The sequence below is a fragment of the Mus caroli genome, unplaced genomic scaffold (genome assembly GCF_978045245.1).
Source record: "Mus caroli unplaced genomic scaffold, Mus_caroli_1 scaffold_14, whole genome shotgun sequence".
Lineage (NCBI taxonomy): Eukaryota > Metazoa > Chordata > Mammalia > Rodentia > Muridae > Mus > Mus caroli.
Genome location: NW_028227269.1, coordinates 22,292,223 through 22,436,401, shown reverse-complemented (window position 1 = coordinate 22,436,401; position 144,179 = coordinate 22,292,223). Strand labels below are relative to the sequence as shown.

The 144,179-nt window shown below is 45.4% G+C and overlaps 2 protein-coding genes across 4 annotated transcripts in view; both read right to left on the bottom strand.

The window, feature by feature from the left end:
• The window catches only part of Grhl1 (grainyhead like transcription factor 1), a 44,000-nt gene extending 70 nt beyond the window's left edge, over positions 1-43,930 (bottom strand). Inside the window, exons 1-16 of the mRNA XM_085830257.1 lie at positions 43,793-43,930; positions 40,172-40,358; positions 38,165-38,235; positions 34,520-34,910; positions 33,323-33,399; positions 31,831-31,987; positions 31,343-31,454; positions 30,109-30,203; positions 13,112-13,270; positions 8,161-8,212; positions 7,688-7,827; positions 6,513-6,550; positions 5,357-5,448; positions 5,030-5,115; positions 2,814-2,878; positions 1-1,496 (exon numbers count right to left, since the gene is read on the bottom strand). The exon at positions 1-1,496 is cut by the window's left edge and continues 70 nt beyond it. Coding sequence (XP_085686383.1) covers positions 1,382-1,496; positions 2,814-2,878; positions 5,030-5,115; positions 5,357-5,448; positions 6,513-6,550; positions 7,688-7,827; positions 8,161-8,212; positions 13,112-13,270; positions 30,109-30,203; positions 31,343-31,454; positions 31,831-31,987; positions 33,323-33,399; positions 34,520-34,910; positions 38,165-38,235; positions 40,172-40,358; positions 43,793-43,812 — 1,857 coding nt within the window. The 5' untranslated portion in view covers positions 43,813-43,930 and the 3' untranslated portion in view covers positions 1-1,381. The remainder of the gene's footprint in view (positions 1,497-2,813; positions 2,879-5,029; positions 5,116-5,356; positions 5,449-6,512; positions 6,551-7,687; positions 7,828-8,160; positions 8,213-13,111; positions 13,271-30,108; positions 30,204-31,342; positions 31,455-31,830; positions 31,988-33,322; positions 33,400-34,519; positions 34,911-38,164; positions 38,236-40,171; positions 40,359-43,792) is intronic.
• Positions 43,931-57,030: 13,100 nt separating this feature from the next.
• Taf1b (TATA-box binding protein associated factor, RNA polymerase I subunit B) lies at positions 57,031-121,440 on the bottom strand. Of its 3 annotated transcripts, XM_085830254.1 has the most exons (15): positions 121,380-121,440; positions 119,505-119,603; positions 115,036-115,123; positions 110,848-110,945; positions 110,480-110,575; positions 105,124-105,274; positions 103,651-103,801; positions 97,003-97,102; positions 73,706-73,853; positions 68,834-69,011; positions 67,971-68,017; positions 66,101-66,191; positions 59,571-59,641; positions 58,850-59,072; positions 57,031-57,432 (listed from the first exon to the last, which is right to left on the bottom strand). In XM_085830254.1, the coding sequence occupies exons 1-15, from the start codon at positions 121,395-121,397 to the stop codon at positions 57,231-57,233; spliced, it is 1,761 nt and encodes a 586-aa protein (XP_085686380.1). In that variant the 5' UTR covers positions 121,398-121,440; the 3' UTR covers positions 57,031-57,230. The 3 variants fall into 3 exon arrangements, with proteins under 3 accessions (XP_085686380.1, XP_085686382.1, XP_085686381.1); XM_085830256.1 differs by lacking the exons at positions 110,848-110,945; positions 121,380-121,440 and adding an exon at positions 118,202-118,442; XM_085830255.1 differs by lacking the exons at positions 110,848-110,945; positions 121,380-121,440.
• Between the last annotated feature and the right edge of the window lie 22,739 nt (positions 121,441-144,179).

Genomic DNA, 144,179 nt, shown 5'->3' with positions numbered 1-144,179 from the left:
TTCATAAAACAAAATAGAAAATATTGTTATATGACCCGTATCCCGTATCTTAGAAAACCAGCTATTTTGTTCACATACTTCATTAGAATACTTTTTAACCTACGTATACCGCTAACAATCCTACTCATACAAATGACCTATTCTAGTTCCCTGAACCTAAAGAAACCCGCAATTGTATTTCTGTTACAGGATTCATTATAAAATTACATTGTAAAGTTTTGTTTTGTTTTTAAATATTTAACTGTGCACAAAACATTCCCCTGCCACAGTTATGTAAATTCATGAATGCCTTCCAGTTCAAACACACAGCAGCTGATGCTTGGAAGCTCTGAAACATGGCCTTGTAGAATCGGCCCATTTTGGTTTGCATCGCTGGCTCATGACAACAGCTGGGTCTCTGCATGGGCACAGCTGGCCGACACCTGCACACACACCTCATATAGTAGCTGCAGTCCAGTCTTCCATTAGCTCCACTCAGGGTGCAGAAACCCACACGGTGACAACATTCGCAAGAGCAGATGGCTCTGCCACACGAGATGGCTTTTTGCTATGCTAGGGAACACTTGCTTGTGTTTGGGAAAACAGCGTTCTACCTGCTTGGTCCACATTATCAATAATAACTTAACCTCTTCTCTAAGAGGGGTTTCAAGGTAGAGCTTCCTGCTCGCCTTCACTATCTGTACACAGACACCGCATTTATATATTATATATTTATATCAGACATATATGTACACATTTACAGGCAGACCTTCAAAAAGATATTGCACTTATATACAACGCAGCTTTAACAGAGCTAACTTCACACTGTCACTCACGCAAGTTCTTCATCAGAAAGGCAGTCCACATGTCCAAGGAAGTTGCAAGGGAAGGTTCCAGTAATGCACCCTATTTAGTAAACACTGGAGGAGAGGTGGAGGGAGAAGGCTTAGCCCTTTATTGCTGAGGGCTGGGCCCACTCCTCAAGGCAGTCAGAGTTAGACTGAGGTCAGGCGAGAACACAAAAGCCTTAAAGACAAGTTACTGCCTTCCCCTCTCTCGCCAGCCAGTAGCCTGCCACTCTCATGGACACAGGCAGACTTTGACAGGTAGTGGAGCAGGTAACCCTAAGGGTCCCATGGTCTCTTAGATCTGGTACAAAGTTCTTATGCTTCGCTTTCTAAGCACATCAGAAATTCAAACAACAACAACAACAAAACAACACATGGATTTCTATCCCAAAGAAAACATCAACACAGCACGGTATACACAGCGCCATTTCCTACGTGAAAGGTTCCTTCCCTGATATTTAAGGTTCTGCAGGGTAGGTGCCTGGGCTTCTCAGCTGGAACACTTTCACTGAATTCCCACGCCTGGGAGCCGAGCGCTCCCCGCCCCTGCCCCTTTAAATCTCTGTCAGGGTGAGCTTGTACGAGCCACCGGCTTCCTCTATCTGCAGCTGGAAGGTATCCTCATTGGAGTAGTGCTTCACAATGTTGTCGTCCATGTTCACAAGGATCCTGGAGAAAGAGATGGTGTGAGTCCCCGTCATCCTCCCTGGCCGTGGAGCTAGGCTTGGATTTGCTCATCAGCTGACTACTGTCCGGCCGTGACTTGTGGGGACACCCTCCCATGCTGCAGCTGCCTCATCCAAAAGACCGAGAGCCCCCATGGTGCCTGTGGCCAGGACCAGGGAGAACTGGCTAGGGAGGGGACTGAGTAAGGGACCCCAGTGGTGGAAGCAGGTGACAGGAAACGCTGCCCGCTTGATCACTCCTAGCCTAGAGTGTTCACTCACTAAGTGAAACCTGATATGGAAATATAAACCTGCAGAGTATCTGTAGTTCTACACTGCCGAGATTCAGTGGACCTCCTCCTCTCCATGGTAAGCTTTCTGACAAGCTACTCTCGAAGTTTAAACAAAGTAGTTAAAGCTTAACCCTTCCCATCAGACTCATCTAGAACATTCCAACAGATCTAAAAATAGCCTTTTTTTTCTGGGGCCAGAACGATGGCTCAGCAGGTGAAGGTGCTTGTAGCCTAACATGGTGACTGACCTGTGTTCTATCCTTGCTACCTACACAGTAAAAGGAGAGAACTGGCTCCCAAAAGTTGTCCTCTGACCTCCACAAGTGCCCTGTAGCATGGACACACACACACACACACACAAATAAACAAACAAACTAAGATTTAATCTCTAGACAAGAAGCAATTTTCTATATATGTATTCTGAAAACACAGCCCAGGGTAGGGCGCTCAAGAAGAAAGGAAAGGCTGTGGATCAGACAAAAGTGATTTGAGTCACAGCTCCACATCAGCAAACCACGTGATCACAGATGAGCCCTCAGACACCTCACTTCTAAACACTCAAACCCATCTCAAAAACTACGTGAGGGGCACGGACTGTGCTAGCCTAGCACCTGGCTGGTGAGGGGATGAAGGGGCCTGACATCCTTAGTCGGGTTCGTCCCAGTCCCTGGAATGTGGGGCCAGGCGTGGGAAGGGCAAACAGAGATTTGTCTTTTCTTTGAAAAAACAAACCAAGCATAATCTCTAGAGGAAGATCAATATTGAGTAAATGATTCAGTAAAGGCAAGAATGGGAGGCATGGTGTTCCACACCCACACCCTCTACACTGGGGAGGCTGAAATAGAAGGGCTGCCATGGGTTCAGGGTTAGCCTGGGCTACAGCAGGACCCTAAGTGGCTCTTCTGCTTTCTCCCTGTCTTACTGCTTGCCCCTCCCTGGAGGCTTCTGGATGAATGACACTGAGAGCACGTCCCAGCCGTGCTGCAGACGACTGCCTTCAGGGTGCACGGGACACTGGCAGTACTCACCCTTTTTTGCACTTCTTAAATATTTTCCCAATCTTGTCATGGGGGACATCATACTTGTCTGAAATCTAAAAGAACAGAGAATAGAAAGAATGCTGTTGCCGTGGTTATACTCATCTTTCATTTCACCTTGTTTTCTTTTTAAGTCTTCTTTACTTATGTGTATGCGCTAACTAATTTTACATTTTTAAAATTTTGTTTATTTGCTTGTTTGTTTGTTTGTTTGTTTCGAGACAGGGTTTCTCTGTATAGTCCTGGCTGTCCTGGAACTCACTCTGTAGTCCAGGCTGGCCTTGAAATCAGAAATCTGCCTGCCTCTGCCTCCCAACCTCCCAAATGCTGGGATTAAAGGCGTGTGCCACCACCACCCGGCTTTACATTTATGTGTATGTGTTTTGTCCATATGTGTATTGGGGAACCACATGATGCCTGGTACCTGTGGGAGCCAGAGGACGGCACTGGATCCCCTGGGCCCGGAAATTACAGCGGTGTGCCATCATATGGGTGCTGGGAACAGAACTCAGGTCCTCTGGAAGAATGGCCAGTGTTCTTAAGCACTGAGCCATCTCTCCAGTCCTCATGCTCTGTGTGTGTGTTGAGAAGGTCAAGACCCAGATCATATCCTAGGGGAAGGGAACTTCTATTTCCTCCCTAATTAATTCAGATGTCAACAAGTCACCTGACTGGAAGAAACATCCATAGCTAGGACCCCATGAGAAGAGGGTATGGCAAGGCTTGGCTTTGTGACTCAGGGGCCTGTGTTCACAGAGTGGATCTGGTTTCCTGTGCAAATTCCTTGTTCTTCTGCGGAATCTGTTCCACCCAGGAGCCAGTAAAGCTTCAGCTTTGCCACTCAAGCCAGTGTGCACCAGGCCTACTCTGTGCAGTTTGTGGTGCTGGTCTGAGAAACGTATTCATCCTTGAGAGTCATGGAGATGGCACACAGATATGAACCCAAAGTTTGTGTCATCTTTAAGGAATGCAGAAGCCAACTTGGTGGGCATGCCTGTAATCTTAGCACTCAGGAGGCTAATGCTGGAAGACCACTGAGTTGAGGCCGCTCTATCCAGGAAGGGTCCCCCTTGAGGGATGCTGGGACCCACTGTCACCTCAATTGATTTATGCTCCTTCACTGCACTTTCTGTATCTGAAATCTTATCGATGAGTTTCCTGCTTATTCTATTTCCTGCTGTTTTCCCAGCTGGGCAATCTACTCCATGGTACTGTGCCATTACTTGGTGGCTCCAGTGCCCACAGTGGCACCTGGACAAAGCTGAGTGTGGTTGTCTGAAATCCCAGCAACAGGGAGTCTGAGGCCAGAATGGACTATATAGAAAGTTCTATATTAGCCTGGACTACATACACAGTGAGGCCTTGGCTTTTATTGGTTTGTTCTTAAAAGGTTTGTCAAGAGGCTTCAGCACACCACAGTTGTCAAAGGGAGCAGAGGGACACTTCTAGCTCAATTTCAACTGTGCATCACTTTGACATTAAAATGATTTATAAAGGGTTTATGGTTGGAAAATGTCAGGGCACATCACTGATGCTAGGATTCTGGCCAAGACAAGTCAGAATGGAAGCCCAAAGGCACCTCCTTCCCGTGAATCTCCTACTGACACCCCAACAGGGACATGGGCTCGGCTGAGTGCAGCCTCTGCCAGCTCCTGGGATTGGAGGTCACACCTGTCCATCTGCTCAGCTCTGCATGGTTGGCAGAGACACGGAGGGAGCAGAGGCAGGCTGGGAGCTGGAGTTTGTTTTGAGACAGCCTTGTCTCTAATTCTGTTTCTGCCCTGGCTTCCCAAGTTTTAGAAATTATAGATGGTGCTGCCACGGCCAACTGTTTATGGATGACATTTCTAAGGTTTTACTATTGTCAACTTCTAAGTGGTTTGCTACTTGAATTTTCTTTTTAATCAAGAAGATCAAAGTTAAACTCTCCCATCCCACCCCCAGGGCTGTCACAAATTCACTGAATGTGGCAGAGTGTTATATGACAGAGTGATTCACCTATCAACCCCAGGCCAGTCACAAGGGACAAGACAGACCTGCAGTCAATCGAGGATGCCCAAGGCAGGTCAGATGCAGGCAGTGCTACAAGCATATGCAGAGCACGGCTGGGCCAAGAGGCCAAGGCACCAGCGGGACAGAGAACTAGGGCTGTGTAAGAACTGCTCCAGCGGGATGCCGTGAGGCTCTGCGGAGGACCTCCTACTTACTGCCTCCATCAGGCCCTTCAAAGACGGTGTCTTGAGCATCAGGGCGTCGAAGACTTCTTCTGACTCCTTTCGGACATAGAGCAGCACTACGGTGATTTGGGGGATGGAGAGGACAGTTAGTTCACATGAGCATGAAAACAGACCCCAGGTACTGGTACCATAAGGGACAGCAATATAGAGCACCACAATGTGAGCCCTAGGATCTAACTGCAGCTTCCCCTGCACACCGCCTCCCCGAGTCCTTGGGGTGGTGAAGCCAGATCAGCCATGTCCATGAGCTCACGGCTGGCTTAGCATTCCCACGTTCATCTCCGGCAGCCAACGCACCTCTCTTGGGTTCTTCTGTCCGAGTCAGCTTAGCAGGAGGAGGAACTCCAAAGTCATCTTCGGTTCCGAATGGCCCTCTTTTCAAGACAGAGCTGTGGGTGAGGCAAAGCAGAGTTAGGTCAGGCGTTTCGATTCCGATTAACTGCACAAGCGGGAGTTCTTCAGAGCACCACTGTACTCTAGACTCAGACTCCGTTCATTCCAGAAAGGTAGGCAGGCTACTTACAGAGAAGAGCACTAAGACCTCAGAGAGACATCTAGGGTCCTGTCCTGGATGCTACACACTACCTCTCCTATGGGGAACCAGAGACAAGGACCAGGGGCTGCTCCAAGGAACAACAGCTCAAAGTAATAGGGGCTCCATCAGTGACTTCCTGTGACTGGGCACAACTTGAAATGAGAAATGGAGTCCTGTCTGATATAAACACTGAGAAAACTGGAAGTCTGGAGGTAAGTGAGACAGACATTCACAGGGTACAGTGCAGTCTCCACAGCACCCCCCCCCCCAAAAAAAAAGGGAAGAAATCTAAGCAGAGAGGCTCAGTCACGTGGTCACCGTGGCACAGGAATGGGATGAACTGAGCTGGGTGCCAAGGGGAGGTGATGTCTGAGGACAGTGGTGCTGATGCACACAACTGCAGTACATGGCAAGGCCTCAACGAAGATGCCCTGAAGGTTAAGTTAAACCACGTTGTTTCAGACTGGGGTGGTTAAAGAGACACCGCCATGGGAGGCTCTGAACTGGATCTGGTCTTGCTTAATGGTGTTACTGTGCAGCCGGTGAGACCTGAACAGAGTCTGCAAACGAGTAGACTGATCTCCTCCACACTGCGGGATACAGGCCAGGTCCTTGTTTATAGGAACTCAGCAACGGTGGGCTCTGGGTTGGCTCTTTATTCTTCTATTGGAAAGAGGGTCTCTCTATAACATGCTGGCCTGGAACTCACTGTGCAGCCCTGGATGGCCTCAAACGCACATCCTTCCGCCTCCGTTTCAAAAGTGCTAGGATGGCAGGTATTCCTACACTTGGCTGAGAAACGTATGCTTAAACAGCTAGGAGGAAAGCAGGTTCTTATTGCATCTCTATGGTTCTGTATGTTTGAGATTACTTCAAAACCAAATGAATTTATCAGGGTGAGACAAAGAGGGACCTTACCCTTCACCTTCCAGTTCTTCAGAGGGGAGGGAAAGGACCTAGAAACAAACACACACAGAGGTTGTTATCCAAACACATTTGAATATCTCAGAACTTATGTAAATTAGTCCTAAAACAGATCACTTTAAATGTGACCAGCCTAACAACAAAGACACAATCTCCTTCTGAAAGACACAATCCAGTAGCCGTATCTTTCAATGCCCAGATTTTTACAGCTTTCTTCCACTTTGCTGGCCCCAGGCTGGTCTCTGTGAATGTGGACCAAACCTGAGGGAGGCTGGCTGATCTCAGCATCTAGCGAGATGATGCCCCACTCATTCATGCACCCACTGTGTGTGGCTATTTCTGCAACAGCATGTGAAAGAGCCCACAGGACACAGAGACCGACAAGTCTCCAGCATCCACTGGTCCCGGCCCCTTCCCCTTCACAGACTCCAGCTTGCCTCATTTCTATGAGGCTGCTCGCTAGAATCACAGGTTGGCAACACCTCTGAAAACTCTAGTTCTTACACTTCTGCCCAGTGAGCGCATGGCAGGGTCTCCTTTGTGATATCCACCTGATCTTAGTATAAAAAGAAAAGCCATTCTCTTAAAACTCCTGTACCACAGAGCAGGGTGCAGCTAGTTTTTAAATTTAGCATGAGTTAACGGGGTGGTGGGGGTGGAGGGGTGGCAAATGCCTTTAATCCTAGCACTTGGAAGGCAAAGCAGGCAGATCTCTGAATTCAAGTCCAACCTGGTCTAAGACAGCCAGGGTTACATAGAGAAACCCTGTCTTGAAAAATTAAAACAACAGCAATAAGAATGATAATAGTAAAATTTAGTCCAAGTTGCTAAGCCATGGCTGTAGGGCACATGTTGATGACATCTATCGATGGGGACTACAAGAAGAGGGCCTTGGGACACAGGTGTCACCCAAGCTGAACTTACAGACTACAGATTCAAACCCCAATTGTGATGCTATTCTTAACACTTTTCCATGAGCTACAACATGAACGAATACAAGGGGAACCCAGGTGACAGATGCGGCATTGCGCATCACGCCGCCATGACTGACGGTCCCAGGGAGCTCAGTAACTGGTTAAGTGCTACTGTGGTCTGACGTTATGAAAAAATGGCACAGAGCTGCTTTTGTGCCAAGCCCAGCAGCCTCTCCCGGGAGGCTGGCTACCTACATGACTGCCCCGCTGCAGGTTGGTAAAATGCACGTCAGGAATGAAGAGGACAGGCTGAGTGTCGAGATCCAGGAAGGGCTTGAACACTGTGATGTCTGTCCGTTTGTGCGAGGGAAGCAGCTGCACTTTAACGTCAGACACTGGGGAGAAAAAAACAGAAGCCAGCAAGAGATTATAGTTATGGGTTAGTCAGGTGTGGTGGTACATGTCTTTAATTCCAACATGTAGGTGTCAGAAGCTGGTCTGTCTCTATGACTTGGAGGCCAGCCTGGTCTATAAAGTGAGGTAGAACCAGCATCCAAAAAGCCTGAGCAGGGGATAGCCCACCCCACGGGCCTGCAGTTCTCATCTGCACAGCAGCAGAAACTCAGGGCTCTCGCCATGTCAGCACCACCCCTGGTCTAGCCTGCACTCTTCAGGGCACAGTAGGCCACCATTAGGCATTCCCTGGGAACTGGGGTCAGCACACTTGCCTTTTCTCTTGCTCTGTTTTCGTTCTTCATCCCGAATTTTCCTTTCAGCTCCCTGCAGACAAAGGAGACAAGAGTCTAGTCAGATCTCTGGGAACTACTCTGCTCTCTTCTCTATGGCAGTGAGTACCAGCATGGGCTTGCCACATCCGTCTCCTCTTAGAAGTCCATCTCTCTCATTGAAGTACATCATTAGCTTGTACGGAAATGTCATATGGGAAACTCCTTTTGACAATTAACATGTCCAATTACATTTTAAAAATGTCTTAAAATCATTTCTAACTACATGAAATCAATACCATCAAACATCTATTTTAAACACAAATAAACTGAAATTCCTCTTCATAACAGATGAGGCCAGGTTAAAGGGAAAGTTTAGAGAACATGGTAGCACATCCCGATGCCCACCAAGGTACGGGTGCTTTCCCCCTACCTCACAGCAAAGAACCAGGAAAGAAAAAATGAAAGTTGGCAATGTGAATATTCCATGTAGCAAATGTTATCACAGAGAGGGTGGATCTATGCAAAGTCATGGTGCCTGTGACAGTAACAATCAGGTGTCATTCACAAATGCAAAGATGACACGAGACGTCGTGGTGCTCTGTGTCCTATAAAAGGACTTATTTGTGCCATGTGTATCAACTGGTGAGTAGCAGTGGCATGCAACTGAACCACGACCTGAAGTGGGATAGCATTGAACACATTAAGTGTAGCACCGATCCATGCGGCTTTGCTGAGTGATGAAGTCTCTGCATGATGAGGATGCCTTCGCAGTGGCCCAGCCGGGTTGGAACTGTTGGCTTAGGTTTCTGTTAAATACACTCTTGATAGGAAGGAGGAAGTGGAGGGCCTCTCACTGATCTTTGGCATCACTACATGAGAAGGATCAGGTTTGAAAGCAGAACACAGACCTCCTGCCTGCCCTAGAAGGTGCTAAAGCACAGCATGGTGGACGAAGCCTGCTTATAATTGCTGTATATGGGGCTGGAGAGATGGCTCAGCAGGTAAAGTGCTTGCAGGATAAGGGTAAGGAGTAGAGTTCAAATCCCCCAACCCCACGTAACTGTGGGTGAGCACTGCAGCCCTGCCTACAACCCCAGTGACCTGAGGTCAGAGACAGTGCATCCCTGGAGTAAGAGTGGCTCACTAGAACTGCCAAATTGGTGATCTGGGTTCATAAGAGCCTCTGCCTCAAAATATATGGTGGAAAATGAACAAAGGAGATATCTGACATCAAACTCTGGCCTCCCCACATGTCTGCACACATACAGCCTCTCACATGAGCACCCACACACAAATAAACAACAACCTAACTGTAACTTCAGTTAGAAGAGAAACCACACCTCCACCCCAAAGGCAGCTACACCAAATGTACTATCAGCCGTATCCAGAAAGAATAACAAGGAACTCAGCTCCTGCCAAGATAGAGACTCACGCTCTACTCTGGAATGATGGAACCTTGCTAGATTCAGGAAGCAAGCATTCCGATGGCTGCCGCAGAACAGGAGGGAGCAGGGCAGGCCCTTTCCGTGCAGGCCCTGGTGCCTCCAGGGTCCCAGCTGAAGAGGAGGAAGGACAACAAAGTACTAAGGAGAGACAACCCTGAGAGCTGAGCAGCTTCCAGGTTCTCGGGTGCAGAGGTGAATACACCCTAGCAAGAGAAACACCGCCCAAAGTGCAGGATAAACATACCGTCTGTTCTCACCAACTGGACTGGAAAAACTTTCCTCTCAGGAAAACCCTGCTCACGGGTGCAGAATAATTAGCCTAACACAGTATGGCTGCAGAAAAGCCTATCAGATCAGAAGGTGACATCTGAACGAAGCAAACCGTTTCCAAGAAACTTAATGGCATCTCAGGGCTAATCTGAAGAAGAGTTCCAGGAATAAAAAAAAAAAAAAAATTACCTACCTCCCAGCAAGGCAAAAGACAAACGGTTCAGTACCCAGCAAGACAGTCAAGTAGTCTCCAAACAGGGAGGGAATCAAACCACCGAGGGGACCCAGGCCCAGACATTGAGCCAGTGATGTGACTTTAGCCCATACGTTCAAGGGCTATGGAGAAACGACCCCTGGGCTCAGAGTGGGGCTCAGTGGGGCAGCCACTGCCGAGTGTGCATAAGGCTCTGTGTTTGCGTCCCAGGACCACAACAGGAACCACGCAAATCAACAGACGACAGCAGCATCACTACCAACAGCAAAACAAACCCTTAGCTTGCTAAGTAGAGACGTGACCTAAAAAGGGTCCAGTCTCAACTTTTAGGGATGGAAACTGCCATGTCAGAGATGCAAGCACCAATGGACGGAGCTCAGCTCACCAGTGGACGGCCACAGGTCAGCAAACCCAGGACAATGGAAGAAACTACCTGAAATGAGGTAAGAAAAATCAAACCATAACAGTAACAATAGGCCATGGGTGAAACTCAAAGCATCACAGGTACAACTGGAGAACCCGAGGGGAAGGAGCAGGCGTGTCTGAAGAAACAACAGGCAGACCTGTTCCAAACCCAATGACAGCCATAAACACATAAACGCTCAGAGAACTCAAGAACGTGGAGCCTCATCAGATTCAACTCTTAGCACCAGTGGAAGAGAAAAACCTTGGAAAGAGTTATAGACGGGGAGATCATACGCATAGAAGAGACCTGGGTGGCTGCAGCCTCGCCAAGAGTACCAGCTCCAAGTCCGTGCAGCATCCATGAACGGACAGCCGGACCTTACACCAGCACAGGAGCCTAAGGTGAGACACTTCGCATGCAGAAAAGCTGAAGGATTCAGTCCTAGTTCACAGATACTGCACGATGTTAAAGAAAGTGCTGGAACAGCACGGGGACATCTGACCATAAGCTCTTCGGACCTCTCTCTCACCATCGCCTACTGGGAATGTGCTCAGTCACAGCAGGGCTTGTCCCCAAACATTAGCCTAAAGGCCCCACAGCCTGTCAGGGCTAAGAGGACTGTGACCCTGAGGGAGACTGACTTCGGTGGGGAGTGAATGGGATGGCAGCAGAGGCCTTAATTAAGCTCAGGGGAACAGACAGGAGGCCCAGGAGTTCAAGGTCAGTCTTGCCTGTATAATGGGCATGAACAACATGTGGCAAGGAATGGGCCAGGAGACATACAAGCTTCTGGAAAAGCAGCCACCCAAGCTCCAACGTTAGAAATCCAAATGCTGCCCTCATTTTCTCTAAGAATGTGCTGAGTGGCTACACTCCTGAAAGAGGAAACGCTGTCATTTATCAAATGGCATTAGCAGTTAAGCAGCTCACGACAAAGAGACAACAAAGTGCAACTTCCTTTGGAAAGAAGTATACTGTGGGTTCACCAAAGGAGACTCCAAAGTGCCTTACCTCAGGTTTCTGACTACAGGTTGAGACCAGCCTCACAAAGTGAGTCGTGAGAGCCAGGAGAAGGTGCCCGAAAGGCAGAGCGTGGCAAGCCGGCCAACCAGAGTCAGGGATGCAGGTGGGCAGCAAAGAGCCCAGGGCTTATGAAAAGTAAGCCTTCAGGGTACTCAGAAAATGAGGGCCCGGATTCTCAAGGGTGCACAGGGACATTATTAGTCAGGAAAGATGTAACGGAAACATCACATGTGGGGAAAATGTTTGAATAAAGCTGCAATTTCTCTAGTGTTATAAAAAGAGCACAGACGTTCTGATAGCTCCTACTACGGTGTTTCTGCTTTGGCTTTGAGACAGGTCTCTGTGTATAGCCCAGGCAGGCCTCCACCTCCTGATTCTCTTGGCCTTTCAGGGGCTGGTGCCACATGCCTGGATCGTCAGGGTTTCTTGGGCTCCAGAGGAATGTGGTCAGATGGGAAGAGACTGGCCTAGGTCAGAGGTACCGGTGCCCACAAGTTGTGACTCACAGTTTCCAAGTGTGGGCCACGGGAAGCACCTGGGTTCTAGTAGTCCCCACACCTGATCCTGGGGCTGGAGAAGGGGCAGGTTACATGGCAGGGGGGAGGGAAGGCTGGAGGTGATCACAAGGGACCAGGAGGTGGAACAATCAGAGGCGGTCTAAAGATGCAGAGAAGACAGTCCTGAAAGGAATGCTGCACACAACTTCAATGTTGGCCCAGTAACTCTGAGCTTTAAACCACTGAATTTGTAAAAATTTGGGCTGGGCTCAGTGGTTAAGAGCACTGACTGCTCTTCCAAAGGTCCTGAGTTCAAGTCTCAGCAAACACATGGTGGCTCTCAACCATCCGTAATGAGATCTGACACCCTCTTTTGGTGTGTCTGAAGCAGCTACAGTGTACTTATTAATAATAATAAATAAATCTTTGGGCCGGAGCAAATGGGGTTGACTGGAGAGAACAGGGCCGACCAGGATGAGCAGAGGTCCTAAATTCAATTCCTGGCAACCACACGAAGGCTCACAACCATCTGTACAGCTACAGTGTACTCATATACATAAATATAAGTAAATAAATCTTTTTAAAAAACTCATTAAAAAAATTGTGAAAATCTGTAACAGGTGGAGACTCTGGCCTGCAGATGTATTCAATCTGACAGGCTGTTGAGAAAGCTCTCTGACCTGGAAGGTTCCAGGCGCCCTCCAGTGGTCAGATACAACAGCCCTACCAGAGTCTCCAGGACTTGACAGGAAACCTTGGCTCTGCACCTGGCGAGTGAGTTTCCCAGGAAGAAGGAGCTGCAACATAGAGATTTGGGGGATGGCCTGCCAAAGAGCCTTCAGGGCAGCGAGTCAGGTGATCAACACAGTAGGTCTTGATCTGGGCCCAGGACTGGGGCCACATCCTTTACCGGACACAACCACCAAGAAGAGCATAGAACCTACTCAGTCGTTTTTAGTTCAGTGTTTCCCGTTCCTTCTACAGTGCTGCTCTTCCCACAGGGGTAAGACAGTAAGCACCCACGAGAGGTTAGCTGCTCTATGTGCAAGGATGAGCCCACCTCACGTGCTCTTCCCTGAGCCCGCTGCTCTCTCACCTTGTCGCAGAAGACCTTTATCTGGCAGTAGGCCCGGTGAACCGGCTTGTTGCTGCGGTTGTTATAGCTGTATGTGTCGATTTGAATGTTGAGCGGCAAGCCCTTCACACCCTTCTGAGAAGAGAAATCTGTGCTCAAGCAGTTCACAGAGATGAAGACCTGTGAAGAAGAGAAGGCTCCGTGAGGGGCAACTCCAGCAGCTGGCCAGGCCTGGCCTTGCAAATGCTGACATGACAGACACTTGAGACTCTCCTGAAAGCCGCCATTTAGAGGCAGCGAAGGACTCTTCTAGAGAGCAGTGAGTATAGGCATGCAGAGGAAGAAGGAGCATGCAAGCTCTGTTTACTCCCAGGGTGGCTCTTGGGTATCAGCCAGGACAGTGGACAATGTGGCTGTCATGGCTGGTGTCATTTTCCTGGGACACTGTAAAATGTCTCCTGGCTGCTGGGGACAACTCTGGAACTACCTGTACCTTTGGTGTCACCTTTTATGATAGTTTGTAGCAGCCTGTGTACTTTTAAAACAAAAGCTGGGGTCTCCTAGTCTATAGCTTGACTATAAAATTCCAGCAGAGTTCCCTTGCAGTACAGCCCACTTATACTAAAATGCCTTCATTTCTTTCTCTTGGAGGTGGCTGGTTATAGAATCACATTGGGCCAAGTCCTCAGAGAATAATTTAATTCCAGTGATGTCTAAGACATTCTTTTCTGGGTAGCCTTTCATAATTTAACTATAATCTGGATTCACCACATGTTTGGGTAGCCCCTGCACTTGGCAAAGTTTTTCACAGGCTCTAATTATTATGCTGGCCTACTGAACAGTCACAAAAACACCACCACATTCCTCACTGAAGGAGGCGCCACAGAGATGTGGTTGAAACATATAGAAGCCATGAAGACAATGTGCTGGGTTGGGAAGCCTTTATAGAAGGAGAAGACAGTAACTGAGTAGGCCATCAGTGGCCACACTTCCACCAGGCAGTCACAGGGCACCCCAGAGAGCAGCGGACAGGTACTGAGGCACCTGTTTGTTTCCTTTCACCAACATCTGAAGCACCACTGACCCACACAGATAATTTTTATAGACTATGTCACTAAGCCCAGCGGGGTCGGTGGCCCTTGAGCCACAGACCAGATTCTCTTTTTTGAAGAGGAGGCTGGAGGGTGGCTCACCTAGCCCCACCCCCTGTCCTGTCTCCCGTATGTTCAGTCGCCCCATGTTCACTGTCTAGTGGGTTTCCTCTAAGGGTTAAGCAAATGGAGACACCCAGTCGGTGTGGTACAGCAAACTGTTACTCAGTGCAGACGGTGCAGCTTTGTGTGGTTGGTGAACATGCTCCCCTCCCCACTTTCATGGTTCTGTGCTTGAAGATGTCTAGCATGCTCAGTGCTTTTGATTTCCCAGGCCACTGTGGGCTTGGAATTTATGTATGGACACCATACAGTAAATAGTATGTGAGTCAGGTTTTTGTTTTTTAAATGGGGAGTTTCAGAGATCCAAGACCCTTGTATCCAATGACCAGGACTCCTTCCAATGACCAGGCCCCACCAGTCAAGGGCATCAGCCCTGGGTTGTAGATGAGTATGTGGTGGGGCCTGTGTGCTCTACAGGGGATCGAATGGAAGAGAAGCAGGACACAGAGCGAATTAGCCCCACTGTAACAAAGAGCCAGTTCTAGGCTATATGGCTATAGGACATACTCCGTCTAAGTGGAGAAAGACCGGACATCCTAAATAGACAGGGAAATGTCCAATTACAGATCTGAAGATCACCCCTATCTTATTTTCTCACCAACTCTCCCCAGATCTTTCTCACCATCCCTAGGCACTGTTGGTCCCCTCTCTGCTGATCTGACCCTGCCAGCTTCCTTACTGATCTGCTCAGGTCCTCCCCAGGTCTGCAAGGGTCCCGTCGGATCCTGTCCTCCATGTAAAGCTTGTCTCTTCAGACAGGCTCAGGCAGATGCCAACACTCATGCTCCGGAATGGGACCGGGCTGGGCTTGGTTGGTACGCACTACCGAGCTATCCCTATGTCTTCCAGAAGAGGGCGCTATCCTTCCACATTTGAAGCCAGACCTGCTAGGGCTGCCCCAGGCAGAAGGAGGAGCTCATTCCGGGCTTTCCTACCACGGTGGAGCAATCACAACCACCCTATCCCACACACAGACTGTATCCTCTGACTGGAGATCTGGATGGAGGGTGCCCAGGTGTGCCCCTTCCTCTAGACTGTTCACACCCAGGCACTGTGCTATCTTGCTTCTAAATACTTTTCTAATCATTTCCAGTAAATAAACAAAATTACTTGACTTAAAAAAAAAAAAAAAAAAAAAAAGAAAAAAAGAGGGGCTGGAGAGATGGCTCAGTGGTTAAGAACACTCACTGCTCTTCCAGAGGTCCTGAGTTCAATTCCCAGCAACCACATGGTGGCTCACAACGGGATCTGATGACCTCTTCTGGTGTGTCTGAAGACAGCTACAGTGTACTCATATACATAACATAAATAATAATTTTTTTTAACAAGTGTGTGTGTGTGTCCACCTCAGGTGTTATCCTTTGAAATACCATTGAGTACCTTTGAGACAGGTCTTCCATTGGCCTGAAGCTCAGCAATTAGGCTAGATGGGATGGCCAGGGAAGGCCAGGCACCTCTCGTTTCTGCTTCCCCAGCACTGGGATGACAAAGGCACACAACCACACCCAGCTTGGTACAGGAGGCCAAACTCAGGTACTCGTTCTTGCAAGGCAAGCATTTACTGACTGAGTCACTTTCCCGGCCCCTGCTTTCATTTTTTTAAAAAAAGACTTAAGTCTAGATGCGCAAGCAGGAAGTGGCTCACAGGATTTCTGAACTGCTTTGCAGAAAGATCTGTGCTTTGACTTGATGCCTTCTTGTACATATTTAAAAGAATGTTTTATATTAATCTGTAAATATGCACATGAGAGACAGCAGACAGTCTATAACAGGGGCCATTGAGATGGTTCATCAGGTGAAGAGAGGGCCTCACTAGGCTTGATGACCTGGGTCACACAGTGAAAGGTGAGAACTCTGACCTCCACAAACATGCTGTGACATATGCACACACACACACACACATGTAAAGAGAGACATAGAACTCTGAAAGGGGAAAAATAAAACTAATAAGAAAAAAAGTTTTAAAAGAACTTTGTAAACAGTAGAAGTCATTTACTAAACCACTGAACATTTTACCTTCCAGTCAGATGGAAAATCTAAGCCTTTGTCATTCTGGGCCATGTGGCACAATTCCCAACTCAAAAATGGCTGCCTGGGAAAGTACACTCTAGCTCACCAATTCCAGGAAGTCTCTGACCCAAAGAGCCATTCCCCTGGCAAGAGGATTTCACAGTAATCCAACCCAAATCTGCCCTCCCCTTGATCCCCCGCTTCAAGTCGGGCTCAAAGCAGGAGCAGATGCCAGGATCAGCCTGAGTGCAGAGCCTGAGGGGAGTGCTGCCTCACACCCTCGCTCCCAGGCCGCATTCAGAAGCATCTGCTTCCTCATTAGGAAAGGGCTTCCCAACTTAGGAGGCCTCACAAGTTATCAGGAAGGCTGACTCATTCTAACTGGGCCTCCTCCATCAGATGGACACAGACACACCAGTGAGTGGGGCCAAGGGAACAGATGCACACGGTGTGAAGGACAGCGAAGACCTCCAAGAAAGCTGCATGGCTCTTACGACAGCTCATGCAGTAGCATCGTGGAAGAATACACTGGACCGTCATGGGCATCCTGGGCTAAGCCAAGTGGTACCCATGCTAGTTTAGGCATTCACCAAAGGCTAGCAAGAAGGGCAGCTTCTCCCCTACCCTCTCCTTTCTTCTGGGCAGGGTAAGGTGCTCGACAGAGGCAGATTTGATCCGAAAATCAAAGCAACCAAGAGTTCCACCAGCTCTGCCCAGTAACTAGCACTGTAACCTGGGACCCTGCTGTCATATGACCAGCCAAGGCAGAAGAGCTCCTGCCTCCTGTGATAGTCTCTGTCCACAGTGGATGAGGAGGGTGAGCCCCAAACCTTACTGCCATTACTGCTGATAAAATGATTTGAGTAATTCAGTACCAGCCTAGCAGCACTCAGGAAAACCTGAATTTGGTTCACAACTAAAACCTGGGTGTGACATCGTGGACTGTAAGCCCAGTGCTGAGGACGCAGAGCCAAGGGGATACTTGGAGTTTGCCTATCCTTACCAACCGAGATGAGAGTTGGTGAGCTCCAGATTCAGGGAGAGACTGTCTCAAGATTTATGGTGGAAAGTGACAGAGGGCGAAGCCCAGTATTAACCTCTGGCTTCCACACACATGAGCACACATGTACACATAAACACACACACACACACACAAAGAAATACATAAACATACATACATTTACCAGTCTACTTCCTATAAATACTGTTACTTTAAAAGATGTAACGTCATTCAACTTGGCCTGGGAACTTGGTAGACAGAGCACTCTCGCCTCCTTCCTCCTCCCCACAGACACTTTAGGGAACCACTGTCCACAAAAGCCCTGGGAGCTTCTCTCTCCAACACTGCTTTACACCACAGCCATGTAGGACCGCTCATGTCCCCAAACCCACAGGGACAGGCCATGTGGCTGGGGATTTGGGACACCTCAGCTTGGGTGGTTCCGACACCAAAACCACCTTCAGGTGTTCCAATTGGTGCTCACATGACCAACCAGGATGATACTTCCCTGTAAAGGGACTGGTCTCCTACACGCCAGCATGCGTCAGTGCACCAAAGGTCTCCTTTAGCTTCAAAGCTTGAAGATTATAAAACCTGTCTTAACACGTGATTTCTTCCTTGAAGAGTTCAGTTCCTCTTACATGCATTTTTAATTGAAAAAGTATTTTGCACAGGCAATGACCTATGAAGTAGGAATATTCACTATCCACAGATCCTGCTATTCCATGAGGTCATATCTGTCCTCAGGTACTCAAAGTTGTTAAGAAATTTTCTCAGGATTAACAGCTCTGTGTGAACCCCATGTGCTCTAGTTGTGACTCTGTGCTGTATGGTACGTGACCTTTTGAGATCACACCTCTGTCACCTCTGGGAAACGTAAGTGGTTTGTTTTTGTTTTGGTCTGTTGTTTGTTTAGATAGGGGCTTTCTGTATAGCCTTGGCTGTCCCGGAACTCACTGTGTAGATCAGGTTGGTCTCCATCTCAGAGATGCATCTGCCTCCCAAGTGCTGGCATTAGAAGTGTGCACCACCACTGCCCAGCCAAAATATGTTGGTTTTGGGTTTTTGTTTTTTCACTTATTTGGGGATTCAACCCCAGAGCCTTCTGCACAAGAGTCAAGGGTTCTACCATTGAGCTACAGTCCCAGCCCTTGCATATGTTTTTAATAAAAGAGAAGACATAGAGTGTGTGCTTTCATAGGTCAACATTTCCACTTTCAATAAGCTGTCCAGTCTGGGCTTGAGAGGTATCGCAGAGTCTTGGAGCCACGGCAACTCTCTGTCAGTCTAGCTATACTCAAAGGGCTGAGGGAGAACTGAAGGAAAAGATCAACCCTAGCTGTCTCTACGCTTAAGGAAGTGGCAAGACAGCCATACACATAAAGGAATTTAGAAAGCGATCGAGTCCACATGCTGAGTGAGTAAGAATGGACCAAAGCAACCAAATCTGTATAAAATAAGCATTCCAAGAGTTCTTCTGAGGCAGACAAATTCCCTCTGTTGCTATGATCACCAAAGTCTCTCACAGAAGCCATCAGAGGGATAGAGAGTGAGATGGACAGTTACACACCCAGTGTCTCCTCCACAAAACAAGTGTGGATGCACCTGAGCGCGCGCAAGCACACACACACACACACACACACACACTCATGCACGCACGTACCACTTCCAGTTCTGCTCCTGCTAAATCTTCAAACAGACTGACTAACACGTTCCCTTCAGCAGAGTGCTGGGGTGGGGGAAGTCTCTGCTACGGAAGGAACCTTCGATGCTAACTTTTCTGTTTCTACACTTCCTTGCTACTTCTCTTGAGGAAAAAGTATGATGTTATTCAACTAAACAAAACATTAATCACAAAAGATTGCAACTAAAGTTCCCACCCAAAATAGTTATAAGGGAAAAAAGGAACCTAACCACAAAAATCAGCTACCGAACAGGCCAAAGATGTTCTGCAAGATTCTTTTTAACCATCCAGGCCATTCTTTTCTAGGACAGTTCCTCATTCCTGGCTGAGAATTCATGCACTCAGAATATTTCAGAAAGATTTCAATTGGTTGTAAATGCAGCTTGAAAGCAAGGGATGTGTGTTAGCTGAGGGTTTCGTGTGTATCCTCTTTTATATCCTGAACTGCTGTGTAAGGATTCTCCCAGAAGCATCTTGTGAGCCTCATGACACTCTTCACAGGGCTGGCTGCTCCTCCCATGTCTATCCTCAAAGGAAGGGGAGCAGAAGAGACACAAGGAGGCAGAACACTCAGTCAGAAAGGACTGCCAGGAATAAAGTAGAAGAGATGAAGAATTAAGTTTGTAAGTGTCTGATCAGTCCAGGTCAGAAGGACTGTGAGAGCAAACCCAGTGTCCAGACCTGGGACGTGTCAGAAGACACCATGTGTGTTATGTGGAAGGGGAGGACACAGGCCGCCAGTGATGTGGGGCCAGAGGCAGCGCAGTGACTCTCCCAGGTCGCTTGAACCTCATCCTGGGAAGAGCTTGTCTCTCTGCCAGGTCTGATGGCATACATCTCTTACATGGGCTCTGAGGATGGAACACAGGCCCTCACACTTGCAGAGCAAATGCTATAGCCACTGTGCTGGTCAGTTTTTGTCAATTTGATACCAACCTAAACAACGTGGGAAGGGTGAACCTCACCTGAGGAATGGCCTCCAGCAAGGCTTGTGAGCAAGTTGGAGGCCATTTTCTTTTCTTTTTTTTTTTATTAGGTATTTTCCTCAATTACATTTCCAATGCTATCTAAAAAGTCCCCAATACACTCCCCCCCCCCAGTCCCTCACCCACCCACCCCCACCCCTTGGCCCTGGCATTCCCCTGTACTGGGGCATATAAAGTTGGCAAGTCCAATGGGCCTCTCTTTCCAGTGATGGCCGACTAGGCCATCTTTTGATACAAATGCAGCTAGAGTCAAGAGCTCTGGGGTACTGGTTAGTTCATAATAATGATCCACCTATGGGGTTGCAGTTCCCTTTAGCTCCTTGGGTACTTTCTCTAGCTCCTCCATTGGAGGCCATTTTCTTAATGACTAGCTGATGCAGGAGGGCCCAGCCCACAGTGGGTGGCATCATCCCTAGGCAGGTAGCTGAACAAACCAGAGGAATAAGCCAATATCCACTGTTCCTCCATGGGCTCTGCTTCGGTTCCTACCATGGTTCCTCTCGATGGTAGACTGTAACCTATAGATGAAACAAACCCTTTCTTCCCCACTTTGCTTTTGGTCATAATGTTTCTCAACAGCAACAGAACTTGAACTAGGTCACCAAGTATACCATCTTTTCAGCTCTGGACTTTTCTTAATAATTGTGCTGGCTGGTTTTATGTCAACCTGGTATCAGCCAGAGTTACCTGAAAGAAGGGAACCTCAACTGAGAAAATGCCTCCACATAAGGCTGAAAGGCATTTTTTAAATTAGTGATTGATGGGGGAGGGCCCGGCTCATTATGGGTGGGGAATCTTCCTAGGCTTGTGGTCCTGGATCCTATAAGAAAGTAGGTGGAGCAAGCCACTGGATACAAGACAGTAAGCAGCACCCTTCCATGGCCTCTGCATCAGCTTCTGCCTCCAGGTTCCCACCCTGCTTGAGTTCCTGTCCTGACTTCCTTCAGTGATGGACTACAGTGTGGAAGTGTAAGCCAGATAAACCCTTTCCTCCTCAGCTTGCTTTTGGCCATGGTGTTTCAGCCCCACGATAGAAACCCCAAGACTAATTTAGGACAGGTTACCCCATATACTCCACCACAGTGCAATTACAGACAGGCTAAAGAATACAGCTCTCCCCATCTCCAATGTGATCTTGAAGTTGCAGAAGACAAGTCCACCATTGTTTCTCCACCCCTATGCCTGTTGGGCCCCCATGTTAGCGCCCTCTTCAGACTAGGCTCAGTTGCCTCCTTCCCGCCTAAACTCACAACAGGTACTCAGAAAGGTAAAGTCCAATTCAAATACGCTTTGCTGGAATATTCAGCAGCCAATGAATCACTGGCTGAAAATGCATCTTCCTTGGAACTCCTAAGAACATGGTGCTTGGCCTTGCTGATGCCAGACCCAAGAACACGGTTTTGGCTTTGCTGATGATCCAAAGTCTGGAGAATGCCATTGCTTCAAGTCAGGCTGCCTGATCCGGTAGTTCTGTCCCCTCCCAGAGCTGCACAGCTGAGTGACTGGCCAACTGACCATACAGTTAGGGAAGTGAGCTTTTTGCGATAGGGCCTCTCAAGCCAGTTCTTCTGCCCTAGTAGCAAAGCATTGGCAATGTGTGTAGAATTCCCTGGAAGGACATTAGAAATGAGTCATACCCGTCTAGGAAAGTTCAGGGATAAACCAATGGCGCTCTGCCCTTATACTCTGGACTGACTTAGGGGAAAGGCTTGGTTTCAGAGCTGAGAGCCCCTGGCTTACTTGTTACCTATGCATTAAGATGCACTTAAAAAGCTCTGACTGCCTGATACACATCACAAGAAAGACTCCAATGGAGGGGAAAGGACAGAGATAAGTAAGGGGTACAACTGGGGAAGATGTTTAGGTAAGGTTACCATGGTAACTGAAACAGCCTGACATTCTCCATATGCACTGATCCTCAATGTCTCCCTTCCCATGGATGCCACACACTACCCATGGTGCCTGGCTCTCATAATCTCACTAGAGACTTAGAGATGGCAAAGCCCTAGTAGGGCCCAGCTCCCAGGACTCCAGAGCTAGCCCATTCCTAGCCCCTCATGGAGAGGCACCTGTGTAAACCTGGAGACATGGGAGGGTAAGGGGAAACAGACACCTACACAGAAGACGGAGCCGAAGGTCACCTTGATCATGAGGCATGAATTAAAGGTCTCCCCGTTTCAAACCAAGCAGATCGTCTGTGCCAAATTCCTACTTGTTGCAAACAAGTTGCAGGACTTAGCTGATGGCCACATGGCTCCAGGAGACACAGAGACAGGCATCTTGAATACAATCCCAGTGGCCTCTGGGACTCTCCTTTGTTTTTATTTTTATGTATCAAAATTCAACTTAGTCAAATACAGACAGTATCTATAAGCTGCTTTCTAGAATGTAATCTGTCTTCTAAAAGGAAAGTAAAAACTGTAGGATAAATTCAAGTTTAATCACCCAAATCAGTACAAAGGTCTTTCTAAGTAGCTCTTCATGGGGAGAAATTGTCCAACAGCTGAAATGAAAACATTGGTAATATTTCCCCCTCATTTCCAATAGCACTAACTAGACAGAGTAAAATCACCAGTTTTTTTTCTAGTATATGTCAAACAGGCTAAGTACCTGAATTGAAGCTGATAGTGTAAGATTTTAAACTGTAAATCAAGATCCAGTTCTTGGCCGAATGTCTAATTAGTAGGGGTCATTTATTGAGCTTTATACAGCCCTCCCCCAACCCCCACCAGAACAAACAAACAAACCCGTCCTGCCCCCCACCCCCACCCCCACCCCCAGCTCTGTGCACCTCTTCTCCCTGGCACCCCACTTCACGTGCAGTTAATGAGTGTATGGAGCTGAGGCAGTATCGAGACTGAGTCACCCACTCGGCAGCATCCAGTTCCATTTCTGATGCTCCAGATAATCTAGGTGCGTCACACTTGCTCCCTGCTCTGGTGGGAGGTGACTATGCTGTCCTAAAGACACTACAACTACAAGAACACTGTCACCAGGAACTGCCAACTGCTCCAAGGGCTTGAAGGGCGCAGCTGAGCATTTTGGTAACTTCTCAGACTATCAAATGACCATCAAAAGAAAAGAGCCGACCCCGGCAGGAAGGGGTGGGGCGGGCAGGGACGTGGGAGGAGAAAAAGTACTGACTCGCAGGCTTCCCACGGCCAGGAGGGGCGTTCCCTGAAGGGGAAACAAGCTCGAGAGTCAGCACGCTGTTGCCACAGCCGCTTCCCACACCGCCCACACAGCGTCTCGGTTTCTGTACCATGCAGAGAGCCAGGGGAAAAGTCACTGAGATAAAAGGGAGGCTCGGAGGAGAAAACCCTTGGAGGGACCTACCTGCTCCCCTTCCCTCTGTTGTGTTCCACAGCCCAGACTTGGTGAACCTAAGGACACTTGGCAGATGCCGTGATTTGGCACTTGCTGTCCCAAAGAAGCAGAATGTGTGCTCAGAAATATGCAGAATTGGATGGGGGCGTGACTCAAGACAAACACAGACCACATTCCATCCCACGGTACAGAACAGGACAGGTGAGAGAGCACATGGGTCACAAAGGAGACTCAGCAGCAAGTTGACTGCCAACCAAAAGTTCTAGAAGCACGAGGAGGGCTAACAGAGGGGTCAAGTCCTCATTTGCTTAACAAAAGGCTGGGGAAGACCTGTGGCTTCCATTTATAAGAACCCCTGACTCTAAGGGTTCACACGGCCTCCAAATATCTACTCCACATCAGGCCAGAGCCACAGCTGTTCTGTTCTGGTTTAAAAGTAGCAAAGATACGAAAAAAACCCTAAAAAACAAAACAAAACATAGGCATGGCAAAGCCAACAGAAAGACAGAGCAAGCCACAGATGGGATTTTCAGGAAGGAACATGAGAAGGAGGGTTAGGGTGACAAGCTGTCAAATGAGAAGTCTCCACAGAGGAGCTCATTGTTTCCTGGGAGTGGCAGAATGGAGGAAGGGTAAAAATTTGCTCCACTCCCCACCCCCCCAAAGAAAACACCTAACTCAAGCAACAACACCAATGGTGGCTAAACAGGCATGGGTGCCTGAAACTCCTTCCACAGGATACAGGTTTCACTACCAAAGCGAGGCTTTCTTCAGCTGCCAAGTGTCTCCCTGGCAGTCAGAGACACCTTCAGCTGGCCCTCACCCTGAGGCACATGCTGAATAAATGCTCGCTATTGTTACCTGTGGGTTCTAAAGACCTGCCACGATTTGGTGTGTTTCAGTTTACTGCTTAAGACTCTGCAGAGTGTACACACCTTGGAACATTGGTGCAACAAAGCCGCAAAGACCTAGTGTTTAAAGATGCCTCACAGAGGAGTCACCCTTGCGCTAGTAACCAGAGCAGCAGCCGCCTCAAGGGAACGAGCTTAGTGTTTCTAACCCCACTCTGTTCTCAGACACCTCATTCCATAGAAGCATGTAGCTCTTTGTTGGACATACTTTTAAATTTTTTACTTTAGTGTTTTGTTATATGTATATACGTTTATATGTATGTATTTATTTATTTTTGTTTTTTTCAAGACAGGGTTTCTCTGTGTTACTCTGGCTGTCCTGGAACTCATCCTATAGACTAGGTTGGCCTTGAACGCACAGATTTGCCTGCCTCTGCCTCTAGAATGCTGGTACTAAAGGTATGACCACACCTGGCTGCTGTGTTTTATTTGTATTTATTTACTGTGTGAGGCTGTTGGCATGTGCCAGGGAGGCCAGGGAAGGATGAATTGTGTCCTGCTCTGTCAATACCCTGTCTTATTCCTTTGAGATAGGGAGCTCTCCCAAATCTGGAGCTAGCCCAGCAATGGGCAAGCCCAGCAGTCCTCCTGCCTGTTGCTCAGACCTAGTGTTACAGGTGTGCACAGCCACACAAGGCTTTTACTGTGGTACCTGGGGTGTGAACTCAGATCCTCAGGCCCTTTACGCCCCCAGCCATTTCCTCCCCCCAAAATATGTGCCTTTAAACTGCATATGTGAAAACCCTTGTCCATGAACATCAAGCAGATGGCTACCCTGAGTGCTGCTGGGAGCAGAAGGCTAGGCGTGTATAGATAACCCAGTACAATCTAGTTAGCTACAGACTCGGCCGAGACTCAAAGTCGCCTCTGCGATGTAATATTAGGAATATTTATTATTTAGTGTATGTATGTGGGGTTGGGGGGAGGTCAGAGGAGAGAGTGTGGGGGCCTGTTCTCTCCCTCCACCTCGTGGATCCAGGTAACTGATCCAGACTGTCAGGCTCTGCAACAAGCAATGTGCCTGCTGAGCCACCATGTTGGCCCATGGCCTTTCAGTTTTCACAGCAACAGTGTTTCCTGACCAGGCCTAGGCAGCCCAGTTGGTTCACTTGTAATTGCAATTAGATGATGAGCGAGGGACTTAAGTTTTAAAGTCTTAAGTTTTAAGTCCCTTGCCCATCATCTAATTGCAATTACAAGCACAACATTTGACTCATTTCTCTCTTCCGTCCCGCCCTCCCATTCACGCTGGAAATAAGTTGTGAAACAAACCAAACCTGTCCCAGCTTAATACAAACAAACATGGCACCGCCTGATTTAATGGCACCCCATGGATGCTTCACTAGAAAGGAATCCCTTTAAATGCAAGCAATGTGTTCAGTCCAAAGACATTAAAAAACAAACAAAGAAACAAACAACCACGCTTACAATGAATCCCAAACACTATGCTTAGACAAAAAAAAAAAAAAAAAAAAAAAGAAAGAAAGAAAGAAAGAAAAGAAAACCAAATGGCCATTAAACTCATAAGCCCTGCATCCCACAAGCACACACAAAACATCCCAAGTTCAAGTTTCCAGAGTGGCTGCACCCCTTTTATAGCCTCCAGCCTTGATGGCCCCGCCCCAGGAACTCCACTTGCTCTTGCTGAGCCAAGGAGACAAAAGGAAAGATGCCACTCCACCTAAACACAAGAACCCTCATGGTGAAGTTTCTGGGACCTCAAAGTAGGCGTCAACGTTCTAATCCTTTTTCTTTTGTAACGTGAGCCTTTCCATGACGGAAACCTGTGTTCCATAACAACCGTCCAGATCCCTTCCCAGAGCGGCTGGACTATCATAGCATACAGCCTGACCCTACAGCTCTTACATGGACAGGATGCCGTGCCTCTGTCTGTCCTTGCCCCTGCCCTAGCTCCTCAGCCTAAGGCCCTGCATGGAAGGCAAGAAGTGGGAGGAAGTGAACTAGAAAGAGATGAAAAGTGTGTTGCCACTGGTGTGTCACACACCTAGAAGGATCACAGCATGGAAAGATGCAATTCCATTGGTCAGCGAGCAGCCTGGTCACATACCGAGACTACACAGCCTCCTGCTAGAGGTCTGATGGCAAAGCACCAGGGGCTTTGTAGCCTTAAGCCACGGGAGACAGAACACACAAAGCACACCAGGCTCTCTGCAAGCATTTCCCTGGTATGGCCCATTCCTGGTGCCTGGCCCATGCTTGACTGACTTCTTCCTGTACCATTCTGGTGGTCATCAGAGCCACTCCCCAGCTGCTGCTAGATAACCTCCCTTGGTGCTGTCCAGAATCACTAAACTCCGGGGCAATAGCTCTTTGGTTTATAATTTCCACTCCTCTGCAGCAGATTATCATCTAATATAAACCCTTTGTTTAGCAGCTAAAGTGTTTTTCTAGAGTAATTTCTCTGCAATGCTGTCCTACCAGCAACAAGAACTTCAAACAATCCCCGGCCCAGAGCGTTTGCTATCCAGCTCAGGGTTGAGCACTGGTCTCGCAGGTGCCTGGTTTCACCAAGCTGCACACAGGCTCCGGAGCAGGTTACGCACCTGTATGGTGTATGGTGTTCGGTTCTGGGTGGAGCGTGAGCAGGGCACGGCACACCAGCACAGCACTGCCTGGGACAGTCACCCAAACAGTTTGGTTCTCCCTCGAACTTCCCTTCCCACTATTTATTTTTAGATCTCTAGGCTTCTCCTGCTTCCTAATCAAATCTCAATGCTGCTGTAAATATAAACCTGTAATTAAGGCTTATGAGCCAAAACAGATAAGAGTAGATTCTAAGCCAGGAGCTCCAGCAGAACCACAATTCTTCCCTCCAGTTAGGACTACTGCAGAAGAGAGACCCTGATTGAAAACTCCAGCCTCCACATTCCATGTGTAAAGTAAGGTACACATTCTCCCTCGACAGGGTGATGCTATACTTAAGATCTTAGGCTACTTCACAAAAGTCCATTTAACACGTGACCTATATGAGCTGCAGTCTTAGTGATATAACCTGGAACCGCAGAACTGGAGTTAGAAGTCTACAGCTAGCCATGTTAGTAGCCTCAGTCACTAGCTGGATGAAGTCTGGCTCCTGCAGGGTGGAAGGAACCTGTCTGCACAAGGGGACTGTCCATGCAGGCGAGCATGCCATGTACCTACCTTGTTCTACACTTGAACCTTACCGCCTGTCCTCTCTTCTCTGGGTGAGAGCCCCCTCGTATCTTACCCTATAAATCCTACGTTAGCGTCTTGCCTATCTTTTCAGGTCCAAATGCAAGTGCTGCCTCTTCCTGTTGAACTTATACCCAGCAGCCCAGCTTGGTTACATGGTGTTGAGGAAGAAATTGAGGAAGACTTGCTATGTAAACCAGTCTGGCTTTCCAACTCAAAAGGTTTACCTGTCTCAGCGACCTGAATGCTGGGATAAAAGGAAGGTATGCACTACCACACCCGGACATTCCTAGTTTTCAAAGTAACTTCTCTTTCTACTGCTCCTTTAAACATGAGCAGCTCTCCCCTCGGTGCTTCCCACCGTGGCTCCAGCAGTCCCTGCTTGCACCCGTGACCTGCATGTGCAGAGGCGCCAGTGTGAGTTGAGTCCAGGCTGGAGCAGTGTTTTCCCAAGCACTGCATGAGCCATGAGCCAAGACATTCGTGATTTGCCTTTGTTTGTTCTCAAAACAGTGACATCAAAGTGAGAGGCAGAAGCCTATATATAGGAGCGTATATATGTATAGGACCCAAGAGGGTACTGGGTGAGAATTCTGGATTTATTCATACTGGTATGCCACAGAGTATAAGCGTTACCATTAGAAATCAGAGCAAAAGAGTTCCACACATTGTCCAGCAACATGGACGTCTGTGGGAGAGAATCAGAAATTAACATATTGCTGGGTTAGGGTATAGCTTGCCTAGCATGAAACCCTGGGTTTAATCCTTAGCACTACTAAGAAAACAATGAATTAATTAAAAACCAAGTGAGAACAAGAAAGGGAGCCACTTAGGACGGTAGATACTTGCATAAAATAAGTAAGCAAACAAAACACCAACTGTACAGGATTCCGCACGAACTCCTACTCACTCTAGTTACCTTGAGGCATTAATTACTTTAAGCTTGAAAACAGAGGAAGGGACTTGGCTGGGGAAAGCTAAGAATCTGCTTGCTGGATCCCAACCCAGGCTTAGAACCCAGGTCTGGTGTCAGCTTCAAAAGGGAGTAGCTTCATTAAGAAATGGCACACCACCATGTCCAGGGAGTAGGAGAGGGCTGAGTGTGGGTTCTGAATTGTGTGCAGGAGGGTGCCACTCTGCCTGCCTCCCTGTTTTAAGTAGACTGAAGACTCTCCTCAGGGAGTATCTGTCTCTGGTGTCAGCCTGCAGCACACAGCCCTGTCACTCCTACCCTCGAGAGTGACACATCATGCAAACAAAGCACCCTGCCCATATGCAGGTCCTTCCAGCCAAGAGCTCCCAGGCTCCGACAAGTGCTTATTAATCCTGGCCACACCCAACAGACAGCAGAACTGGCCCCATCCACCTTTTGCTTTCTCAGTGGTAGTAAAGGTGCAAAACCAAAATCAAAACCAAAACAAAAAACAACAACAGAAAACCTACAACCAACCAAACCAAAAGCACAAAAACCAAAACTGAGCTAGGGCCTTCCATAGACCTCACACAAGTCAGAACAGGGTGCTTAGCGCTTTACCAGTAGCTAACTGCTTCACTCCCCGCTTTCCCAGTGAGAAGCAGGAAGCACTTCTCAGGGGCCTGAGACCAGAAGCACCCAGAGAGCATGGCCATCTCCTCTAACAGGGCTTCTTAGAAGCCATGTGCTAAGTCCTATTGCAGTTTTAAATTTCCACACGACTGAGACAAACATTCAGGAAGTGGCAGCAGCCCCTCTAAAACTTAACCTGGTACCCAGCTCTGGATGGAGCAGCTAGCTGACAATTGCATGGAGTGGTGTGGGCTGGCAGGAGAACTGTCACAGCACTGGCGCTTCCTATAGACTGTCTCCTGTAGTGGAAGCGTGTGGCTGTGCCTAAGATACAACCATCATGGACAGGAGACAGAACAAACTTCGCCTGACTCTCAAGAACCTCTCAGTATTTGATCTCTCTCTCTCTCTCTCCCCCTCCCCCTCCCTTCTCCCCACTTCCTTTTTTTGAGATAGGTTCCCACTATGTAGTTCTGGCTGGCCTGGAACTCTCCATGTAGAGGAGGCTGACTTGGGACTCATAGTGATCCCCCTGCCTCTGCCCCATGAGAACTAGGATTAAAGGTGTGGGCCACCGCTGATTGGTAAAACTCTAAAAATTTTAATGAAGAGAATGGAGAGATCACTGTGGGAAGGGAGATGCAACTTAAGAGTACCCTTGCTTGTCCCTACAGGGGTCGGAAAGTCCCAGAGAGTCATGCCAGCGACCCTCTGAATCTGACACTGCACAAGGGAAAAGAATCTTCCACTGCTGTTTGGTAACTGCTTGCAACGTGGATTTAGCCTCTGTGCAGGAACCTGCCTGGTTGGAGGGATGCTGTGGCACTAATCCTTCCGTCATCCGTGCAGGAGGGAGGGGAAGGTGCAGATGCTACTGTGCAGATGAGGAAGTAAAGGCAGATGAATGAGGGCCTGGGTGGGACTGGGGGGTCAGACAGGAGGCACTGGCAGGTGACAGCTCAGCCTGGAGGGTTCACATGTGTGTTGAGGGATGACAAGAAAAATGCAGCTTTGGAGGAGGGTGGGACCTGAGAGGAGAGTTGCATAACATCTAGGAGGGAAAGAAAGGTAGAACTGCGAAGCAGATCGGCTGGGAAATCTTGAAGATCCTCCCAGTTTTTAGACAGCTGGAAGGGGCGAGACGCACCCTGGACGTTATGACATACCTTTGCCTCATCATTGATGTCCCACGTGAAGGAAATGGCGTTATAAGCTATCTCCTCAATGTTGCTGATGGTGTTGAAGCTTTCTTTGTAGTCAGCTATGTGAAGCAACCAACAAGAAAAAGAAAGTCATGACGGTTAGTTTCAGGGTGAGCTCGCAGCAGGCCTACAAATACTCAGTTCTCTAAATCATCCTATGGATGACTTGAGTGAGGATTTTGCTGGAATGAAGGAAGTTGAAAAATAGAGGAGGAGAAAAAAAAATCACAAAAATCTTAAGTTGAGGCAAGCTTAGATAGAGTTAATTCCATATCGCTGGGTCAACATTAGGAAGTTTTAGTCTAAAAAGTTTAATCAATGGTCCCAACATCCCAAAACGCATCTATGGAACCAAGACAAGAACTCAGTTCTAAGCTGGGCGGGGAGGCACAACTTTATAATCCAGAAATTGGGAGGTCGAAGCAGTTAGAATTTGCTGTGAATTAAATGATAGCGTGGCTATGGAGTAAGTTTGAGCCCAGCCTGCTCTAGACAGAAAGATTTTGTCACAACAAATTCAGCTCTTCTTATTCTTACAAAAAAGAGAGCCCGAGAGTTTAAAAAGCTAAGCAGAAACCCTCGGATGGACGGCCACCTGGGATGAAGGTGATGGTGTTGGGTAAGACTGGAAACCGACCAGAAGGGAACAAGGTGTTGTAGAGTTGTACCCTGGGCATCCATCACTGGGTTATCGCAGATGAACAGGATGAGCAAGCTAGCTCAGGGTATAGCTGAGAAGGGATTTCTTTTGGTCCATTTGGAAATCTCTTTGTCATTATCTCTACATAAAAGCCAGGTAAGGAGCTAAAGAAGACATTATGCCTCTCAAAATGTGCAGACTGGGTGGGGGATGGAACTCTGTGTGCTTGCCTGCCATGTGGGCAGTCCTGGGTTCCACCCCTAGAACAGCAGAGAAGGCTGAAACGTAGGCTGAAAGTGGGACACTCTTATGCTAGCTGGCTAATGTTCCTGGCTACAGAGTCACATGGCAAACCTCTGCCTGGGCACGGGCCCGTGGAGGAAGTGAGGACAGAGCCCTGATTCCAAGAGCCACAGGACACTGCCTGGAACACATCTGTGGCTGGCATCAAAACTCAAATGCTTTCGGCAGGAAGTTCATTATTGCCAAAAGTAATTGGATTTGGCAAGCTGGGCCCTGGCGCCTGTGAGGATGGAGGTGGGCTTCTGGGCCACTCACCGATGTCAATGCACCTCTGTTTGGCTGTGTGCTGACGGGAGTGCCAGTACTTCCAGTGTCTTAGCTGGTCTTCTCTGCTTTTGTCTTCAGCAAAAACCACCATGATCACACTCTGGGAATGAGAAGGAGGTACAGCATAAGGACCCAAGGGGGCGAGCAGCTTCAGGGAAAAGCCCTTGTTGTTAGATCACAGAGTAAAGGCCTAAAGCAAGGCTGTGGGGGACTCGGGATTGCACAGTGGGGAAGGACCCTTGCTGCTCTCCCAAAAGACCCAGGGAACCCAGTGGCCTCCAAGGACATCAGTACTCATGCACAAACACTCAGAGACACAGGAAGAAAAGTAAGAATAATCCTTAAAAACAAAGCACGCAGCACAGCCTGGCACTTTCCGGCCTTTATTCAGTTACAAGCACCTGGATGGGAGCAGGGCTCGGGAGTCACGTGACAAGGCTGTCTGGAGGTGGGTCAGAGTCAGGGGTGGAACTTACTCGAACTTTGCTGATAGGGTGGTGAATCCCTTCATTGCTGCTCCCTTCCTTTAAGGTGACAGGATAGAACTGGCCTTTATTCAGGTATGTCATAGTGCTGTCCCCTTGCTTCTGCCGCAGTGACTTGGAGGCTTCCAGGGTATACTCAAAGTTGTTCCTAGAGGACCAAGAAGCAACAGGTCTGGCCTAGTCTTTTGGAAACTTCCTGGACACTTTAGGGCAGTCCTAAAGTGCTATGGTGGGGGGGGGGGAGAGGGGGTGTCCTGAGACAGGAGACCACCAGCAAACAACCACCTGCCTGCGCCACATCAGAAGTAGCACTTGCCCTGTCTCCTGCCCCGGTCCCCCCACCCCCCACCCTATCACTTGATAAGCAGGGGCCTAAACCCAAGGGCCTAGTGACCGGCCCTAAACCTCAGTGGGCTACAAAATACTGACTACATGTTCTATGATATAATGTTATCAATTAGACATCTGGTCACTTGGGCTACAAATGATATCAGGAACTGGGCAGGCGGTGGAAGGGACCTCATGGGGCTTGCTGCCAATCTGAAATCTGTGGAGCCAAGGCTGCAAACAGGGACTGAGAGTCCTGCATTCAGCCGTTTAGCTGCCAACACACTCTTGTGTCGGCCTGCATGCAATCTGTCTCTACGCAGGCCCTCCCCAACTGCCTATGTTCCCTGTTACTTTACACAGCCACTCAGAGCCTTCCTACCCTGGACACTGGCCAATTATACCCACTTGCTTATGCCTTATCTATGGACCCCTTTACGTTACGACAGCAAAGCTGGGTAGTCAAAAACCTATGGAGAGGCCACAGAGTATAAAATAATTACTATCTGACATGTCACTGAGAAAGCCTGCCAGCTTTATCACAAACCCTAATGCTTGTGAGTCTGTGAACCGTGTACTTTGGGACATGCTTATAAAGGAAGTCTAAACACATCAAATGAAAAAATGGAATCCTGGACTTTAAAAAAAACTTGAGTTGTTTTTATATTTCTCATGAACCTAGAAAGTGCTCCTATTTCCAGAGTATGGTGCAATTTTACTAAGCTAAAACCAAGTTGCCAAGTTAGGGGAAAAAATTACATTTGTTTATTTTAACATTAACAAGGACAATAAAGTTCTCTGTCCACTACATTTACTCCTGTCAGCTATCTGCACATTTTTGGGAGCAGAAGGGTCCACAGTGACCTACCTTAGTCTCTACCCCTCCCTTCAGATTCCGTCCCTCAACGCCACAGAAGGGAACCAAGGAAGGAAGAAGTACCAACCAACACCAGAGCTGAGGAGACCGAAAACCAGAGGCCCGAGCTCAATCACCACATCCAATGTCCCCTGCCCAAGACAAGGCTACAGCTGGCGGAGTCACAGGAGGGCGAAAGCGCACCAAAGCCACTTCAGATTTGTAAAGACCGATACACCAAAGAGAGAAATGACCAGAGATGCCGAAAATCCAAAAGTCAAACAAAAAGACAACTATTACCCAGAAACACTGTCAAAGACATAGTCCTCTGAGTTCATGCCCGGCATCCGAAGGCTGAGTTCCGAGGGGAAGAAAACCTGAAATATCAACCAAGTGAGCCTGGAGCATTTAATTATCGCCATGGTTACTAATGTCCGGGGGCTCATTTCAAAATAAAAATCCTAAATCTATTTTAAAAAATTAAATTAAAAAAAAAAGTAATTATCAGCCAGGCAGTGGCGGCACATGCCTTTAATCCCAGCACTCAGGAGGCAGAGGCAGGAAGATCTCTGTGAGTTTGACACCAGCCTGGTCCATAGAGCGAGTTCTAGAACAGCCAGGGCCTATGTAGACAAAACTGTGTCTTAAAAACCAAACCAAACCAAACCATAAATAAATAAATAAATAAATGAAAAAAATAGATAAAATAAAAAGTAAATGTCTAATTTTACATACTATTTATCTGTATCTATACCACCACCACCCCCCCCCACACACACACACACTCCTGAGATACACTCTTTCTTTCCTTATCTTTCCCATATCACATGTTGGGAGTCTAGAATCTGCAGCCAAAATACAAGGGCCATGAGTCAAGTCTGCACCAGGGCTGGACAAGCCTGCTACCCTTTCCTGGGGAGCATCGGTTTCTATACCTAAAGGACTCTGAAATGGCATTAAGTACGGCTTCCAAAACCCTATGGGCGTGACCAGACCCTTAGAGCTCTGCAGAACTCATCTGTAAAGTCTACAGGATAGATGTACCAAGGACCACCTCTCGATCCGATTCTGGATCACGCCACTAATCGGGCAGCACCCATCGGGCACATGACAGAGCTGCCACGCTAGCTAGCCCCAGGAGCTTGCCTGGGTCTAAGATGAAAGCTGAAGAAAAACTATGAGGATACACTGGAGTCAGTGGAAGATTACACACGGGCTCCGTTTCTCTCTCTCTCCCCTGCAAATCTCTTAGCAGAAACCATAATTGTTAACTCAGCTGTTGGTAAGATTACCCATGTGCCCTTGATGATAATTTTTGGATTTGTAGGTTTAGCTTACAAATTATACCTACAGGCCTTTCTCTTAAAAAAAAAAATCTTTTATTCCTGGTCCACTCATTCTGGGCTAAGTTTCAAGCTTACATAACCAGGAAAAGGTGGAACTCAATACTTAGACAAACATGCCGCTGTCTTAGGAAGATGTTTTTGTCTTTTGTACCTCCTGAACGCCCTCCTTGAAGGTCTCAGAGAAGGTGGAGTCTGGAGTCCTCCGCTGAGCATTGGGGGGCTGAGTGCCAGAGCTGAACTGATCAGTGCTGAGGCTCCGGTCAAAAACCACCACGCGTTCGGTGGGCTCAGAGTGGTACACGGCTGGTGGGATTCCCACAGCAAAGCCGTGCGGCTGGATTTCTGTCTTGATGGAGTGGGTAGGCATGGTCGCTATGGAGACAGTGACTGTTGTATCAGGAGCTGTCAGATGGCCTCTCTTATCAATGCCCAGCTGGTTGCTATGGGGGAGGACGATGTTGAAGGGCACGTTTTTCAGCACTTGCACCCTGTTTTCTCCAGCAGAAATGAGGGGTTGCTCCGTCACATTTGGTATGCTGTTTCTTCAGGAAAGAAGAAAGGACACTGTAGTTTCAACCTTGATGATATGGTTGAGCAGGTCTTGGGGCTCAAACCCAGGGCTTTATACATACTCAGCACATGCTCTAGGATAGATAAACCCACACCCTGATGATCTGGGCTCCCTACAATAGCAGTACACTTGACAGAAGTCAACTAAATAGAAAATGGAGTAGGGCTCATTCCTGGTCAAGACGTCAGTCAAGCAAACCCAAAAGCAAAAGCTTTTCATGTTCTGAAATGAGGGGACCCAGAGCTCTCCTCCAGGACACGCTCCTCCCAGCTCCTGACACAGATCCTCGTATTTTATTATAAACCTGAAGTTTTAAGTGCAACTCATCAGTTGGATTAGAACCACAGATCCTGGAGCAAGATCATCTGAGTTCAAATTTTGCATCAGCTTGAGCAAGCTATTTTGTCTCTCAGGACTCCATTCTAATCTATGAAAAGGAAAAACAATTGGTCCCAGTTTGCATCTCTGTTGCTCTGATAAAACATGACAACCAAAAGTAGCGTGGAGGAGGAAAGGCCCACAGGTCACAGTCCATCATCAAGGGAAGCCATGTCAGGAACTCAAGGAACCCATGGGGGAACACTGCTTACTGGCCTGCTTCCACTCACCCAGCTACCTTTCTTATATAGCCCAGGTCTGCCTGCCTAAGGATGGCACCACCCACAGTGGGCTGATCCCTCCTACATCAATCAACTACCAGCTAAATGCCTGCCCTAAAACATGCCAGTAGGCCACTCTGCTGGAGGCAATTCCTCAGCTGAGTTTCTCTCTGCCTAGGTAGGTTTGTCTAGGTTTGTGTCAAGGTGACAAAAATTAACCAGTGCAGTAGGTGTCTGTCCTCTCAGATGGGTGCTGAGGATGGAATTTGGGGAACAACACCCGCTACACAGGTAAACATCACTTTCTAATAGTGATACTGTCGCTCCCAAGGAAAACTCATTATCATACTTTATCAAGAGATGGTTTATATAAAACTAATTGTGGCTTAATATTTGGGTAATATGCATGATTAGTTTTAAAAATATTCATTATTATTTTGCATGTGTCTGTGTATACCTTTGTGTACACATGTGTGTACTTGCATATGTGTGTGTGTGTGTGATGCACAAGTGTGATGTATGTGGCAGCCCACTGAGGTCAGAAGGCAAGTCTGTGGAGAGTGCTATCCTTTTCCCTTTAGCTGGGTCTCACAGAAAGAACCCAGGCCAGCATGGCCTTTACCTGCTGTGCTGTCTCCCCAGCCCCAAATGTGGAGGCTTTTTAAACATTTGTTTGCTTTGTCTCTTTTCCCTGATACTGGGATGGAATCCAGAGCCTTATCCATGCTTAGCAAGTGTTCTACCACCAAACTTGTGTGGTCCACGACTGTGTTTCTAAAGTCCCCTGACATATTACAAACAGAAGGAACATAAAGGAACAAAACAATGGTGGTTTTACACATCTCAAGATCAGCAAAACTTATTCAAGCCCTGAACTGTAAATCCACGCCTTATGATTGACCTAATGAAAATGTCAGGAAGCCGAGTCAGGAGGACTCAAAGCCCCAGGACAACCAGGACAACTTGGGACAAAGAATCAAAGGTTTCACTGAGGCTTTGTCATTGTAAAAGACTAGACATGGCTGCAAAAATAAGTACATTTTGAATCTGTTTCAGGACACTCCAGCAAAAGGACATAAAATAAAATATGAAATAATTTGACTGTTAAGAAAGAGAGAAAAAGCCGGGCGTGGTGGCGCACGCCTTTAATCCCAGCACTTGGGAGGCAGAGGCAGGCGGATTTCTGAGTTCAAGGCCAGCCTGGTCTACAGAGTGAGTTCCAGGACAGCCAGGGCTACACAGAGAAACCCTGTCTTGAAAACCAACAAGAAAAGAAAAAAGAAAAAAAAAAAAAAGAGAGAAAAATTTCAACGGTACAGCTGTTGAGCCTGGCAATGCATATATGCTGGTGTCTACCATTTCTCCTATTTTTGTGCTTGAAAAGAGTCATAATAAAAAGTAAAGAAATAGATAAAATCTATAAGCCACTGGCCAAAAATAATTATTAAGATTTAAATAACAATATGGAAAATATTTATGAAACAAATTAAGTGGAATAGATGCATACTTCCAAAAACTATCTGCAATTGACCACAACCACAGTAAAGAGATGATTGTCCGGAGTGTGGAATATGAATTGTTACTCACTCCTTACGTCAGTTTCTGTCATTCTCCCCAACCCCAAGACGGAGTCTAGCTACATAGCTCAGGCTGGCCTTGAACTCCCGCTTCAGACTCCCTCGGATTACAGGTATAGGCTACCATGCCTGGCTGTTTTATTCTTCATTACTAATAGGACATGAGTCAATTTGGGGCTGACAAGATGGTTCAGTGGGTAAAGGTGCTTGCCCCCAAGACTGACGATTTGTGTTCCATGCCTGGAAGCCACTTAGTGGCAAGGGGGACCTTCCTGTAAGCGATTTTCTGACTATTGCATGTGCACCTTGGTATGCACAAACAGGTTTATGCACACAAATAAAATGAGTGTAAAATGTGTCTTTTAAAAACATTTCACAGACATACGGTTGAGTCTTAATTAATGTATGAAAGTTGTAACCTAAATATTTAAAAGATGCCTTCAAGAGGAGTTCGGACATCAGTTCACTGAGTTTTTAACTAAGACGACTATTCCAGAGCCCCTGGCACTTCACTTTTTTTTTTTTGCAGATCTGAGATTGAACCTAGCACCCTGCTTCACATGGGCAACTGCTCCATCATCAAGCTGCACGCCAAGCCTTGCTTTGTCTCCAACAGGCTCCCCCAAGAGTCCAGGCTAGAACTCCTGAGCCTCCTGCTTCTACCTCCCAGGTGCTGCAGTTAAGGCATGTGCCACCACACCCAGGTGGTTTTGTTTTGTTTTGTTTTATTTTGTTTTGTTTTGAAGATACATCCCCGGTCTCATCTCCTGCTAGAGGGTCTCAATGCCCATGAGCACACACTCCAGGCTTTTATTAAAACCTCCCTCCGGAGCAGTAGAGGTTGGTGCTCATGTTTTCTGGGAAGGGGAACACAGCCTAAATAAACATAACTTCTCAGAGGCAAATCAGCAACAGAATCTGACCCTGAGGTGACAGAGGTCCCTCTACCGTCTCATCTACCAGGCGCTTCCCGGGTCTGCTTGGCAGAGCCCTGCCTCTTCATTTCTCATCACCTGTCTGCCTGCTGTGCTGCTGTACGAAGCACTTACCTTTTGCTGTGCTCTGGTTCTGGGTGCTCTCCCTCAGGCTTGACGGCTGATGACCGGCGCTCTCTGGGGACCTAAAGCGTTAACATCAATGAGAGGGATTCAGTCCTTATTCAGGGGAGAAGCCTTCTTCACCTGAAGAAACCTTTCATTTCTCAGGAGGCTCTTTGCTTCACTCACCTCCTGACTATCTGCCGAGCCCTGGGCAACATCTGCCCTCAAGGAGTCAACAGTCCGATCACCACAGCAACCGGTGAAGAGCAACTGCCAAATAGACTTGTGGGATCACAAACTTACTTTATAGTGGGAGTAAAGATTTCTTTCTTCTTTAAAATTTAAGGTATGTATTTTGGTTTTTTCATGTATGAATGTTTGGCCTGTACCTATGTCTGTATACCACATGTGTGAATGGTGCCCAGGGTCGGAAGAATGCATCGGATACCCTGGAACTGCAGTTAGAGATGGCTGTGAGTCACCATGTGGGTGCTGGGAACTGGACCAGGGCCCTCTGAACGAACAGCCAATGCTCCTAACTGCTGGGCCATCTCTCTGGCTCCATTCCACTCCTTGTCTGACTCCCCTTTTCTTTGCCCCAGAGCTGAAAAGCTGGACAAATAACACTGGTACACCATGACATTAACCCGGCTGAGACATGGTCCAAACAGGCACACACGTATCGCTGAGATGTGTACAGTGTTTTGCCATGCAAGAATTCTTTCATATTTCATCATTAACAACAAAATAAAGATGGCTCATTGGTTAAGAGTGCACAATGACCTTGCACAGGAGTTTGGGACCTGACACTCACAGTAGGCAGCTTACAACTACCTGTAACTCTAGCTCCAGGGAATCCAACTTCTTCCAGCCTCTAAGGTCACCTGCACTCATGTACAGAAACGCGCCCATACATCCTCATATGCATACACATAACTGAAATTACATAGACCTTTGTTAAAAAAGATAACACTAAGTACTGTTTGATTGACTAGCAATCTGTGTTTAAAGAATTGCTAGTTATCAAGAAATAACAACTGATGCCTAGGACCAACCAGTTCAAATGGCCAACCCTGGCTGTCTGCTGCTGGACAACACCAAAGAGAAGGTGAATGCAGGCCACACCCCAGCACTGGTCTGTGGCTGAAACCCTAACTGAATGCAACCGAGCTGCTGGGCCTGAGAGTCAAAAGTGACACTCAGGCTGGCCTTACATCCTATGCCCAGTATGATACAGGTCACCAGTGAGTGGCAACTGAATTACTAGAATTCCATTAAGAACCATCAGGCAGAACGGTATAAAAACCCCACACATGGTACACTTGAGAGTTAAGGCTAATTCAGCTGTCTAGCAACAGGCAAGAAAATGTATTCTGCGGGCTGGAGAGATGGCTCAGCGGTTAAGAGCACTGACTGCTCTTCCAGAGGTTCTGAGTTCAATTCCCAGCAACCACATGGTGACTCACAACCATCTGTAACGGGATCTGATGCCCTCTTCAGGTGTGTGTCTGAAGACAGCGACAGTGTACTCATATAAATAAAATAAATCTTAAAAAAAGAAAATGTATTCTGATCTTAGAACCGGGTCCCAGAATTGTAAAAGTGTGTGTTTCCCCCAGCGGCTCCCAAGGTTTTGTAAAAGCAGCTACAGAAAAGGCAGTCACCCTGATCACTCAGAAGGGGAGAACACAGGTCAGTCAGCAACAACCCCTTCCCATGACACCTGGAACCAAGTCTGTTCAAATACTCAAACTGGGGGGGACAGACTACTACCTCCTTTTATTAGCAGCGTCTCCTTCAGTGAGGAACAGAGCAGCTGTTTAAAAACCACCCTTTGATTCTATGATCGTAGATGCTCGGCTTTGAACCACCAAAAGCCGGGGACTCGTTAAACTATTTATAGTCACTAGAGAAGCAAGCATCCTGACATTCCACCAGCAAATGACTGTTTTATAGGCTGCTGAATCAGGTGCGTCTGAGCATGGCGTTCGCAGCTGTAAAGAGCTCGCAGCCTACCTTGTAGTAGTCATAGAGCAGGCCCAGCGCAGCTGCGCTGTCTTCATCTCCGTTGATGCTCATCATCGCTTTAGTTGCCGCCGTGAGAGGGTTTTCCAGGAAGGACTTCCAGGCTTCGTCCTCACTGGTATAGGAGCGCCGCTGTGGGTAGAGGGCTTCATTCTGAAGTACCAGCACGGGCCTTTTGCTTCAGAGGAAGAAATTTAAAAAGTTAAATCCATACTTCCTACAGCCAGACAGCTTAGAAGCTGTATAAAGACACAACTCATAAAACCAAAAAAAAAAAAAAAAAAAAAAAAAAAATTACAAAAAACAAAGCCCAAAACCAAGCTGAATAAACAGTTCTTTGACATTCCTCTAAAATAGGACACAAGGCCCCGTGCCAGAGCAACTGCTTAGCATGGGCAAAGCACTGGGCGCCATCCCCTGTATCAGAGTCAATTAAATACCAACAGCTTCTGAAGGTCTGTGTGAAGGAAACGCAATGAAGTTAGTGAAATGGCGTCCACACTCCTCTTAAAGATAATTTTGGAATAAATACAAAACAGTCAGAAAATTCAGATTTGGTTTACAAAACACTTTTTCTAAAGGCGTATTTTAAATCACCCTGTGGCATGTTAGCTACATCAGTAGCCTTAGTAAGTGAGGCGAAGACACGCCCAGAAGGCAAGGCAGAAGGAAGGTCCCCCCCACCCCCCGGGTCAGAAACACTGAGATAATACTACCTGTCAAAATCCAAAACTAGTCCCAAGAAGACACGGGGCTATTTACAACAGCACATACGGGATACATCAGGCATGGATACAGTTCAATCACACTCAAGCAGGCTGCGACATGTGACTTCCCCCTTCCCCAGCCGGGGCCATGTCTTTAAACTGCTCCTTCCGAGAAGCAGGGGCAGGAGGAAGGGACGGAAAGCAGAAGGGAGATTTCGCTTAATCCTTCAGGGTATATGAGAGAGTTAGAAGACTTCTGTTACCAGCAGAAGGAGTCTGGAATGTAGCCAATGGGGCCTATAAATCAGTAAAACCGCATAATCTTCTGGCATGGGAGTGAACTGCTCATCTTAGAGATAAACACTCAGCCTACAACAGGCGAAGGCACAGGATGAAAATCGGCCTTTAACAAAACAGTGGACAGTGAGGATTTTAAAATCTTTACATGGGCCCGGGGAAGATGGCTCAGGGGTAAAGGCACTTGCTCATGAGTCTGATGGCCTGAGGGTCCATCCCGGGGACCTACATAGTGGAAGAAGAGAACAGATCCCTTCAAGTTGTTCTCTGACTTTTAAACACACACACACACACACACACACACACACACACACACACAGAGACAGAGAGAGAAAGAGAGAGAGAGAGAGAGAGCGAGAGCGAGCAAATTAATCACTTAAAAGTCTTCATTGGCTGGTAAGATAGCTCAGCTGATAAAGGTATCTGAGTTAAATTTCTAAAACCCACATGGTTGATAGAAAGGCATTGCTACAAGTTGTCCTCTGTGTGTGTGTGTGTGTGTGTGTGTGTGTGTGTGTGTGTGTGTGAGAGAGAGAGAGAGAGAGAGAGAGAGAGAGAAGGAGTGAGAGGGAGGAAGAATATGTTGGGAGGGTGAAGGGAGTGCCAACACCAACTCATAAAATAAAATAAATAAAATGTAAAAAACCTTTACTAGGCTTTAGGATTAGAGGGCCTGGCCTAGTTGTTGTGCATGTGACTTCTCTGCGCTGAGTGAGGGGGCTTCCTGGGCTTAATCTCCAGTGCTCCCTTCCCGCCCAAAATAAATACAATCTTTATTAGTTTTTCACAGCATTTCGCATTAACAGTGCAGTTTGTGGGAAAAATCCAGAAAACGAATGGTGATTTTAGTGGCGCTTTACAGGGGGTTTAATTTAAATAATTCAAGCAAAGTCTACTGATTCCAGAACCTGGAAATGTCAACAGTCTCAACAACTGTCCAGCCGGTACTGTTTAATAAGTCAATAGAAAGAAAAAATGGAACATTGACTTCAGCAAGACGAGGCAGTACTTTTGTGTGTGTGAGGGAACAAGAACGGAGGTGTCTGGAACTTATCTGAATTATGGCTGTCCCGGCCCAGGTCTCGTTGCAACACACGAATGAAATATGTAAATGGCCTGGAGGTGACCTACCTTTTCTAAAAGTGAGTGGAGAAAGTCTGACTATCTTCTCAAGTAATCAACAAAGGTTAGGGCTTGGCAGTCACCCAAATCCTTCAAAAACATATATAGGTTTAGAAGAAGAAAAAAGGACATCTTTGAAAAGGGGAGGAAAAAAGACGAGTCTGAGGGCTTACATCTGGAAGCAGCTTATTATTTTGAAATATAAAAAGAATCCAGAAGGCTTATCTTTACAAATCTCAAGTTTTATCTGAAGAAAGCAATACACAACCTAGCATTCCCCGCAAGCCTTTGGGTCCTGAGGCCGACCGAGATGGCAGTTCCAGTTCCGTGGTGAGAGTCCCTGGTGTACTGCTGAACTATTATTAATAGTCTAATAGCCACTTCCAGAAGACTGACAGCAGTTGGCTCGCTCAACAGTCGTAATGCTAGTTTTTCAAGCTTCCCTTCTCCCATCCCATCCAACACTGGTACAAGCATCAGAAAATAAATATTTTCCAAGTGGCTTTATGTCTGCAATTACCCTGAAGGCATTTTATATTTCCAAAGTATGCCTAAGGCCAAGAGGCTGGCGCTGGGACTTTTGCCTAGTCAGTAAGTAGAGAAATAAACACACGAACAATTGCAGCCCACTTCTTAAAGACGAGCAAGTTGTTGCTCCGGCCCTGAAGGTTCATGGGTGTTTTCAAATGAGCCTCAGACCTTCAAGAGTTATAGGTCAGGATTCTAAAAGGAAAGCCGAGCACTACCTGAACTTCATTTTCTACAAGACAAGATTAATCTCTTACGGATTCCACACTCAGCTAACCTTCATCAGAAAACAAGCATGAGAAAAATCCACCCTTAACAAGTTAACTATGAAACCAATTCTTCACTCCAGATTTACTGAGCCGAGATAAGACATACTCAATCTTTCAGAACATCTTCATATTTATAGAAAAGTTGCGAGTAAAATCGAGAACTGCCCCCACACAAGTCCTGCCAACGTCTGATCACATCTTACATCATCACTGAACATTTCTCGCTGCTTTCTTATGTCACAAACTCTAAAAAGCAATCCCGATTCGACAGTGGTCTCTAACTTTATCACCCTGTGTGCAGTTTCTTCCTCTTGATATTCCCAAACGGCAAAAATAGTCTTCTGTAATTACCATCGGTGATGCAAGGGCCCAAGTACACCCACAGCAGATTTCTCACACAGCAGCCGCAGTGAAGAAAACGCGCGGGCAGCGGACACTTCAACCTTCCCCTAGATCTCTCGCTCCGGCAGCTCGGCAGGTGACAGGAGGCTGCCCAGGGTCCACCCGTCCCCACCGGTCCATGAGCGCGGGGCCCGGGAGCCCGGGAGCCCTCAGACGACAGGCCGAGTGTCCCCCCCAAGCCTCGCCCCACCCGGCCTGTCCTCGCAGCTCCCGGAACCCGCGCTGTCGCCGCGGCAGGTGCGGTGGCCCCCGGGCCCTGGCCGGACTCGCGCCCGCGCCTCACTCACTTGTCGTACTCCTGTGTCATCGCGCTCGCTCGCCGCTGCCGGGCCGCAGAACTGGACTTTCGGGTTGGGACAGTACACCCGATCCGGGGGGAGGAGGCGGCGGCGGGCGGCGCGCGGCGGCAGGCGGTGGGTCCGGAGCGGCGGCCCCGACGGGTTGGGTTCGCTTTTCTCGCTCTGAGCCGGCTCGGCGCGGGCTGCGCGCACTGGGCGCTGGGCTCGGCCTCCCATTGGCTGGCGGCGCTCCGGCCCAAGGCGGGGCTTCTGGAACTGGGAGGAGGGGAGCTGCTCCTGATTGGTGAGATGGAGCTCTGGGGAGGAGCCTGAGGGCGGACCGGAGGGCGGGGGCCACGCGGTGCTCGGCGGTGCTCAGCGGCGCTGGGGAGCTTGCGCGCGGCTGGCCCCGGTGGCGCCGGCCGGTAGTGCCGCCGGCGCCGAGAGGCTTCGGCGCACACCCGCGTGGGCGCGTTTCACCTTCCAGTTCTCTCTCGCGGTCAGTTCTCCGGCCCCAAGGCCTCTGCCTGGGAAATACCTAGGGAATTTCTTTGCAGCTGTGCAGGTTTGGAGGTTTCCTTCTGGTTCATCTCTCAGTGCCCACTATGTGACAGTCGCCAATCTGCACAGCCCCTTAATAACCTACGTTTCCCCGGCCAGCGGTCCCTGTTTATTGGGCACCTATCAAGTGTCAAGAGCATCACTCTAAGACACCTTCCCAAGCTCCAGAGGTCCCCACCAGCCTCCTGAGGGCATCTGAACTTGCTTGCTCGTCATCTGCCCAGCGCTATATTTGGACTTTAGCATCCTCAACCCCCTACCTACTACCTGTGTGGTCTTTCTGTTTGGCCAGCTCCAGATTGGCTTCCACTTTTTCTCCCATATCCTAACCCCTTTTTAAATCATTTTCCTATGGGTCGGTTTCTTTAACCTCAGCCTCAGGCCTACTACAGTAGAGACAGGGACCTAGACACAGAGGACAAGGCAGAGACAGAGCAGGCAAATTTTCCTGCTTCCTAGAGCGTCCTACTTTGAGAGTCATGGTGACTCCTTTGGTGTGCCGAGAGATGGCAATCTCTGCAGGTGGATAGGGAAAGTAGAGTGGAGCTCTCTGGGCTTAAAGATGAAGATGGTGAGGGGGTGGGCATCCAACCTACTTCATAAGGGTGAAGGCATAGCTATAGACCGGGATAGAGGGGACACGAGCGTGTCCACTAAAGAGCTAGGAAAGCAGTGTGGCCAGAGAGTAACTGGGCACTGGTGCAAACTGTAGAGCCCCGCAGGTTTCTGTAAGGCCTTAAGTGAAGAAGAAGCTTTGAAGGACTTGCGGTAGGGCATAGACAAACTTCACTCGTGTTTTTAAATAATCTGGTCACGGAATGGTAGGGAATCAGTAGGAGGCAATTTCAAAAGAGACAAGCAAAAGATAAATAGTAGCCAGAAGCATGACCTGGGGTGATGGAACACTGAGAAGGGTTTGAATTCTAGATGCCTTTGTGTTCAAACTAACAGGATTCTCTGAGACCCAAAGGGCAGGTTAAAGAGTACCTCTGATAGATGGTGTGCGGACAATCCCAGGACTCAGGAGTTGAGGCAGGAGGCTCTCCAGTTTCAGGCCAGGCCCAAAGTGAAACTTTGACAACAGCAACCAAAGTCATTCTTGTTCAGGACGACCAGAGGGTTTCAGCTGAGCAGCTGGATAGAGTGACTGCTGCTTCTGAGATGGTGAGGGACAGCAGACATAGCAGTTTATACGTGGGCAAGGGTCCTGTTTAGGATGTGCTAAGTTTAAAATTCATTTTCCTTCTGAGTACATGAGTCACGCAGATGGATACTAGACTGGAGTTCCAGTGGGAGATCTGGACCAGAAATCGACCTCTGGGCAAGATCATCCTGAGGGAAGAATTCAAAGCCTTGAAATGGCTGAAGCCCTAAGGCAGGGAGGAGCCCCTGGGTCCTGGAGCCTCCAACATCAAAGGCTCAAAGGGAGAAGAGCCAGGAGAGCAGAGAGGGCAGTCAGGTGAGCTGGGAGGCCACTGAGAGATGATGGACCAGGGAGACAGGTGTGTTCTTGCTAAGGGCTGACCATGCCTTTGTCCTGTGCTAGCTGCCTCTCACCTCCCAGCCCTGTGTTCTCAGTTCTCTGAGGTGCTAGCGCTCTGGTCAGTAACCACAGACATGATGCTCAGAGCTGTTTCCAGCCTCTGTGCTTAGCCCTGGGGCAACTCTGGGGCCTGGGGCCTGGGCCTATTCCCTTCCCAAGTCAGCTGATACCCGGAGGTTGGCAGACACCTCTTTGCTCAGACACCACAGACTTGGGAGTACTTCCACGCCCCTATCTGGCCTTCCCGAGCCTTGGCCCAGTGAGCCATCCACAATGCTGATAGCATAGTTCCAGCACGTTTACCATGCCCTGTTTTCCATGTCTGAGATCTTATGTGAGCTTTCCCAGAGAAGGCATTGTTTTGTCAGTGCTGGGTCCCCAGCACTGGTGTGTATATGAAAAATTTCCTGGAGACAGTTATCAAATGGCACAGTTTTCTGTAGGCCCCCAAGGCCCTGGATTCATCCCATTGGCCTATCTGTAGGGCTAAGTTAAATGGCCCTCTAGTATAGAGGACATCCAGGAGCAAGTGTCTGACATATGATAGGTGACAAATATACAGGACCAATGAAGACAGGCTAAGCCATAAAATCAGAAACAGAACAGGAAGGTCCACTGGTATTAGATCATAGCTATAGGCCTTAGGTATGGTGGTAGACAGATGTAGTTCCAGCACTTGGGGGTGGAAGCAGCTGCTCTTGTCTAGATGGAGAGTCTCAGGCCAACCTGGACTACAGGAAACCCTGTAACAAAACAAACACTGAGCCGGGCGTGGTGGCGCACGCCTTTAATCCCAGCACTCGGGAGGCAGAGGCAGGCGGATTTCTGAGTTCGAGGCCAGCTTGGTCTACAAAGTGAGCGCCAGGACAGCCAGAGCTATAAAGAGAAACCCTGTCTCGAAAAACCAAAAAAAAAAAAAAAAAAAAACAAACACTGAAAAAAAAAATAGGTCTTGTAAGTAAACTTCAAGATAGGTTTATTTTGTTTATTTCTAATGTACTCTGAAATTCAAGTCCACATCTGTGAGCTGTTAGCATTATGCCTTTATTTTTATTCTAAATTATTTACAAGTAGGTATTGGGGGGTACATGTGGGAGCATGAGCTGCAGCATGTGTGTATCGATGGAAGGACAACTTGTGGGAGTCAGTTCTCTCCTCCCATCATAGGGGCTCCAGGGATCGAACTCAGGTCCTCAGGTTTGGTGACAAGCTCCCATATCCACTGTGCCATCCTGAAGGCCCTTATTTATACATTAACACTATTTCTAATCATAGAAAGTAATACATACAGTTCAAGATAAATAAACTAAGAAACAAGTACGGAAGGGAAGAAAGACATTTAAGCAATACAGAAGAACTAGGGTTCAAACAGGCTGTTCCACCCACCATCCCCAATGCCCTGAGAGAATGGTAACTATTGTGTGTATATTTCCAGATTTCTCTATGTGATTGCAAGCATATAGGCTTTTTGCTAAGACAACTTATCACTTCTTACGGTTTCCAATTTTCATGTTGTTGCGGTGAAATCTGTATTTCTTTGATTTGGTGTGTGTCAGAGGCTAGTGGTGAGTAGTGAGTTTTCTCTGAGCTTTTCACAATCACAAACATTCACAATAAACATCCTCCCGAGTACATTTTTGCATGCTAGGCCTAGTATGGTCATAGGATGGATTCCTAGAATTGGAGTTGTAATTTTAAAATTAACGTTCTTACTCTTTTGTCTGCACGTGTGTGCGTGTGTGTGTGTGTGTGTGTGTGTGTGTGTGTGCGTGTGCGTGTGCGTGTGTGCGCACGCCCGCGTGCTAAGGTACACGCATGGCGGTCAGCTGACATAATGAAGTTAGTTCTCTCCTTCTGCCTTTATTTGGGTTCCAGGGATGAAACTCAGGTTTGCAGGCCTGTGGGGCAAGCTCCTCCCGCCGTTGATCTCGCTCACAGCAGCCCGCAGGTGGAATGTTTTAGATCTTTACAGACTTTACTGTTTCTTAGTTACGAGTAGAGCTTATCTTTTAGGAGGGCCTTCTTAAACTTAAGAATGGGATAGCGCTGTTGGTTTCTGCTTTGTTTTTCTGAGATAGAATCTGATGGTTGTATGGCCCTGACTGGTCTCAGTTTTTCCCCCCTCAGGCTTCTGAGTAGCTGAGTCCAGGCATGTAGCAGTACACCCAGCTGCCTCCTAGTTATTTATTTTGTGGGGATGTGCTTGTTGCCTTTTGCTCTTTTTGGTTTTTTTTTTTTTTTTTGGAACTCACTTTGTAGATCAGGCTGACCTCGAACTCACAGAGATCTGCCTGCCTCTGCCTCCCCAGTGCTGAGATCAAAGGCGTGCACCATCACTACCCTAATGTGGCTTGATTTTTTTTAGGCAGGGTCTCATTGTATACCCCTCAAACTCATGTTTCTCCTGGCATAGGCTCCTCGGGAGCTGGGCTTATGGAAATGTCACACCACACCCAGTCAATGGCACTGTTTTGAAAAGAAGATTGTGTCCTAAGCATGGGTGTCAGAGTAGGGGACTCCACTGGACCTCTCCCAACTCAGTGCAGATTGTGTGGTAACAACAAAGTCTGAAAACACTGTGTCACGGTTGGCTGCACATTGAGAGGGTCTTGGCACACATGTTCCTCCTGTTGGACAGGTCATGTGTCCCATCCCTGTGTCCCAGGGCTATAAGAGTGGCTGCTGCGACCAGAAGCACCCTGGCTATTGCAGTTCCTTTCCCATCTGCCCCCAACACGCTTCCTAATTGATACCCCAGTTGAAAGCTTCCAACACACTATATTCTTATTACTGTGTCTTCTGGGCATGTGTTGAGATTTAGCATCTTTTCCTGGCTTTAAAGGCCAACTTGCTATGCCTCTAGAATTACTCCCAGGGGTTCTGTTCCCTTATTAGAGATCACAGCTCAGGCTGCTCTGCACTCTCCTAAGTTCAGTTCCACATGACTATGAGAGACCAGGATTCAAACCCTAGGTCAGCATCTCCTTCTCTTCTTGAGCAGGCTGCACCCCTCATGGTCCTCAGTCTCCATTTGGAACGTGAGGGAAGCAGTTTTGAGTGTTGTGGGTTAACTGGAATGATGGATTTCGAGAATTCCCCACAGTGGAGGCTGCGTGTGAGAGAGTGTGACATCAGTGCAGAAGGGAGGCTATTTGGGGGAAGGAAGTGATCCAGAGAGGGGACAGTAGAGGGGAGCCGGCATTGAAGGAAAGCCGAATGACACAATGTATGAAAAGGTTACAATGAAGCCCATTACAGCACACTTGCTTTAAACATCAATAAAGATACAGTTAATCTTAAAAATCTCACATTGCCTGACACATGGGCATTTAAAGATGGTTTCTATTTCCTCTAAAGATCCTGAGCCGGCTGGAGTGTAGCACAATAGTAAAGCTTGCCCAGAAAGTGCCAGGGCTGGCATTCAGTCTCCCGAGTACTCTCTCTGCACTCCAACAACACAAACATTGTAAGAGCAGGAACCTATGGACTTAGTCCTTGGGAATGCCACCCTTTGCCTCTGAAGGCCATTTGTGGGGCTCACTGCCTTCGGTGATTTTAGGCCAGATGGAAAGGCAGGTAAGGAACGGACAGCTCAAGCAGCCCAATAAGAATGGCAGAGCCTCTGTGCCAGATCTCTACCTGCCCCACCCAGCTCACTGTCTCAGACCTCTGCCAGCCGGAGATGAAGGACTTTCCACTCCGGGGAGCAGGGTGTGGGAGGCAACGGAGTTTGACTTCCCCACCTTCTCTAGCTTGAGATGTAGGAAGCTGCTTAACCTTTGAGTCCCCTGTGAGCAACCAGGCCACAATCACTATTATTATTAAAGACTTTTGCTAGTTTCAAAAGAAAAATATCACAAATTGCACATTTTGGGGTATGCCTGTAGTCCTACCACGTCAAAGGCTTGGGGCAGGAGGTTTAGCAGGTCAGTGCTAGTCTGAGCAGTACAGTAAGACCCTCACAAAGAAAACGAAAGAAAAGTTAGATGTCCCGTACAGTTTCAGGCACTTAATGAATACTAAACTTACAACCTTCTGGAATTTTCCTTATAGCACAAGCTATTTAGAGGACAAAAACTTTATCTCATTTTTTAAAAAACTGTTAAGCATATTAACATCAGTGGTCATTGTTATTCAGGATGGTAATGACATTGGTCCTCCTTGGGGAGTATCAAGTGTCCCCAGTCAGACACACCCAAGAGCCTCAGATCCTTAAAGCTGTTGGAGGTAGTTTGAGGCCATCTCTCATAGATGGAGAATTCGATGTAGAGAGATAATTAGTTTCAGAGTCTCAAAGCCAGAAAGTGCGAGGTGTGCACTTCAGCATCTTGTTCCCAACAACACATGTTCTAAGGTTTTGATGTTTCTGCCTGAGATTCCAAGATTAACCCATGTCCCCCATCGTAGAGCTGTCTGGACATGTTCAACATGGAAGAGCTGCAGCTGGTACTTTCTGGTGACAGTATCTGGCTCTGTGGTTGTCCAAGCAGTCTCAAACCTTGAGACCTCTCACTCAAGGCTTGTATTCAGTTTTGTCATCTGTCTGCTCTACTTTCAAATGTGACAGTTGTTGTGAGCATGCTTGCTGGAGGCTTGTCCCTTCCCCCAACTCGCCTGCCACTGCCAGGTCTACTAATCTTGGGTGAGTCTTGTCAGGTACCTGGGACTTCATCCAGACTCCAGTCACCCAAGCAGTCAGCTGTGCTCCTGTTTGTGAATGGAGCAGTGGCTCCATGGGATAGGGTGTCACCCACTTACTGGCAACTACAAGAAGGAGGATACCTCACATTCTTTTGTTGTGGCTTCGCTGTCAATTGATCATCCCAGCAAGGGCTCAGCAGTTGCAACATAACTTCCAGAAAGCCCTAGGCTCAGAAGCACAGGCCTTAACCTCCAGAAAGCCCTCTGACCTGTGACTAACAGTGAATGCGGAACCAGATGCGGTGGCACTTAAAGAAAGCTCCCAGATGGGGTCTGAGAGGCCAAACCATGCTTGCTGGTTCACACAGCCACATTTACTTCTTGAAGTAGTAGCCCTAGTAATAACTAGTGGTCAGAGATACAAAATACCTATCCGTGTCATGTTTGATTGATGTCCCTGGGAGGCCTGCCCTTTTCTAAGGGGAACAGAGGAGGCGTAGATGGGGAGGGAGGAGGTAGGAGGGAGAGGGACTGGGTGGAGAGGAGGAGAGGAGGGGAAACTGCAGCAATATGAGAGAATAGATTAATGAAAACAAAACCTACATAGTTATTTAAAATCGTTGGAGCAGCACATACATCTTTGTACAAGGGGCAGGGGGACAACCTTGCTTTCTAGGTGGAGAACAAGCAAGGGCCAAGTGAATCAGATGGCTCAAATGGCTTAACGTTCATGCATCAGTGACTCAGTTCTCACAGTGATTGCGCTGCACTGACCATTTCCCTTGCTTGAAAATCACAAGTATTTGCTTTCAATTTTATATGTCCTCTCTGGATCATGACTCCTAGCCCAGTGTCTGGGATACTGAGTGACATCTGTTGATGCTAATTGGAATAGAGAACTACAGACTGGAGAGGGAGGGAGATGTAGGACATTTGGCAATAGACATCAGCGAGGAGAAGCCTGTTTGAGGAACTTTGTGAAGGCTGTCTGGGAGCAGACAGTACTTGCAAGGTCTGACTGAAGTGTGAGCACATGTTGCTCTACTGCTTGGGATCAGGGAGCTCGCCTGGCAATGCTCAGCTTAGATATGCTTTAATCCTCTTTAACAGTATTCAGTCATTTTATCAGTACTGATGTTTTACAGGTATGTCTGTACACCACTTGTATGCCTGGTACCCACAGGGGCTAGAAGAGGCTGTCTGGTCCTCTAGAGCTGGAGTTACATATAGTTGTGAGCAGCCATGTGGGTGTTAGGAATCGAACCCAGGTCCTCTGGAAGAGCAGTCACACTCTTAATCAGTAGAGTCCATTTTGACTTAAATGTGTGGTGTGTCCTTGGTGTCTACCTTTGAAGCTACCTGCACTCTTAGGAGTTCTAAGTTTCTCAGCCTAGAGTCTCCTGGGCCCTCAGAGCCAGCCGTGGGGATAACATGCTGAGCTGGCCTATCTGGTTTATGGCACTGGACTTATGTGTGCACAGCTGACCTTACCCTCACTCTCCAGTTGCTCTGTCTAGAGCGCCATATACTGCACAAATGTCATTTATTCATTGACCACGTGTGTGTTCTGAGAACAAGGAGCTCTCCCTGGGGAGCTGAGGTGGGGAAGGCTGGCTGGAGATGACATCTAGGCAGGGTTTTCAGGGAGGAAAAGTATTTTTCTGGGAGAGGACAATCCTGACAGGAACTCTAGCCCCGGCAAGAGCCTAGGGCGATGAGATGTCACGGCTTGCCTGAGCTGAGCAAGCGTGTGAGGCAGGAGAGGAAAGCGGTACAGGAGCCATGGTCCAGTGACAAGCCACTGGGCCTCTAGACAGCAAGGAGCCATCAGAAGATCTGGAGCCCCAGAGTGCTAGTAAATCTATTTTTGGAAAATTGCTGGCTGAGGTATGATGTGCCTGAAGAGACAGGAGATTTTGCAATCCCCCTTGAAGAGTGGTAGAGTGTCTATCTGTGCTGGGCAGTGACACTGTGGGGCTGGGTTAGGACAGGATGGAGACTGGACACAGGCAGGGAAAGCTAGAGTTTGAGCTACAAGTAGGAGGCAGGGGGCACCTCTGAGGGAGACCAGGTTTGGGGTGAAGGTGGGTGAGGTCCTGAGTATTTCTGTAGACAGAGGCCAGTGTTCTCATCCACACCACCCCCAGATGAGAAAGGCAGCTCTGTGAGTAAATGCAGCCCAAGGATTCTGGAGCCAGGCTGCCTGTGATCAGATCTTGGTTCTTTGGCTTCCTGTTTGATCCTAAGCAATCAATGAACTCAGTGTCTCAATAGCCCCACTCATAAAATACAGGGAGCCACGTCACCATAGTTAAGAGGCTGAGCATAAAATTATGTGGTGCCATGACAGAATAGGTAGAAGGCCGAGCAGTCTCACGAGCCGGGCCTTGGAATGCTAAGTGGGAGACAGCTATTTGATGGCCATGAAAGCAATACCAGTTTCCCCATCTAATCTTAAAGAGCTGAGTGATTCCAAACCAATACTTGGAAGGACACAGATGAGTCTGTTCATTAAACAAGCCAAGTGCCCTGCAGTGACTGAGGGGGTAAGGAGCAGTTAGCCCCCTTTCATCATTACATAGTTGGAGCATCTACCAGCTACAGGGCTCTCTAAGGGGAAATGACTTTGTCCAGGAGGACACAGGCAAGCAGACAATGCTAAATGTGCCAAGCAGGATGTACTGTAGGTACTGAGTAAATCAAAGACAGGAGTGTTCAGGTGCCAAGGAAAGGCCCAGGAGCAAAGTCAGGGATGAGGGGACAGTGTGAGGCCCCAGGGGAGGTGGCCACCTACAGGTCCTGAGAAGGCAGAGACATACAGAGCATTGCAGGGGACACACTCTATCCCGCCTGCTGGGTGAGCAGCAGGACTGGGGCTCTGGGGAGAGTTCTTCTCTGCTTCCCCTTCCACGGATTCAGGGCTGCACTGTGGGAAGCATATCAGCTAGAGGATAGGGGCCATTAGAACCAAGCCACATTGGGCATGGAGGGAGAGGACTGCTCCAACAGACAGAGGCCTTTCCAGAAAGAATTTTCTTCTGATGTGAACTTCTCTTTCTTTTCTTTTTTCTTTCTCTTCCTTTTCTTTCTTTCTTTCTTTCTTTCTTTCTTTCTTTCTTTCTTTCTTTCTTTCTTTCTTTCTTTCTTTCTTTCTTTCTTTTCTATCCTATTTTGTTCCCAGAAATACTGAAGGCCACAGGGTCAAGCAGTTTACTAACAGGCAGGAGTTCTTATTTACTTATTTACTTATTTATTTATTTATTTATTTATTTATTTAAGATTTACTTTATGTATATAAATACACTGTCACTGCCTTAACCCACACCAGAAGAGGGCATCAGATCCCATTACAGATGGTTGTGAGCTGTCATGTGGTTGCTGGGGATTGAACTCAGGACCTTTAGAAGGTCAGTTAGTACTCTTAACTGTTAAGCCATCTCTCCAGCCCACTGGTGTGAATTTCTAAGAAGAGAAAACTACAAACATCTTCCACTCTCCTCCTGCTTCTAGCATTGGGGTTAGTTTTCTTCCTAGGATTTCGGAATCTCTCTTCCCTGCCCCCGCCCCAACCCCCTCTCTGGTGTCCCACCACCCAGCCATATCCCCAGCCCAATCCCGGGAGCTTCTACATTAAGAGACTATCTTTTCCACTTTCTATGATGGTTAGTTGCATAATGTAGTTAATGTGAGCAACTGTGTGGTGGTAACATGAGTGACTGTTTGGTTTTTAAAGTCCCTGGGGAGTACTCCCAAGCCACCCAGTTCCCTGCAAAGAACCTAAGGCATGCACTGATTGAACCAGAAGGAAATGCCCTAGAAGAGCAAATGGCCAGTGAGCCAAACACAGGCTGTTCATTTCCTGAGTCTTCTTGGCCACTGGTGTTAGCAGGCCAACCTGGCACTCCACAAGGGCAGCAAACAATCAAACACACAGAGTAAGAACTCCGTGAGTGTGTTTTGTGAGAGACTGAACTGTGTGAGTTTACTCAGCTTTCAAGAATTCAGAGGCATTTTAAGTTAAACAAACAAGCAAACAACCCCAAAACTAAACAGCCTCATCAGCTACTTGGAATTAACATCTCTACTATTAACTACGACAACATTCAAGTACCTCATGTAACTTTTACAGCAGCCATGCTTAGGAACTCTACTCAGAGTCTTCTGGGAGTTCTGGGTGCAGAGCCCCTTCCTAGTGTCTTTCTGTGTCTACACATTTGAATACGTGTATGGGGCTGCAGTGTAGGGCTAAGAACTATAGACATTCTACAGGGGAACTCACCATCTGTTGGCTGCCAGGAGGCAGGGGCTGGGTCCTGGCCTCTCCTCCTCCATTTCAGCTTTTGGACTGGTTCCTCTACTATGTGTCAATGGCAAGCAGGCTCGTTGATTGCCCTCAAAAGCTGCCCTTCGAGGGGATGAGGCTCCTCACCCACCTGAGCCAGCATTGCAGTCCCAGAGAATGCATGCCCACTGTTCCTGTGCATGAAAGCCAGCGCTGTAGGAAGGCATTCTTTTTTTTTAAGGGCAATACCAAGCCTCCAACTACAGAGGAACACATGTATTTCAGAGTGGGGAGGTTACTAGGAGTAGACAGCGAGTGGCATGCCGGGTTCTGCAGAGGAAGTGTCTGAGTTGTCCCAGTGCACATGGTTGTGTTTGGGAACTAAAATGGTCAGAATCCATTGGTGAGATTAAAACGCAGGAGAGTCAGGGTCTTTGCTGCATGGTAGCTTGTTTGCATCATTGGCCTTGAAATCTTTACATCACTGAGGCTGAGTGAATTGGTTCCTTAGGTGTTGGGACAACACATGCTGCTCTGCATCCCAAGCCCCTGTGCCCAAGGGTCAGTGCACTTGATTGTGAGGTGAGGAGGCCCAGTGCTTCCCGTCTGGGCCACGTGGCCATTTTGGGTCTCACTCCTATTGACTAGGTCAGAGCTGAGGACTATCACAGCCCCATCGATGGAAGCTGAACTCACTTTTCTGAGTGATGGAAACATGACGAGATCTTAAGAAATCTAAGACCAAACAAAAGAAAAGTCCAGAATGTCCCTCATGAACAGGGAACAAAGACTCACTAACAAACTGTTAGCGTATTAGCTATGCCTCTAATGTCTAGCTTGCTTAGGAAGCCCAGGAGGATTGCGTTGTGGCTCCCCTGGGCTACATATCAAAATGTTGTCTTAAACAAATCTAAAAACACATTTTCCAAAAATTAGACAATGTATAAAACAGATGCTTGATTAGGGCCGAGTGAGGGCCCTAGGAATGACAGGTTGATTCAGCATTTGAAATTCAATCAGTGTAAACTTCTACATTAACTAACTATAATGAGACCATGGGATTCCCCTCAGAGATGCCAAAAAGCATTTGTTTACTTTTTTATTACTGATTGCCAAATGCAAACCTGAAACTCAGCAAATGCAAAACAAATTTACTCAGGCATTTGTTGATATTTTCTCCAAAGCTTCTTGTGACAAACACAGGATGAAACCCCAGTTCTTACCATGGGTTGGATGACATAACCTCCTCTTCTGTCCTGTCGGTTGTACTCTCTTCTCTCCTGTTACTCCAGAATGACCTTTCCTGCAAACCCAACCCGTTCCCTTCATGCTCCTTGGTATCTGTTCAGACATTACCTCCCTGGAAGGCCCTCTTCTGTCATGCTTTGTAGAGTATGTCTTCTTATCACGGTTACCACCCCCCTCCCGTTTCCTGCTTGATTTAATTCCCCATAAGACATACTGACTTTCTATCAGCTCCCAACTAGATCACATGACCCTTAAAGGAGGCAGGTTGCTTGGTGCTGTACCTCTGATGCCTAGATCTCAACTAGAACATGACAGCTCTCAGTGTGCATTGAGAAAATGGACTCTGATCAGGAATGGCGACTTCTCAATATCCTCCCCAGGTGCTACACTTCTCTAAAACCCCCACCAGTCCCCTATGAGGGACAGCATTTCATGTTCTTTTGGCTTGGCCTCTGGAATTTCCTTAGTCTTTGCCTATTGCTCTGCAAGCACCTTTGCTATGTTAAATAAACTGTTCCTTTGCGCATAGCACGCTCAGTGTGTCACCCAGGTTGCTGTGTGCATGGGAATGCTGCTCACCTTCTCTCCTGCCTTCTAGTTTGAGATAGAAGGTTTTTCCCAACCCCAGGGTCATCGAGGCATCCATACTGTTTCCTCAGAAGACTTACACATGTGTGTAAGTGGATGATTATGTTGTTTAGACCTTTGGTCAATCTGGGGTTAAGTTTATAAAGAGTAAGGAATAATCTAAGGAAGTAAATTCAAAGCCGATCACTGGTGCATGCTTATACTCCCAGATTCAAGATGGAGAGGCATTGAGGCCAGCCTGGGCTACAATAGTGAGTTCCAGGCTAGCCTGAGCTGCATTCCCAGTTCTAGCCTGAACTAGACAGCTAGTTTCTATCTTGGAAAGAGAAAGTGTAAAAAAAAAAAGTTTAACTTTAAAATACAATGAATGCAAGTTCCCAGGTGTCATTTACTTATGTATTACTTATTTTAATTTTCTGAAAAAATTATTTATGAAAATAATTCAAAGCATTTCTTACAATGCATATAAAGACACATGTCAAAGTGTATGCCTGTTCAACAGTAGACTTCACACAGTTTCCTGGAAGCAGCACAGGACACCCTCGTCCTGAGAGCGCCTGTCAAAGCAAGCCCCTCTCTGGTTCTCAGTGTTTTCTTCCTTTCTTGGATCCTGAGCTCTTTTTTGATTCGTTGTATTTTTTTTCAAAAAGTTTCTTTTCAAGTAAGCTCACTTCTTCATGGAGAGCAGAGGTCTTTATTCTCAGTAAGAAGGAGAAGATGTTTAGTATAAACTGGTAACTCAAAGAAAAATTTGATTCTTCGTAAGTTGTCACATGTTTACAATAGCTAGAATGGAAAGAGAAAAAGGCACATTATCTTTAAATGGTAACTCAGAAGCTCTGGCAGCCCTCACTGCACCCCGGATCCCCTCACCAGTAGATGCAGCAGCTTTAAACAGAATTATGAGTTAGAGGGAACGTGGGGACTCTGCTGAATCTCCGTATTGTACAAAGAGAAAATTGTTCACATTGTCCACGATCACTGAGCAGAGGGTCCACTGTATCAGTCTCGATTTCTGAAATGCTTGAACCAGCCCATGCCGAGTCTGAAGTCAGGAAACACCAAACACTTGGAGCACTGTGATCCATGTTAGATGTGTGGTCCTGCATTTATTATTTTAGATTTATTTCATAACTATTTTGCCTTCATTTATGTATGTGTATCACATGCATACCTGATGCCCATGGAAGTCAGAAGAGAACATTGGATCCCCTGGAGCTGGAGTTATAGGTGGTTATGAGCTACCAAGTGGGTGCTATGGACAGAATCTGGGTCCTCTGCAAAAGCAACAGGTGCCCTTAACCATTGAGCCATCTCTCCAACCCTGGTGGTTTTGTTTGTTGTTTTTTTAGGAATGAAAAATCCCACAGTCACCACTTACACTAAACAAGCATAATTCCTAATTACACTTAAACGTATGTCCTTACGCCCACAGGTAAGTGTGCTCCTCCTCCTCCTCCTCCTCCTCATCATCATCATCATCATCATCAAGGAAATTTCTCTTTGCAACAGATGGAGACTATTACAGAAAGTCACAACCAATCAAACTGCAGAGGTGTGGAGCCCAGTCCTAGTGGATACATCCACAAGGCACTCTGACGCCTGAGGCTCAGGGCACATAGCAGAGGAGGAGGACAGGGATTGCAGGAAGCAGAGGACCAGGATTTTGCTGTGACACTGTATCTCCTAATGTCAGAAGTGACACACATAATGCCTCACACACATGGCTGCCTAAACCAGAACTGAACAAGGACAATGACAACAGAGATGGCCTAAGTGGATGGGGAACCCATGAGGCCTCAGGCCTACACAAAGAACCACAGGCAACTGAGGAATGCTGAGAATGGGGGAGAGTAGACTTCCCCAAGTAAAAGCCTGAGCACTGGTTACTCAACAGCAAATGGTCAGCTCTGAAAACACACATACAAATAATATTATACAGATTGAGCAGGGTGTATTTATTTAAGTATTATGACAAATGTATGTATACACATGCATGTATGTAACAATTAATGGAAAAAGAAACAAGATAGTGCATTTGAAAGAGACCAAGAGGTATATGGAAGGGTTTGGAGGGAAGAAAGGGAGATAGGAAATGGTGTAATTATATTATAACCTCAAAAAGGAAGAGAAAGGACCTCTTCAGCCTGAGTTGGAGATTTCATCACACCTCAGGCTTTTGGAGTTTTAAAAACATGCATACCTTTTGCAGAACTTCTGGGTACTGAGCCAATATAGGGAGTTCTTGGTTATCATGGACTGGCCTTTCATTTTCAGGAGTCCCTGGAGGCTGTGTCCATGGAAACAAGGGCTATCAGTGCCTTCTTCAGTCCAGTTGAACTGAAAACTTGAAGGGGCCTGCTTTTCAACCACTGGTGATGAACCAACCAGGGCACTAAATTGTTTTTGAAGATTCTCCACCATTTCTGGAGATGGAGGGAAGAGACAAATGTTACTGCACAAGCAAAGCCGGCAGTCACGGGAATGGATTGCTTTAGGGGTGACACTCCGGGGCCTCCTCCCTCCCTCAGCCTCCTGAGTGCACACACACACAGCTGGTTTCCTAACTGCAGGAACATACGTCAGAGCATTAGGTGAGGCTGCAGCTGCAGGAGGGGCTCAGGCAGTTACTTAACAATGATTTAAACAGAGTACAGGACGATCTCAGCTTCCTGACAGAGCTCTCACAGTCACGGAAACAGGACCTTGGTCTTGCCGGGAAATTGAGCTCTCTATGAAGGAGCAGGCAAGTTTCCAGGACTTCTATGTGACTTCTCCTTTGGCAGGAGATATACTCGAGAGCATTCCCAGGGAGTGGAAAGTATGTGCATGTATGTGCAAAGGCCCCTTGCTTTTCCTGTGGACATGGTTGGTACTCCCAACAGTGTTGCTACCTGACACAGAAATGAAACCATCAGACTCACCTCTTTTCTTATATGCAACGGACTTATCGATGTGTGAACGGTAGAGTGGCCTTTTGGTTTTCCAAGCATACCTGTACAAGGCAGAACAGAAGTGAAGCAGAATGAGAAGCAGGTGCTCAGAGCTCGGAGACAGAGGCAGGACCTGAAACTCAGCAGCTCTGGGTGCTTGTCTACACTCTCTCAGTACTTCTGCTCCAGAAGGAAACACCCAGAGAGAGCAGAGCATTGGTGTGTTCCTCCTAGGAGTCAAGGACCCTTTAGGAGCCATTATCCAGAACACAGCAGAGAAGGCTGCCATCACCGTGTGGCACTCCTTTGCTCTTTACTCTCATTGCTGTTTCTCTTTGCCCCAAACGCTCATAAGTACCTGTCTCTCTGGTACCCAATGCCTGGAAACCACCCTCTTCCTGCTGAAAATAGAAGGAAAGATCCAGATTCTAGCAAGACAGACCTAAGAATCTGATCTTTTGAGAGAAGGCCAGTTAGGCATGTTCACTGCAGAGGGGGTGCTGGGATGATCTGGTCCACAGGGTACCCCCCTCCCACTCCCAGCCAAAGGTTAAGTGCTATCTGGCTTCCTGCGATTGATTGGTGACCATTTCTGGTCCAGGCAGCCATTAGTACTGCCCAGCAGAGGATGCCACTGTGGGACAACATAACTCGATATTTTCAAAGCTCATTTCCATTCTCCTGCACTTCCTTAAATAGGAGCCTTCCAGAAACCACAGTAAAAAAAAAAAAAATCCACCTTCTTGATTCAGGCTACTAAAAAATTAATAATAAAGACACCATGGTGCAGAAGAAGACACTGAGTCAGAGGATCTGCTCAACTTCTGCATGTGTCCAGCAGCCCGAGTGACTATGAAGGTCCTAGAACTGTCTCTGTCTCCTTTATGCTCTCTAGGGCACACAGTAGGCATTCGACTTAAGGGTTTTTTTTTGTTTGTTTATCTTTGTAGAATTACATAATTTTAATGCCTCTATGCCTCTCATAAGATGTGGGGTCAAGGTTTTCCCATTCATTCTACATTCCTCAATACCCACTATGGCTATATATTCTTTTTTCTTTTCATTAGTTTACTTATTTATTCATTCACTTCGCACCCTGATCACAGCCCTCCTCCGAGGCCCCCCCCTCACTTGGTCCCTCCCCCATCTTCTCTCTACTTCATCTCTGAGAAGAGGGACCCCCCACTCCCCTGGTATAAACAATCTTGGCACCTCAAGTACATCCTCTCCCACTGAGGCCAGTCCAGTTAGGGGAAACAGATCCACGGGCAGGCAATAGAGTCAGGGTAAGCCCACTTCAGTTGTTGGGGGACCCACATGACTACCAAGGTGAACATCTGCTACATATGTGCCGAGGGCCTAGGTCTGGCCCTTGTATGCTCTTTGGCTGGTGGCTAAGTCTCTGGGGCCCCTAAGGATCCAGGTTAGTTGACTCTGTTGGTCTTCTTGTAGAGTCCCTGTCCTCTCTAGGTTCCTTGTTAATAATAGATAGGACGGCACACAGTAGGCATTCAACTTAAGTATTCATTAATAATGGACTAGATGAATACATGAACCAACAAACACATTTAGCATCTTTGCCCTCTTTCCTGCTCTTACAGGGCTGTTATGAGGACTAATTTACATTGTATTTGTGAGGCTTGCAATAGTGGTGACACATGCCTTTTATCCCAGTACTCAGAATGCAGAGACAAGTGCCAGGCCAGCCAGAGCTACGTGGTGAGACTATATCTTTTTTTTTTCCCCCGAGACAGGGTTTTTCTGTGTAGCCCTGGCTGTCCTCAAACTCAGAAATCCGCCTGCCTCTGCCTCCCAAGTGCTGGGATTAAAGGTGTGTGCCACCATTTTAAAAAAAAAAAATACAGTTGTGCTGCTCTGTGCTGCAGAGAGTGGTGGTACAGCCCTGTGTCCTCAGTACTCAAGAGTAGGAGTTCAACATCAGCCTGAGCTACACAGTGAACTGAGGCCAGCAAGGCCTACATGAGATTCTGTCTTAACAAGAGAAACAACCACCACATAATATTAGACAAACTGTGCAGTCACTGAGATATGGCACATCTAGTGTCAGGTAAAGGGCCTGGCTCTCAGGTAGTAACATGATTTAGTAACAAATGATCACTTCAACCAATTTAAGAACAGAGATTTTTCCTCAAACATTAAAAAATTCAAATTAGTACACTTGTGATTATATAGGAGATGTTAATATTTTTTACTTTGAATTTCACAGTGATTTAAAATGTTAAGAACAGAAAATTCTCTCTTTGAAGGCTAGATGCCCCAGTGTAGGGGAATGCTAGGCAGGGGGAGTGGGAGTAGGTGGGTGGGTGAGGGAACACCCTCATAGAAGCAGGAGGAGGGGATAGGGGGTTCTCAGAGGGGAAACCAGGAAAGGGGATAACACTTGAAATGTAAATAAAGAAAATAAAAAAAGAAAAAGAAACTGACTTTCTGAGTAAGATGTGATTTCAAACAACAATAAAATTAAGATAAAATAAAATTAAGATCTTACAAAAAAAAAGAACAGAAAATTCTTTAGGCATCAGAAGTAGACATATAGTCAATATTATATAAGACTGTTTTCCTGTAATTATGTGTAAACTAAATTTAGGTAAATTATACCACACTTAAAACATCGAGGTTGTCATTTAGATCTGTGGTGAATTTTTTAAATTATATCTTAATTATTATTTTTTATTTAAAATAACTTTTAAAAATTATCATTTATTTTCTTATAAGTGTCCTGTCTAGACAAGTCCTCAGGGATGCCCACTGTTAAGCTTTCCTTGGGAATGACAGGTCTGGACGGGTGTTTCTTGTGCACTGATAATGGAGATATAAACCAGTGGCCAGCACGATCGAGGAGGCAGTACTACCATCCTCAGGTCACACTCCAAGATGCTTTGGGGATTGAGGTTTGCAGTGCTCCAACTGTGTGGACAGCCTCCTGAACTGCAGGCTTCTGCACATGTTTGTCTTCCTTTGCCTGCTTTTCACAGTACACAAAGGTTCTCAAACAGATACACCACAAAGGCCTTGAGACTCTAGCTAGACCCTATCTAGAGGCTCCCCTCTTTTTGACATGGTTTGTTTCACTGATTGAAAAGAGAATCAAGGTATAATTTACATATAATGAAACCTCTTTCTGGACACGTCCAATTAGCATTCACACACAGCTGTGTAATCAGCACTGTGACTAATACACAGAACAGTCCCATCATTCCAAAAGCCAGGCCCTTTGTAGTCAGTCTCCTCCACACCCTTGATCTTGGGCAAGCACGGTCTTTATCCTCTAAGCTTGGCCACTGGAGAATGTTATATAAATAGACACATACACGATGCAAGGAGTCACACTGCTGGCTGTATCAGAGGGCTTTGCTTTATGCTGCTCAGTGGGCTGCATGGCGTGGATATGCCAGCTATTTATCTCATCACTAGCAAAAGTCACTACAAACATTCCTATATGGATTTCTATAGGAGCAAACATTTTTATTTCACATTTTTTTTATTAGACATTTCCTTTATTTATTTCAAATGTTATCCCCTTTCTTAGTTTCCCCTCTGAAAACCCCTTCCCCCTGGTCCCCAACCCACCCACTCCCACTTCCCAGCCCTGGCACTCCCCTATAACCTTCACAGGACCAAGGGCCTCTCCTCCCATTGATGACCGACTAGGCCATCCTCTGCTACATATATAGCTAGAGCCACAAGTTCCACTATGTGTTTTCTTTGATTGGTGGTATAGTTCCAAGGAGCTCTGGGGGTCCTGGTTAGTTTATATTTATGTTCCTCCTTGAACTTTTCAAAGTAGCTGTACCATTTCATACTCCTACACTTAGCAGGAGCGACTGCGGTCTGAAAGCAGAGCCCTTCTAATTACGGTAGGTGTCTCTTGTGTATCCTGCACATCTTTAGCTTTTTTCATTTGAAAACTTGACTTGCTTTCCTATTTTTATTAATTCTTTATATTTTATACATAAAAATTTTTCATCAGATATCTCCATCTGATATTCATCAGATATTCAGTAGATCTGCAATCTCTCTCTCTCTCTCTCTTTCTCTCTCTGTTTCATTTTCTCTTAGGTACCATTGGAGAAATCCTTACTTCTAAAGTCCAATTTACCAATTTTTCTTTTATGGGTCATGCTTTAAATTTAATATCAAAGAAATTTTTAGCTAACTCAAAAGATCAGCAGGCCTTTTCTTTTATCTTTCATCTTTCCTCCCTCTCTTAGTATGTGGTGTGTGGTGTGAGGTGTGTGTGTGTGTAGGCCAAAAGTCAATCTTAGGGGCCATTTCACCTTGCTTTTGAGGCAGGGTCTCTCATGGGGACCCAGAGCTTGCTGATTAGGTTAGACTGGGCAGCCAGCAAGCCCTAGGGATCCTCCTGTCTCTGTCTCCCCATTGCTGGGATTCCAGATGTCTATCACCATATCTGGCTTTTACATGGGTGCTAGGGATTAGAACTCATGTCCTAATGCTTGCTAGCTGTGCTATCTCCCACAGCCCAGCAATGAGGTTTTCTACATGTGCTTTTAAATTTTTATCCAGGTTCTTCCCAACCCCTGTGATAAACTGTCAGCCATCGAGGCAGCCTACTAAGCTGTTTTTTATACTATTGTTTTACTAGTATTTTTCAAAATCTCATGTAATGTAGTATGTTTAACTGCAGAAAATGTGTTAATGATCATCTGACAGCCCAAAAGATGATGCCTAGAGTAACAGGCTTGGGTTCTATCCCAAGTAAAATAAATAAATAAACTAAGATAGATAGATAGATAAGATAGATAGATAGATAGATAGATAGATTAAAAAACCTTTATGTGAAATGGGTTGGCATAGATGACACCAAGAAGCAGGTGTTCAGCATGCCTAGGAATGCTGTGCCCACACATCAGGTGTCAGTGAGTGACATCAGTTCTATGGCAGCCACCACTGCCTGTGTGTATTAACACTGTGTAGAGGATGGCTTTGGTACAGGATCCTATAGACAACCTCTTCCCTAGGTCTAATGTCTCCCTGGAAAATGGATTTTTATAAATAGACTAATTCCCTTTTGCTGCTAAATACTCCCCTAAAGTAGCTAATGTCAGTACTTTTAGATATGCAACCGACTCTCACGCTGCAGCAATGAAGTGTCTGGGAGTGGTCTGAAACGTAAGGTGGTGACCTGCTGGGGCAAGTCAAGGAGTCTGCACAGCATGGCCCTGCAACACCCAGCCCTCAGGATCAGCAAAGTCACCCAGCTGACACCACAGAAAGAGGCTGACTCCCCAAGTGCCCAGGACAAGCCTTACTCATCTATCTATAGAACAGGAGGACCCAACAAAGAAGAGGAATCATGCCGGCCCTGGGAATCAGCGAGCTGTCAGAGCATACTCCACACCCTGTCCTCTACTGTCATGACCTGAGCCCACCTACCTGTCAGAATGCATTCTCCCCACTGCTCCATGCTCAGAGCCTGCCTAGCAAAAACCTGTCACTCCTCCTTTTGCAAGGAACTTTTTCTTCATGGTGCTTTATCCGCCTTTGAGCACATTTCTCTGAAGTCTAAGGGAAAAATAAATGCTTTACCTAGAAACTTGAAAATGGTTTCTTAATAGTCTATGAGGGCCAGCCATCTCTGATTTGCTCAGCAGGGGATTAAAGTGACTTACCATTTCAAATAATGTTAGAAACTTCCTTTTCTCAAACGATATAAAATGACTTGATTATATCAGTATTAGTGTAAATTTATATAAACAGATGTTGGTTTTCCTTCTGTCTGTAGGACTCAGAGTTCTAATAGAAATGAATCTGTGCTGGAGATCAGTGGAGAGGTGTTCCCTATTAAATAGATAATGCTTAGAAATTTATCAATGAACTGAATTTAAGCTGGGGTAAGCAGGTGATATCACAGAGTGGGTCTGTGAGGACAGAGACCTCATACTTCTGTCCCTAAAGCAACACTCTTCCTGCTGCCCAGTATGGCCCTAGCCCTGAGCTGTGCTCCAGGAACAAGTGCTGAGGGTAATGGGGATAAACGCCCACTGTCTGTCCTCCTCTGGTTTTCTCAGAGGTCACTGGTTTTGGAAAACCTTCCAATCACACATGCCACAGGAGAACACTTATAATCTCTGTAATACTGGGACACACACATGGCAAAGGACCGGGTTTGAGAAAAAGCATGGGGGAGAATAGTGCACACAATAGTGCACACACAGGCAAGGCTCACAGAGATTGCACAAACCCAATGCCAAGTACAGTATGGTACTCTAGGCTAGATCCTAGAGCAGAGAGCGGTCAGAAAAAGAAAAACGGGGAAATCTAAAAGCAAATGTGTTTAATTAGGAGTGATGTAAGACAGTAAGGAGCAGGGTTGGAGGAGGATGTGTGAGGTCCTGAGCTGGAATCCCAGCCCCAGGGAAAAAACTAACTAGAATGTACAGGACCAATATTTCTAGAAAAAGGTCACATGCTGCCAAGCACACATGGACGGATGTGGAGCTGAGGACACAGCAGGGCACAGTGGACAGAGGACATACCTGGCCCTCGCTTCTTCCCATTTTCGTCTTTTCTCATCAAAAGTTTTCTTCATAACTTGGTACCATTTTCTGAAATCAAACTGGGGCGTGTCTGAAAGAAATGAAATCCATGCTCAGTAGTGGAATCCATCACATCAAAACAACAGCCACCATTCACGTCTGAGTTTATTCCTAAACAGAACATTTCTGTGATGGGTCTTGAGAAGAGGAGAAGAACCGCCGTCTCTTTCTGCTGTAAGGTGCGACAATGTTGTGGCCCCATAAGACTGTCTTGAAACTGTCTTTTTACACATTTCTCCTCAGCTTTGATGGCTTTACTGCCTCCTGAAGAAGAGATCACACACTTTGCTAGCTGCTGTCCTTCCCCATCCCACACCCAGCATGCACAGCCCAGTCCTGGTAGTACTCCAGCACACTTAGGCATTGTGTTGATAAGCAAGTGATTGATAAGCGTGTGGAGTGGTGCTATGGTGCATGAATCCCATTCTCCTCAGGACCTATTTCTGTTCTTCCTACTCTTAATTCTGCCCATGAAAACAAAAGAGGACTGAGTGGAGAGCTGAAGTGTGTTTGAGACATAGGCTAGAGAGACAACAGACCAAGGCATGGCAGTATATACAGGATTACTGTCCATTATCCTCTCATAAGAATGGCCTCTTTAGTGTCTAATTACAAATCTTTTCCAATGGCCCACATAACCAAATGGCACAGCCCTGTAGGCGACACAGGCAGAGAACTGTGAAGGCAGAGGACAGCTAATAGTTAAATCAACTCTGGGTTCTATGACCTCATTCTCTTGACATCACCTCTAGCATTCAAGGAACATCAGAAGCATCGAGTTCAATCCTAAGTAGTGTTCCTGTAAGCATAGGACAGTAAGAAGTGCTCAACTTCACAGATGTTAGGGAAAATATGTTATGAAAAACATAAATGAAATGAACATTAAACTCAAACTCCTAAAACTAATGAACAAAAATCCTTCTACAAACAGAACTACATCTGGAGGTAAAAACTCACATAGACACAAAACTGCACTGAGTTATTCTTGGGCCAGCAACACTTTTCCGTATCAGATAAAAAACAAATATGAACTGAAACTGTAGCGACCAGATTCTAAGCCAGCTACTTGAGAGGCTGAAGCAGGAGGACCTTAAGTCAAGTACAAAGTGACACACACCAACCTGGACAATTTACTGTTTTTGTCTTTAAAAAAAAAAAAAAAAAAGCAAAAAGAAGCTGAGGATATAGCTCAGTGGAAGAGAGCTGGTGAAGCCATGCATGAAGCCCTGTATTCAATACATAGTAACTGTCTGTTTACAAAGTGTTTGCCAGATAACCATCTCAGAGTTTACAAACACAGGCAGTCCAGCAAGGACACATATGCTTAGGCCATTATGTATAATCCCACGGGCTGAATATCCAGTAGAGTCTAGACAGCAGCAACGATGGCAGGCTTTGGAAGGGGGAGCTGGTGTGTAGTGAGTGGGTGTGGAGAACAGGAGAATAAAGAGGCACTTGCTAAGTCTGAAGGGCTGTGGGATACGAAACACGAGCACTTCATGTAGAGGGGCCAGCACAGGCAGCCACAGAAACCACACTGCTGTGGAAGTTCCTGCTCTAGTCTGGATCGTGAGCAGCGATTGTGGAACAACAGCAAGAGAGCATATGGGTCTTGACCACAGATGTCACCCAAGTCTCTTGGCAGCCACAGACACTACGTGTAGATCTACAGACAGAAGAGTAAACGTGCACAGACTGTGCACGTACAGACACATGTATACATGACTGCTCATCTTCCCCCCTATATCAACTACCTTTTAATCCATCACTTACAACCACTTTGAATCTGACTAATAAAAAATCCAAATACCTTCTCTGTGTTCTTCGTTGTACGCTTCAGCAAGATCTGAGTAAGACCTGGAGGGACAACACACAGGCAACTTTATTAGATGTCATGTGTCCGGGCAGTGGTGGCACACGCCTTTAATCCCAGTACTCGGGAGGCAGAGGCAGGCGGATTTCTGAGTTCGAGGCCAGCTTGGTCTACAGAGTGAGTTCCAGGACAGCGAGGGGAACACAGAGAAACCCTGTCTCAAAAAACAAAAAAACAAACAAAACAAAACAAAAAATAAAGATGTCATGTGTCTGGATAGTTAATGTTTAATTAAATAAAAATTTTTTTTTGAGGCAGGGTCTCACTGTGTAGTCTCATTTGGCCTGGAACTGTCTGGAGAATACTCTAGCCTGCACTCACAGAGATCTTCCTGCCTCAAGTACTAGGATTAAAGGTGTGTTCTGTCATACCCAGCTTGGACAGTTAAATCTGAATTCTGAAGAGAAAGTACCAAAATTGGAGAGGCAATTACTATCCAGGAATAAAACGCTGAAGGTCTTCATTCCTTGTTACTTTCCAGAGGGTAACCTTCTTTATAATCTAAAATAATCTCAGAGATATGGTGCCAGGAGCCAAAAGGCATCCTGATATGGTGCCAACTTATTCTTTACAGTGTATGATGCTTTAAAAACCAGGAATCCTTGGGATGAGAAATGCTGCTAGCTCAGAATCAGAAGCAGGCATGATCAAGAGGTGGTGAGTGCTCTCTGGAAAGCCCTATGGCTATAGCACAGCAGACCCCACATCTTGCTGTGAAAGCACAGGGCTCCTGCACTCTCAACAGCTGGCAAAAGCAAACTGGAGTCAGTGCAATAACAAGTCACCTGCCACTGACTTACCATTCCAGCTTGTCATCCAGCAAAAACAGCAGCTTCAACACAACCACAATGACAGCCATAGCCTGCACATCATATTTAACTGCCCTTTTCATTTTAGCTATAGGATCAAACGTCAAAAAATCCACTTCTCCAATTCCAGTCAACTTTACTACTTGACAGGTTAAAGTGTGCATTTCATCTGTTGAAAAACAAAACAGTTAAACACAAACTAGGCCAAACTAGTAATATACATATTTACAAGTTATCTTTACACATCTGCGTTGTTTGTAAGGCAGGGTCTATATATAGCCCATATTGGCCTTGAACTCATGACTCTCATGCTGCAGCCTCTGGTATGGAGGCTGAGATTACAGGGTTGCAACACATTACCCAGGAACCTTTTATTTAAAACATGATGTCATGCAGGAACTTTGAGAGCATTTTTGAATAAAACAATACTTTAAAAAATGAGGCCAGTGTGGAAATAGCAATGGGCAAAATCTTGGCAAGGCCTACTTGACACCCTAAAACATGTATGTGCGAGACACAGTTGGGTCTCATGCAGACAGGCACACACCAGCTTTGTGCTGGCCCATACATGTTCCTCATCTGTGTAAGGAGGCACACTCACCTCCTTACAAGGTCAACCCTCTCCAGGAACTTGGAGAACTCTGAAGGCCCTAAGAGCTCTTGGTTAGATGCTTTGCTTTACCAAAGAAGTTCTGCATTCAGCATAGGCTGCGTCTGCAGCTCAAAGGCTGAGTAACGTGAGCCTGGGGACCTGAAACCCTAGGCCCTGTATTCAGGCTTCTCAGCAGCAGCCATATGATTAGCCACACAGCTTCAGCCTCTTCACCTTTCTTTCTTCCTTTAAGGACAGGATTTTTCTGTCTAGCTTAGGCTTGCCTCAAACTCATGATCCTCCTGCCTCAGCCTCTTGAGGTTTGGTGTAATTATAGGCTTGAGCTCCTATACCTAGCAATATCGTCCTTTCTTGTTATGAGAGAACAGAGGGAGATAAAATAAGGTTATACAGAAGTATACTTTGAAAACTCTACGTTATTAAACAAATCCCTCAGTGGCCTACATAGAAGAGGTGCAGCAAGCCGGGCGTGGTGGCGCACGCCTTTAATCCCAGCACTCGGGAGGCAGAGGCAGGCGGATTTCTGAGTTCGAGGCCAGCCTGGTCTACAAAGTGAGTGTCAGGACAGCCAGGGCTACACAGAGAAACCCTGTCTCAAAAAAAACCAAAAAAAAAAAAAAAAAAAAAAAAGAAGAGGTGCAGCACAGCCTCCTCTAACAGAGCGGACAGACACCACACGGGTCTCATCCACAGATCTCTTTCCTTCCAGGGAGCGCACTGTGCAGGAAAGAGCAGACTGTGGAGACTTGGACCAGCTCCATGTGACCTCAGATTTGTTAAACTAAAGTATGAGCTAGCACAGTGACTTCTTGATGGTTATGAACATTACATGAACAAACCTGCCTAAAGCACTCAGGCCAGCGTTGACTGACACCTGTCCAATCTGGCCTCTCCATTCCTGAGTATCCTTGTCTCCCTTCTGAACTGGGCTCCCTCCCTTCTTCTGATCATAAGGTGTAATCAGTCATCTCAGGCTCCTGATGGCATGAATCCATTAAAATTTTTAGCTCCCATCTCCAACAGGTTTCAAATGTTCCCAAAGCCTGCAGTGTTCCTTGCCTCAATTTACACAGCTCTTTGGTCCCTTCACCTCAACAGTTCTTTCCCCATTTCGCATCACAAGCTTCTCTTGGTTGGTTCTTAGGTCACAGGTCATAGCTATACCAATAGTTTCTAAGGAGACCTGTGTAACACCAGCAGGCTTTCCCAGTCAGACCTGCCTCCATGCTAAGGCAACTCCACCAGAACTCCTAAGTGAATGGCTGGTTTGTAATGTGAATCCCAACAAGTAAGGATTGTCACTCTCTTGGTTTATACTGCTTTCCCTCACCTAGGAACTATACTATACTAGAAACTCAACAGAGGCCATCTACAATAGAGTCAGACAAGGGGAAATGACATGCATTGTGATAACTCAGCAATAGTCACTCTAAGGCTGAGCATGGGGAATGACACCTATAGTCTCAGCACTCAGGAGGCAGAGGCAGAGGCAGAGAGGGCAGAGGCAGAGGCAGAGGCAGAGGCAGAGGCAGAGGCAGAGGCAGAGGCAGAGGCAGAGGCAGAGGCAGAGGCAGAGGCAGAGGCAGAGGCAGAGGCAGAGGCAGAGGCAGAGGCAGAGGCAGAGGCAGAGGCAGAGGCAGAGGCAGAGGCAGAGGCAGAGGCAGAGGCAGAGGCAGAGGCAGAGGCAGAGGCAGAGGCAGAGGCAGAGGCAGAGGCAGAGGCAGAGGCAGAGGCAGAGGCAGAGGCAGAGGCAGAGGCAGAGGCAGAGGCAGAGGCAGAGGCAGAGGCAGAGGCAGAGGCAGAGGCAGAGGCAGAGGCAGAGGCAGAGGCAGAGGCAGAGGCAGAGGCAGAGGCAGAGGCAGAGGCAGAGGCAGAGGCAGAGGCAGAGGCAGAGGCAGAGGCAGAGGCAGAGGCAGAGGCAGAGGCAGAGGCAGAGGCAGAGGCAGAGGCAGAGGCAGAGGCAGAGGCAGAGGCAGAGGCAGAGGCAGAGGCAGAGGCAGAGGCAGAGGCAGAGGCAGAGGCAGAGGCAGAGGCAGAGGCAGAGGCAGAGGCAGAGGCAGAGGCAGAGGCAGAGGCAGAGGCAGAGGCAGAGGCAGAGGCAGAGGCAGAGGCAGAGGCAGAGGCAGAGGCAGAGGCAGAGGCAGAGGCAGAGGCAGAGGCAGAGGCAGAGGCAGAGGCAGAGGCAGAGGCAGAGGCAGAGGCAGAGGCAGAGGCAGAGGCAGAGGCAGAGGCAGAGGCAGAGGCAGAGGCAGAGGCAGAGGCAGAGGCAGAGGCAGAGGCAGAGGCAGAGGCAGAGGCAGAGGCAGAGGCAGAGGCAGAGGCAGAGGCAGAGGCAGAGGCAGAGGCAGAGGCAGAGGCAGAGGCAGAGGCAGAGGCAGAGGCAGAGGCAGAGGCAGAGGCAGAGGCAGAGGCAGAGGCAGAGGCAGAGGCAGAGGCAGAGGCAGAGGCAGAGGCAGAGGCAGAGGCAGAGGCAGAGGCAGAGGCAGAGGCAGAGGCAGAGGCAGAGGCAGAGGCAGAGGCAGAGGCAGAGGCAGAGGCAGAGGCAGAGGCAGAGGCAGAGGCAGAGGCAGAGGCAGAGGCAGAGGCAGAGGCAGAGGCAGAGGCAGAGGCAGAGGCAGAGGCAGAGGCAGAGGCAGAGGCAGAGGCAGAGGCAGAGGCAGAGGCAGAGGCAGAGGCAGAGGCAGAGGCAGAGGCAGAGGCAGAGGCAGAGGCAGAGGCAGAGGCAGAGGCAGAGGCAGAGGCAGAGGCAGAGGCAGAGGCAGAGGCAGAGGCAGAGGCAGAGGCAGAGGCAGAGGCAGAGGCAGAGGCAGAGGCAGAGGCAGAGGCAGAGGCAGAGGCAGAGGCAGAGGCAGAGGCAGAGGCAGAGGCAGAGGCAGAGGCAGAGGCAGAGGCAGAGGCAGAGGCAGAGGCAGAGGCAGAGGCAGAGGCAGAGGCAGAGGCAGAGGCAGAGGCAGAGGCAGAGGCAGAGGCAGAGGCAGAGGCAGAGGCAGAGGCAGAGGCAGAGGCAGAGGCAGAGGCAGAGGCAGAGGCAGAGGCAGAGGCAGAGGCAGAGGCAGAGGCAGAGGCAGAGGCAGAGGCAGAGGCAGAGGCAGAGGCAGAGGCAGAGGCAGAGGCAGAGGCAGAGGCAGAGGCAGAGGCAGAGGCAGAGGCAGAGGCAGAGGCAGAGGCAGAGGCAGAGGCAGAGGCAGAGGCAGAGGCAGAGGCAGAGGCAGAGGCAGAGGCAGAGGCAGAGGCAGAGGCAGAGGCAGAGGCAGAGGCAGAGGCAGAGGCAGAGGCAGAGGCAGAGGCAGAGGCAGAGGCAGAGGCAGAGGCAGAGGCAGAGGCAGAGGCAGAGGCAGAGGCAGAGGCAGAGGCAGAGGCAGAGGCAGAGGCAGAGGCAGAGGCAGAGGCAGAGGCAGAGGCAGAGGCAGAGGCAGAGGCAGAGGCAGAGGCAGGATCTCCATGAGTTCAAGGCCAGCCTGGTCTATATAGTGAGCTTGCAGGCTACACAGACATACCCTGAGTTAACATTCTCCCTCCACAAAGAAAATACAAACCAAACCAAACTATCAGGCAGACAATAAAAGTCCTAGGCTTCTTGTATTTCTAGTCCAGTATGAAATTCAGGACTGGCTCGTGTCACAGGCTGCATCAGGATTACCTGACACGTGTGCTCTGCATGAGGTGGCTAAGGCTCTCATCACAGTCCTCACTGCCCTAAAAAGCTCACTGTATTATCCATACTGTTCTCCATGGCTTTGGAAATTGGAATGTTACCAGGCTTCAAGTACCATGTGAGGAGCCTCCAGGACTGCTGTAGTTGTTCTGAGTCAGATCTCCTTGCTACCTTAGTCTGGCCTTGAACTCTGGGTCTTCCTCCTCCACTCTCAAAGGTTGACATCAACTTTGGCTGATAATTCTGTTCTTAATTAGAAGCCATTATGCAGTACTAATGTTCTCAGGTGGCTAGAGCAGCTTTCCCATGCATGTCATCAACAGCCCATACTGAGATACTCTGCCTGCACTTAGTCAACTTGCCACAGAAGCCACGGAAGTTCTCCCAAGCATAAATCACATAAAGATAGAAATTTGTTTTTGAGCAGTGTCCTTTTAACTATGTTATATGGTGTGAATTATTTTAAGAAAGCATTTAAGTTCCTGTTACTATGAACTCCTTCAGGTGGCTTAAGTAGTCTGCAGCTGAAAGGCCCCACTGTTCTGCTAACTTAACTTTGCAGCCAAGCCTCCTCCCCATGCACCCCACAGCTCACCAGGGAGATTGACCTCCAGTAAGTATTTCATACACAAGGTGTTGGGATGGAGGTAGCAGTCTTCCGTTATGTCTGGGAAACGAGGCAAATCTAAAAATATGGCAACTTCAATCATGTTTTTATAGATGTCTTCATAGTCAGGCCAAGACTGAAATTTTAAAAAGACAGAGTAAGATAATAATCTTTGCAATATTAATTATTTAAACATTTTCTTAAAATTATTTTAAAGATATTTTCTGACTTAAAAGTGTATGTTGAAGAGGGGGTGGCTAGAGAGATAGTTCAGCAGTTAAGAGCATTTGCTGCTCTAGCAGAAGGCCAATGACCAGTTCTCAGCATCTGCTTCAGGTGACTCACAATCACCTGTAACTCCAGCTCTGGGAGAGCCAACACCCTCTTCTGGTCTCCATGGGCACCTGCACGTACAGGCACATATAATCAATCTTTTATTAAAAGCAGTATGTGGGTTGGTAAGATGGCACAGTGGGTATAAGTGCTTGCTACCAAGCCTGATGCCTGAGTTCAACCCCTGGGACCCACCTAACGGAGGAAAAGAACTGGCCTTGGTAAGTTGTCCTATGTGGGCCACATATGCCATATAGCATGTGCAATGTGACACCTGTACCTCCCCCTACAAGATATACAAACAACTGGAATAAAAGTATTATATAATTATAAGGTTGAGTATGACAGTCTACACCCTTAACCTCAGCACTTGGAAGACAGAGGCAGGCATATCTCTGTGAATTCAAGGCCGACTTGGTCTACACAGTAAGCTCCAGGCCAGCCAAGGCTACACAGTGAGGTCCAATCACATTAGAAAAGTACTATGTATTCATTAAATAAAATTTAGCATACCGAGAAAAATATTAAAGATCCTTACTATTCAAATTTGGCAATTTTATTTATCGTTATCTTATATGCACTGGTATTTTGCCTTTATATGTCTGTGTGAGGATGTTGGATCACTTGGAACTGGCATTACAGACAGTTGTGAGCTGCCATGTAGGTCCTGAAACTGAACCCGGGTCTTCTGAAAGAGCAGCTAGAGTTCTTAACCTCTAAGCCATCTCTCCAGCCCCCAAATTTGGTAATTTTAAACACTAGTGATACTAAGTTTATATGCCACATAGTTCTGCTTGGCTCATCAAGTTCATCCTAGCCTTGCTCATGATCTAGTGAAATCATTACTTCTTGCCTTGGACCTGGAGGAAGATAAAGCTGAGACTCATCTATTGGGTGAAATACAATTCAGGGACAGAGTCTTGTCCAGCTTTAGCAAGACTGTAGTGTAATTCTCAGTATCACAAATCAATCAATCAGTTCAAGACACAGTGTTCTCACAACTGCTCTAACACACAACCGTCTGCCCTTTTCTCCTGTGCTTTCCCATTCATCATACAGGTGCAGCCCATGCTAACTTACTATCTGTGCTTCTGTGAGTGAGGGAGGCAATGCCAGCTCTAAGTCTACAAGCTAAAACTCTGCAGCTCAGCTTCATACTAACGCCTCCATAGAGAGGCATAAACAATCCTGTTTGAAACTTTAGAAAAGTCTGCAGTTTCTTGAGAACGCACTCTGCCCTTGTTTTGTTGTTGTTTTCATATAATTTGCCCACATGAAGCTTATGAGCATGCTTAGTGATATGAACAAGTATTTTCTGGGATTTCAGGAAACGCCAGGCTTTCATTAAGGTGGGGACCCTGCTAAGCTGTTCTGGACAGAAATGTTGCAAGCCTGTTGAGATGCACATACTGAACATTGGATGATGAGACTGTAAAAGCCCAAGCAAGAAACCCCATGAATGCCTGCCAGGGATGAGACATGAGTGGATCTGGGTATCTTACAATGCAACACGAGTCAGCAATAAGACACATACATACTCTACAGGCAACAATGTGAGTTTTAAACTATTTTCAAAGAAAGATGTCAGATATAAGAAAAGGACTTAAGAGTCTGGGCCTAGTCTTACACATAGCTAAGTCAGGACAGTGTTACTCCATGGTGGACTGGCTCATGGCTGGAGGAAGGAAGCCACTGTGCTGGACCCACTCTATGACACGTGCATTTCCTCAAGCTACCTCAGCAAAAACAAAAGGGGGAGGAGGTGAAGACACTACCAGCTAAGCAAACTGCTTCACACAGAACTGCTTAGTAGATCAGCTTCGTGAGAGAAACTAAAGGCAGGATTCAAAAGAAATGTACAAACCCCTGTGGGGTGGGAAGACACCTGGCCTACCTGCGCACTCTGAATGAGGCCCGTCCAGCATTTCCAAGCAGGCGCTCAACTGCTTCCTCTTTTTTTTTGGGGGGGGGGCACATGTTCTTTCACTGAGCTACCCCTCCAGGTCTAGGCATTCCACTTTTAGGGGGCTAACCATTAAAAACTTCTCCCTTGGTTAAAGAAACTCGCTCCCCACTTTGAGCTCACAGTGCCTCGGAGTTGTTAGACAGCCTGTACCTTTCCCACCTTCTAAATGTGTGAGCGTGCCCAGGAGCCAACTGAGGGAATTAGGATTTCTTTATGAAATTTCGTGTTGTTAAATTCAGCTCTCCCCCAGATGGAGAGGACGGGTGCTTCCTTACAAGGGCTCGGGAGTCAGGGTGCAGGGCGTGGCTATGCTCTCATTTCTATACTGTATGCCTATGCTGAGTGTGCTTCTCATGAAGCTACAGTCATCTCTGTATTGTATTTATTTTAACATGATTATCATTTAATGTGTTATCAACATATAATTAATCCACAGCTGGGGAATACAAAGGGTACTATTGTCAATTCCAAGTGGCAATGTGTTCTTTTAAAATCCTTTTAATGTTGAGGTAAAATAATTCTACTTATATGTTAAAATACTATTAACTGTATTCTAATTTGCCAATTTCCTCAGAAAAATAATAATTCATTTTGAATTCTGTTTCTCTCTGCAGAGCCTGGAGTGTCTTTGAAGTTAAGACAATTTAGCATGGCTGACAGGATTTACGGCAGCCCTAATCCTTTTAAATAAGGCAAGGAGACATACGTGAATACTTCTTACATGCAAGCAAAACACTAGAGCAGTACATGTCCCCTTAGAAAAATAATCACCTCACTCAAAAAAGTGATTTAATAGATGACAAATTCCTGACAAACAGGTTGTTAATGAGCAGCAATTTGGAAGGCTAGTAGGACTAAGTATGTTTTCAAAACCGCCACACAGAGAGCTGAGCTGTCAGTCTCAAGAGCTGGTCATGAGTTGGCCACCATCTTTTCAAATATGAACGGAGGAGAAAATAAACACACAGAATGTTAAGCTATTTATTTATACTAAAATTCATATTTTAAATTTATCTAGCTGGGCGGTGGTGGCGCACGCCTTTAATCCCAGCACTTGGGAGGCAGAGGCAGGCGGATTTCTGAGTTCAGCCTGGTCTACAAAGTGAGTTCCAGGACAGCCAGGGCTATACAGAGAAACCCTGTCTTGAAAAACAAAAACAACAACAACAAAAATTTTATCTAATCTCAATCTGGTATTTTAGATTTTGCTTTTAAAATTTCCTATTTAAGTATTTGCCGTGGCCTTTGGGTTTGCTTTGCAGCTCAAGGTGGCCTTCCTTCACTATGTATCCCAGGCTGACTTCAAACTTGTGATCCTCTTGCCTCTACCTCCCAAGGTAGGTGTTAGGATTACAGGTGTGAGCTAGCACTCTTGAGTAATATTATTTTTAGACAGAGCCAATTTTTAAATTTATGAATTACCCAAAATGTTTTTAAAGATGACTAAAGGATATTCAATGTCATGCCATTATTTTTTTAAACAGTCTTCCATCATTGCTATATATTTAAATTGTAACTATATTTCAGCCACATTTAAGTTTGATTATAAAACTAGTATGCAATCATAAATTTCAGCAATATAGAATGCTATACTGAAGACAAATGCAACAAATCCACAACAGTCAGGCGTGACGTGTGCAAACTTAATCTCAATGCTCAGCAGGCAGAGACAAGCCAATCTCTGTGAGGTCAGAGCCAGCCTCATCTACACAATTCCATTCCAGCCAAGGCTACAGTGAGACACTGCACACACACACACACACACACACACACACACACTCACAAAATGAGAAGTCATGACTCAGATGTGAAGGGCTTCTCTTTCAGCCATCGTGGGCACACCCAAGTTTGTAACACTGAGCTTTCACACCAACAGCTTGTTTTTTCTAACGGACAGTTCTCCTGTGTCCCAGAGAAACTGTCATCTCCCTCTCTCACATGCTATCTGCTAACAATACTTATTGCTTAGATTATAACAGTAATAACAATTAAAAAAAAACAACATGTATAAAATGTATACCACTCAACAGTTACCCAGATCTTATGTTAGCAGTGGAAGCATACTTCAGTAGAGACATGAAACCAATTGCTAGCTATGTGACACCAAGATATGGGTCTTCCTTCCCATGAGACCAGACGAGTAGTTGCAGACTCTGGTCAGTGCATCTGATTATTATTCAGTGAGCCCAGAGTAGGACGAAGTGTTTTCCTTGCGTGCCTCAAATGGGACAAAGACTTGTGTCACCACTGACCCTCATTCCTGTCCCACAGGAGGCATCAATGAGACAGGGTTTGGTAGTACCTCTAAAGCTTGAGTACGGGCACCCCACAGCCCCACTGACAGTGAGTAAGCCTGTTTGAGGGCCGGCACTGCTCCATAGTGTGGTTTAGAGGAGGGCTGAGAAACACTTTTGCCTTGGTCCTACTGCCTTCAGTCCAGAGAGGGGAGGCAGCCTCTGATAGCCACAAGATTTAAGGCTCAGATAGCCAGCACATAATCCCCGAGAACACCCAGGTGAGGTCACCTGCACAACACAACCAAGGGAAGGATCCCACATGAGGTGTCGGTGTGTGCAGCGTGTTCTCACTGATGAGCAGATCATGGGATGGACTGACACAGCAGAAGCTACAGGGGCCCATCACTCAGAGCTTTCTTGTTTAGTAAGGCGCAAAGGCATTTTGCTTCCCACTGACCCTTGGGTTACCTGCTGATTCTCAACTACTAATCTCAAACTCTATATGGCTCAGTGTGGAATACAAAGGAAGGATAATGCAGAGATAAGACTCCTAGGCTCTGTGCAAAGTAACACTTCTACCAGAATCACCAGCAAGATGCTTATTACCGAGGCGTCTGCTTAGATCTCATAGCCAGATTTTCTGATTCAGTCTGGGTCTGAGAAGACACAGGCTAAACAACGACTCCAGAACTTATTGTATCTATTTTTTTTTTTTTTTGAGACAGTGTCTCTCACTAAATAATGCAAGTTGTCCCAAAACTTGTTATGTTGCTCAGGCTGGCTCAGATCTCGAAATTCCCCTGCCTCATCCTTCTGAGTAACTGGTGTGTGCCATACATATCTCATGCATCTTAAAGTTTGAGATGCTCTAATGGATTTGTGGAGTCTCTATGGATCCCTAGAGAGCACGTATGCCAGTGGCAGGAGGAAGCAAAAGTAACAGACAGAGCCCAGTGGCTTCCCATTCTTTTTTTCTTCTGGAATGGCAGAAACCCTCAGTTGGTTTTACTGTCCAAGCTTGAGAAACACACACACATACTGGTGATGTTTTAAGATGTGGGAGGCCAGGAACAGAAGCCATCCCCTGGCTCCTTATGCTGTCTAGCAGTAGTGATTCCCAAGGGAGGAGTGGGACCGAGGGGCTGAGCACAGCTGAAATCACCACTCACCTTCATCCCCCAGGTGAACTTCAAGCTGTCAGATTATTACTCTAACAAGATTGCACAAGCATTCTCCAGGGACACAGGTGACTTACTGAGTGGCATGGTGAACAGATCTAGAGGAAGTTTGGACACTCGAAGTGTATTACACTTGATCCACTAAGTCCTTCATTTGGTGGTGCTTATGCAGTGACTGACAGCTCTGGAGGAGTCTTTTTCTTCCCTCAACCAAGAGAGACCTAGTTTCACAAAGGGTGTAAGATCGCTCCAAGGCAAAATGAATCATCATGGCAGAGTGCCACTCAGTGGGTTTGGCTGAACCGGCATTACATCTTTTCTCTCTGCTTGTTTGGAGGGAAGAAGAGAATGCTGCTTATCAGCATTCAGACCGTGTGTTTGTATTTCAGAAGGACTTTCTGGTGGCTTCTTTATCCACACTTGCTGAGTCTAATGAGCAATGACAAGATGGTTGAGTCTTGAGAGGAAGCTTTAGAATGACTGCGAAGGACTATGGTTGAAATGTAGTGTCTATTTATAAATATACAAAAGAATCATGGCCCAAAAGGTAGGCCATTCATCAGCTGAAGTGTATCTAGTGGAGGCCAGTGTGGCTAGGTCCTATGATTTGGTTCCACTGACAGCTTGACTGTTGGGTGGACAGAGTGCTCCCAAGAAGATTAGGTGTTCGGCCTAACTATCAGAAAACCTGAAAGATCTTTGCTAGAAGCAAATGGTGCTTCAGAATCAGCACCACTGCCCAGAACCTTAAGTGAAAAACGAACCAAGAAAGATGTAGACATGTTATCTTCAAGTTAATTAAGTAAATAGACACAGCTTGAAGGCTGCCAGCTTGGAGCTGGAGTCACAACTTGGAAAAGAAGATGAAGGGAGGTAACGAAGCTTAATATGCACACGGTCTGCTGCCCTCAAGTCAGACACTGAAACTCTCTTGGCCTGCTTGCAAGAAAGCAACCCACTCACCACTCTCAGGATCCCACTTCATTCCTACATCTAGGTGGATTTCTTCAAACCTACTGTTCCCTGGCAGAGGCTCCTCCCTCAGAGCTAACAGAACATCTAATGGAAGGAAGCAGTTCCCATCAGATAAAGATTTAAAAAGGATTTCTAAAGCCTTTGGGGGGGGGGTAGTGTTCTTGATTTTCTTAAGGCGTGCTAAACCTTCTGAAATAACAAAAATAGAACAAAACACAGAAGAAAAACAGTCCCCAGGAGCCCACACAAACTCCAGTGACATTATCTTCACAGCCATCTCTGAGCACAATCGCACCTTTTGTCATTGCTGGTGGAGGTACAGCTGCTGGAGAAGCCAAGACTTTGTGGGGAGAGCTAAGACATGGGAAGGGGGAGAAAATGCTTCCTTTGTTAGTGAAAAGCCATTTCCATTGAAAAGTTTCAACACACTCTAGTGGAGTGAATGCACTTTTGTGAGCAGAGGCAGAGCACACAGGGAAGGAAAGCACCCTGTCCATTAAGTCCGAAGCAGCCAGATCTCCCTTCTCCTGGAGAAATAAAGGCCACTCCTCCACCCGATACAGATGTGACACAGGGCTTCTAGAGTAGCACAGATCCACTTAATTACAACTGAAGAAATCACTCAATTAATATGTTTTGTAAAAGACCACAAGGCTATAATAAATTGTTCCAGCATGCATTTTAAAACAGTGCTTGGGAAAGCATTTTAATTGAATTTCACAAATATTCCAGTGAGTTTATTTCCCTTCATGAAGCAATGCTTTAGGACAGGCGAGGACAAGCTGGAGTTTCTGTTACACAACATCAGGCTCCTGTGATAAAGCAGATTACAATACCCCGTCAGAGCTGACTTCCTGCTCGGCTATTAAAGAGGTGCAGGCCACACCCTGCCTACTGTTGTTATAAAGCTAAAATTCAGCTAAGAAGACGCTGGCGGGCTCTGGATGCACCTGTGAATATAAATTTATTACAAGACTTTTGTCCCAAGAAAACTGACAAGGAGTAACATTATCACAATAAAAGGCAAAGCACTGTAATGTGTATTCTTTATAGAGAAAGGATAAAATGAATTGCACATATATTATGATTCATAAAAGAGCTCACCAGCCAATTTTATACTGCTAGAATTATCTTAATGGTTACACATTTACTGTGTAGTAACAAAAGGTACTTCCTGTGTTCATCAGGCCATGGTGGAGAATGTGATACATATATGGAGTACAGCCTGGGTCCACCCCGGGGAGGGAGGGAGGGGTGGGTGAGAGCTTTTCAGAAACATTTGTACAGGCAAATCTAAGCCCTGTGAGCAAATTCAAATTAGGAGCTAAGGACCAAGGAGGACTTGTCATGGCAGAAGCTGGTGACTTGGGGACAACCTCTGGACTGTGCTGACTGTTGTTGAACCTGTATTCCAATGTCACAGCCTCATACTATAAGAAACTGAGAACTGGTGTCCAGCAGAGCAGGTGGTCCCCTCTTGGGACTGACTCTGGAAGAGCTGAGTGACTACTCTTTGCAGCAGATTAATGCCTGCTGATATCAAGTGCAAAGCAACTTTCTAGTTTCTTCCCTAGGTAGTGCAGGGAGGAGAACCTTGGGCTGAGCATACTGGGTACTAGGGAGTAGTAGGTCAGGATCAAACTAAATCACAGGTAATCCACATGAAATCCACCAGTTTCATTTGGCAGTGAGGTATGGCTCTCCCAAAAGCAATATAAATGTCCCCTCAGAGACGCCCTTTTTGAGCACTGCTGGTGAGGAGCACACACTACCTGATAAGATGATTTATCTCACAATGATACCGACACACCCAGGATTCTTACTGTTAAATACACCAGCTTATAAATGGAGGCTATATCCCAAAGGTATTTCCTAACCAAATTTAATGGATTTTTTTTAAACTAAATAATACTATTTAATGGTTTAACTTCTGATATATCACACAATGATTACATCAGAAGCAGTCTAGAAATTTCTGGTTTGGGTGGAAAAACAAAAACTTGAGCAAATCAATTTGAACTCTCCCAAAAGTAGTGTTTAAATATATTTTGTTTCATATCCATCTCTCATCATTTGATCAACCACACAACTGAGCCTGTCTACGCACACAGTTCTTGAGACTGAGTCAGCAAAATACAGTCCCAACTCACATGGGATTTATGCCTCACAGCTGGAGATGTAAGACATAGAAACAGCCTTGTACCATAAACTGCCATCGAGTCTTCTCTTTTAGAAATCTCACTTAGCATCCTCTAGCTGCTTTTAAACCTTTGAGAGACACAGAGGAACACACTGTATATATTAGCACATTAGGCATAAGATAGAAAAGTGAACACCCAAGAACCTACTATGTGCTCAGGAACTAGGACATCATCACTAGGGATGTGCCCAGTGTGCACCTTTCCTACCAAGCCCTCTGTCTACTGGAGGCAGACTCCTGGTATCCTGAATTTGAACCACCAATAACTTATACTAACAAAATGGGATCCCTTTCAGACTTCCCAGAATCTTGCTTTCTAAACTCATCATGTTTCTTAGACTCACACACGTTCCTTGTAGCTACAGTCTATATTCATTCCTACATTTGTTTAATGTAGTCAATACAAACTTAACATACTTTATCATTTTTCCTACTGCAGATGTATAGATATCTTTTAGCTTAAGTTTTGTTTTTTTTATTAGATAGCTGACTTCTTTAGCCTTTTCTCCCCAAACAAAAAACTAATATATTAACAGAAAACTACTTGAATTATGGCACATCTATATGACATAGTTCTAAAGAGAATAAAAATTTGTAAGTAAATGACAGCATGGAACAGAATATTCTTAGTCTTAAGAAAAGTGTACTAAGTACTTAGGGGCAAGAGACCATGGCTGTAACTTCCCCCAGTGAGTCACAAGTACAATTATAAGGCCAGGCATGCTGACACACGCCTTTAATCCCAGCACTTGGGAGGCAGAGGATTTCTGAGTTCAAGGCCAGCCTGGTCTACAGAGTGAGTTCCAGGACAGCCAGGGCTACACAGAGAAACCCTGGTCTCGAAAAACAAAACAAAACAAAACAACAACAACAACAAAAAACCAGAAGAATTATGTGGCTACACAGGTAGACCGAGATAACCAGTACTTCCAAAAAGAACAAAATGTTAACAAAGATGAATTTGAGTACAGGTCAGAATGTGGGTGTTCTTTGGATTATGGTTTTCCTATAAATCTAAGTCATTCCTAAAAGATTGCTTATTTTCAAAAGCTCTCCAAGAGGGCCAGAGAGATGTGTCAGAGGGTAAAGGAACTTGCCACCAAGTCTGATAAGCTCAGCATGATCCTTTTCTCAATAAGAGAAAAGGGGAGAACTAACTCTTGCAATTTGCCCTCTGACCAACCCCCAGATAAATGTAATGAACTGTATTAAGAGAAAAGGTTCAGCACTGGAGACAGCTCTGTGGTTGAGAGCACCGGCTGCTCTTGCAGATCCCAGCACCCACACGGCAGCTCACAATCATCTGTAGTATCAGTTCCAGGAAGTACTAGATTTTCCTTCCCTTCTTTTCTTTTTGAGATAGGGTTTTTCTGTGTAGTTCTGGTTGTTCTGGGACTCATTATGTAGACCAGGCTGACCTCAAACCTAGAGATCCCACCTGCTTCTGCTTCCTAAGTGCTGGGATCAAAGGCATGCACCACCACTGTCCCGCCTATGGTACTAGGTTTGAAGGCATGAAAGATGCAAGATTGAGGGGCTCATGGAGAGCAGCTGAGGCTGGCACTGTGTAGCAGGATCAGGGTTCCTGCAGCGAGGCTCTAAGAGGCCAATGGTGATAGTGAAGCTGAAGCCTTAGATGTCTTACAAAGCTGAAAGACTTGGCTAGCAAGGTTCCTTGAAGCCCAGAAGACAAACCCCAGATGCTACACATGGAGCTATGGGATGGGATATTTGCTGGATTTTGGTTTTCTTTTTATCTGATGTGTCCCTGATGTCCTAATTATTCACTCTTGGAATAAGAATACTATCCTGTGCCACCATATATTGGAAGTATGTAAATTGTTTTTAATTTTTCAGGGGCCCATAGTTTAGAGACTTTAGACTTTTAAAGTTGGGCTACATTTACATTATATTTAAAATGAGACTTTGGGGACAAGATGTGGAAGGTTATGGCTTAAAAGTGATGTTTGGTATGTCAAATTGACAAGAAATGGAGTGTGATGGGTCACTTCAATAGTCAACTTTTATTTCTTTAACACAGAAACTGGGGAAGGAGTCTCAATGAGAGACTACATTGACTTGACCTATAGGCATGTCTATTACAGACGGCCTTAAGTTAAGTAATGTGGGAAGACTCAGTCAGTCCACTGTGGATGGAACCATTCCCTAGGCAAAGGTCCCGCACTGTATAAGAGTAGAGAAGTCCAGCTGAGTACACGTAAGTAAATAAGCAAGTAGCATGCATGCATTTATTTCCTCATTTCCCAATTACAGACGTAACGTTAAGAACTGCTTCAAGCTCCTGTCACTGTGGCTTCCCCACAATGGCAGACTATACCCTGAAAATGTAAGCCAAACTAAATACCCTTTCCTCTAAATTAGTTATTAGTATATTTTATCAAGCAACACAGATGAAACGAAAACAAACACATTCAGCTTTAAGAGAAAGAAAATTCAACTATTCATGATAATACAAGTCCAGAATATATTACACTTAGTAAAATAAGTCACAGAAAGCCAAATATCTTACTTGCATGTTGTATTTTTAAGAAGTTACACTCACAGAAGATGGGAGTAGTATGATAATTACCAGAAGCTAGCTACTGAGAAGGAAAGAAACAGGGAACTGTAGGTCACAAGATGGACTTCATAAATGTACACAATCATGATTATCAATTAAAATACTAATGAAGAAAGAAAACATAGCTGATAGAGAGGAATATAAAACAAGTATTCTGCATATCCAAAACCATAGCCTTCAAAACCACACCCCACTTAAGGAAAAGTTTTCTAGGTAAGTGTTCTACCATTCAGCTGAAACATTGCAGGGGGATGTCTTGATTATGAAAAGATAATGCTAGTGATGATACTCAGGAATATAATTAAGATTTTAAAATCTAAGAATGAGTAAGCATTGAGATGCCTGCAGGCATCCAGGAAAGAAGTGTTCAGTATCTCCATTTTGTACGTATAAAACCCAACATTGGAACACTCCTGTTTCTACCCTAGGAGATTAATTACTCTGCGTAGTGAGTGATCTTTTACCAAAAACAACAGAAAAGTGGAAGGAATATGCAAAGGAGTTTTCAGTGAGGGACAACAGGCTGCACTGAGCTACAACCCTGAGCAAAGAACCCAAGGAAGCCAACGTACTGCTGGAGCAGTGTCCACCAACACCACGAGGAACTGGGGTACAGCAGCCCTATGGTATGATGGAGCCAGTGGAGTCAGGTGTAGATTCCCGGAAGTTAGATGGCTGTAGTTCACAGGCAGAGTCCAGAGAGGATAAAGCTGCGTGGAGAGAAAGCTCAGGGAGCTGTACAAGGAAGTGGGGCCCAGACGTACTTGTATGTAATGCTAGCTAGCACTAGGGGAGATGAGGCAGGAGGAATGCTTTGAGTTCAAGGCCTGCCTAGGATATAAGTGTGAGGAATCTGCTAAAAAGAACAGCAACGAAGGACCAGAAGACCCACAAGTCTAGACCAAACCATTAGCATGGTAAAAATATAAACACAGACCTAAAAACCAAACCCAACTAAACAGTAAAAGCAGAGATCTGTCAAGTGCAGTGCCTATCTGCAGAAACAAACCAGAGAAAGACAAGCTCGGTCACTGGGCACAGCACAGCTAAGCATAGGCTTTGTGTTTGAATTTTAGCACCAGGTCGGAAAATGGAAAACAATGAAACCAAAAGGGTTGATATAGATTTGGTTTGATTTTGAGACTGACCTTGGGCTGATGGCCTCAACTCTTGATCTTCCTGCCTCAGCCTCCCAAATTATGGGATTATAGGCACATACCACCATTCTCGACAGTATCCATACACACACACCCAAAAGAAGAAAAAACTGTTTTTAAAAAGAAAACTGAAAATTTTGTCAATAAACATTTTGTTAGACAAAGAAATAAACAGAGGGAAGCCTCAAATAAAAACAACAGGAGACAAAAAGAAGACATTGTAACTGAAACCCAGAGAAATACAAGCAGCACTGGGGACTCTCATGAACAACTACTACAGGAGCATTAGGACAGTGGTGCTCAATCTTACTAACACTGAGACCCTTTAATACTTGTGTTATGGAGACCACCCCCAACAACCAAAAAAATGTTTTCATTGCTACTTTACTCTGTAATGTTGCTGTCATTAGTTATAATGTAAATATCTGATATGCAGATGGTCTTAGGCGGCCTCCCAAAGGGGATGAGACCCATAGGTTGAGAACCACTGCATTAGGGACTCTTGTGTACAAACAACTGCTTGCCAACAGATTAGAAGACCTAGAAGGAATGGTCCATTCCTGGACTAACACGAGCTCCCAAGGTTGCAGGGTTAAGTAACAGACAACCTAACAAGACATGGAAACAGTAAGAAACATTCTTCTAATTAGAATATACCCAGGATTGGGAAGTTTCACTGTTGTAGTTTACCAAACTTTTAAATAACTAACTTTAATTACTCTCCAACCATTTCAAAAATTTGAAAAGAGGAAAATTCTATGAGGATAGCATTTCCTGACACTAAAACCAGACAAGATGAGAACAAAGAGAAAGTTATAGGTCAGTGTCACTAATCAGCAGATAAGATTCTCAACAAAGCACTGCAAACTGAATGGAGGATCAAGATATACAGTCGAGTGTGGCTCATCCCAGGGATGTAGACATAGACAGTTCAGCACATACAAGTCAGTAAGTGTGACATGCTGCACCAACAGAATGAAAGAAAAACAGTGTGCACATCCTGATGCACGCAGAAACAGCATTCAGTAACTAAAATTCAACACCCTTCATGATGTACATCTCCACAGCCGGGTATATAAGGAGCATACCGTAAGTCATTAAGGCTGTGTAGGACAAACCCACAGCTAACAGTGAACTAAAGGTGGCAAAGCTAAAAATATTTCCTGGAAGATTTGGAGCAGGACAAGGCTATCTATTCCCACATCTCCTAGTAAGTGTGTAAGAAGTCCTACCCAGGACAACTGAACAAGGCAAAGAAAGAAGAGTCATCCAAATTGGAAAAACGAAACCAAACTATCCTTGTTTGCACATGACATATAAAAAGCCTAAAGAGATCACAACTGATAAATGAATTCAATAAATTTATAGAACACAAGATCAACATGAAAGAATTAGTAGCACTTCTATACATGATGATAACTACCAAAAAGTCAAGAAAGCCACCGAGAGCTACACTACAGATTTAACCAAAAGATGAAAGAACCCCATATTAGAACTGGGAAGCACTGCTGAGGGACTGAAGAGACCACCAAAGGGGGCGGGGGTGTGGTGGTGGTAGGGGGATGATAACCTTGTTTGTGGATGTAAGGAAATCATTAAATGTCCATATAACCCAAAGTGACCCAATGTGACCCACCTACACATCCAATGCAATCTCTATCAAATACCAATGATAGCCTTTACAGAAATAGAAAAACACACCTCCTAAACTTGTATGGAAACACAAAGACTCCATAACTAAGTAACACTAACAAGAATAAAGCTAGTGGGATTGCAATATTCAACTTCAACAATGTGCTACATAACCACAGCAATAGCATAAAATATACACAAACTCCAATGCAAGAAATCAGAGATCCCAGAAACAACTCATGAACAACAGCCAACTGGTTTATGATGGAAATACCAGAACTAAGTGGTGGGGAAAAGATAGTTGCTAGTAAATGGCCCTTGGAAAATTGGAGACCCGTATTACAAAAAAAAAAAAAAGCCAGATTTTTATTTCTCACCATAACCACCAAAAAAAAAAAAAAAAAAAAAAAAAGCAACTCAAAGAGGATCAAAGGCTTAAAGATACGACCTAAAGTTAAGTAGAGTCTAAAACCTTAAGGGCATTAGTTGGAACAAAGATTTTTTTTTTTTTTTTTGGATATGACATCAAAGGCATAGGTAACTAAGGCAAAAATAGATAGATGGAATTACATCAGACTCCAAACAGCAGAATTTAGAAACAACCTATAAAATGGAAGAAAATACTTATGAGCCAGTCATCTGGCAAGAGATAAATGCTTAGGCAATAGCAGAATATTGTAAATTAAACCAATTTTTAAATGGGCTAGTGAGTGACCCAAACAACTCAAGTGAGGTACCAACAGGTATCATATGCACACCAATGTACACATGCATGAAAACACCACCAGCAGCAGCTGCCGAGAAATGCAAAGGAAACCCAGTAAAAAAATCTCAGCTGAGTAAGGATGACTCCTACTCAAAAGATGAAACCGTGTTTTTCTTCTCTTTTATAAGATGGTACATGGAGAAAAAAAAATCTTAAAACAACCCCCACCCCACCTCAAGGAAAAAAACAAAAAAAATCCCAAAAACCCCAACTGATGATTTGAACTCTGTTGTGGCAACGTAAACTGGAACAGTCATTGTGAAGCTAAAAGTAGAAGCCGGTACAGTGGCACTCTGTCCCCTGAGACAGACAGGCTGTGGGTTTGAGGTTGTCAGCCTTTGCTACAACAAAAGCACCTGTCTGGAAAACAAAACAACAAAAACCAAAACAAACTCCAAAACCCGAAAGTTCAGCACAAGTCTGCAAGTCACACAGTAGAGCGTGCCCACGAGAAAGAAAGCAGCTTTAGAGCCACACATGTGCATGCACACACGCACACGTAATGCAGCCCAGCTCACTGCAGCCCATGCATGGAGGTAAGAAAATGTGGTCTACAGCCACAGCAGGCTATGAAGAATGAGATCCGGTAATTGCAGCGGCCTGGACTGGCATGATATTAAAGTCAGGCTCAGGAGATGCTATGGTAATGCTCTCCTGTGGGGAAGCTCAAGAGGCCGAGAGTGGAACAGGCATGGCCAGAGGCTAGGGACTTCTGACTGGCTAGTGCACAGCAGGACAGCTTTCAAGAACAAAAACTGAGCATCTGAAAACAGAAAGTAGATGACTTCCATGTTCCCAACACAAATACAGGCATGCCAATTACCCTATTTGATCACCACACACTACACACGCGTACTGAAGTAAGAGGTCATACCTCATAAATATGTACAATTAATTATGTGGATTAAAGTCAAACAGACCTGAAATCAATGAAATAACACTTTTATTTATATTGAAAGAAAGTAGCTCAAATTTGACATCTACTGAACATGACTCTCAAAACATCAGAGAAACACACATCAAAATACCTAGTCTCTTTTATTCCAATAAATAATTAATATTATTTATCATTAATACACACAAAACCAACAAAAAGTGAGAGGATGGGGGTTGGTAGGGCCCCTTATACACTACTGGTGGGAGTGTAAATTAGTGCAGCCATTGTGGAAGGCAATGGAGGTTCCTAAAGAACAAAACCAAAATGCCAACCAGCACTCCTCGTTTTACTCCCCACACTCCTTATACAATTACGTGTTAGTTATTAATCTCTCCCATAAGCACATGCAATGTCCCTTTAGGACATCCAGTGCGTTCTATCACTGTGCTCTCTTCACATTCGCTGCTCCTATCACCCTCCCATCATCTCGGTCACACCTCAAATAGTACCCTTTATACTTGTGTGCCTGGGCACATGTGTGCGCGCATGCGTATGTGTGTGTGTGTATGTGTGTGTGTGTGTATTTAAATCTATTGTCTACACATGGGGAATTGACTTAATAATTGATTTGAAAGGGCCGAGCCCATTGTTGGTGGAGTCACCCCTGGGCAGATGGTCCCGGATGGTATAAGAGAGCAAACTGAGCAAGTCAGTAAGCAGTATCCCTCCATGGCCTCTGCATCGGCTCCTGCCTCCTGATGGGCTGTGCTGTAGAACTGTAAACTGAAATAAAAACCCTTTCCTCCCAAAGATGTTTTGGCCGTGGCATTTTATCATAGCAATAGAAACCTAGGGGTAGGAGAGGTGGCTCAGTGCAGCATGAGCACCTGAGTTCAGATCGCTGGCACCCACATAAATGCCAGGGTACATATCTGTAATCCCAGCCCCACTCCTGGAAGTGGGTACCAGGAAAAAAGACAGGACCTTGAACTTGCTGGACAGCTAGTCTAACTAAAATAGAAAGCCCTAGATTCAGTGAGAGACTCTTCCTCCTAAAAGCGAGCGAGTGAGCTAGAGAGAAAGAAGGGGGGCAGTAGGAGGAAGAGGCAGAGAGGGTGGGTTTCTCCAGAGATCATAATTTGTAGGTTAGTTTCCATGTCAGAAAATATGACAAGTGGGCTCATGTGATCACTCAGTTCTCCTCACACTAGAGTTTCCCATGAATCTATGATAAAGATGGTGGCATCAGTCCTGGACTGCGATTTGGTTGGGGAGTCAGCAACAGAACATCTTCAGACACTGGTAGAATGGACACACAGCCTTGCCCAAGCAAAACTAGAGTATGCATTGAGCAGCAGCTGTAAGGAAGCATATATGCTCAGCAGGTCAGGAGGTGAGCTGCAGAGCATGCTGGCCAGAGAGGAAAGGGAGAAAGGGAAAGAAAATAAGCCAGGACTGAGGAAGGAGGATTTTATAAACCAAGACTAAGCAGAGAACTAACATAAAGGTGATAAGCCAGTCACACTGGCCTTCCAGGAAAGCCAAATATACAATGACACGGAGACACATATTAGGACAAGGCAGTAGGTTTCTGGCTGGTTTAGCAGGACATTTCAATAAACCTCAGGTGACTACCAGAAACAACTTTTCAGTCACTAAGTCTAAAGTTAAACAGTTTGAATTTTTTTCAAAGCAAACTTCTTCTTATGAGATGATTTCGGGTACCTTTACTACTCCAAAAAGCCCAGAAAGCCAGAGCTTTGCTCAGTGTACATGGGATGCCATTTAAGACTATAAAAACAGTGGATGGTGAGATAGCTCAGCGGGGAAGAGCATGTGCTGTAAGCACAAGGGTCTGAGTTTAAGTCCCCAGCACCCAGGTGAAATGCAGGCATGGCTGCGTGTGCTTAAAGCCTCAGCATCAGTAGGTGAGGCCAGGTGGACCATCTGGCCTAGCCAAAACTACAAGCTTCAGTTTCATTGAGAGACCCTGCCTCAATATAATTAGGCACAGAACAATAGTAGAAGACACTTTTGGCCTCTGCATAAGTGAACATGGGTGTAGGTACCTACACACATATGCATGCACAAGTGTACACATTTATACACATCTGTGCACATACCACACCTAACACATGTACTGAAAGATAAAAATACCAACTTGGAGTGCAGGTCAGTTCCAAAATTAGAGCTTGGGTTTTTATTCTCCCAAACTGAAACAAGACTTCCAGGATGGTGTTTCCTCGCTGGTATCATCCCCGTTGGGCTGTTCTCCAACATTCTGACACGTTAGCTGAGGCCTAGAGTGTTTGCTGGAGCACAGCATTCTCTGTCTTTCAGACCAATGACCTTACCCAAGGCAAGAGACACTAACTTGCCTTATCAGGAAGAAGCCCACCTCAGGTGGCTGCTCTGGCTAGCAGGCCTGGCCTCAGGCCAGAAACGGAATGGCTCCCATTCCAACTTTGGTTTCTAGTGCCATCTCTGCCTCGGTCAGGGTAGAGATTGGTTTCAGTGGCCATCTTGGAGCTCCCTTTTACCTTAGTATCCTATCTCTACCTTCTCCTCTCTGTTCTCTCACCGATACTCATGGACTCCTACAGTCCACCAAACTACAGCCTGCCTTGGCCAGCCTACACTCTGTACAGAGTAAGAGCGCCAGGGCAGTTATCTAAGCACTGTCACAGACGAAACTGTAAAGCAAACAATAATAATGCATGACCCCGAGAGGCCCCTTGGTCTTCCAAACTTCATAAATAAAGAAAATATCTAATAATAAAAAAAAAAAGAAACCATGTGCTTGAGAGACAGTGAAGAAATGGAGCAGTTTTCCTGGAGCAAGGACCTGCTAAGAGGATTTTTATTTTTAAAATAAAAATCAGACTGTGGATTTTTATTTTTATTTTTTTAAATACTTCTGATCTGAAGTTAGCTAAATATATAGCTATGGAAACTTCCATTGGTGCTTCTTTCCAGTGACTGTGGATTTTGTCAGGCAGCTAAGACAAACAAAATGCATTAAAAGATAGCCTTGGTAATCATTTTGGTGAGAAAGTAGAATCAATCACCTTTGCTACTCTGAATGCCTAAACTAACATCTGATTACTTTCTCCAAATTGAAAGTTTTCAATAGTCTGCCACTGCCTAAAGAAAATAAAACAGGCTGCTCATCTAAAAAAACAAAAAAACAAAAAACAAAACAAAACAAACCACATGACCCCTATTTCATGGGATTGGCATGAATAATCAGCTATAAAGATTTCAAGCCAGGGCTGCCTGAAACATAACAACTTCTACTATTATTATTGCCTTTTGTTTTCTCCATGTCAAGCGAGAGCTGCAGACACACTCTGCTTCTGTGGATGTTCACCATCACAAGTACACACACATGTGGAACACAGTCTTTCCTGGATGATGGAAAAGGCAAGTAAAGAGTAAAGATGGCAGTCCTTGGACCGAGCCCACCTCCAAGCTTGCTTTTTGCTCACTAAGGTTTTAGGGACTGCTGCTCACAAAGTTGGTTGGACTTTAAGGTGTAGACACTGAGCCGAGGAGTGTCGCATGCTACACAAATCTCTCACAGCCCCTCAATTTGGTGCAGAAAGCTTCGAGGATTTAATGACCTGAGACGTCAGTCACACGACATGGCCTGTTTATTTATTTGTCTTTCTAGTCATAAACGGTCATCTGGTTCAATGCTTCAAATCAGTACCTCACAAAAATATAACATGATCAGTGTCTTCTACAACCTTGACAAAAACTAAAAATAAATAAATCTACAAAAACAAACAAAACAGCCAAGAAACCAAAGTGGCAACAACTTCAGAAATGAAAGTAAGGTATTCAAGGATTTTTATTTAAATATAATGTTTTAGATCATAAGTATGATTTTGCATTTACTTATTTATCATGCGTGCGTGCGTGCGTGCGTGCGTGTGTGTGTGTGTGTGTGTGTGTGTGTGTGTGTGTGTGTATGCGCGCGCACACGTGTGGCACAAGCCCATGTATAGTCAGAGGACACTTGAGGGACTGGTTCTCTCCTTGTGTCCTGTGGGTTTTGGGGACTGAACCAGGTTGTCAAGCTTAGCGAAAGGCTCCTTTATCCAATATGCAATCTCACTAGCTCCAGTGTGATTTTTGTAGCAACAATAAATTTCCATCCTACTACTAGAACTATCCAAAGATAACAAATATTAATAAAAGACACTCAAAGTCAATCTACTTAAAACATGGAGGCCAACTAACACTCATGTGCACACACTGACACACAGATACAAACATGCAATTTAAAATAATAAAAATAATTTTTAAAAGATGGAGACCAAAACTTTACAGGTAAATAGTGAGGAGATATGGCTAAGGGTACATATAAATGAGTTAATCTTATTTTGAACAAACTTTTAAGTTGCAATTTTACTTATCAAAGAATGAATGAAACACTGACTTTCTTTTTTGGAATTATTTTTTCTAGCAAAAAAAATTGTACAACACAATATGACATCCTTCCCACTGCCACTGACTTAGCAGTATTTGTTAGGAAGAAGACAAACAGCAAGCTCTCTGTGCACCCATGCACACCCACACACTCCCACACATGCATGTACACACACATTAGAGAAGTAAGAGAGGATCACTTTACAAACTACTCAGGGGCTCTAGTGGCTTGCCAGGGAATGCTCCTAATCCTTTGACATTCACATTGTCCTTTTGAAAGCCTCTGAGCTTCCCCTCATCAATGAATTTCTCTTTTTCCATTATAAACTATAGTAATCTCTGGGCATATATTCCAAAATCCTTAATGGATGTCTGAAACCTCCCAGATATTACCAGTCCTATTTGTATTACCTTCTCTCATATACATACACACATCCATGAGATGGTTTAATTAAAAAATTAGCACAGTAAGAGATCAGTAACTAATAATAACAGCAACCCAGAGGAACCAAAGTGGCAGGGCTGAAGATGGCAGGTGCAGTATTTAAAAGCACAGGAGACCTGAGTTTGATTCCCAGAACCCACATAGGGTAGTTCACAATCACCTGTAAGTGCAGTTCCAGGGGATTCAATGCTGCTGGACTCCTCAGAGAGAACCACTCACATGCAAATATCCTATCCCTCATATGTAATGTAAATAATAAATCCTTTTTAGTGATATAAATGGGTCAGCCTTTCCATTTAAAGGTAGCACTTCATAGCTGCTCCTAAAAACATCTGAATTGCTGACGTCACCATGCCTGTATCTTATGGCCATTATTAAGTCCATTAGTGCTTACGGAATCTAGGCATTGTGACTGATCCTGGATAGTCAGTCTGATAACAAACGGCTGCCAAGTGATGAGTGGGCAGGTCACATGCTAGGCGCTTAGGCCGCACAGGATGACTCACGCCCTGGCAGCAGTACACAGGACGACCATCCTATCACTCAAAACTCAAAACACACGATGCTTCATTCCATTTCTCAAATTTTTTGAGTTAACTTTTGAATTTTTCATCTAATGTTTTTGTGCTGTGGCTGACTGCAGGTAACTAAAACCCTGGGTTAGAGAGGTTGGAACACTAGTCCTGCTACACCCTGATTTGGCAATGAACTGCAATCAGTTCCCCTGATTAATTTCAGAGAAAGGTGAAATACTGGGACTTTTTCAAAATTTTGTCTGAATGTTGTCAACACACTGACAGGCCAGCAAACTTTTACATCACAGGGCATCTGAATGGAAATGATTTTTGAAATGTGAGACCAAAGCGGGGGAAGATCCTCCTCATTATGTACTACCAAATAACGATTACACAGGCAGCCTCTTACCTACCACAGAACAAAGCAAGTATTTTCTAAGAGGATTAACTGAGGGGAAAAAATTCTTACAATTATTTGGTCCTAATCTTTTTTTATTTCTTTTGCCTTAAATTCTATTTCCAAAGAAGGGAATCCACTTACCTTTGAAAGATTGAACAATAAAAGAAAAACAGCAAAGATAGATGGATGACTGATTGACAGACAGATAGACAAGTAGATGTGATAGCATGTGCTTTAACTTTTGGTATGAGACATCCAACTTTCTGACTGATGTCAATGTCTCTTACCCACAGTGAGAGACATTAGGACATTTGCTCAGATTCTGGGCTGTCCAATTAGTAACTATGGTTCATCTGCTTAATCCATCAGTAGTCAGTCTCAGGTAAGTAGGATGTGGACTTTCTCTGAACATCACCTATGGAAATTTTCTATTTCACTTGCTCCCTGCTTCTCTCCAGCAATGAAGTTAATAGGCACAGCCACATTCTGGCAGCACCGTCCTACCAGCTGGATCAAGGTCAGGTGACCGGTAGGAGAAACCTCAAGTAAAAGTGTTCCACACTCATTGTTTGCACCCAAAGTTCTGGAGAGTTTTCTGTTACTGTTGTGTTTTTTATTTTTTATAAGTAATATTTCTCAATGCACTGCTCACTTTGGTCAATTTTACTCAAGACCCATGTTCTTGGAAGTTTTGTACACTGCTGTCCAATAGTGGCTTTTGAAAGGAAAGATCTGGAACCTCCTTAGCTGTCTTTTTCTACGACGACTGAGAAGCTGTCGTGGCACAGAAGACTTCTGATGTGGGAGATGTAGTTCAGGCCAAGGTCTAGTGATTTGCTCATTATATAAGGCTGTAGAAAACTTACAATGATTTAGCCTTAATTTCACATCATATAAAGAATACTGCCTTTATTAAGTTGCCACAAGTGCTACTAGAAACCACTGGCATGTATTCCACAGATATCTCTTAAGTAGATACAGTGCCATTGCCACAGAGGCCACAAAAGCCTAGGACAATAATTCCTTAAGTGGGAAATGGAAGAAAATATTTAATATTAATATTTAGTATATCTACAACCATCTAGTGAACAAGGAGAAGCCTTTGAGTACTCTAATACAGATACACAGTTGAAGGACAGAAGCATTTCCACTAGGAACAGATCTAGAGAAAGAGAAAGGAGTCAGGCATATGGTACATGACTGTAATCTCACCACTTAGCATGCTGGGGCAGAGGGATGGTGAGTTCAAGGCCAGCTTGGGTGACACAATGAGACCCTGTTTCAGAAAGGAGAGAAATTAACATAAGTACAAAACTTAAGCTAGCACCTCCTGGCACAAGGTGATGAGTTTCTTCTCTCCCACAAGGCCATCCTGTGTGCAAGCAGGGGCAGAACCACAACTTTCAGAACCATCCTATGAGCAAATTAAAAAAAAAGAATACATCTAGCCTTCATTAAATTACAACTAGGGGAAGCTAGATTTTAGACGGGTTTGAAAACTGCAGAATCAAACACTGCACCAGAGAACATAGAAACAACTGTAATGCTGACATGTTAGTCATGGCAATGCACAAAAGAATATAACCTACCTCTACAGCAAAGATGCCTTTGTCACGACCATACACTTTCATCTCTTCTGGAAAAAGCTTAAAAGCATTTATGTACGGAATACGATCCTCTTCAACAAACCTGCATTTTTCAGAAAAACATCTCAATGAAAGCTGTACACTTGCTCTGAGTAAACTCTTTCTGAAAATCTACCCCTTCACAAGGGAAGGAAGAATAAGCTCAGTAAATTCTACTCCCTATATTTTAAAGGCTACTGTCCCCAGCACCCATGAAGACGACCAGTCAGCTGACTGTCTACAGATAGCTTAACTCTAATCAATACATTGTGTCTGAGGAGTGTAGATCTGCCAGCTCACCACCGGGCCCCTACAGCCTTCCTTCCATGTATGTCTAGCTCCCATCCATGACTAGCTCCTGCTCACCCCGTGAATCCCTTCTTCAGGAAGCTCTTCTTTGGGCCCTGTTTCCTTGACTCCCTTCTGTCTTCAGGACCAGCCCAGTGCATGCTGGCTGATGAACAAACTATTAAGGTTTTCATCCCAATGCTTTCTACACAATAAGAGGTCAAACATTTGGAGTGGAATGTTAAATCTGAAGAAAACTCCAAATGTTAAAAATGAACTAAAACATGTATTTATACCTCATTCACAAGTAAAATAAAGGTTAGGGTACGGCACCATCAGCACTAGTGGGGAAGCCGCAGTGAAGCAAACAGGTCAAATTCCTGTTCCCACAGATCTTGTGTTTTAGCTAGAAGAAGATGAGGGTAGCCAGTCAATACACTACAGTATGCTAAGAAAACAAAGCAAAGAAAGAAATAAAAGAGAGAATGTAGGACAGGGTCTCCTGTATAAATTCCTAAACAAAGTATCAAGAGAAATAAGCACGCCTTTAATCCCAGCACTCGGGAGGCAGAGGCAGGCGGATTTCTGAGTTCGAGGCCAGCCTGGTCTACACAGTGAGTTCCAGGACATCCAGGGCTACACAGAGAAACCCTGTCTCGAAAAACCAAAAAAAAAAAACAAAAAAAAAAAAAACAAACCTAAAACAACAGAAAGAAAGAAAGAAAGAAAGAAAGAAAGAAAGAAAGAAAGAAAGAAAGAAAGAAAGAAAAAGCCAGTTGGGAGTAAGTACCCAGAATGCACCACCTGGACCTCCACTGTCACCAGCTTCCTAGAAAAGGAAGCAATGACCTAAACTTAATTTCAAAATTAAAATGTGATTCTTCTAACTTTTAGTCTATTGAAACTTGAGAATTAAATATTCAAAGTAAAAACAGATGAAAACCTCTCCCAGCTGGGTTTTCATTGATTGCTTTAGGTTGCATAAAGTATCTATGCATAGTAAACTATAATATTGATTTAATATTATTATATGCATGATATCATATATACCTATCATTCAAAACATCTAGACTTCCAAGAGCTAACATGTGCATCATTTATTTATTCCTTGATATACACACATACGTATTATATGTATTTAAAATAAATGTGGGAATACATGCTCGAAGCTTGAAGTGAGAAATTAGCAAGAGATGAAGAGTTGGCCCACCCCCACCTATCAGTTCAGGCAGACAGGACATTAGAATCATGCCCACACGGGCTGCCTGAGAGGCTCATTCAGTGCTGCTGAAGCAGAGGAAGAAAGAGAACTGAGTCTGGGGACGCAGAGAGATGCACCCAGAGCAGGTCTTGAGGTATGTAGAGCTTTAACCATGTCATAGTTTACAGCACTGTTCCAACCATTTCTCAAAGTTTGCTTACTTTCAAATTTGAAATTCTTTTAGAAAAACTTTCACCTCAACAATGGATGGCAGCTCAATCAAAATTCTAACACACTACTGCCTTTAGTGGGTATTATCAGCAGCCTATCTGGATCAATCCAGGAAGTTGTTGAAAAGGAACTGGCACAAGAAAAAAGCATCCCTCATGCCTCTCCTGCCCAACAAAGATTTCAGCAGCATCTCCTGGAAACACTCTATGCTCACAATTTTACTGCAGTTTTTGGAAGCTTTGATTTGAGACAATTAGAATTTAACAAGCTGGCTCTTGGTTGTAGACCATTAAAGCAACACCACATGTTAGAGCTGTGTGCTCTGTGGATCAGTCTTGTCCCATTTATCCTTTCCATTTCAGCCCAGCTTCATCCAAGCCTCTTGCCTGTTTCCTTTCCCTCCACAAAACACCATCTCCACAGAGCTGCCTGGGTGACCCTTTAGGGTCAGATGGTCGTTCCTGCTATAGTCTCCCTGACACTTTCAATAGCACTTAAAACTCAAAGTCCTAATGGGCTCACAGCATTTTTGAGGGATAAAATATCAAAGTGACAGTTGCATATTTTTGTGGATATTCTGAAAAACCACTGAATCACATTTTACTTTCTGTTTTGTTTTGTTTTGTTATGTTATGTGAGATAGTTTCACTGTGTTGCCCTGGCACACATTTTGCACTTCTGCCTGCCTCTGTCTCCTAAGTGCAGAGGATTAAAGGTTTGCACCACCACCCCTGGTGCAAATTATGTATCTTTCTAGGGATTTATTTTATACATTTGCCTGCACATCTGTATATATATAATCCATCTGTGCCTAGTGATCATGGAGTCTAGAAGAGAGTGCTGATCCCTTGGAACAGGACTTACAGGCAGTTCTGAGATACCATGGACTTGCTGGGAACTGAACTCAGATTCTCTTAAAGAGCAGGAAGTGCCTCTAATTACTGAGCCATATCTCAGCCCTAAGGAACTTCATAATCTTAATGATTGAGACTTCTATCATATGTAAATTATACCTCAGTATTTCTAAGTTATGGGAATGAGAGGACTGGAGGTGAAAACAACTAAAGTTTATTATGCACACATATCAAAGTGTTAAAGAAGTTTTGAAGTTTTCCCTGACCCTTGCATGGCTTACAAACTCACCTCTGACTTGCTCATTTCTCAGTCCTCCCCTCCCATCAGCCTCTTCCTCCAGGACCACTATTTGTTTTCTGTACCTTGATCACAGAGCCCACTTCTGCTTAGATGCCTCACTCTCCCTGGAATGCTGGGATACTCACAGATTGGGTTGGCCGCTCTGTCATTCCAAGTGCAGCTCAGATCCCTTTCTGTGCAGTCAGGCTCCACTCCAATAGCCTAATTCAGCCTTCTGCTCTGCACTTGTGTGGCTCATCACTTTCTCCTTTATTCACAGTCACCTGTTCCCCCTCAGGAAAGTTGACACTTGACTTGCATGCTTCCCAAGTGTATCTCAAGCCTCTAAACTCTAGAACATTATGCAAGTACAGCAGCTACTCAACAAATATTTGTCCAAGAAATGTTGGCTGTTGTTACTTTCTGTTGTTACTGCTAGCAGGGGAGGGTCCATTAAAGTAAATGTGAAAGGATAAGAAGAATTAATCCTAAAATCTATGGATGCTGCTCTGAAGATAAATGAAGAAACAGCAATTTACTATCAACTATAACATATGTAGGGCTAGGTGTGGCAGCACACACCTTTAATCCCAGTGCTGGAGGCAGAGTCAGGGAGATCTCTGAGTAGAAGCCAGAGTGAGGAGAGTAACACTATCTGTGAGAGAGAGAGAGAGAGAGAGAGAGAGAGAGAGAGAGAGAGAGAAAGAGAGAGAGAGAAGGGGAGGGGAGGGGAGGGGAGGGGAGGAGAGGAGAGGAGAGGAAGAGGAGAGGAAGAGGAGAGGAAGAGGAGAGAAGAGAAGAGAAGAGAAGAGAGGAGAGGAGAGGAGAGGAGAGGAGAGGAGAGGAGAGGAGAGGAGAGGAGAGGAGAGGAGAGGAGAGGAGAGGAGAGGAGAGGAGAGAAGAGAAGAGAAGAGAAGAGAAGAGAAGAGAAGAGAAGAGAAGAGAAGAGAAGAGAAGAGAAGAGAAAGAAGAGAAGAGAGGATGAATGGATGGACGGACATATATTCCAGCCAAAGCTAGCCATGTCTCCCTGCAGACCAAAGTTCCTTAGCTTCTAGCAGCAGCTCAGACTGTGATGGAGAACCTCCCAGAGGGCAATTTAACAGAGATCAACAGGCCCTACCCCAGGTCTGATTTCTGCAGTCCCCAGACAATGCTGGGGCTGCTAGTCAAGAGGAGACTAGTTGAGGATCTGACTTGGAGCTCGTCCTAGGGGGAAAACAGAGTACACTAGAAGCAGTGGTGACAGCCCCTTCTCCTACTACCTGACCCAAGTGACTCAGCTCTGTCCCCAGCTTGTACACCCAAGGAGCATGGTGAGTTTCAGCCCTCCAGCTAGCTAGATCTAATCTCCTTGAAGGCATTTTACAATTCCATGTGTGGGAGAGGAGGGCCAGAGGAAGAGCAGGGGGTGCAAGGGAGGTTGAAGACTGGGACTGTCTATTCCACCCACACAGTGTTTTCCCTGAGAAGAAATTCTCTCATTTGTTAAATTTCTAGGACAGTTCTGTTGCCCACTCAGACTGCCCTGGGACGACTGGCTCCTTGACCCAGCTCTGAAGACACAATTAGGTTCTCATGATTAGGGATCTTTTTGAAAGACCCTCTGGTTATCAGCAGGAAGATGGAAAGGAATGACAAGTCTGCAGACAGTGAGAGATCAGTGAGCAATCAATCAATCCAGGTAAGGTGAGGTGAGGCACAGAGGGAAAAACGGGTTACAGAGTTGTGTTAGAAATGTTAAAGGCAGCCGGGTGTGGTGGCGCATGTCTTTAATCCCAGCACTTGGGAGGCAGAGGCAGGTGGATTTCTGAGTTCGAGGCCAGCCTGGTCTACAATGTGAGTTCCAGGACAGCCAGGGCTACAGAGAAACCCTGTCTCAAAAAACCAAAAAAAAAACCAAAAAAAAAAAAAAAAAAAAAGGAAATGTTAAGGGCTAGGATGCAATGACTGGCTGTATATATAGAGTGAGGAGAGTCCAGAAGACGCTCTAGGTTTTCTGACACCACTAGGGTTCATAGCATGTGCTAAGGACCCTGAAGGAGAGCAGAATCAAGAGACAGATGGTGAGGCACTTTTTAGTCATATGAATTTAACTATAAAAGGCATCAAGTAGTCATGACCATGGGCAGCTCTACAGATGAATATATGGGTCTGGCCCTTAGCAGACAAGCCTGGGCTGGTGATATAGAGCGGGGAGTCATCAGCACAGAGATAATAATTAGTCTTGGGAGAAGATGATGTCATCTAGTGAGGGCACAAAGCAAGGCAAGGTTCAACTGAGTAAAGTTTGCTGATTCACGAGTGGTCTATGTGCAGCTGCTCACACCTGAGAACAGCTTTCTTATTTGGTTAATACGGCAAAATCAAAGGCAGTACCATCATTTACTAGGAGCAGCCTATTTAACAGAAGGACAAGTGCCAATGACTACAACAGTGGTGGTGAGGATGGAGACGACATCCTGACTCACCAGAGCACTAATGATGCTGCATACACTGCTCTAAGTGCTCACACAGTGCCAGTGGCCCAAGCTGTTACAACCCTAAGGTGCTATTACTATTATAAACCCATTTTACCTGGAAGGAAGCAGAAACAGTGAAACAGTTATAGGTTTCTTTAATGTCATGTGCAAATGAATTGGCAGAACCAGAAAGAAGTCTAGCTTCAAACATGAGTCCTTGTAAGTACTCCATATACTGATTAAATTCAATTTATTATTTAGAACACACATAAAGGAAGAGGGAAAATAACATTTTTTGGTCTGCCTAGTAACTGACTGATCCTTATACATTCAACTCATTAGTTATAAAACCCTGTACATTGGAGCTGGCTTTAGTTCAAGTGTCTACTTCTTTAGGCCAGTCTTTTTGTCTAAAATTCTGTAGACTACTTTGAAATATGTAAATACCTACTACTATGTAACAGGGCCTTTCTATAGTTTTGATATCAACTTGTCCTAACAAACACAGGCTGCCTATAATTTAGTCTTTACAGCAGCAATGAATGGTTTTATATAACCACTAATGGCCATTTTGTTAGTAAAAAGATTCCCTGTTCAACTTTTCTTAGATATATATTTAAGATGTCGACACAGGAATATTAATGTCATTTTTCTCTTTAAAGTATTTTATTCATGTTAGATAATTAACTTTCTAATATTTCATGTGAGATAAACAGTATAATTTCCACTCTATTAGTAAAAACTCAAATTATTAGACTTAAGGAGAACTAGCTTCAATTTCTCATCATTGTCAGTTTGACTGGATTTGTTATCACCTAAGAGACATATACCTCAGGCATGTCTAGAGAAATGTTTCCAGAGAGGTTTAACTATGGTAAGATCCTCCCTGAATACAGATGACTCTAACCTACAGGCTGGGTCCTAGACTGAATATAAAAGAGGAACTAATATAAAGCAGCGGCGGCGGCGCCTTTCTCTCCTCCTGGTCGATGTGAGCAAGAAGACCACGACCACGACGACCACAACCACCACAACGACCACAATGACCACCACCACCACCGACATGGTGGACTGAATCCCCTTAAACCACAACCCAGTGCAAATCTTTCTTCTTTTAAGTTAGTTGGTTTGTCAGGTTCGTAGTCAGAATGATGAGAAAGCAGCCCATGTACTACCTAAGTTTTCCAGGCCTTTCCTCACTTTAGGCTTTCTTATAAAATTAAAAATATCCAAAGGATGTTCCTAAATTCACACAGATAATCAGGAAAAAACAATCAGGAAGTAAGTTCAGCTTACCTCAAAAGGTCTGAAACTGTAATTGTTTCCCTCTGCCAGAGCAAGGAGAGAGAGCAGAGAGCAAGTGTCCTGGGCACAGTCATCTTCACAAGCCCCTTCTCCTTCCGCTCGGAGTACTCCACTCCATCAACAGAGCCAGAGCAGACAGATGCTGCTTATTCAGAAACACAGGGAAATGTCTTAAAATGAGTAACATTCAGAATAAATCGTAACTGATTCACATTGTGCATACACTCTAATTAGGACACACACACATATATAGAGCTCAAAGGACAACTTTCTGGAGTCAGATTCTCTCTCTCCACCATGTGGGTCCTAGGGATTGAACTTGAATCAGAGTTTGTGGCAAGTGCCTTAGCCTGCTGAGCCATCCTGCCAGCCCCATGGCGGCAACTTTAGAACTACTGTCCCAAATCAGAAATCAAGATATAATACTAAATGAAGGCTGAAAACATTTGTGAGAATAATAGACTACTTAATTCTCTCTCTCTCTCTCTCTCTCTCTCTCTCTCTCTCTCTCTCTCTCTCTCTCTCTCTCTCTCTCTCTCCCTCCCTCCCTCCCTCCCTCCCTCCCTCCCTCCCTCTGCAATATTTTATAACATGGAGAACTATTTGAATTATATGTGCTTAAAATCTTGCCTTTCAGCTAGGCATTGTGGCACACAGTTGTGGCCCTCGCCTTTAATCCCAGCACCTGAGAACCAGAGCTAGGCAGATCTCTGTGAGTTCAAGTCCAGCCTGGTCTACAGAATGAGTTCCAGGACACTCAGGGCTGTTACAAAGAGAAACCTTGTCTTAGACAACAAAACAAAACAAACCCCTAGCCTTTCTCTCTACATATGCAAATAAACAGCTTCTACGGCAGTAATAATTATTTCTGAGTGGGATGGTATCTGTTTTCTTACCTTCCTTGTAACAGTCAGTACTTTACAGGTTTTTTTTGTTTTGTTTTGTTTTGTTTTCGAGACAGGGTTTCTCTGTGTAGCCCTGGCTGTCCTGGAACTCACTTTGTGGACCAGGCTGTCCTCGAACTCAGAAATCAGCCTGCCTCTGCCTCCCAAGTGCTGGGATTAAAGGCTTGCGCCACCATGCCCGGCAGCACTTTATAGTTTTATAGAGTTGTATTCATAATTTAGTGTGAAAACTAAAAGAAAGCTCCAGAAATCATCATTTTAAAAAAAGATTTGTTTTTTATTTTTGTACATGTGTGTCTGTATGTGTGTGTGCACTACCTGTGTGTTCCTCTGCATAGGCCAGAGAGGAAACCAGATACCCTAGAACTGGAGTTCTAGCCAGTTGTGAGCTGTCATGTGCATGCTGAGAACTAAGCCCAGATCCTATGGAAGAGCAGCCAGTGACTGTCACACATGTGTACTCTCCTATACACTAAATCAATCAATCAATCAATCAATCAATAAATAAATAAATAAATATGTTTTAGAAGGTGCTAAGTAAACTGTTTCTCCGTTTTACCTGACTTTGGGGATCCTTTGGTGACAGGGAAAGGCTTTGGAATCTGAGGGTCAGATTGGAACTCTGCTTCACTTTCAAGGGGGCATGTGGTATCACTTAGCCGCTCAAGATCACTGCCCAAGTCCGAGGACTGCAGACTGTCTTCTAATACCTATTCATAAGATAACAGAACCAGAAATTACTGCTAGAGTTTAAAAGTTAACTTCTGTGACCCTAAACAGCTGCTGCTTGTCAGTGCATCTGAGAGTCCTTTCTGCGGAATTGTTCCCATCAGCAATGCTTCCTGGAGAGGGACTGCAAACAAGGCTAAGTGAGGAAACAAGTCACACAAACACACTCACACACACACACACTCACACACACACACACACACACTCACACTCATCTCCTCCTTCCAAGTGCACCTCTCTTGTAGGGTAAGGACCCTCACAATGAAAGCACCCAATGCCATTTTGGATCTACCATGCTGGCTACTTTCTACCACATCTACCTGGGGAATTTTAACTTTGTATCTTGTGGCTTCGTTTCTTTTGGCCAGACCGCCTTTTATCTTGTTTCGTTTTGTTTTTTAACACTGCTATGCTGCATTTCCAACCACTCTTCTTCCTGACTTCTCTGCATAGCACTTTCTGTGTATAACCAGTACCTGACAAGGATGTGCTATTTCATACCACTGCTTGCTGTCACGTGTCAACTAAGGAAATGGTAGTCAGTGTCTCTAGAATAGTCCGGGGACTGGCTACTTAAAGCTTACATGGCCACAAGGAACTGATATCACTCATGGTCCTATGACCTCATCTCTGAAGATCAAGAAACATGACCTTATTATAAGGCAATCAAATTCATGTTCTGAAGAAACATACAGAACACAGAAGAAAAGAATCCAGAATGAAACTAAATGCCCTGCCATGGGCCTCATGAGGCAAGGTGCATCACAAAGCGGGCCAAGAAGCATGCACTCCGAAAACCTGAAGCAATCGGAAGAGAACTTCCACAGATTCCTGCAGGCACCTCCTGCCCACTCTTCTGCCATAGGCTCTGTCCTGTTCAGTTCTTCTGGGCTATGTGATCTCCCACTGAAACCCAGCTTCTCCATTTGTACACTCCCCTCCAATCACTCATTTCTACTGTAGCAGTCTGTCACTAGGAGATGCACTTAAACACAACTTTTCCTTAACCACAGGTGCCACCCAATTTTTCTGAATGTCTTTGAAGCAAAATGCCTTGAGGAAGTGAAGAGATGTTGTCTTTGATCTGTCTGCCTTGTACCCCATTCCAGTTCAGCTCCACTGCTTGTCTGATCAGTCTCAGTTCTCTCTCTCCTTAACCTAGCAGCAGCATCACTGGATGCCACTGTCCTCATATGAAATTCTGTCCCCTTGGCTTCCAGACAGACATCCCTCCTCTCAGCTGTCCTGACTTTACACCAACACAGTAACCATGGGAAAGCCCAGAGCTCAGGTTTTTGGTCCTCTTCTGTGTCTACCTTTTCATGACATCCAATAAACTTGGGGTTTAAATCATAGCTACTGTATTCAACTTCTATGATGTACCTACCCCACATTTTAAAACCCCTGAAATCCAGGTGAATCTTAGAATCATTGGCAGTTTAATTCACAGCATTCTTTTTTTGTTGTTGTTTTTGGGTTTTTTTGTTTTTGTTTTTTCAAGACAGGGTTTCTCTATGTAGCCCTGGCTGTCCTGGAACTCACTCTGTAGACCAGCCTGGCCTCGAACTCAGAAATCCACCTGCCTCTGCCTCCCAAGTGCTAGGATTAAAGGCGTGTGCCACTCTTGAGGGAACTTAAAATGTTGGTGTATCTTGGTGTGCTGGCTAATTTTGGTTAACTTCACATAACTTAGAATTATTTGGGAAGAAAGAAATTCAGCTCAGAAAATGCCCCACAAGATTGGCTTGTGAGTAAGTACATGTGGTGTCACTTAAAAATTAATGCTACAGAGGGCCCTGCCCATTGTGGGTAGTGCTATCTCTGGGCAGATGGCCCTGGGATGATAGGAAAGTAGGCTGGAAGACTTCACGGATGCCTCCCTTTTTCCTTTCGGTTGCTGCCATGCCAGGCTGAGCAGACACAGGTGAAATGCTCCAAAACCAAGACTGGAGCTGCACCCATCACTGATGTGGTACAATCAGGACACTGCAAAGTCCTGGGGAAGAGAATGCTCCCTAAGCAGCCTGCCATCCTAAAGGCTGAGGAAAAGATGAAGGGTGCTGGGGCTGCCTGGTGGTCGAAGCCACACAGGGAGGTTCACCATTTTCCATGTAAAACAAACAATAACAAAATAGGCTGAGCAAGCCAGAACCAGCAAGTTAGTAGTGAACTCCTGCACAGTCTCTGCTGCAGTTCTTGCCTCCAAGTTCTTAGCCTGACTTGACTTCAATGACACACTGTGATGTGGAAGTATAAGCGAAATAAACCCTTTCCTCCCAAGTTGCTTATGGTCATGATGTTTTATCACACAGTAACGAAGACACCTGGATAGAAGCTGTAGTTCAGAGGTAGAATGCTTGCCTAGTGTGCCTGAAGTCTGGATTTGAAGATTTCATGGCTATCAAGCACACTGGCAGTTTCAAATTCCCATCTTTCCCACTGTGGACTTGTCTGTCTCACTACACATGTGACATTTCCTCTTGATGTCTAACAGCTGTCTCAAACTTAACATATCCCAACCCAACCCCTGGTCCCACCTGCCCTTTCGGATTATGGCAGTTCTTTCCTAGATGCTTAGGCTGAGAACCCTGCAGTCATCCTTGACTTCTGCCCCACCCCCCACCTCCACCCCACATCTAGAACATCAGGAAGTCCCTCTGGATCTATCTCCAAAGCCCTTCTATACCCTACCACTCACCCTCTCCTGTGTGCTGCTGGGCCCCAGCCACGGCCACTCACCTAATGGAGGCTTGGACAGTGGTCCCAGCGAGTCCTGAAGTTCAGTATTTTTTCTCTTCCACACCTCATGTTAATCTCACTTCCCAAAACCCTTCACCTCACTGGGAAGTCCTCCATAGCCAGTCTGGATTATCTAACATCCTTCCCAACACCCTATTATACACATTTGGTTGCTTGTTCTAGAGTCAATAGCTATCCGTAGCTCAAAAGTTATAGGTTAGGATGCAGATACTGGCCTCTCTCCTTGGAAAGGATCTAAAGTTCTAAGGCCACATTTGGAGAGTTACTGAGGTACATTCATTCTGAGGGTGGAGCCTGTGGTCCGAACTGCTCGGCAAGTTCTGTCTGTAAGCGACACCCCAAACCCATTTCTAATTTAAAATGTACTTTTTTCTCCCTTACAAAAAAAAAAAAAAGAGTACTTCTATGCTGGTGTGACAGAAATGATGTGATTTACCAACGGGCTTCCAGGATTTAATGTGATACTGTCCACCAGGTGTTTTCTCATACCAACAAAACTTTTGTCTGTAAGTTTTCAGTTAGCCTAGGACTAAAGTGTCATAGAGAACCCCAGTTTTTCATTCCTGTTTTCTACATCAGACAGCATCCCAGTGCAAAAAGACAACCAGAGACACCAAGTATGAGATTTGAAGGTCATGTTCTTACTACTCTGAATAATTCCTTTTTCCCCTTTAAGAGCTACCATAAAACCACAGAGCACATAGTTTGTCTCCGTGACAAGCATGTGGCTCCTATTCCCAGACAGGCCAATGTTCTGTGTGCGGCTCTGAGGCCCTTCCTTTGCTCACCTCTGTAACCTATTCCTTTCATCTTGACCTGGGTTTCTGAGTCCTGGATCACTGACCTCTGCATACAGACTTATGAGGACCTTACCAAACAAGGAAATGCCGGACCATCTCCCAAGTTTCTAGCAAATGTGAGTCACACAGACTCAGAATCTCATCTTAGTCCTGGAGGGTAGCTACCACTCATCGGACAAATCTCAGTAGTAGAACTGTCCTTTAAGTAAAAAGTACCAAAGAACCTTTCAGAAGCAATTCAGAACAAACTGCTCAGAGATAGGGGCTCAGGTGAGCACCCAGACTGACTTGCCTTCACTTCACCAAGCTCTGAGATGGGACAGTAGGGGCAGATAAATGAGATGCTAGGTAAAGTAAGTTGGAGGGCCAAGTGAAGGAATGACACATGCAGGGCATGGGGATGCAGCTCGGTTGCTAGAATGCTTGCCTAGCATGCACAAAGCCCTGGCTTGGATCTTCTGAATATAAACATAAAATTATGTCTGTCAGTCTGGCACTTGTGAGGTGAGGCAAGCCAAGGTCATCCTTGACTACACAGCAAGGCTGGCCTGGGATACATAAGACCCTGTCTCAAAATAAAACAAGGTGGGTGGTGACATGTGCCTGTAATCACAGCACTTGAGAGACAGAAGCAGTGTGAATCTCTGTGAGTTTAAGGCTAGCCAGGGAGAAATAACCAGGTCATGTCTCAAAAAACAGTCATCACCATCATCATAACAGGAATAGCATATGCAAAAAAAAAAAAAAATCCTAACAACAATAAAAAAAAATGACAAACAAATGCCACAAACTAAACAGCCAAATGACAGAAGTCCCTTGAGAGCCCTCTTCTAGGCCAGGTAGGGAGCTCAGAGGCACACAGCTTTCCCAGTATATGAGTTTGACCCCAATACTACAAAACAAGTAAGAAATTCCTTAAATTATCTACATACAATGCATGAGCTGGGCTTGGTGGCTGCAATCCTACCACTTGAAAGGCTGTGGCAGGAAGATTTCCAAGAGTCCACGGCCAGCCTAGACTATAAAGTTAAAGACCCTGCCTCAAAAGACCAAATCCAAAATGACAAAACCTTCCAAAAGGAAGATGTGATGGTTTCTATATGCTTAGCCCAGGAAGTGACACTATTTTGGGGTGTGACCTTGTTGGAGTAGGTGTGTCACAGTGGGTGTGGGCTAAAAGACCCTCATCCTAGCTGCCTGGAAGCCAGTATTCTGGTAGGAGTCTTCAGATGAAGATGTAGACTAACAGCTCCACCTGCACCATGTCTGCCTAGTCTGCCTAGATTTGGCCATGCTCCCACCTTGATGATAATGGACTGAACCTCTGAACCTGAAGCCAGCCCCAATGAAATGTTGTCCTTTATAAAACGTGCCTTGATCATGGTGTCTGTTCACAGCAGTAAAACCCTAACTAGGACAGAAGATAACTTTTATGTTACAACTAGTTTAATAAATGGCCACAATTCACTGTAAAGTCTAGATCATTCCGGATTGCACCAGGAGCCTCCTCCCTGAAAATCTATAGGCAAGCACCACAGTCAAACTCAAGCAGTCACGAAAAAACAGCTTTGTCTTTCTGCCACACAAAGTGAATTTTAGTGTCTCATGTCAGGGTCCAGGGCTCACCTTGGCTTTCCCTCCACTTGTACGAACTGGGTTTTTACAATAGGCCTGCTTGCTCTTCTGAAGGTAGCGCTTCCAAAAATTGTGTAAGACTTCATTCTAAGAAGGAAGGAAACAAGTGATGGTGACATCCACACAGGCACATGTACCACACAAGCTCTCACACTCTACAGACGGCCCGGATCTAAATGCCTTCTTACCTGTTTCTCCTTACCAGGGACATGGGAAAACCCAATAAATAACATTCCATTTTGTTTTTCAGTGCTGGGGATTAAACATAGACCTCAAGACATACTTCTACTCTTAGAGTTAGGGGAGGGTCCACTCAATCTCACTTTTCAGACGATGATAGCTAACATCTAGCTTCTTACCTTTAGTTCTGGGCTTACTCCGAGGGTCTCCAGGGCTTCTGCTTGGTGATAAAGTATGCACTGGAAACCTTCACACACATACCAATCCCAGCCTTTCTCTAAAGGACAAATAACAGGCTTTAGACACACATATTCCTAACTTACTATGATGCTCCTACATAATGCAATCTCTGTGGGCATGGGCCTGAAGACTTCTATTTTGGTACCTCAAGTAGTTTTCTTGTATGTACACGTGTACACTTTATATATACATGTATGTTTTGCATGTGTGTGCACTCTGTGTCTATTTGTTGTATACACTGTGTATATATATGTACATTTTATGGATGTATTTGTACATGCTGTGTATGTATACATGCTGTGTATGTGTACATGCTTTAGTTTTTGTTTTGTTTCATTTTTTAATAAGGTCCCACTATGTGACTGTGTGCAGCGGGGAACTTGCTATGCAGATTAGGTGGCCTCAGATTTGTATCTGTCTCCCTAACTATGTTTCCAACTCCTACGTGCTGAAAGCATAGGCACCCATTACTATACTCAACCATGAATAGCTTCTTTCTCTTTTTAAAGATTTATTTACTTATGCATATGAGTGCTTTATTTGTGTATATGCCTGCATGACAGAAGAGGACATCAGATACTACTGTAGATGGTTGTGAGTCACCATGTGTGTACTGGTTGGCTTTATGTGTCAACTTGACACAAATTAGTCATAGGAGAGAAAAGACCCTAAGTTGAGAAAATGCCTCTCTGATCTCTAACTGTAGGGATGGCATTTTCTCAATTAGTGATCAGTGAGAAAGGGACCAGCCCATTGTGGGTACCATCTCTGGGCTGGTGGTCCTGAGCTCTATGAGCAAGCAGACTGAGCAAGTCAGGGAAGCAAGCCAGTAAGCAACACCCTTTCCTTGGCCTTTGAACGAACTTCTGCCTCTAGGTCCCAGCAGACTTAAGTTTCTGCCTGGCTTCCTTCAATAATGTACTATAATCTGGAAGTATAAGCCAAATAAACCCTTTCCTCCCCAACTGGATTTCTGGTCATGGTGTTTTATCACAACAATAGAAACCTTAAGACAATGTTGTTGCTAGGAAATGAACTCAGGACCTCTGGAAGAGCAGCCAGTACTCTTAACCACTGAAACATCTCTCCAGCCTGAGAGTTTCTATCTGCATATTGTTTTTTCCAATCAGATGTATTTGTGTAAAAATGCTAAAGCTAAACATTTTGTTATCATACTCAGTTTTTTAAATTATCTGTGATTGTTCTGAAATGTTATCATAAAAGGCAGAAAACTGGCTATTTGGCATGTTTAAAAATAGATAAAATGTATGTTTGGTTGAGATTTTTATTTTTGTTTTTGTTTTGTTTTAGTTTGGAGACAGTGTCTCACTATGTCACCCAGGTTGTCCTGTAAATCAATACATAGACCAGACTGGCATGGAACTCACAGAGATCTATCTACCTAGACCTCCTAATGCTGGAATTAAAGGCTTTGCCACCATACCCAGTGAGATTTAAGGTTTTTTAATGTGTATTTCACAGTGCTCAAAGCATATGTGGAAATACATGATCACTGCATCCACCAGGTTCAACATATACTAATGGTGTCACTGTTTTCCTTCACAGGTGACAATGTTCCATTTCAACACATATTTTGGTTGACGAATACTCAAATGTCAAGATAAATAAATAATTTCTAGCAGTCAGGAAAGGGCAATCCACACATTCAAGAAAACAGACTCACAATGGCACTCTGCTTTTATGAAAATGACTCTTGGTTAGAGAGAGAAACTGAAAATAAGAAATCTGATACATACCAGTGCCTAGGTACAAGATGTATCCTAAGTATTTGTGTGTTGTATTGTGTGCAGTGTTTGTGCATATGTAAGTGGGTTGCATGTGGCTACATGTGTGTAGGGGGTGTAGATCTGTGATCAATGACAGGATCTTCCTTGATCATGCTGAATCTTTTTTAAAAATTACTATTACTTCATTTCATGTATATGGGTGTTCTGCCTGTATGCATGTATATATGTACCACATACAGAAGCCTGGTGCTCTTCCTGGAAGAAATCATCCAATCCCCTGGATCTCAAATTATCGACAGTTGTAAGTCATCATGTGGGTGCTGGGAACTGAATGAAGGTCCCAGAAAAGCAAGTGCTCTTCACTGCTGACTCCAGCCCTTCCACCTTTATTTTTTTTAAGTACTCTGTAGTTATCTTCAGACACACCAGAAGAGGGCATCAGATCCCATCACTGATGGTTGTGAACCACCATGTGGTTGCTGGGAATTGAACTCAGGACCTCTGGAAAAACAGTCAGTGCTCTTATCCACTGAGCCATCTCTCCAGCCCCAACCTTTATTTTTTTAAATGGGGTTTCTCAGTGACTTTGAAACTTGTGGATTTAGCTAGGATGGCTGAGGATCTACCTGTATCTATTCCTTCCAATACTGAGGTTATAAGACGCATGCCATAATTAGAAGCTTTTACGTATGTGTTGGGGCTCTGACCTCCAGTCCTTGTACATCACTGATGGAGTCATCTTCCCAGCTCCTAAATATTTTAAATGGACTTATTCTTGTGAGCCTCACAACTCTAAGAGATAAGAAAAAAATTGCCAGAGCAGTCAGAATTATATGTTTAGCTATGGTTAACAACCAATTTGAGACAATGTTACAGTGGGTGAAGACCCTTGTATTTTACCTGCCATGGCCAGACAATCACAGAAATTCATTCAAGAGCATGCTATCAAAATTCCTCACACATGGCTTCTGAAGTCTGTTATTGACTCCCACATAGCTTGTCTGCACCCTGTGAAGACTCCAACTCCTTACACTTCCCAGAATATCAGGGCTTCCTGTCCCCATTGACTAACGAATCCTTCCTGGGCAGAGTCTCAAATATAACAAGAAGCCTATAATTTCTGATGCATGCAGATGCTAAGAGGATTAAACCCTCCGAGTGGTACACATGCACAAGGTTCCCACACACTGTCATACAAATGTAGAAACTGACAATGTTGCATTTTACATTCTCTGTACTCTCCTATGTATATACCAATGGTGTCACCGTTTTCCTTCACAGGTGACAATGCCATGACTCTGGCATTGACTAGGAGACACCACTTAATGCAGCATCCAAGGTTCTGTAGACATTAAGCCTGAACTATACATTTTAACTATTTACATATCTGGGTTACAATTAATCGTGTGTTTCTCTAATAAAACTGAATAAAAACCAACCAGGTTTTAGCCTGTAAAGAGCGACTACTGGGCTGGAGAGATGGACAGTTCAGTAACCTGGGCTTGGTTCCCAGCATCTACATAATAGGTCACAACCATCTGTAACATGGTCCTCTGGCCTCTAAGGGTAGCCATGTAGACATGGTACAGACATACATGTACACAAATACCTACATACATAAACATAAAATAATCATTTCTTTTAAAGTTACTATTAAAGGCTAAACAGAAATCTGTGTTAGCATTTTGAGCATTCCCTGTTATTTATCTAAGAATGTCAATGTATTTCACATACATATTTCATGTATGTCCTTATGTGTATATTCATACACATGTATACACACACATATTTGTATGTATATTTTCACAGCTACCTTTTGTAGAACTCTTTACTATCACCGTTAGGTCAGTGGTTTCCAACTTGAGAATCTATCTGGTCCTAGTTACTCATAAAAAGACAAAAATGCCAGCCAGATATTTTCAGATCCTTCTCAATAATGGCACACTGTAAGGATTCAATGGATCAGTACTCACTCTATAGCTATTTTAGAGAAAGATAATATTCTCAAAAGGTTCAAACTTCAACGTGGGAAAGTGTTCTAAACTGAATATGGTGTTGACCTAGCCCACTCTGAGACGCACTCAGCTGAACCATTTCAGAAAATCACATCACTGTTCATGGCACAGCACAGGACACAGGCCAGGTACAGACAGCTAACACTTACTACCTTCTGCGGAACAGCCGCCCCTGCAAGAAGAGTAGCTTATGGACAACATATACTTCAACACATTGCTCCCACATTTACCCCAGCAACAACTTGACTTTAAGAACTTGGATTTGCTGTCATTTTGTCTGGAATTTATTTAAATTCATTCTGTGTCCTCACATCATGAAGGAAAGTGTGAAGGAGCCTTGCCACCGTGGGGCATCTGTACTCACCATGCTTGCTTCTCTGTCTCAGCCCCCTGTTGATGGAGTTGATCTTGGTGTTGGGGATATCTGCAGCGCTCACCACTTCCTCAGATCGCTGCAGGAAACACAGACAGGCCATGAGGAGGAAATCTCTGTACCCCGAAGCACACCTTCCAAGTACACACTGGGAAGTGTCCAGGAACCAACCTGAAAGTGACTGGACAGATGACTGGAAAAACATACTATGACAGTTAATCTTTATGCTACTTTTTCATTCAAAAAGACTTTGGTTCCTAAAAGAGCCAGTTACACAGTAAACAAACAAATAAACCTTTACTTTAAACTATGCAATTATATTGCAATTAAATTGGAATTTAAAAAGCTGGGCATGCTGGTGTATGACTTTAATGCAGCATCTGGGAGCAGAAATAGTCAGATTTCTGAGTTTGAGGCTTGCCTGGTCTACAGAGCAAGTTCCAGGACAGCCGGGGTGCACAGTGAAACCCTATCTTGAAAACAACAACAAAACAAACAAATATATATTAAAAGATAACTTTTATTTAATGTTTAAAAAAATAATGGGAATCAAACAAGACCAAAAATAAAATATACTCATTTTTTATCCATGCAAAATACACTTTAGCATGACAACAACTTATGGTTAGAGATAGAAGCACATGCCCTAATCCTAACACTTAGGAGGTGAAAGCGGGAAGATCAAGAGTTTGAGGCCAGCCTGTGCTACATGGACCCTCCCTCAAAGTAAACAAAGACAACAAAAACAAGCAACTCCCTGAGTCCCTGCCACCCAGGGAGGCTCATCCTGAACATTGATTCAGACAGGATTTTCATTTACAAAAGTACTACCATGGGTGTGGGGAGCATGCCTTTAATCCCAGCACTAGGGAGTCAGAGGCAGGGCCAGCCTGATCTACACAGTGTGTTCCAGGCCAGACAAAAATTACAAAGTAAGACCCTATCTGAAAAAATAAAACAAATAAAAGCACTTTTTATTTCCAATAAAAAGAACTTTAAAATGGTAATGGTACCATTCATAACAAACTGATCAGTACAACAGCTATCAAAGGCAATTATCTCACACTGACTTTCTTGCAACCAAAAACAAAATACTGAGTCTTATTTCTGGAGAAAAATTAAAAAATTTTAAATAATGAATAATATTAATATATTTTTCTAAATTTAAAGATTGAGAATGAAGCTTATCTTAATTTTTTGGGGGTGAGAGGGGGCTCCAGATAGCCTGGGAAAGCCCTTGCCCTTTAAGCTCTAGAGTTCTAGGCCCTACTACCCCTTGCAGAGTAAGTCTCATAAGAATAAAAGGCACAAGCTGAGGAGTACCCCACCAACCTAACATGCCAAATCCTATTTCAATCCGCAAGAGCCAGCCTGGGCTATATGAGACCAATCTCAAACATAGTAAGAGACATGCCTCTAACTATAGGATTTCTGGGTGCAGATATTGTTATCAAAGCACTATGATATATGGAAGATGCTATAGTGAGAAGATAAGACATGCCAAAATAACACTGAAGCAGTTATCTAGAAAAGATAACTGTCAGAGGTGAGAAGGGGCTTTACACTTGAACTATGTAAGACATAGAACAACAAAAAACTAGGGAAGGCTAACACCCCATGGTTAGATTGTGGGATATTCAGTCACATACTTAATAGAAATCTGCGACACTTTGAACCACATAGTAGAAACCATCAAGACAAATACTCAGTGGTACTCGCAAGCATCCCTATCCCTTTCCATACACTGAAAAACAAAAGACTGGACGGGAGCTGCTGAGTGTAGACTGAGAGTGTCGGTGACTTGGGCTTCCACATAGTTTTCAATCTCCTTCAATGAGCATGTACTGTTCTTACAAAATCTATTAAACTCACATAATTTAAGCCCATACTTGTATTAAATACTTAAGGATTTACAAAAAAATATATGTCATCTAAACTGGGCAGATTAAGGACCTTAAGTTCTTTTTCCTGACTAAAACACACCAGGAAAAAAGCCTTCCACACAGAAGGCTTTGCTGGGATTGTACACAGTGCCAAGAGCTTGAAGAATCTCACACAGTGCACTGAGGGGAGAGGAGAGAAGCAGACCGTCAGGAGAGCTGTATCGCAGCCTCCACCTGTCCTAGGCTACTGACTCACTGGTCATTCTTCACCCACTGAATTTCAACAGTACCACACTACACAACTCCAGGAAGCACTGCTGAACACTATTCTGTGTGTTGAATATGCCTGGGTTAGTGTAAAGCCAAGAGTAACAATTGAAGTTGTATAACTTCACTCAGGTTTGCCTATTGTGTGGAGGGCAGCTTCTCAGGGTCACAGCCTTTTATAAAAACACACTGGGACCAGGGCTGTAGTTAATAGGACACTTGTCCAGCACACAGAATGTACTAGATCATGCCCCTGAACAGTAGGAAAAGAAAAAAAATGTCATACACCTTCAAGAACTGTACATCCTCACTCCCTTGGGTTGAGACTCTTAAATATGGAGCTTAGTAGTAATATTATATTTTTTTCAAACTAAAAATGATGGTAGTTGACTTAATCAGACCAAATCAAGAAACATCAAAGACAAAGATAAAAGAAGTCATTAGTTACGGCTATTCAATTCCTATAAAAATAGTGCCCTGGCTCCATCTGCAAACGGAGACTCCCCCATTATGACATTCCACTCCTTCACTATGTTTACATTTGAACCACACTATAAAATTAACCCTGAATAAACCACTGGAGCGTCAGTGAGCATCAAAGCACAGGATAAACTGCATACATTTCAAGTGTAATCTGATGTATTTGTGTACATGAGCATTTATATATCTCGATGGGACGTGTCTGCACTGCCATGATCAAGGAGATCACTGCTCCCTCATTGCCCAGTGTTTTAGTTAAGTATATATCTGGGTACTGTCCTGTCTGACTAACAGGGAAGCAAACAAGCACCTGAGCTATAGACTAAAGAAGCCACCTCAAAGAAACACCCTGTGTGGGGCAGGAGGGACAGCTCAGGGCCGAGAGCATGCACAGGTCTTGCAGAAGACCTTTGGGTTCCACAACAACCATCAGCTCACAACCACCCCAAACCCAGCTCCCACTGCTGGACTCCATAGACGCCTACACTCACTCACATGCACATGCACATACCCATACATATACATACCTTTTAAAAAGCAAAGTGCTTTGTGAAACTGCTAAATTAGCTATGTGTCTTAAGGTGGCTTTTGTTGTTGTTTTACATCTTGTGTCCAGATTTTGAGTTGTCTGAGGTGGGAAGGCACGTCAGTCCCTATCATGCTCTATGTTGGGGCACAGTCTCTCTTCCACCCCAGCTGGCCCTTCTGAGTAAGTGCTGAAAGCAGTGCTTATTCCTTCTTGGCTCTGCACTTCCAGCAAATCCTTCCCTATGAAAAACAGTCATGGCAGTTTAGCTAGTCCAGCATCAGGCTGTCCACACTCTGTTACTGGCCTAAAGGTATGCTCACCAGACCAGGACCTAGAACTTTCAGTGTGGAGATGGCCCCGAACACCATGATTACACAATACAGACTGACAATCTTTAGTTTAAGAAACAGGCATGATGGGGTTAGAAGACTCAGATTCAAGTCTTGTCCCGAACCTTTGTACTCCTGGGGCATTAGCCACAAACTCAACTGTGTCAGGTGTGGTGGTGCATGGCTTGGATCCTAGCTCTCTTGGATCTCTAAGTGGGAGCCCAGTCTGGTCTCCATAGTCAGACCCTGTCTTAAAACAACAACAACAACAACAACCATTAATGACTCCTGAGCCCTGCTTACTCTCTCTGGGCATACTGTTGTATCTCACAGGTTGTTGTGAAGCAGAAATTACATACTGGATGAGAAAGTACTTGGTAGGTTGTGAGGAACTACACAAAGATACGTGGTAAGGAAGCCTGTTTCCAATATGCCCAACAGTCCCCCTGCATTCTAACATTCCATCCTCCAAATCTCTAAGCTGGTACAACACACTAAAAACTAATAAAAATATCCTTCAAGTATAATGTTAAATACTTCAAGTTGGGCATGGTGACACATGCCTTTAATCCCAGCATTCAGGAGGCAAAGGTAAGCAGATCTCTGTGAGTTCTAGGCCGGCCTGCTCTACAAAGCAAGTTCCAGGACACCCAAGGCTGTTATATAGAGAAAACCTGTCTCAAAAACACCAAAACCAAGCAACCAAACAAACAAAAAAACAACTTCCATATGCATATAGTATAAATGAAACATTCATTTATAAATGTGACTCAACGTAACTTTAGAAGTTCATCACCAATCTAGTTTGCAAATTTCTTAATCCAAGACTGTGCTCTTAAAGCCTGTTTCTATTCTTGGAATTCAGCCATTGAGTGAGTGATACAGATGCACTGTTTAGGAGTCAGGCTACATACCACCCGGAAACTTCAATTTTGAGAATATAATCAAGTTCGTGAATGGCACATTACTTACATCTGTGACATTGTGGCAGGAAGTACAGTAATATTTGCCTTCATCGGTAAGGCCCCAGGAGACAGCAGCACACTGAGAACAGCGGTCTCTGAACGCTTTCTGTGGAAGGCAGAAATCTGTTATTGTCAGGCCAACACACTGCACCATGGTTCTAAGCTCTACTTCCAGTGTTCCTGGCAATTTCATCCCCCCAAATTAAAAAACAATCATAAAAAAACTAAAAATACACAGACAGTATCGATAAATAAGGAGAATTTAGTCTCTCTCTCTTTTTTTTAAGATTTGTTTATTATTATAAATAAGTACACTGTTGCTGTCTTCAGATGCACCAGAAGGGGGTGTAAGATCTCATTACGGGTGGTTGTGAGCCACAATGTGGTTACTGGGAATTGAACTCAGGACCTTTGGAAGAGCAGTCAGTTGCTCTTATCCGCTGAGCCATCTTGCCAGCCTGAGTCTCGTCTCTTTAGTAGCATGAAATGCAGTAACCATTCCATAAAACTACTGAAATATACAGAGTGAGAACAAAGTAAGAAAGGTGGACAGGGCTAAATTGGAAACAAAGATATAGATAAACTCCCTGGAATTGCTGAGAGAAAAGATGACCCAACATATGGATAATCAAAACAAACAAAGATTGAAAACACTGTTGACTTTTTCTTTGGGGCACTGAGGCAGATGTTTCGAATTTTGATTTATTCATCCAACCATATAAAGGGTATCAACCGTATGAGTACTAAACGTTTAACTGGGTGCTTAGGGGTTCTACTGGAAGCAAAAGGAGCATATGGCCCACTTATGGTCTATATGGATTATAATTTTAGGTTTATCAATGTATTATCTAGACATTTGTCATGGATACAGATAGTATCTACTGTCTACCTTGAGTCCCTCTATCATTATTCTGTCAGTGCACACACAGAGAATTGGTTCCTAATTCTTTGGTGTTTGACTTATGGGTCAATTACTGAATACACCCATCATGTTCAAAGTGCATGCAAGGCTCAGCAGCCTCCTAACCACTCTTACAGTGAGGTGTGGGCACGTGTGCTGGATAGTTTTGTGTCAGCTTGACACAAACTAAAGACATCTGAGATGAGGGAAGCTCAATTAAGAAAAATACCTCCATACCATCAGGTAGCAGGTAGGCCAGTAAGGCACTTTCTTAATCAGTAATTGATGAGGGAGGGTCCAACCCATTGTGGGTGGTGTCACCTCTGGGCTGGTAGCTCTAGGTTTTACAGAACCTGGTAAGCTGACCAAATCATGAGGAGTAAGCCAGTAAGCAGCACCCCTCCATGGCCTCTGCATCAGTTCCTGCCTCCAAGTTCCTGCCCTGATGATGATGAACAATCATATAGAAGTGTTAGCCCTTTTCTCCCCAGCTTGCTCTTTTGGTCATGGTGTTTCATCGCAGCAATAGAAACCCTAAGATAGCAAGCACATTAGAACGTCCTCGGCAAGGGTCTGGTATCCGTACCCTAGACAGGCTGACAGGGATTACTTGGAGGCAACCCAAGTTCCAGGTCCTGCTCTTCCTCACGCCCAACCAGCATCAAAGGGAGCTTTGCTGGGTGGTCCCCTCCAAGGAGCCACGGGGGTGGCCATCCCACAAGCCCACAGTTTCATCCTCCTTCTGGCCCACGCCCCTTCTGAACAAACATTCCACCCAATCCCACCCGCAACCTCCCAGAGTGGACAAGCAGTCAGGTTCCAGGCCCAAGTGGCCACCGCCCCCTCGCTCCGCCCCCTATGCGGGTCACCGCCCCCAGCCGATGCCTGCTCCGGGCGCTGCTCCTCCTCCTCCTGGCTGTCCGTGGCCCTTTGAGTTAGGGAATGCGAGTGGGAGCCCCACGCGTTCCTCTAGGTCCTTACCACCTCCTCCACTTCCATCGCCGCTCCGCTGAAGACACCGTTACCCAGACAGCAAGCGCCGCTTCCGGGAGAGACGGGGAGAGCGCTCCGGTCGGAAACACAGCCTCTGCCTTTGCGTTCCAGTCTTCTGTGCTGCCCTTGTGGGACTCACGACCCAGGCTTCAAGCAGGCAGTACAGGACCAGGACCAGACCCCAGTGACAGAGCTCAGACCAACGAGGGTTGTCTGTGGTTTTGTTTTTGTGGCCCTGGCTGTCCCGGAATTCAGCTCAGGAGACTAGACTGGCCTTGAACTCCACCTGCCTCTGCTTCCTGAGAGCTGGGATTAAAGGCGTGTGCCATGACTTCTGGCTTCTGGCTTCTGGGTTTTGCAAAATGTGTTCTCAGTGTTTGAAGTAGAGAACACGGGTTGTTGAACTAGAACTGGGTGTCTATTTGGATTTTTTTTTCTTTTTTACTTCCCAGATCCTAGGAACCAAACCCTGCTAGTGCATGCTCACCAAGAACTCCATACCACTGAACAACATCCCCAGACCAAGATTTCTAATCATGACTCTATTTCTTTCTTGTACCTTCACCTCCTGCGTAAAAAGTATATGTTTGCCTATGAATATAACTATGTCTCATTTAATAAATTCTTGATAGATTTATCTCTTGTTCCCTCGCTGAACACACTAATCCCCTGCTTCATTCCATAAACTAAAGTTGTTTTAGATTTTAGAGATTTACCTGTGAACAAAATAAGTCTTCACCTTCATGAACATTTATATCTGTTTATTTATTTGTTTTTGCTATTTGTTTCCAGACAGAGTTTGTCTGAGTAGTCCTGTCTGTGTTGGAACTCACTTTGTAGATCAGGCTGGCCCTGAAGTCAGAGACATGTGTTTGCCTTTGCCTCCTGAGTGCTGGGATTAAAGGCCTGTGCCTCTAGAGCCTGACATTTGTTTTAGATACTAACAGTTCTTTCCAGGGGCAGTAGAGAAGAACTGAGATGGATTTCAGATGATAAGGTCCCCAGCAGGGGAGGCTGGGATATGTCAAAGATCCTGCAGCACTCTGGAGAACAAAGGAAACTCTTGATATTATAGATGTTAGAGCGAAAGGATCTCCAAGCCCAGAGGAGAGGGGGTCTCTGCAATTTGCAAATTAATGAAGGTACTAAAAATAAAGGGCCATAATTTAGAAAGCTAAACCTATCTTGCCTCCTCCCACCTTGGGACTGCTATGTGCTAGGAGTTTAGTAGTTTACAGAAGGTACTAAATAAAGTGAGGCTAATTGACTTTAATATCAATACTATGGTAGGAAGAGACAAAAATAAGAAAATCATGGGGTTGGAGAGATGGCTCAGCAGCTAAGAGAGCACTGGCATCTCTTGTAAGATTTCAGTTTGATTCCCAGCACCCACATGGCAGCTGACAACTGTCTGTAACTCTAGTTCCTGGGGATCAGGTGCCATCATCTACTGACATGGGTACCAGGCACAGACATGGTGTACACATACATGCATGTAAAATATCCACACATATAAAATAAAAATGAAATAGAGAAGTCATGTTAAATGTGGTGAGAGGGTGGTTTCAGTTGGAGATGGGGTAGTCTGGAAAGGTCTCACTGAAGAAGGATCTTTAATGCAGATACACATTTTTTGTTTGAGAATCTGTTTTATGGAAAACCCTAAGCCAGTACATTTACATTTTCTTTCCAAACAGGGTTGCTCTGTGTAGTCCCGGCTGTACTGGAACTCAATCTGTAGACCAGGCCGAACTCAGAGATCCGCCTGCCTTTGCCTCCCAAATGATTAAAGGCTTGTGCCACCACTGTCTGCCTACATTTGAATTTTTCAAAGGAAGCTACTTTTTTTTCTTTAAGAAAACAACATTAGCCAGGTGGTGGTGGTGCACGCCTTTAATCTCAGCACTTGGGAGGCAGAGACAGGCGGATTTCTGAGTTTGAAGCCAGCCTGGTCTACAAAGTGAGTTCCAGGACAGCCAGGACTATATAGAGAAACCCTGTCTCTAAAAACCAAAATAACCCAACATTATAGCCGGGTGATGGTGGCGCACACCTTTAATCGCAGTACTTGGGAGGCAGAGGCAGGCGGATTTCTGAGTTCGAGGCCAGCCTGGTCTACAAAGTGAGTTCCAGGACAGCCAGGACTATATAGAGAAAACCTGTCTCGGAAAACCAAAAAAAAAAAAAAAAGAAAGAAAGAAAACAACATTATTTAAAAATATACAAGAAAAAAATAGAAAAATTTGAATAATCTGATAGCTACTTCAGAAATTGTCTTAGGGCTGTGACGTCACTTGGTGGTGGTGTGCTTGCCTATCATGTGAAAGACCATGAGCTCAAGCTCTGAGACTAGAAATAAATGAATAACTGAAATATCAGCAAGAAAAGAAAAGACAAAAAGTGTTGACACTACTCTGCTCAGGAACGGACTTACAGAACCAGAATTCTATATGAATCAATAATGAACAGTTAAAAATGGACAAGAGACAAGACAGTAGAGTATGGTAGTGCTGCAGCTCTTTTTTTTTTTAAGTTTTTTTATTAGGTATTTTCTTCATTTACATTTCCAATGCTATCCCAAAAGTCCTCCCATACCCCCCACTCCCCTCCCCCACACTCCCGCTTCTTGGTCCTGGCATTCCCCTGTACTGAGGCATATAAAGTTTGCAAGACCGATGGGCCTCTCTTTCCAATGATGGCCGACTAGGCCATCTTCTGATACATATGCAGCTAGAGACACGAGCTCTGGGGGACAATAATAGTGGGAGACTTCAACACACCACTTTCATCAATGGACAAATCATGGAAACAGACACTAAACAGGGACACAGTGAAACTAACAGAAGTTATGAAACAAATGGATTTAACAGATATCTACAGAACATTTTATCCTAAAACAAAAGGTAATGCTGCAGCTCTTAATCACAGCTCCTCTGGAGGTTGGGGCAGGAGGATCATAAGTTCAAGGCCAGCCTGGGCAACTTAGCAAAATACAAAGTAAAAACAGGGCTACAGAGGGTAGATGTATCTCAGTTGGTGGATCATTTCCCAAGCAAGCACAAAGCCTTCCATTTAGTCCCCGGCTCTGTGTAAAACAAGATATGATGCCAGACATACACACATACATACATACATACATACATACATGCATACATGCTTGAAACCACAGCACTCAGGAGGCTGAGGCAGGAGGATCATGAGTTTGAGGGTTACCTAGGCTACATAATGATACCTTGCCTCAAAAAAGGAGAACAAAATGCACATGGGGAAGAGCAGTGATGGACAGAGAGGGGTAAGTTCTGGATATAAGCAAAAGGCAAACCTGGTGGGTTGGGTGAGAGAAGAGTTAAGATGGTCTGTACCTGTCAGCATCTGACCTGCTGTGAGAAGATGGTTAGCCTTTACTGAGGCAGAAAGTCTTCAGCATCCACACACAGGACAGTGGAGGAGAAAGCAGGATTTTGTTTGGGTGTATGTCTTAGTGGTTCTTGTCCCATGTTCATGTGGGGACTCTGAATACCACGCTGAATAGATGAGTTGGATATTCAGGGGAAGAGGCACAATCGTGGGTATGAATTTGAGGATAAAGACTAGAGGAGATCACTAGGGTAGGGGTATCCAGACAGGAAAAGGTCTGAGAGTGAATGTCCTTGATGCAGAAGGAAAACCAGCAGCATGAGTATCCTGGAAGCCAGCAGTGTCCCTGAGGAAGAGCCACCACCTTCAGCAGATGCTCTTGAGACCTGCAGTCAGGGGAAGATGGGATCTCCTTCCCATCTACTGGATGACTGATGGATCTAGCCACAAGGGTCAGTAGGGAGTAAAGTAATGTGCTGGCTAATCTCCATTGGCAGCTTGACTGGATTGAGAAATGGTTGGGAGACCAGTGAGACACATGTCTGCGAATGTCTGTAAGAATGTTTCCAGAGATGACTAACATGTATGATAGCAACGGAGTGAGGAAAGACCCTCATGAATGTAGGCAGCTCCATCTTAATAAGCTAGGGACCTGGAGGGATCTGAAGTGGGAGGAGGGAGCTCCCACAAACTCCATCATCCTTCTCTGCAAATCCTTCTTGCTACTGTCATTACGAAGGGACATCAGACCCCATCTGCTTCAACTTTTCAACATGATTCATACCAGCAGGCCTTTAGGGAGCCTGCAGGATTTTAACCTTACACTTGGGCTGCATCTTTGAGCCCCTTGTTCTGAAGCTTCCAGCTTCTCAGATACAGAAGCCACAAGGTTATCAGGCTCCTAATGTGAAGACAGCCATTGCTGAATCACCCAGCTTCCAATGAGCACTAAGGGTGCCCAACCTTCTGACACTGCAGCTTGACACTGTCATCTACAAAGTTTATACTTAAGAGCTGAACAATCAAGTTACCAGAAAAAAAAAATCCACAACTATAAGCTGATTCAATACATCCTGTATTAGGCCTCCACCATTGTGGGCTGTACACCTGACAAACTTTCTCACCTTATATTTCTTTTTCTTTTTTCTTTTTTGGTTTTTTGAGACAGGGTTTTCTGTATAGCCCTGGCTGTCCTGGAACTCACTCTGTAGACCAGGCTGGCCTCGAACTCAGAAATCCGCCTGCCTCTGCCTCCCAAGTGCTGGGATCAAAGGCGTGCGCCACCACGCCCGGCACACCTTATATTTCTATAAGACTTCCACAACCAAACTATTTCTGATGGTAAGACAGAAGCAAAACCGGTCTAATTCCCTAATTGACTGGAATGAAAACTCAAAACAAAATCGGGGCTAACTCCAAGACAAGACACTGGGGTAGAGCCACACTTACTCTCAGGATTCATGTACAGTGACACAGCTGTCTGGGCTGAATCACGATCCTCCATCCTAGCAAATGGCTGCCAAAGTACTTGTGTCTGGAGACATGAGCATGTTTAAGTGCAGGAACAAACTGGCTAGATTAGTAATAAATCCGTAGAACTTTTTGAACTGCTAAAACACACACACACATCCTCATAATGTTTTAAATAAGCTCACATTTTTTTTGTTGAGCTTCATTCATAAGAATTCGTGTGAGCTACATTTGACCCACAGACCATGGATTAGACATGCCTGTAAGCTGGTTCAACACATCTCCTATCATATGCTTGAGTATGCACGCGTGTGTGTGGGTGTTGTATTCTATCAGTTCTGTTCCTCTAGAAAAACCTGAGTACTGAAACCAGCTTCAGTGGAGTGTTGGGGATGGAAGTCTGTAAGAATGTGTTTTAAAAACAGAATGAACCGGGCGGCGGTGGCACACGCCTTTAATTTCAGCACTTGAGAGGCAGAGGCAGGCTGATTTCTGAGTTCAAGGCCAGCCTGGTCTACAAAGTGAGTTCCAGGACAGCCAAGGCTATACAGAGAAAACCTGTCTTAAAAAACCAAACCAAAAAAAAAAAAAAAAAAAACAAAAAACCAAAAAACAAACAACAACAACAAAACAGAATGAAAGAGGCAAGTGTGTAGAGCCCCTGAAAGAGTCACAGACGTAAACTACTGAACCATTGCTTTAAACCCTGATGACTCTATTTTTGAGGTGGCACCAGCATTGGAGTGGATGCAGAGGTGAGAACGGAAAAAACAAGACCAAAAATGGTATGCTGGGATAAAGGTGGAGTCCATCACCATGATGGCTGTCAGCACAGATGCAGGGTGAAAATCAAGATCTGAGTCACACTGAACATGTCTACTAGAGGTGATACTGAACAGCAAGTTAGGAATGGGAAAGTGCACTGGCGAGACGTTCTGGGCCATGTGTGGAGTACTTAAATCCATAGGGGAAATGAGGACAGCTAAGAAATAAGAGTAGACAGCAAATGAGAGAAGGGAATTGAAGGACTAGGGGGTAGAAGATACTATATTCTCAGAAGTCTGGCCAAACAGGATGATCCAGCAAAAATGGTAGAGGAGGAGGGGGGAGGAAGAGGAGGAGGAGGAGGAGGAGAAGGAGGAGGAGGAGACCTAAGATTATGAAGTCCAGAATCACCAAACTCAGAGGAATTTGAGCAAATTTGGCACAGGATTTACAAGAGGAGTTTAAGATGAGGAGAGGGATAGAAAGTTTTCATAGAGAGGTTTGGAGGCAAGATAGGAGGAGGAAAAGATTGATTGCTGGCTTCAGGCAAGTCTGGGGGTGGGGCAAGGAGGGAAGAACTGTGTAGTACAGAAGGGAGCCATAGGTAGGTGTCAAGAGATCTTGAAAACTACGCAGTGTTTTGTGCACTAAGGTAAATGAAACGTCAGTCCTATAGAAGAGGAAGATGACATCATATACTTAAGTGGGTGAGAGGGACAGATCTGACCCCTGACGAGGCTACCTTGAGGGGCTGTATTATCTCAAGTGACCAGATCAATGGAATTCAGTGAATGTGACCACTCTGCAGCAGACTGGGGCCCCAGACTGCCCATGTGGCCATTTGGGTCAGTGCGACACTCTGCTTCCTTTTTATCCAGGAGGCTGCCAACATCTGAGAGCTTGCAGCTCGGGACAGCTTGGCTAAACAGAGTTTAGGCTCTGTTGAATATAAAGGGTGCCAAGTATGTATCCAGGAATCCTGGCCCTGACATGTCCCTGCTAGTTTATGACTGAGATGAGCCTCTCAAGTCCCTCCACTGAGTCTCACTTTCCCTCTGCGTTATGGGAATGATACGTTTACCATTGCCTCATGAGATGGCAAGGTCTAGCTGGGATAGTGTCTATTCCAGACTTGAAGGATGGGATACAAACATCATTGCCATTGTTATTGGTGTACTGTATAATCCCTCATTTATGCTACAAAACATTGCAGGGTGTGCATGCTAAGGAACACCTCCCCATGCCACTCCTCTCTGTGGGCTTAATTTTCACAACTAGCCTACTTTTTTCAAGATAAGGAACAAGTCCTGGCTCCTTGCAAAAGCTTTCCAGTTTCATCGCTGACATAAATGTATCGCTTCAAGATCACCAGTTAAAAGGAATCTGAAGACATATTATTATCTTCAAAGCTTTCTTGGGAACTTATTAAATGTTAATCACAAAGCACAGGGATATTTCAGAGAGCAAACAGCAGCCTTGATCCTTCTCATACAGAGCCTTTTCTCTGATACCCTCAAAATTCCTGCTGGAGAGAAGAAAGCACTGAGTATCTTTCTGTAAGTAGATTCTCTGATTGTTCAAAGGTCTGCTTTTGTGGCTTGGTCTGCCCACTGCTGGCTGAACCGCTCTGTAGTTTGCATAGGCTTGGAGAAAAAGAAGAGCGAGGGAATATTTCCTAGGTATTTATTTTATACATCAAACATTAGATCCATTACTCAGATAATCTCATAACTAAACTAGAATATAATCATTGTCTGCTCACAGAAGGGGAAACTGAGGCTTGGAAGGTCAATCAGGTCACATGGCAGGCAAGAAGCCAGTTCTTTCTCAGCCTTCCTGCTGGGGGAAGTAATTGCCTCCAAATGTCTCTTTAGTGAATGAGTAGCATGAAGCAAGCCTGCAGGATACAAACCCACACTGTCTAAGGACATCGACAGGTATTAAAGGCATACTTACAACTCAACAGAAGCAAAGTAACCTTCAAAGATCCACTTGAGGCACTCCGGAGTTGCCCCAAACTTCTGAGTGATAAGGTAACTGGCAAATTGCAGAACCTGTCCAGGACTGGTTTGTGCATTTATAGTCTCAAGGCAAACATGGTTTTTGTCCTGCCTCCCTATAGGAGGAGGGAGAATTAGCAGACATCATGGCTCTGGCCACAGGCACGAAGGGCCTGAAGAGAGAACTCTGGCTTCTGATCATTCTGTATTCAGGACAGAATACCTATGTTAGAAATCTTATACAGAATAAAAACGTAGAGCTTTTTGTCCAAGGAATGTGAAGGCATGCCAAGGTGGCAGCAGTGGGAAGGGGGACTGACATAAGTGAGGAGCCCTTCTGAATACAGGGCCTGGGCCTCAGAGTCTGTATGACGAGGCACCAGCCCTGCCCATTGCATTGATTCTGAAGGCAGGTGGAAAAGATCACCAGAAGGAGATTGCTAAGATATATATATATAGGCTAATTACTAAGCATGAAAGGTGTGGCAAAGGTTTTGACCACTGCCTAGGAGAGTCCAAATTCAAGGCAATGAGGAAAAGATGTTCCCAGGGTTTTTTTTTTTTTTGTGTGTGTGTGGTTTTTTGTCTCAAAAATCATTACAAAACAACAAAAGAGTATAATAAATACAAAGCCAGGCCTGTGTAATCCCAGCTACTCAGATGCCTGAGACAGTTGGATTGATTACAACTTAGTAAGACCCAGGACCTGTGAGCCTGGACAGTGTAGTGAGAACCTGTCTCAAAGCAAAATAAGGCTGACGTGTACTTTAGTGAGAGAATACATAACACCACATACAGGTCCTGTGGCTAACAAAACAACAAAAGCCATAAAAACAAGCTTTACTTGAGACTAGCTAGGGTGGTTCAGATGTGAAACCGAACCCCACAGGCTCATGTTTGAACACTTGGTCTCCCAGTAGGTGGCATTGTTGGGGAAGGTGCTGGAACTTTAAGGGTAGAGCTTTGTTGGAAAAAATGAATCATAAGGGCGGGCCTTCAAGTTTGACAGCCTGACCCTACTTCCTTCTGTCTTTCTGTTTCCTGACTGTGGTAGCAGTGTGAACAGCCGCTACCTTGCACCCTGCCACCATGCCTTTCCCACTGTGATGCATTGTATTTCTTCTTAAATTGTAAGCCAAGATAAACCCATCATGTTCTTGCTGGGCACTTGGCCCCAAAAGAGAGAAAAATCCCTAATGCACTAGTAAATGTCACAGCCCTTCCATACTAAATGTGAAGCTCCTGTGTGGCTAGGATTTTCTTTTCACATTTATCTGTGTTCATGTATTTGCATGTGTGTATACCATAGTATCCCTGTGGAGGTCAGAAGACAATTTACTGGATTCATGTCTTTCTTTCCAGCATGTGGGCTCTGGGATTGAACTCAGGTCATCAAGTTTGGCAGCAAAAACCTTTACACGCTGAACTAACTGAACAGTCATAGAAGGATCACTGTTTAAAAAGCAGGGATTTGGAGGATGCAAAGGGTGGGCAAGAAGATAGCTCAGTTAAGGGCACCTGCTGCTCTTGCACCACACATTACCTCACAACCATCTGTGACTCCAATTCCAACACCCTCTTCTCGCCTCTGAGGAAACTAGATACACACATGTGCACAGATGCAGGCAAAACACTCCTACATGTAAATTAAAAAAAAAACTGAAACAAAAATAAAAACAGAGGTGAAAGGGCTAGGGAGATGGCTCAGGGGCTAAAAAGTTCTCAGTGAGTATGAGGATGGGAGCCTAGAGCCCAGAACCCATGGAGCACACTGGGCAGGGTCCTCTGCATAGTTATAGCCCAGCACCGAAGCATGGGTAGAGAGACAAGAGGATTGTTGGAGCTTTGCATAGTGTTTACTATGCAAGCCTGATGCCCTGAGTTCAGTTCCCAGAGACCATCGCAGAAGACTGACTCCAGAAATCATCATCTGGCTTGCATACAAGAGCCATGGCATGTAAGTGGCTACATATGCACAGACAAGGCTGCATACATGCTACACACACACACACACACACACACACACACACACACACACACAAATACACAGAATACAATAAAATTTTTTTTAAAAATTAAAAACTATTACTGCAAAATGATCTTAATGACTAATGAAGCTGACAATGGGATTAGTAAACAGTGCGTGTTTTTATGACTCTGGGAGATAAGGGGAAAGGAAACGCTTGAGCAGGAACACCTGAAAGGCTCCCTAAGCACCATTGCATCAATAGAAACGAGTCGTGGCCACTGGACTGTGAAGTATTTCCACATGTTTGTCATGTAGATCTCTTACAAACATCCACAACAGGACATATTCTCTAATGAGAAGAATAAAAACAGAAATGTTCTGGCTGTTGCAGGCTTCTCACCATATGATATAACTTGTCTCTCTGACTCATCCTTAACCCTCAGTTTATGATAGAGTCACAGGTTCTAGCTTTAAAGAATTACTCACTGTATCCTGAATCCCCTCGAGTTTTCTTGACTAACACTGGTCCAGAATCCTCTAATCCTGCACCATCACTCTCTATTGGATTTCAACCACTCAAAATCCATGATAAAATGTAAGTTAAAGCAAAAATCCATATTTAAATCAAAGAGAGACTGTGTCCTCAACACACACACACACACACACACACACACACACACACACACACACACACACACTATAGAGGAAAACCTTGGAAGGAAGAACAGGAGTAAGTTATGGAAATTGTACCTAGTGTGAAAAGGGGGTTGTTTATTCTGTTTTTACGTGTCAGTGTACTTATGTACACAAGCACACATGAATGTAAAGTCAGAGGACAACTTGTGGGCATTGGCTCTTCCCTTCCTTCATGCAGGTTCCAGAAACTGAACTCAGATTGTCAGCCTGAGCTGCAAGAGGCTTTCCTTGCTGAGCCACTTTGCTGGCCCCATGCTTGTTCCCCATTTTACTATAGTTTCCAAATCATCTGTCATGACATGTTAATATAGAAAAAGAAGAAGAAGGAGGAGGAGGAGGAGGACAGGAAGAGGAAGGGGAGAGGGAAGGGGAAGGGGGAGGGGGAGGGGGAAGAGGGGAGAGGAAGGGGGAAGGGGAAGGAGGAGGGGAAGGAGGAGGAGGAGGAGGAGGAGGAGGAGGAGAAGAAGAAGAAGAAGAAGAAGAAGAAGAAGAAGAAGAAGAAGAAGAAGAAGAAGAAGAAGAAGAAGAAGAAGAAGAAGGGAAAACGCTATGCCTTTAAACACCTATGTCTCTTACAAATACTTTCTTTTTTAAAAAAAAAAATATGATATTTTTTGTCTTGTTCCTAGATTTCTGGCCTGTGTGTCATATCTGTTTCATTATATCTGTAGGTTTCATGAAGTAGTACCAAGAACTGAATCTGGAGTGAGAAAATCAGGTTGATGCTGGCCTCCCCTCTCATTGGTCTTTCTAATCCTCAGGAGGTTGTAGAGAGGATGAATATTTAAGATGTATTTGCCTTTTGCTTTTAAATAGTAAAGTATTGTTTAGATACTGGCCCCACACTGCTGACACATGGCTCCTGATTTCACATTTATTTATTTATTTGTGCGTGTATGTCTGTGTGTTTGTGTGTATGTGTGCCTGTATGAGTTTATATATGCATGGAGGTTGGTTGAAGGCCACAAGAGGGCATCCAGGCCCCTAGAACTGGTGTTATAGGCAGTTATGAGCAGCCACGTGAGTGCCAGGAACTGAACCCAAGTTCTCTGCAAGAACATTAAGCATTCATAACTGCTGAACCATCTTTCTAGCTCTAGCTACTCATTAAAACCTACTGTGAGCTGTGAGTGGCTGTATACACATTAGCACGTAGGATCCTGAAGCCAGAGGTTCTCCAAACCAAGGCTAGCCTGGGCTACATAGTGGACTATGTATCTATTTCTTCCATATTAATACATTCTGTTAAGGCTCAGAAAATAAAGGACCCAAGTTTCAGGAAGCTCCTGAAAGTTACAAGAGTCACAAAGCCCTTCCCCAGTGCTATATAATCAGTAACAGTTGCAGAGAAGAGGGATTCATTAACCAACATGAAACTGGGGACAAAGATTTCTGTGTTGTCACTCAAACTAGAGTGGGCTCTTTGGTGATGCAGCTTCCTTGAGTCATGCCTGCTTCTGAAGAAATTTCTCCCCCACAATCTCACAAGAAACCCCAGTAAACTCACTGGTTCACTAAGGTAGACCTGGGTGGAATTATTCTTTTGGTCTCTCATTAGTGCATTATCTGGGAATAAATAGACAATTGTTCATCTCTCCCCAGGAAAAGTCATACAACAAAGAGTCAAAAACACACACACACACACAATCTGGGGATCAGCATGATGGCTTGGTGGGTAAAAGCTCTTGCTGTCTGACAATACAAGTCTGATAATGTAAGCTTGATTCCTAGACCCACAAAGATGCAAAAGAGAATGAACTCCAAAGCTGTCCTCTGACCTTCACCCCCACACCATGGCATACTGACTGACATACAAGACATAGCACACCACTAATAAATAAAATAAAAAAACTTAAAACTCTACAGTCATTCTATAAACAGTGTAAGTGTGAGTGTGCACGCATGTACGTGCATGCACGCGAGCGTCACATGTACACCTGTAGGTCAAAATGTCACTTATAGATCTCAGACTTATCAAAGGCCTGCCTGAGCTCCAGTGAACCTAGAACTCTCACATTGCTAGATTTTCCTTTGCTGTTCCCACGACTTGGGGCTTCTTGAAAGCAACAATCAATGCCCATGGTCACAGCCTTGAGGTGCCCTTCAGTCTTATTAAAGACAGAAAATTATAGACCAGAGAGACATACTGGAGACAGCTCAAGAGCCCCAGGCAAGGTCCTTATCCATAAAAGCAACATGTGTCCAGAACAGAGTAGATAGGTGAGTCTGCCAGTCCCTGCTTTTACTATCTAAGTGGACTCCAAGAAACAAAAAGACACTTAGATGTGACTGTCACTCCTCAGAGGGGACCCTAGAGACCCAGGAGGGAAACCACATGCCTACTGCATGTAACAGTAACAGTATAAGTTTACCCAGTGCAGGGAAGGTCATCTGGGATAGTTCAGGGAGCTGAATGTTCACTCTTTCTATTATCCAGCAACACAGTTGAGCTCCTAAACATTTGTGAATCTTGGTTGTGTGCAAAGACCTAGGGAAACTTTCTGTGAGGTCCAACCCCTAGTCCTAGAAGAGGATCTCCCAGAATGAACAAAGATATCCTATATGTGTAGGAGGCTCTCAAGGACAAGGCCTCTGTGCTGTCCCTCTTGTGTTTGTCTCCAGCAAAGCTACCCACTCCATCTGTCCAAGCTCAGGTTCACCACAATGCTGACACTGTTGGGTTGCTGACAGAGCTGAGCAAGAAAATGGAAGGAAAGTTCATTGTAAATGTGATAGACTCAGTGATAATAATATACAATATTAATAGGGTTATAAGCTCTCAGTAATAATACACAATATTAATAGGGTTGCAAGCTCTTTAAGGCACCAAAGCTAGGGGCCTCTAAGTTTACGACATACAATCCTGGAACTGTAATGTTGAACTGAATCTGAAACACAAACCAAGAATACGATTGGCCAATCCTTAGGGAGCTAAAAATTGAACCCTTACATGGTTTACAACCCCACTCCTGTGCATATTTCCAAAGGGAATCATGCCAGTGTGTTAGAGGACCTCTGCCCTTTCCATGGTCATTGCAGTACTACTCATAATGACCAAAGTATGGATACAGTCTAATTAGTCTGTCCATTGGAGAGTGGACAAAGGAAAGACATCAGGTATTCACAATGGAATAGTATCCAGCTATGGATCCAACTAACCGAATCCAGCATGAATGGACCTGGAGAGTCTTATAGTTAGTAAATAAGCCAGGCTTAGAAGCACAGACCTACATGATCCCATGTATGTGGATTTAAAATAAGTTCTTCCACAGATGCTGAGGGTAAATGGTAGTTGCCACCATTGGGCTGTGTGCCTCTGAGACATTTCTTTATGCCTCAATTTCTCCATCCATAGTGTAGGCACACTGGATGGGACTCTACCTCCAAAAGTGCGTGTGCATGTGCGCGTGTGCATGCATGCACGCTGATACCCATGGAGCCAGAATGGGCCATCAAAGCCTTTGGAGCTGGAGTTGTAAGTGTGTGTGAGCTTCCTCACGTGGGTACTGTGAACCAAACTCTGGTCCTCTGCTAAAGCAATAAGTACTCTTTTTTGTTTGTTTGTTTTTTCTTTGAGACAGGGTTTCTCTGTATAGCCCTGGCTGTCCTGGAACTCACTTTGTAGACCAGGCTGGCCTCGAACTCAGAAATCCGCCTGCCTCTGCCTCCCGAGTGCTGGGATTAAAGGCATGCGCCACCATGCCCGGCTGCAATAAGTACTCTTAACTGCAGAGCCTTCTCTCCAGTCCCAGTTATCAGATATTTCGATGTCAATAACATCCTAGGTTTAAAGTGAACGGAGCTGTTAGGTAAGGTGGCATGCTCCTATCATCCCAGCTCTCAGAAGCTAAGGCAAGGCATTGTGAGTTCAAAGCCACCCTGGGCTTCAAATCAAGACTCTCCCTCAACAAAACAAAGCAAGTAAACTGAGGAGAGAAATGTTTGGGAGATCCTCTGAGGAGCCCCCTCCTGGACTTTCTATGAAGCAGGGAAGTTTAGAATTAGGCAGCTGCCATCGTCTGCCCTCATCTGACTCAGGCCCATGTAGCTTTTCATTTTCCCATCTCTGGCTGGCCCTGGAATCTGCTCATACTATCAGCTGGACAATAGCTGGATCCTAGGAGCTAGATTTACGATCTAGCAAAGGCCTCTGTCTTGTACCCAAGCACAGGAAAGCCAGGTATCAGACATCCTGAAGAAAGCTCACTGGGGTTAAAATGGGGAGAGGAGAGGTTAAGGGTTCCCTTAGTTAGGGCTACTGTCACTGATGAGACATGGAAACCAAAGCAACTTGAGGAGGAAAGGATTTATTTGGCTTACATATCACCGTTCATTACTGAAAGAAGTCAGGGCAGAAACTCAAACAGGGCAGGAACCTGGAGGCAGAAGCTGATGCAGAGGCCACAGAGGGGTGTTGCTTACTGGCTTGTTCCTCATGGCTTACTCAGCCTGCTTTTTTATAGAACCTAGAACCACCACCCCAGTGATAGGACTACCCACAATGGGCTGGGCTCTCCCCCATCAATCACTGATTAAGAAAAATATCCTACAGCTGCATCTCATGGAGGTATCTTCTCCAGTGAGGGTCCCTCCTTTCAGATGACTCCCTGCATAGGAGTATAGACAAATGGAATAACTTGGGCTTGAGCTGACTTCTCAGCTGAAGGTCAGACAGATACAGTGAGTAGGTGGGTACCCAGCCAAGTAGAAGTCCTAAGGAAGGCTAAGCCATGAATCTTCTGGGCTTTGTTTCTCTATCCTATGAGATGGGAAGGGGACGCAGACCCTAGATAATGGGAACCCCCTCACTGCATTAAGACTATTTGGTTCTAAAGTTGTTTGCACTAGAGAAGCTTCCAGAATCTTTCCACACAATGCTCTTTCCACAATGCTACGAACCATATTTATTGTATTCACTCATTTATTCTTTATTTTCCTCCCAGAGCCATAGGTCATCTAACTGATGGGAAACAGGGGACAGAGAAGTTAAGCTGGCCACCCAGTTTTACATAGTCACCAGGGTTGGAATCTATTATTATCCTGAGTCTGGATTCTGAGCTCTTAACTCCTGACCTCCCAACTCAGGTACTGGGAGGAGTCAGCAGCAGTGACATCACTTGGTGTAGTCTAGGCTTCGCCATCAACCTCATAACCTTTCATGATCACACTTTATCCAACAGACAGAATGGAGTGGCCTCCTTTGTGTGATCTTTGACCTTACTGGACTTGACTTCCTGATCTGTCCAGGGCAAAGGAGACAGGAAGATGGTTAAAGTCCTACAGGTTAGCATCCTGAACTGCTCCAGCTTGATGATGGGTCCCCTGAGACCCAACATGGATGAAGAACAGGATCCAGATGAGCCCATGTCAAGCAGGCCCTGAAGAATTTCATGGGTATGAGTTCTAGAAACATCTACATTTCTCACACCCATGAATAACAGCAGAATGAGTAAGCTCTAAAAATGAACTTCAAATATTGGAACTAGAAGTGTTAGGAACACTGGCCCCATCCTGGGTCTTTAGTATTGCTACAGAGGACCCACTGGGGGATACCTCCACACTAATAATCAGAATCAGGCCTTGTCCTGACTTTGTGTCTCAGCTACCCATGGTATTTCAGTTAAATGACATATTGCCATTCGGGGTAGCTTCCAGGATGGTTCAGTTAAAGCAGACTGAGCAGAAAATACCCTGAAGTCAATGACTTGCCGGTAGCCTGCAGCCCTGGAGAGTCAACATCCTCAGTGTTAGCAGCTGAAGGGACTTTACCATTACTCCCTACACTGTTCATTTCCACACTGTCGAACCCTTCCCAGGAAATCACTGCTGGTAACAAAGCATGTTTCAGAGTCCCTTGCTGTAACCTTGTGAACCTGCCCCAGCCTCCTGCAAGGTGGATGTTCCTGTGGGAGGGAAACTTCCTCCACACAGTCATCCTCTGGCTCTGGGGTTCTCAGTGGCATCCTCCTCACATGCTGTTAGGTAGGAGAGAAGGAGACTGTAGGAGGCATACTCCTAGCTATGGTGGGTGGTTGGGCTTTCTTCCTCAGAGGTGGTTCCTGCATCCCAGGCTAGCCTGGAACTTGCTATATAGTCCATTATGACCTTAGACTTTTGTTCTTTCTGTCTCTACTTCCTGCTTGTTGGATCTGTAGTCATGATCCACCATGTTTGGTGCCCAGCTTTACACAATGCTAAGGATCAAAGTCAAGCCTCCTTCCAAGTGTGCTTTCCTGCTGCTGTGATAAATACCACAACTGAAATCAACTTAGGGGAGGAAAGGATTTATTTGGCTTATATTTCCAGGTCACCATTTGTCTTAGTCAGGGTTTCTATTCCTGCACAAACATCATGACCAAGAAGCAAGTTGGGGAGGAAAGGGTTTATTTGGCTTACACTTCCATGCTGCTGTTCATCACCAAAGAAGTTAGGACTGGAACTCAAGCAGGTCAGAAAGCAGGAGCTGATGCAGAGGCCATGGAGGGATGTTTTTTATTGGCTTGCCTCCCCTGGCTTGCTCAGCCTGCTCTCTTATAGAACCAAGACTGAGCAGAGATGGCACCACCCACAAGGGGCCTTTCCCCCTTGATCACAAATTGAGAAAATGCCTTACAGTTGGATCTCATGGAGGCATCTCCTCAACTGAAGCTCCTTTCTCTGTGATAACTCCAGCTGTGTCAAGTTGACACAAAACTAGCCAGTACACCATTCATCATTGAGGGAAGTCAGTACAGGAACTTGGGGCAGGGATGAAGTATAAGCCTTGGAGGAATGCTGCTTCAGGCTCAGCTAGCTTTCTTAGGCAGCCCAGACATGCCTTGCTAGGGAAGTGCCGCCCACAGTGGGCTGGGCTCTCCCCACATCAAGCCATCAATCAAGACAACGTCTTCCAGACAAGGCCACAAGGCTGTGTTTGATTTAGTCAATTGCTCAACTGAGGTTCCTTCCTCCCAGGTGACTTTAGGTTGGGTCAAGTTGACAGTAAAACTAGCCAGCACACGAGTCACACATTGCCAGCTGTGCTATGTCCCCAGTCCCTTATCTTTAATCCTTAAACTTGGTTCATATTAAAAATCAAAGTCTGTGAAATGTGCTCAAAATCTCCCGTAGGCTGTAAGTATACAACGTATTAATTTTTTTTCAAGTGGAATGTATTCACATGAATGACTATTTGTGCTAAGAAAGAGGCTGCTGTAAGAGAGGCGTACCCTCTCCAAAGGTGGCTCAGAACCCTGGCTTCTGCCATTTAGAGACTCATTTTACCCGGTTGTAAATTTTATGTAACTACAATTTTATGTAAATGGTTTGTGCTTGGCCTCTGTGATTCACCTTTGTGTTTGTGGAAGTCATATAACCTGGTAGCTTGTTTACTTTCATTGTCTCAGAGCATTCCATTCTGTGAGAGTGTTTATCCATTCTCCCATGTGGGGAAGCTGCGGCTGCTCTTGGCATTGTCTTCACCCTTTCTTGGCAGTTGGCTTTAAACCCAGGAGTGGAATCACTGAGTCAGACTGTATGCATCCATTCCCTTTAGTAGATACCGCCAAGTCTTAATATTTGTTTTTCAAAGTCTGGCCAGAACAGGTGTGGACACACATGCCTGGTATCTTAACACTTGGGAAACCGAGGCAGGACTGTGATTTGTTTTTGGCGGCGGGAGTGGGAGTGGGTAGGTGAGAGGAATGTAACAAATAATCAGGCCCATAACAGGGGGAAAAGGGAACAAGAAGACCAGAAAGCGATTGGCAGATGACGGGAACATCCTGGAGAGATTGTGGGCCTCTGAGGGACTGGGCTTAGATGACAAGCCTTAGAGAATGCTGTAGCATGGTTAAATTCCCCATCTCTTCCTGATTTTGATATTCATCAGCAAGAATGGGAGAAAATGATTTCTCTTACAGGTCATAAAGAGAGTACATTAAAGAACCCCATCACCATGATACAATGGGCTTGTTGCCAGGATACAATGGGCTTGTTGCTGCTGGTTTCTTTAACATTGGATCCTTGACATAGTTTTAGTCCTGGTGTCTTCACCATTGAGATAGTCCTCTGTGGGCATCCGGGGAGCTGTGTCAATGCTCTGAATATCCCAGTCCTCGGACTTGCTCTGTTCCTTCCTGTTGCTTCTACAGAGCAGATGGCCAGAGAAGACCACTGTCCAGAACACAGATGTGTATAGTGCCCTGAGATCAAAGGAAAAGTTTCTGCTGGTCCCTGCTACAGTGGAGACAGTCTGCAGAAGTCCTAAAAAAAAAAAAATTCAATTCTCAACAACCACATGAAGGTTCACAACCATCTGTACAGCTACAGTGTACTCTCCCACATAAAATAAATAAATCTTTAAAAAAGAAAGAAAGAAAAAGATGATTGAAGGAACCGGTGATGTTGGTGACACATATCTTTAAACCCAGCACTCAGGAGGCACGGGCAGGTCAGTCTCTGAGTTCCAGTCCATCCTGGTCTACAAAGTGAGTTCCAGCACAACCAGGGCTGCACAGAGAAACCCTGTGTCGAAAAACAAACAGAAATTTGACTGAGAGAACTTACCTTGTAAATAAAACCAACAATAAATGCTCAGATAAAACAATGTCTTTCTAAAAAGGCAGAGCTGGTGTGTTGATGATCTCAGAAATACCATCCATGAGCTGCAAACCCCAAGGTTTAGTCAGAGAGTTTACAGTTTCCCAATTACTGAATAGACATCTTTGTATATTTCAAAGATGCCATATCCTTGGAAAAAGAATAAATATAAAACTTGATATAAACTGTACAGAGTTACACATAAGAGTGTAATACCAACATTACATGTATGAAAGAAATAAAGTTTATAGAAGTATCAACAGCAAAATGGCACCTAGGAAGGTTAGACTTTGAGTAGATGACAGGGCCGAAGACCAAAGCAAGTACAGACATCACTGGGGGAGGGCTGGCCCTTGTGTGGCCATCGAGGAAGGATATGGGTCAGAAAGTACTGACACTAGCAGAAGGTCATGGGCTGGCCCCCTTCAGGGAGTGGGTGATAGGCCTGGTGGCTGGGAATTGTCCCTCTCACCTCACTTCCTCATCATGGCTGGGGCCAGGATACACTCCCTAGGGAGGATGTAACACTTTCTTTGCTGGTCTTTCTTAGTCCTCTTTCCTTTTCCATCCCATTTCTGGTGGGGCTAGCCCTAGGGCATCCTTGACACACAGCGAGTCATAAAGCCCTGTACTCACTGAGTCAAGACCCATCTGTCCAGCAGACCGTGCGGCTCTTTCTGAACACTAGCACTGGAATGAACAAACTGACAGGAGGGAGGCAGGGACAGGGATGAGACTCTCCTACTTAGCCCAGGATAGCAGGCAACTCACTGTGTAGCTCTGGTTGGCCTTAAACTTGTAGCTATCCTCCTGCCTTGGAATCCCAAGTGCTGAGATGATGTTTTAGCTACCGTGCCCCTTGAGTTCAGACTGATCCTGACCAATGAGAAATATGTTAATACTCAGAGCTTTAAAGGTCAAAAGCAAAGGGACAAGGTGCTGTGTCTGTCAAACACAAGGCTCCCCCAGCTTTGGGGGTGTTTCCTGGTCACTGCTCAGTGATTGTCTTCCCGAAATACCTAGATGCCCCTTTTAACTAACTGATTTCCCCAGTCTGGTTGTTTAGCCCTAAGTGAGGGTTGAGAGTGCCACCTAGTGGTACCTCCATGGAAAGAGCCTAAGGTCTCAGCCTCTCTCCTGGCTTTAACCTATAGTCACCCCACTCCTGATGGGTATCCCCTACCAGAAGAGACTATAGATGTGCCATACTCTTCTTCCAGGAGAAGTTTTTAGCCCTTTGAAAGGATCATGTGGACTCAATGGATTAAGGTCTGCGTAGGTGGGAAAGTGGGGGTGGGGGAATCCTGCACCAGGAGCTGTTGGCCCAATCAGGTCATCTGAGGCATTCTAACAATCTGTGGGCAAAGGAGGGCCTTGGGAGGCCCCAATATTTTCTCTCAGGACAACCTAAGTGTTGACTGAGCAGTTACAGGGACAGAAGTATACTGTGTGTCACTACAGTAATGACACAGAGAATATACCTGATCTACCATGTCAGGCACTGGGTTGCTGAGAACCAGCTGAAAATGAGTGTTGGCCTGAGTGAGCCAGTAGGCTGGGATTGCTTCTAGAATCTTCTGGAAAGGAAGGCACATGAGCCTAAGGAGATGGAAAAGTGCCTGCTGTGCTCACAGTGTGAGTCTGGCTCTCTAGCTCCCATATAAAAGCCAGGGCCAGGAGCTGTCTGTGATCCCAGCATGGGGCTTGGAGGTAGAGAGAGAGGCAGATCCCTGAAGTTCACTGGTCAGCTCCTCCAGGTGAATCCACGAGCTCCGGGTTCAATGAGAGATCCTGTCTCAAAACACAAGGTGGAGCATGGTTGACAGAAACACTTAATATTGATCTCTGGTCTCCATGCACACACGAACACATATGTACATGTACACAGACACACAAATGCATATGCTCTCCCACCCCTACATAAGCACATACATTTACACAGACACATGAGTGTGCACACATCCATGAACACATCCACACACACACACACACACACACACACACACCACACCACACACGTACACGCACACACACAGGTACAGGCAACCAATACATACCAGCCCTTTTCCTTGATTTCTTTCACATGACTCTCCAATTCTGGATGGTTGGAAGGAGGAAGGCAAAAGGACAGAAGGCAGAGGCTGAAGACCTGATTGGCAACCCCACCAGTTTTACACAAGGCTCAATGGATCTTCCAGACCTTGGTGGCCCCTGAAAGACGGTCATATCAGGAGAATGGGGCCTACCTTTGCTCTCGCCAGGATTCCTGGATATTTCTAGGTACCAAGCAACTTTATAGGTAACACTCAGGAAGGAGGCATCCCTGGGAAGGGAGAGCCAGGCCAGACAGTGACAATCTTTGCTTCCAGGAGAAAAACCTGCAACTTCCCTGCACATAGTACCTCATTAGGATAATGGCCAGGACCAGGGCTGCACTCACTGCTCTGATGTTGGGGATTGGTTCTGATGCTCTGAATTAATCTGCCTCCCACCCCCCAATTGGAAATCTATGTGTCCAACTTTGAGATTTGTGAGGGCTAGGAGCTGGGAGAGAAGAAGGAAGCAGAGATTGCCATGATGGGAAGGAAGGAAGACCAGACCTAAAGGCCCACCGACATGGGAGAATCAGAGTAAGTGGCTACAGGCCACTTCCCCAATTGGGCCTAGGGTAGCAGAGATGAAATCTAGATTCTAAAAGATGTTAACTCAGGAGTATGGGAGGGGAGTGTTTGCTAGTGGGGGAAGGTTTAGGAGTTCCCAACCATTAAGCGAGTCAGGAGTACAGAGCAGGACAACAAATTTGTCGCTAAACTCTGTTGTCCCTCCTGCCTGCTGTCTGGTGGGGGAGGAGATATGGTAGAGCTGTCTCTGTATTTGGGTTGTGTGCTTCTCTTCTAGAGCCCCACATATTCTGAATCATCCGTCAGAACCCTCACTGCACTGGGGGAGGAGAACATTTGTTTCAAGACACCTTTGGGTCTCCATCAAGATGACTGAAGGAGGTCCCTGCTACCCCCTCCTACCCTAGTAACTAGGCAAGACACTTTGCCTAGGCTCTGAGCCTAAGATGACTGAAGGAGGTCCCTGCTACCCCCTCCTACCCTAGTAACTAGGCAAGACCCTTTGCCTGGGCTCTGAGCCTAACTCTCAGTCCCAGGCCGGGCTCCCTTGCCTTCCCCTTCCTGATGAGATGCTTGGCACTAGGACTTGGCACTGAGTTTGGTGCCATGCTGGGCATTCTAAGTCAGACTGAGAGAGTTTATACACAGATGTCGTGCTGAATAGTTTACTTGACACAGCTAAAATCATCTGAGAGGAGGGAACCTCAATTGAGAAAATGCCTCCATAAGTTCCAACTGTAAAGCATTCTCTTACTTAGTGATTGATGGGGGAGGGCCGTGCCCATTGTAGGTGGTGCCATCCCTGGATTGGTGGTCCTGGATCTATAAGAAAGCAGGTTGAGCAAGCCCTGAGGAGCAAGCCAGTAAGCAGCCTCTGCATCAGCTCCTGCTTCCAGCATCCTGCCATTTTGAGTTTCTGGCTTCCTTTGATGATGAACTGTGATGTGGAAGTGTAAGTCAAGTGAACCCTTATCTCCCCACATTACATTGGTCATGGCATTCCATCACAGTGACAGATGCAGAGAAACATATTCTATTAGTTAAACCAACCCTCCCTGAGGCAGCCTAAAGCCCACTCTCTCCAGAAAACCTTTCTGCCCCTTCTTCCCTCCTCCACCCTGACAGGGAGAGCCAGAATATCACGGGCTGCTCAGCAAGGCTACAATGACTGGCGGGTGCCAGCTGGAGGTATGTGTCTCCTGCTATGTTCGGACCCTCTCTGTAACAATAGAGTATGGGAGAATCATCTGGGGCTGCTCTCAGCTCCTGAATGCACGCCATGCCTCTTGCTCCAGGCCCAGCTGTCTGAAGCAGATGAGGGTTGTGTGAA

Bases quoted from the DNA above. Each gene is read 5' to 3' on its own strand.
- Taf1b (XM_085830254.1), bottom strand. The intron at 105,275-110,479 runs GTGAGCCCTGGA...TCTTATGAATAG, and splicing joins CAAGTGGAGGGAAAGCCAAG to GTATTAGAAGACAGTCTGCA. The intron at 69,012-73,705 runs GTGAGCTGTGGG...GTTTTTCAACAG, and splicing joins ACTGGAGGTCAATCTCCCTG to ATGAAATGCACACTTTAACC.